The 141,410-nt window shown below is 35.4% G+C and overlaps 16 protein-coding genes and 2 long non-coding RNA genes across 26 annotated transcripts; 11 read left to right on the top strand and 7 right to left on the bottom strand.

Moving 5' to 3' along the window:
- Positions 1–2,766: 2,766 nt before the first annotated feature.
- Positions 2,767–5,880, top strand: LOC122290481 (protein DETOXIFICATION 18-like). Its single transcript, XM_043098211.1, has 7 exons — positions 2,767–3,144; positions 3,852–4,396; positions 4,480–4,566; positions 4,670–4,726; positions 4,841–5,079; positions 5,184–5,302; positions 5,429–5,880. Exons 1-7 carry the CDS (start codon positions 2,857–2,859, stop codon positions 5,564–5,566), a joined length of 1,473 nt encoding a protein of 490 aa, XP_042954145.1. The 5' UTR covers positions 2,767–2,856; the 3' UTR covers positions 5,567–5,880.
- An 8,986-nt stretch (positions 5,881–14,866) lies between these two features.
- On the top strand, positions 14,867–16,413 carry LOC122290263 (early nodulin-like protein 2). Its single transcript, XM_043097885.1, has 2 exons — positions 14,867–15,183; positions 15,323–16,413. The coding sequence occupies exons 1-2, from the start codon at positions 15,012–15,014 to the stop codon at positions 16,279–16,281; spliced, it is 1,131 nt and encodes a 376-aa protein (XP_042953819.1). The 5' UTR covers positions 14,867–15,011; the 3' UTR covers positions 16,282–16,413.
- Positions 16,414–27,226: 10,813 nt separating this feature from the next.
- On the top strand, positions 27,227–32,642 carry LOC122290091 (probable bifunctional methylthioribulose-1-phosphate dehydratase/enolase-phosphatase E1). Its single transcript, XM_043097628.1, has 12 exons — positions 27,227–27,523; positions 27,921–28,057; positions 28,557–28,652; positions 28,836–28,955; positions 29,227–29,316; positions 29,700–29,879; positions 30,027–30,182; positions 30,783–30,932; positions 30,992–31,093; positions 31,706–31,815; positions 31,895–32,013; positions 32,441–32,642. Exons 1-12 carry the CDS (start codon positions 27,298–27,300, stop codon positions 32,530–32,532), a joined length of 1,578 nt encoding a protein of 525 aa, XP_042953562.1. The 5' UTR covers positions 27,227–27,297; the 3' UTR covers positions 32,533–32,642.
- Positions 32,643–34,258: 1,616 nt separating this feature from the next.
- On the bottom strand, positions 34,259–35,599 carry LOC122288911 (VQ motif-containing protein 4-like). Its single transcript, XM_043095732.1, has one exon. The coding sequence runs from the start codon at positions 35,322–35,324 to the stop codon at positions 34,632–34,634; it is 693 nt and encodes a 230-aa protein (XP_042951666.1). The 5' UTR covers positions 35,325–35,599; the 3' UTR covers positions 34,259–34,631.
- A 5,996-nt stretch (positions 35,600–41,595) lies between these two features.
- LOC122288906 (dynamin-related protein 5A-like) lies at positions 41,596–46,076 on the bottom strand. The gene is made up of 8 exons (XM_043095727.1): positions 45,657–46,076; positions 44,981–45,172; positions 44,684–44,890; positions 43,981–44,409; positions 43,362–43,589; positions 43,084–43,279; positions 42,175–42,859; positions 41,596–41,938 (listed from the first exon to the last, which is right to left on the bottom strand). Exons 1-8 carry the CDS (start codon positions 46,002–46,004, stop codon positions 41,752–41,754), a joined length of 2,472 nt encoding a protein of 823 aa, XP_042951661.1. The 5' UTR covers positions 46,005–46,076; the 3' UTR covers positions 41,596–41,751.
- A 3,060-nt stretch (positions 46,077–49,136) lies between these two features.
- LOC122290412 lies at positions 49,137–51,916 on the bottom strand. Its single transcript, XR_006236382.1, has 3 exons — positions 51,438–51,916; positions 51,161–51,338; positions 49,137–50,019 (listed from the first exon to the last, which is right to left on the bottom strand). It is a non-coding gene; the product is annotated as an uncharacterized LOC122290412 (long non-coding RNA).
- Positions 51,917–55,695: 3,779 nt separating this feature from the next.
- Positions 55,696–56,712, top strand: LOC122290138 (protein GRIM REAPER). The gene has a single exon (XM_043097695.1). It carries the CDS (start codon positions 55,818–55,820, stop codon positions 56,295–56,297), a length of 480 nt encoding a protein of 159 aa, XP_042953629.1. The 5' UTR covers positions 55,696–55,817; the 3' UTR covers positions 56,298–56,712.
- Positions 56,713–58,275: 1,563 nt separating this feature from the next.
- LOC122289802 (proton pump-interactor 1-like) lies at positions 58,276–64,329 on the bottom strand. The gene is made up of 8 exons (XM_043097088.1): positions 64,152–64,329; positions 62,903–63,313; positions 61,016–61,204; positions 60,709–60,888; positions 60,392–60,586; positions 59,585–59,683; positions 58,968–59,489; positions 58,276–58,869 (listed from the first exon to the last, which is right to left on the bottom strand). The coding sequence occupies exons 2-8, from the start codon at positions 63,275–63,277 to the stop codon at positions 58,537–58,539; spliced, it is 1,893 nt and encodes a 630-aa protein (XP_042953022.1). The 5' UTR covers positions 63,278–63,313; positions 64,152–64,329; the 3' UTR covers positions 58,276–58,536.
- A 4,747-nt stretch (positions 64,330–69,076) lies between these two features.
- Positions 69,077–72,210, top strand: LOC122290500 (beta-glucuronosyltransferase GlcAT14B-like). Its single transcript, XM_043098247.1, has 4 exons — positions 69,077–70,665; positions 70,787–70,862; positions 70,962–71,077; positions 71,424–72,210. Exons 1-4 carry the CDS (start codon positions 70,092–70,094, stop codon positions 71,921–71,923), a joined length of 1,266 nt encoding a protein of 421 aa, XP_042954181.1. The 5' UTR covers positions 69,077–70,091; the 3' UTR covers positions 71,924–72,210.
- Positions 72,211–72,702: 492 nt separating this feature from the next.
- On the bottom strand, positions 72,703–86,623 carry LOC122290496 (protein SPA1-RELATED 3-like). Of its 7 annotated transcripts, none has more exons than XR_006236396.1 (9): positions 86,109–86,525; positions 84,772–85,837; positions 84,433–84,590; positions 82,101–83,073; positions 81,876–82,022; positions 81,433–81,744; positions 80,061–80,153; positions 79,452–79,511; positions 73,119–73,202 (listed from the first exon to the last, which is right to left on the bottom strand). XR_006236396.1 is itself a non-coding variant. In XM_043098239.1 (8 exons), exons 2-8 carry the CDS (start codon positions 85,675–85,677, stop codon positions 73,014–73,016), a joined length of 2,745 nt encoding a protein of 914 aa, XP_042954173.1. In that variant the 5' UTR covers positions 85,678–85,837; positions 86,581–86,623; the 3' UTR covers positions 72,703–73,013. The 7 variants fall into 7 exon arrangements, 5 of the variants coding, with proteins under 5 accessions (XP_042954173.1, XP_042954172.1, XP_042954171.1 ...); XR_006236395.1 differs by lacking the exon at positions 80,061–80,153 and adding an exon at positions 79,628–79,726 and having other exon boundaries at positions 73,120–73,202; positions 86,109–86,526; XM_043098239.1 differs by lacking the exons at positions 80,061–80,153; positions 86,109–86,525 and adding an exon at positions 86,581–86,623 and having other exon boundaries at positions 72,703–73,202.
- Positions 75,179–76,499, top strand: LOC122290502. 2 transcript variants are annotated; one of them, XM_043098253.1, is made up of 2 exons: positions 75,179–75,826; positions 76,141–76,499. In XM_043098253.1, the coding sequence occupies exons 1-2, from the start codon at positions 75,181–75,183 to the stop codon at positions 76,176–76,178; spliced, it is 684 nt and encodes a 227-aa protein (XP_042954187.1). In that variant the 5' UTR covers positions 75,179–75,180; the 3' UTR covers positions 76,179–76,499. The 2 variants fall into 2 exon arrangements, with proteins under 2 accessions (XP_042954187.1, XP_042954186.1); XM_043098252.1 differs by having other exon boundaries at positions 75,179–75,904.
- Positions 86,624–89,080: 2,457 nt separating the features above from the next.
- On the bottom strand, positions 89,081–96,997 carry LOC122290498 (probable serine/threonine-protein kinase At1g54610). The gene is made up of 8 exons (XM_043098245.1): positions 95,812–96,997; positions 94,126–94,410; positions 93,373–93,690; positions 92,458–92,685; positions 92,139–92,236; positions 90,983–91,097; positions 89,973–90,443; positions 89,081–89,625 (listed from the first exon to the last, which is right to left on the bottom strand). Exons 1-8 carry the CDS (start codon positions 96,214–96,216, stop codon positions 89,419–89,421), a joined length of 2,127 nt encoding a protein of 708 aa, XP_042954179.1. The 5' UTR covers positions 96,217–96,997; the 3' UTR covers positions 89,081–89,418.
- Positions 96,998–103,355: 6,358 nt separating this feature from the next.
- LOC122290499 (probable hexosyltransferase MUCI70) lies at positions 103,356–108,235 on the top strand. Its single transcript, XM_043098246.1, has 9 exons — positions 103,356–104,378; positions 104,720–105,025; positions 105,205–105,418; positions 105,564–105,673; positions 105,761–105,960; positions 106,435–106,538; positions 107,112–107,299; positions 107,445–107,644; positions 107,805–108,235. Exons 1-9 carry the CDS (start codon positions 104,132–104,134, stop codon positions 108,000–108,002), a joined length of 1,767 nt encoding a protein of 588 aa, XP_042954180.1. The 5' UTR covers positions 103,356–104,131; the 3' UTR covers positions 108,003–108,235.
- A 2,130-nt stretch (positions 108,236–110,365) lies between these two features.
- Positions 110,366–111,743, top strand: LOC122290504. Its single transcript, XM_043098255.1, has one exon. The coding sequence runs from the start codon at positions 110,885–110,887 to the stop codon at positions 111,317–111,319; it is 435 nt and encodes a 144-aa protein (XP_042954189.1). The 5' UTR covers positions 110,366–110,884; the 3' UTR covers positions 111,320–111,743.
- Positions 111,744–113,140: 1,397 nt separating this feature from the next.
- Positions 113,141–115,089, top strand: LOC122290505 (cytochrome c oxidase copper chaperone 1-like). The gene is made up of 2 exons (XM_043098256.1): positions 113,141–113,314; positions 114,562–115,089. Exon 2 carries the CDS (start codon positions 114,582–114,584, stop codon positions 114,834–114,836), a length of 255 nt encoding a protein of 84 aa, XP_042954190.1. The 5' UTR covers positions 113,141–113,314; positions 114,562–114,581; the 3' UTR covers positions 114,837–115,089.
- Positions 115,090–116,087: 998 nt separating this feature from the next.
- Positions 116,088–117,520, bottom strand: LOC122290506. Its single transcript, XR_006236397.1, has 3 exons — positions 117,361–117,520; positions 117,086–117,133; positions 116,088–116,424 (listed from the first exon to the last, which is right to left on the bottom strand). It is a non-coding gene; the product is annotated as an uncharacterized LOC122290506 (long non-coding RNA).
- Positions 117,521–122,081: 4,561 nt separating this feature from the next.
- Positions 122,082–129,386, top strand: LOC122290497 (probable ubiquitin-conjugating enzyme E2 26). Of its 2 annotated transcripts, XM_043098243.1 has the most exons (8): positions 122,082–122,273; positions 122,466–122,568; positions 125,126–125,266; positions 125,390–126,529; positions 126,712–126,775; positions 126,996–127,135; positions 127,228–127,539; positions 128,506–129,386. In XM_043098243.1, exons 1-8 carry the CDS (start codon positions 122,239–122,241, stop codon positions 128,812–128,814), a joined length of 2,244 nt encoding a protein of 747 aa, XP_042954177.1. In that variant the 5' UTR covers positions 122,082–122,238; the 3' UTR covers positions 128,815–129,386. The 2 variants fall into 2 exon arrangements, with proteins under 2 accessions (XP_042954177.1, XP_042954178.1); XM_043098244.1 differs by lacking the exon at positions 122,466–122,568 and having other exon boundaries at positions 122,117–122,273.
- Positions 129,387–137,312: 7,926 nt separating this feature from the next.
- LOC122289395 lies at positions 137,313–139,115 on the top strand. Its single transcript, XM_043096366.1, has one exon. It carries the CDS (start codon positions 137,313–137,315, stop codon positions 139,113–139,115), a length of 1,803 nt encoding a protein of 600 aa, XP_042952300.1.
- Positions 139,116–141,410: the final 2,295 nt, after the last annotated feature.

Genomic DNA, 141,410 nt, shown 5'->3' with positions numbered 1-141,410 from the left:
TGTATATATATGTGTATTTTGTAGATCCTTGCATCCGAAGATATAGGTAGACAATTTCTAATCCATGGTGAGAGGTATGGGCTGAGTCATGATTATCCAGGAACTTGTAGACTACATTGTGTATGCATCACTCCACAATAAATTCTTCTTGACTTTATGCCATGCATTGTATATCCCTTCCAGATGCTTATTTTCTGGATGCACATTAGGTGTTTTCATTGTATTAATGTGTGAATAGACAGAAAATGAGTTGAGTTGTGTGAACAAGTTTTGTATTGGTTTTACCATGAAATGAAAAAGAAAATCAGAAATTGCAGTGGTTTTGGCTCCAACTAAAAATGCTTGTTATGTCATGCTTCTCTTGTAGAAATGAGATGTAAAATACATTGTAGGTCTTGTGTAGTTGGACTGCTTCTTTCTACTATGTTTTGTTACAAATGAAATGAAAAAAAGAAAAACATTCTAGGTGAAGCATGTAGTTCAAGTTCATAGAAGAGAATACATGCGATCTAAGGAACAATGTCAGGACCAAAGATGTTACCTTTGGGAGCCTGAAATGAATATATGATTGCTTGTCAGGATTATGATGACATCCCTTTTATCAAAAATTAGGATCCAGATTTTAAAACCCTCCCCCTTCGACTGAAACCAAAAACGATGCTTCCTTTGCTTTTAGTAAAAAATCGATTTTTTTTCTTCTTTCAATCTTACATCACAATTTAGTTTTTGATTTTCATATGATCACAATTTAGTTTTTGATTATTTGAGTGCTATTTTCCATATGGTTTAAAGCAACTTAGGGCTAAATAATCTCTCCTCTATAGACTAAAAAATAGTACTCAAATAATTTGTGATCATATGGTTGTTTTCATTCATCATATATGATCTCTCTAATGAATAAAGTATACAGTTTTAGTAATTATGTTAAGGTATTTGGGAATCTTAAGTCATAAAGTAGGCTAAAAAGAGTTTTCATTCATAATAGGATCTATATGATGAAATGCATTAAAGGAGAGTGTTTTGAACAAGGACATCTTAGTCGATATGGAAACATTGAGCTGAGCCCTGCTGCTGGAATTCTAAATTATGGGCAGGCATGTTCCAGTTGATGTTTGCTTTAGAATTTAACTATATGGAAATAAAGGATGTCTTTTTTGATTATTATTTTTTTTAAAAAAAAAAGAGATTTTATTTCGTTGAATTTAAATATTTGAGCGCAACTCTGTTTTATCATTTCCTTGTGTAGCCTAAAGGAAACTTATAATCAAATGAAAAATCTGAACATGGAATATTTAAAGGCACAAAAGCATATATAAGTGAAGATAGACGCTTCTTCTCTTCTATCTAAAATAGAATGCAATTTGCATAAAAATGAGAGCTGAAAGAATGTGAATGCTATCACCCTCTATTGATCAATTTGTAGGTGTTGTGAAGCAAACTGACATGGTCAATAAGTGTTGGGTATCTCTGTCTTGAAGGAAAAGGGAGAGTGAGACCGACACAGCCTCGTGACAACCGGACAGAATATCACAGAGCTAGGGGCTGGAATGTCTTTCGCACACTCTCTCAGATTCTCAATCATTGCTTAGATATTATTATCTTTACCTGATCACAAACTGTCATTCTATTTACTATTTACTTTCATCCCGTTTTCATGATTTTGTCTTTTTTGAATTTTTGGACCGCAGCATTGATATGTACGAACGGAATGTCGTGATTACCAAGATATACTCAATAACCCTTAACTAAGTCAAAGGCATAATAAAACACAAATCGACAAATATAAAAACTTTACGAGTCGTCTCTCATATTAGACACTAAGAGCACTTCCAATGATTTATCTATTTTATCTTTTAAAATATATTATTAAAATTTATTTTTTTATTTTATATAATAATTTTTATAATATATCATATATCAGTTTATCTATTTATTTCTTTATATTATTTAAATATTATACTTTTTATTCTTTTTTATTCATTTCAATTATTTTATCTAATTACCAATGATGAAAACCAATCCACATAGGAAAGAGAAATGAATTTAAAATGTTTACATTTCTGAACAGCTTCCTCTACATGTAGAGTGAACACTGTAGTAAAATGTAAAATATTTTTAAAATATAAGATCCGATGGAGGTGTTTTTTGAGGGCATTCCTTTATATTTTAAAGAAATATGTATTTTACAATGTCCATTGTGAGTGCTCTAATACGTAATTTATCGTATCTATCTTTCTATTTAAAAAATATATATATTAACGTATAAATATGTGTTTATAAAGATAATAAATGATTTATTAATATATGATGTGGAAATGACAAATAATATTTTTTTATTAAATATTATTATTCCACAACTTTTTTTACTAGAACTACTACTAGATGATGCAAATATAATCTATAAAAGTAAATATATAAATTCACACAACGATTTTGTATTATATTTTAGATTTATTTTATAATAAAATTAATTTTACAATCTAACATTATATAATATTAAATTATGTCAATTTTTGTGTTTAGTCTCGTCACACATATATATAAAAAAATACTTTAACTATAAAAAAATTATATAAAAATAAATTTATAAATTGATATGATTTAAAATTATAAAATTATTTTTATTATAAAATAGATCTAATAAATTTTATAAAATTATATTAATTTATGAATTTATTTTAGTTAATATCTTTATGTTGCGGCGGTATATCACCCACGTGAATAAATAGGATACAAGAAACATTTCCAACGTTTATTAGTATAAAAGATAACTTTCTAACCTCATCCGGTGCCTCTGTGGACCACTTATATATCTAGGAAGGAAGGGAAGAAGAAGGCAGTCGATCGGGAACAGCTATGTCGCCAGACACCAGTTCCGATACTCATATCTCCCCTTTGTTAGAGATTCGTACTGGTGACGATCATGGTGAAGAAGGATCCAAAGCAGGGTGGTGGAAGAAACTGTTGGACTTGGAGGAGGCCAAGAACCAATTGTTGTTTTCCCTGCCGATGATTCTCACCAACGTTTTCTATTACTCTATAACCTTGGTATCCGTCATGATCGCCGGCCATCTTGGCGAGCTTCAGCTCGCCGGTGCTACTCTTGCAAACTCGTGGGCTGTTGTCACGGGCCTCGCTTTCATGGTAAGTAACTCTTCTATATTTATAATCTGCTTCTTCTTCTCCTTCTCCTTTTCATTTTACTCGTCATTTTGTCTCTGAAATCTTATGTTAAGCATGCGGCTTTAATTTATACTGTATCCTAACAAATTCGATGTCGCTCATTTTTAACACCTTCGAAATAGCTTCCCGTTTTTAAGAGAGCAAGAACTTAACCGAATTCTATTTAGAGATTAAGCAAAAAATCCAACTAACAGTATGGAAATGAATTTGTATGATCTTCTTGATCATTCTCTGCCCAGTAAAATATATATAGGTTTTATTCCCTTGTGGAGGCTAGGAAGACGAAGAACGGGTAAACGCGAGAGCAGAAGTCGCAGGAGGAACGGTTGTTCAGAATGCTTTTCTATTGTTTAGTTGTTTTTTCTTGGACGGATTCATTTTCCCCATATAATTGCTTCCAAATATGACGAGGATGACAGTGATGGTAAAGGAAGGCCTATATATATTAATATTATCAATCCGTGTAAAGAAACCGCACATTTTGCACAAAAACAGAGATATATATTAAATAATAGAAATGCAAACACTGATGTGATGATTTGAGTAATGCATCTGTTTTGAACAGTATTGCTAGCCGATATTTCTGCAAAGAAGCAATCCTTCGAAACATCTAAAATGCTTCCTGATTCGACTTTTAATGGATTCTCTCGTGTTGAATCTTGTTTTAGATTGGGTTAAGTGGAGCACTTGAGACACTTTGTGGGCAAGGATTTGGAGCAAAATTATACAGAAGATTGGGGATTTATCTACAAACTTCATGTATCATATCTTCCGTCTTTGCCATCATTCTAGCCGTCGTCTGGTTTTACACTGAACCCATACTGATCTTACTTCATCAACAGAGTTCCATTGCAAAGACATCCGCTCTCTATATAAAGTTTCTTATTCCCGGGTTATTTGCATATGGCTTCCTTCAAAACATGCTGAGGTTTCTTCAAACACAATCTGTTGTTTGGCCCCTGGTTTTATTCTCAGGGCTACCTTTGGCCATTAATGCTGGTCTCGCATATGCTTTAGTACACTGGACAGCTCTTGGTTTTAAGGGAGCTCCATTGGCAGCTTCGATTACATTATGGATTTCAGTTCTTATGTTGGCCATTTATGTCAATCGTGCAAAGAAATTTGAGCATACACGGGCAGGATTTTCTTTGGAATCGTTCCGATACATTCTTACAAACTTGAAACTAGCCCTGCCCTCTGCTGCAATGGTGTGGTAAGTTTCCTCAGCATAATCTTCTCTGCCACATTCAAGTTCTTATCAAATTATTAAGTCCTCTATTTTCAAGATTTTTCCAGTTTGGAGTACTGGGCTTTCGAGATTCTGGTTCTCTTAGCAGGACTGTTGAAAAACTCAGAAACAACTACCTCGTTGATTGCAATGTGGTAAGTCCCATTATCATTTCCCACCTAGTTGAATCAGTTATAGACATGATCTTTATTGTTGAAAATTAATATTTTTTTGTATTTTTATGGATTATAACTTCAGCGTGAATACAGAAGCTATTTCTTTCATGTTTGCCTATGGTCTCAGTGCTGCTGCAAGGTCAGTTAGTAAAATAACTTCTTCCAAGTTAATCTCTGTCTCTCTTGGTTCTCCATTTCCCCATTCTGTACCAGACAATGGTAAATTAATCTTTAAACTTAATGTGATCGGCAGCACAAGGGTGTCAAATGAGTTGGGGGCAGGCAATCCCACCGGGGCTAAGAAAGCCATGGAAGTGACTCTCAAGCTCTCTATCCTTCTTGCCATCACAATTGTTTTGGTCCTTGCACTTGGGCACAATTTATGGGCTGGTTTGTTCAGTAGCAGCGCTACAATCATCAAGGAATTTGCTGCAATGACACCCCTGCTTGCCATTTCAATATTCTTAGATGCAGTGCAGGGTGTCATATCAGGTCTGGATCATACAATTTTCTAATTGAACACTCCATCTCTCCCAACTCTTCAAATATATTTACTCCATTAGTTTCAATATATACTCATGACTTTGATATTGCAGGGGTCGCCAGAGGATGTGGCTGGCAGCACTTGGCAGTTTATGTTAACTTGGCAACCTTCTATATAATCGGTATACCGATTGGATGTCTCCTTGGATTCAAGACGAAACTAGGAGTTAAGGTGAGCTTCTAATAGCTTGGTAGTATGGACGAAAGTAAGATACACATCAGAAAAACGCTCGAGAAAAGGAAAGAAAATGTCAAAATGTTAATGCTTTTTTCCCTTTGTGTGCAATACAATGTACAGGGTTTGTGGATAGGCTTAATCTGTGGCCTATTCTGTCAAGGCAGTACACTTTTGTTGATTACTCTCCGCACGAAATGGGGTAAGGTGGATCTACCAAGGGATGATCATAGAGAAACAGAAACCCCTGTTTCGGGCTAACTGAAACTGAATGCATGCAAAGCAGAAAAGTAGTTGAAGATCGAGATCACAACGTAGCTGCTGCTCGGGACACATTTTGTGGCAAAATTATTTTGTAGGGACTTTATCATTAAGTGACCTGACAGGGGAGAGATGCGGCGAGAGAGGGAATAAAAACAGAGAGACGTGGATCTTGAGGAAACCACTGCCCCCGGCATTTATTCTGTTTCGGTTTTTTCTATTTTTTGTCATTTTTAATTTACTTTTTATTATTGATGTAATTTTATTTCGTAATTTCGTTATTTTTAATAAGGGTTATTAAAATTATCAATTAATGCTTCAGCAATGGGTGTGTGGGACATGAAAGGATCTCCTTTTCATTCCACATGCTAAATAATAAAGATGATGCTATCCTGTGGCCCAATCTGCACTGCTGGCTTGCTTCTATTGTAATTATATATATATTTAAAATATATTTTTAGATATCTTTAAATATTTTAAAAAATATATAAATTCATTAATAATCACTTATTTAAACATTAAAAAAATAAAAATACACAAACAGTCAAATCCATGAAGCAAAACCAAGAGGCAACCTAGCATTTTTCAAATAATAATAATAATAATAAAAAGAAAAATTTTATAAATCACATTCTCATCTTACTTTCATCTCATTATATCAACTTTTATATTTCTTTTTACAAAAAATAAATAATAATTTATGTAATTTGTAGCATTCCCCATAATAAAATCAGCACATAACCAATCCGAGTTGACAGGAAGCTACGCACATATCTCACCCAACTGTCAAACCTAACTGAGCTACCTTTCCATTTCCATGCTTTAGATTTGCCTTTAATTAGCTAGCTCTTAAGACTTACAGTTGGAATGTTCAGGATTTTCCTGCCGTCCCACATGGAAAATGTGAAGTAATATCATGACTTCAGTCAAAAATATGTTTTTATGATCTTTTCCCCTCGTTTTATAAATGGAATTAACTCCCCAATTACAAATTACATTATTCAGTTTGCAGAGACTCCTCCGAATTTTAGTTTCTGCTGATCTTGATTGAATGATTCGGCTTTGAGTCATTTCATTCCACTTTCTCTGGCTAGTTAAATGATCATCATGTCTAGCTAGTTGTAGAATAAGTTGCATTCGCTGACCATTTACGAGATGAAAATAATCTCTGCGTTTTGTCTTCCACTGTAGTACCTAATCATAATTTCCCTTGTTCAAACGATCATAACGCACGTAGCGTAAAATAGATCATGGCATAACTCCTTGCTACTCTATTTCGAGTAGTGCACTGTGCACGTACATCAAGCGTACAAGTCATGTCCTATAACTCCGAAAAAATAAGAATTTTATTCCAACGTTGTTTCAAATGCCCTTTCGACCTCGAGGAGAACGAAGCATTTTTGGGACACACGATCGGATAAGCGTCAGGTTCGAATGCAACATCAAACCGATCGATCGAAGACCATTGTGCGAACCCAGCTTCGGACGCATTGCATGTTGTCCGTGTTTGATGTATGTTGCATCTATTTGGTGGGCTTCCACCGAAGAATGATTGGGCTTCTGCAGCGTGCAGGTGTGTTTGTTTGATCTCCTTAACCTCCAAATTTTCCGGCATCATGCATGCAGAACATAACATGCACGGTAAGTGAAAAAAAGAAAAGAAAAGTGGATTGAACAATCAGGCCGTAGCCTCCTTGATCTTGATTTTTGTTTCCCTGGCAAAACTATGTGTAGGCCACTCTTTATGGTCAAGAGTCAAATCCAGCAAGGAATGCAACGTCGACCACACATAGCATCATACACATGATGGACCGGGCCGGGTGGGGTGGGGTTAATTCAATGCCTAGCTAGCTAGGCACGTGTCTAACGCTCAATTTCCTTCCTACAGATAGAAGGGTGCCAAAACAAACTTGTACTATGGTTTCCTGTAATTTTCAGCTGATCTCTCTCTCTTCTCCTCTTTTTTTTTTTTTCTTTAATTTTAAATTTTAAATTTTTTAATTTTTTAATTTTTTCTAAGCAAGTTTGTATATATATTAAAAACAGAATTACAAAATTATCTAGGAGGATCATTTCCATTGTCAATAAGCAAAATACTAGTGTGACGCCCCCAAATTCCGTTTGGGATCGGACGGATATTTGAAGCGTCGAGACATGCAACACAAAGTTACTTGCCCCCGTTCATGACATATAAGATGCAATGTTCCTAACATGCATCTAACATTATGCAATATTCGCAGCGGATAATTTTTTTTTTAGCAATACTATACACCAAATTGAAAATATCCCAAATGCTTAAAACATACTTCATACATAAAGACCCATTGAATAGATCACAACACTAGTCCAAAATGGTTATGATCCAAAAAGTACTAAAGATGCAACTCCATTGTACAAGTAGTAATTTACGTTAACTACTATATTAACATTGACGTCGCACCGTCGCTTAGTCAACTGTGTCTAGTTGATCAGCTCCTGATTCTCCTTCAGGTCTTGTAACAAGATCTACCATTCGGGGGGAATGGTAGTTGGGACTACCAAAGTGAGATTTGATTACAAATCTCAGTAAGTTAACAAAAAACTTCCACACAAGCTAATGATGCATGCATGACAGTAAAAGCATAAATGCATAATCAAATTCATAAGTAATTAAAGCATAACTTGGCGTACAACATAGCATAATTGACATAACTTAAATTGAAACATGAACTGAACTTAACTTGACATGAACTTGATCTGAAACTTGACTTATTATGAACTTGTTCTGAAACTTGGTTTAACATGAAAAATACATACTCCACAGTTGTTGTGGCCCCATGTATTCTACGTGTAAATACATATTCCACAGTTGTTGTGGCCCCATGTATTTTACACAAACTTGACTTAACATGAAAAGTACATACTCCACAATTGTTGTGGCCCCATGTATTCTACACAAATTTGACTTAATATGAAAAATACATACTCCACAGTTGTTGTGGCCCCATGTATTCTACGTGTAAATACATACTCCACAGTTGTTGTGGCCCCATGTATTATACGGAAACTTATTCTTTAACTGCTTAAATACATACTCCACAGTTGTTGTGGCCTCATGTATTCTACGTGTCACAATTGCTGTATCTCACGTAGTGTATGCGTCACAATTGTTGTGACCCTATACATAAGTAATCAAGATGAAACGTGACTGGAATACGAAAGGACTGAAGCCCTGACGTAACATAACGTGACTTGAACATAACTTGAAATACATGACCAACTTGAGATAGAAACATTTCGTAACATGGCATAATATATAATAGACAACATATTTAACATGACATACTTGCAACAGTGAATATTACATGACTTGACATACATGTAATAGATGGCATACTTAGCATGACGTACTTGTAATGTACAGTAATACATAACAGAATATATTATGTAACAGATAAAAATTGATGACAGAATAAATTCTGTATAATAGACAATTACGTGATAACTTGGTATGGCATGACATATATGATAACACACATACATACACTGTAGTTCCTTTACTTAGCACACATACACAGTAGACTGCTAGTAAGTTAAAAGCTAACTTACCTCGATCTCCGCATTTCTTATAAAACTTCAAGTGCGACCACGAGGAACTGTAATTAGTAATTCTAAAAGTTAGAACTAAATCACTAATAATTTGAAATATGGAAAATACTAACTTAAAGAGTAAAATTTTCATTTTACTCTCTACATGTGGGAAAATGACCGTTTTACCCATAACTTAAGGATTTTGCATACTAACTCTAAAAGTTTTCAAAATTTACATTCCTCATGTAAATTTTGTCCTAAACTTAAATATCAACTCAGAAAAATTTAAAACAAAACACAACTATGAAGAACACACTATGGCCGAAACATCCATAGGCCATTTCCCTTGATTTTTGTTGCAATTCCTTCTAACTTCAAAACTCATGTTTAAACCAAAATTTTGCAACAAACATCTTCCAATCCTAAGTTCAAAACCATACTTAAAATATCCATTTAGAAAAAACTTATAATTAACACCAAACTTTTTTTTTTTTGTAAAAAGATCCAAGTACTTGAATCACAAGTTTTGACCTTAAATCAAAACATCTCCAAGAATTTCAAAAATCAGATCTTACTTCTAACATATTCATAATATCATCCTAACATCAACCATGCTTTAAATCATCAAACTAAAGTCACCAAAATCACAAAATAACATTTGGAGTTTTTGGTTTTATACTTAGTCCAAAAACAGAAACTTTTTTCTCAACTAGTTTTGATAAATCACTTAATCTATGACTTATAAATGTATGATCTTCAAACCAAACCATCACATGATTTAAAAAGATGTCCTAAAATATATATAAGCTTCTAATTCAAGATCACATGGTTAGAAATTAACCAAAACATAAATTTAGCTAAGAATATCCACACTTTGACTTTTTTGAATATCTCTTTGCATAAAATTTCATATATTTGAAATTAACACCAAATATCTTCAAAATAATAATATAACATGTATATAAGATGTTTAGGATTCTCCAATAAAATTATCAAAGTCATTGGAATAGGTTTAGACCACCAAAGAGTTAAACTTTCTCAAAACAGAAACTGTTTTTCTTCTTCCAGTTTCTAAGTTTCTAAATCTAAGAAAATATTTCATCAAAACCTTTAATCATGCAAAATCCTCAACCAATAGTCACATATACATGTTAACAATACTCCATAAAAATTTTGGACCAATATCTATCCATTAGCTTGGTCAAAAACTCCAAACTATAACATATTCTCCAGTTTATCTCCCAGAATGGCCTTTCTATAGTTTACACAATATTTTACTGACCAAATGATTTTCAAATGGGGCAAATAAGATATCCATGTAAACTAGACTAAAAAAGGAACAACTTATATGAAGAAGACTTTATGATAAAACACTTACAAAAGCTTCGAAATGGGTGTGCAAAAGACCTCCTAAAAGCTGTCCGAGAGAGAGTGTTTGATATTCTTTCAATGGAAAGTGTAAATGAAGATAATTTCGTGGGGAGAGGTGGCTGGAGATACTTATGGATGAGATATGGAAGAGATGAGGCTGGAGTTGAGAGTTGAGTATAGTTTTCTCCTACCCAAAATATCTATAAAAGATTATCTCATAATATTCTATCCAATAGTATCTACAAAAAATCAACTTAAGATATTTTTATCTAATAATATCTATAAAAATCAACTCAAAATATTTTTACCCAATAATATTCATGAAAATTACCTCAAGATATTTCTTTTTATCCAATAATATCTACAGTTTTGAATAGACGTTTTGTCCGAAAATATGAAAAAATGTTATTGCGCCATAAGACTTTAAATAACCCTCTAAGTCTAATGACACAAACCATAATACATTTTGACACTTCTAACTATCTCCAATAATCAAAAACACACTTCTGATACCATAGTAAATAATAACACTAACTATATAGTTAGACAAAAACCTATACGATTAATGGATTCGTGAAAACTTATGGGGTTTTCACGAGGTTCCTAAAGTTAATAGAAATTTCACAATTGAATTTCTAGCGGGCTGTTACAACTAGAATGAATAATATCTATTAGAATGTTACCAAATAAAGAGTTTGTAGCTGCCCATTGCGCAATTGAGTGTACAAGTCGATTTTGTTATCGATCAATTTTGTTATAGCTCCATCCAAGGTGGAAATGTAAGGAATTTGCAATGTCATCTGAGATGGTAGATATTTGTCAAACCACTTCCGTTTTAGAGATAGAAGAGATAACTAACTGGGAGTCCCCAACTAGAGAGGTTGATGGAGAGTTGATAGATTCTGCCATTTTGAAAGCCAATTTTACCACAAGAGCCTCTGCCAACACTAGGATAGTAGTGGGATTTTCCTCAGTTCATATTTGAATGACTTCCCCTTTCGAGTTTCTGCTTATTGCTGAGGCTAAAGAGAATGAGTTTCTAACCGCTGCATCAAAAGATATACATATTTGGTTTGTAGAAGGATTCTTCCATTTTTCCTCCCTTTTAGTGCTAATCTTTTCTTCCAGACCTGTAGATTTTCTTCATAAGAAGAATTTAGCTGCTATAACATATTTTGGCGGGATAGATCTTTTTTTATTATGAACCAAGTTATTTCGTAGCCTCCAGATAAAATCTAAAATCAGCCTTGCAAAAAGTTTGAAGGGATGTTCTTCCCGTGAAGTTAGACCTAGTTTATGCATGGGGTTTAAGATGAAATGCAGCCAATCTTTCATTGAAGTTATGCCCAAGGAAGTGAGATTCAGTGGCCATTTGCTTTGATTCCAAAGTATTCTAGATATGGGGCATTTTATAAAAAGGTGAAGCTGGGTCTCCTCTATTTCATCACATAGAGGGCAATTTATGGAGATTAAGTTTGGGATAAAGTGTTTGATGCACTCTCTTGTGGGTAGAATATCCCAAATAATTTTTCATAAGAGGAGTTTGTGCGGATCATGGATTCGGAGGTTCCAAATTTTTCTCCATTGGATATCAGGAGTTAATTCCATAAGAGGGAGAGCCAGATTGGAAGCAAGGTGGTGGACAATCTTAATAGTGAAAACTCTATTTTGTGTTTTGGTCCAGATGAAACTATCCGGCCCTTGGTTGGAAAGAGGTAAATGGATTTTTAGGATTTTATTGATACTATACTGTTGAAAAAGAGAGGTTAATATAGGAATATTCCATGATCCGGTAGCTTGAATAATCACCTTTGAGACTATTAGAGTAATCAAGATTTTCGATGAAGGGTCAAGGGGAGTAGGTTTGAAATTTTTTAAAGTCAGGATCCAGAGGTCTAGCCAAACTCCAACAGATAAACTATTTGTAATTTTGAAATAAATACATTTTTTCATTAACGGTCTTGTCTTGAGTAAACCCTTCCAAAAAGGTGAATCTGTGACTTTTGGGGCTGCTTTTTCAAATACACTTTGTTTCAAATATTTTTTTGATAAGAGCTTTTGCCAAATACTGGAATTTGTTTTGCACATTTCCCATCATGCTTTTACTAGCAAAGCTATATTAATATTTTATATCAAGCGTAAATCCAATCCTCCTCCTTTCTTTGGTTGAGATATGGTTTTCCAGGATTTCATGTAATGCTTATGCTTTTGGTCTTTTAGTTTTCCCCATTAGAAATTTCTAAAGCTAGCGTTCACTGTCTTACAGATATATTTTGGAAGCATGTGAATTGACATCTGGTATGTGAGAATGGCGCTTGCTACTGATCTCATGATCATTTACTAATGTCATAATTAAAGTGAAAATATAGGTAATGTATTAGTTTTGAAAGCCAGGTTTGATTGGAACATACCAGTTGAAGTGAAGTCTCTGTTGGATCCAATTCCTTCATTAATTAGATCATCAAAGTGACCAATTTAACCACCTTATTACTAGAATTTGAAGCAACGTTCATCAATATTCACTCTCATTAATATGCTCTTTACCGTGTCAGCTTGAAGCCTATCATTTTGGGTTTGGTCCAAAAGTAATGGAGCTCTTGAGAGACGTTGAGACACACTGTGGGCGCGGATTTAAGTTGTCCTTCAATTGGGTGCTTCAACTGTGTATTTATGATAGTTGGAGCTGGTACATAGAAGGTTTGAAAAATAGTGAACTGAGGTTGAGTGGACCATGATTGTTCTGTAATCATGATTGGGCTGGTTATTGAAAGAAAAAGCAGCCTGCATCTGCTCCCCCTATTATTATTTAATTTGCAAGCGCCTTGCAACATACCCTTCCTATTATTAATCATGTTGATCATATCCATCATCGATCACATTGCAATGACTGCGGCTCTCTGCCACATGATATTTCTTGTTTCTGCAGAATATCCTGGTATTTTTTAGACTCTGTCTATGGTTATGCCCTTGGCCTTGGACGTTGCATTCTGATTGCTATATACCATTGGTTATTAACTGATTCTTACCTGCATTTTATATGCACATATGCGCTTTCGTACATTGGACAGCTCTTGGTTTCAAGCTGCATGGGGGGGCTTTGGCAGCTTCAGTTTCACATGAATGGCGGTCACTTAATTCTTATACATGGTACTCATGACCGTGCATGTCATTTGCACTAAGCATACGTGGGAAGGATCTTCATTGGATTCTTTCCATTGCCTTTTCTAATATCTTGAAACTAGCCTTGCCCTCTGCAGCATTAATTTTGTACTGGTAAATTTTATTTAAGAAATCATATTTGCAATCGTGATTATGCAAGTACTGCATTGTATCTTTAAAAAAAATGAATTAATACGAGATCCACATGAAAAAAACTAACTTTTTAATCATAGACTCTATTCTTTTTCGAACTGATTGCGTGACGTTTGCACATTTCACGACTATATATAATATTATTCATTTTATTTACCTCACAAACTGTTTTATAAATAGTTTACTTGTATCCGGTCTGCATGTGAGCTCCAATTTGAATAACAATTTAGGCCCTTTTTTCTCCCTAACATAGGTTTTCTAGTTTGATTTTTATTTAAAAGTTTTAAGTTGTATTTAGATAATGAGGTGATTTCAAATATTATGTGAATAGTAATGAACAAATATTGATAAAATATTAAATAATAATAAAAAATAAAAAAAAATATGTAAAAAATAATGATAAAATTATAAAATAATTTATAATAGTAAAATATTCTCAAAATATTCTAATATCAAAACTAGCCCTTAGTCATCCAACCCATTAATTAAAAAAAAGAAAAAATAGAAATGGTCCCACTCACCAAACACCATAAAGGCTTAGGGTTAAAAAATAAATAAGTAAAACAAAAAAGCTAGAAGATAAAAAGATTCTTTTATCACTCTTCTTTTATATATATTTACTTTTGTAGTCCTTGTTGTAAGTTTTTGGGTATTAGATTAGATTTGAGAAGTCTATGCCAGTGATAATAACGTGACAGAAGATAGAAAGTAACAATATTGATAATCAAGCACAAGCACTCTGGATCACTAGTGAATCAATGATGATCTCGTCTTCCCGAAGATACAAAAATTAAATAAAAATTAAAACCTATCAATAACTCTCCAACCGACACTGCATTAAAATCCCTAAAGTTACCGTTATGCTTGAGAGTCGTTACGATTATGCCACGTCTGGGGTTCCCAACATTGCTGAAAAATAAACGGCAGTTGATTCGTCGTACCCTTCCAAATTTACACGGTTTCTGCAATATTTCTGTTCCCACGAAGGTTAACGTCAATGACTCAATGGAAATGCCTTTATAGTCCAACCCGTCCCCGGCCTCGGTTTCCACACGTACACTCTCTGTCTCTCTCTCTCTCTCTCGCTCGTGCATCGATCGCTCATCTCTGGTTTATATATATATATATAAATATACTTCTCTTAGATTTTCGAAGGATCATCTAATTCTTTGTTTCCATATATAATTCGCTCATGGAGTTTCAGAGACATATCTCCCTCTTTATTGTTCTATTTTCTTGTTTTCTATATTTATCCGAAGCTTACAAATTCTACGTTGGCGGAAAAGATGGGTGGGTCTTGTACCCCTCCGAGAGCTACAGCCAGTGGGCTGGGAAAAACAGATTCAAAGTCAATGATAATCTTGGTAATTACATTCTCGATCGTCAAGAATCGCATTGATACTTCTTTTCTTTTATAGTTTTTGTTTTTGATCGATTTATTTTGTGACTTTTGGACCTTGATTTATTTTTGTACGTGGGTGTTTTCGTTTGTTTGTTTTATAGTCTTTAAGTATAAGAAGGGAACGGACTCTGTGCTTGTTGTGAACAAAGACGATTACGACAAATGTAACACAAAAAACCCCATCAAGAAATTGGAGGACGGTGATTCTGAGTTCAACTTGGATAGGTCCGGACCATTCTTTTTCATCAGTGGGAAAGGGCAAAACTGTGAGAAGGGGCAGAAACTGACTGTTACTGTTTTGTCGGTAAAACACACCAAGAAAAACCCTCCTCCTTCGTCTCCTCCTGCAAACTCACATGGACCAGCCATGTCCCCGGGGTCACCGTCACCTGGTTCCAGTGCTCCGAAGAAATCACCAGTATCGGCTCCATATCCTACTCCTAAAGCCCCAGCCCCTGGTACTCCGACCCCGGAATCTCCTAAAGCACCCACTTTGGCACCGGCTCTGGCGCCTAAATACCCAGCTGGACCAGCCTTGGCACCAAAGTCGTCATCAACCCCTATGCCAAACGCTCCGGAAACACCACCAGTATCAGCTCCATGGTCTTATCATGGGCCTGTGCCAGCGGTATCGCCACCATCGATCTCAATTCCTCCAGAAGCATACGCTCCAACTACGCCAGTATTAGCTCCAGGGTCTTATGGGCCTGTGCCAGCAGTATCGCCACCATCGATGTCAATTTCTCCAGAAGCATACGCTCCAACTACGCCAGCAGTGTCGCCATCCTTGGCACCTTCTCCAGAAGCCAACACTCCAGGTATGGCACCATCTTCAACATCTCCAGCTTCAACACCTGAGTCAACCCCGCCGCCATCGATGGAACCGACAACTTCTACACCGGAGGGGGCTGTTACCCCCCCATCTGGGAGCCAAGTCGCACCGACGTCGCCACGGTCATTTGCATGCGCTGTAACAGCTCCTACGATTACTAATGTGTTAGCAGGTACCGTTACACTCGCGCTGAGTATGGCTCTGATGGGCGCTTTGGGTGCTGTTTAGAAAAGCCCCTAAAAAATAAAATTATGTCTAATGGTGTAATAATTTTTCTTTATTCTAGTTTGATTTGTTCATTTTCAGTTTATTCGAATTTTGAATTTTCGTAGAGAAACTTTATCAGTTCTTAATTTTTTATATGGATTTTTTTGGTTCTCGTGAGTTTTATTCATATCAGTTATATGAATAAATAATGGGTTTACCTTTTTTTTTTTATTTTCTTCTTTCTAATTTTTCCCATTTTCCCTGCATTGGATCTTTCAGCTTCCAACAATATTCTACAGAACTTTGCTATGCATAAGTCCCTACCCAACACATCACACAATTTTTTATTCTATATACAGTTTCCCCAATTTCCACGAGTAAATCACATTAAAGGTCCATAATATTATTTTAATACATGGATTGATTTTTTTTCTCAATACTATCAAACTGAGGTACTTCATGTGATTTTGATATATGTTTTGATAAACAGAAATAAAATTGATGTGATTTCATATATTTGTTAGATTATAAAATTATTTTTACTATAAAATAGATTTAACAGATCACTTAAGTCTTGTTTATTTAACTAAAATTAAAAATCTCATCTCATCTTAATTTATCATTATAATTTTTTCAAATCTTCATATAAAATATAATAAATAATTTAATTTTTTTAAATTTTAATATAAAAGTAATATTTAAATATTATATTATAATAATATTATATTTATTATTATTTAAAATATCTCGTCTCACCTGTGTAATCGGAACGTTAAAATTAATCAATTTATAATATTATTTTTATGTAAATTTGTTTGGATGAAACTAGAGTCGGCTAAATTTTTTTTTTTTTGATTTTTTAAAATCATTTTTAATACTTTTTAATAGTTTTAAAAAATATAAAAAATTTATAATAATATTAAGTACTTTTTTCTTAATCATTAAAAAAAAAAAGGCAAGCGGTGGCCATTTTTCAATTTTTTTTTATCGCTGTAACAGAGTCCTCTCTCATAAAAGTTGGTACCCCGTGCCCCAACTTTCTTTGCTTGCAATTATTGAACCAAAGGCCAGTTTGTCACGAAAAGCTTTTTCAGTGTATGGGGTCGCACAACTTTATTTTATTTGTAATCAAGAAAACGACACGAGCTTTCTAGCTAGCCAAAACTCTGTGCTTCAGACACCACCGACTTTAGCCAGAAACAAAAGATTATTCTTAATGGGGGAATACGATCTTTTATACGATAATGTTCCTTTTTTTGCATCGATCCCACCATTGATAAAAACTTGAAATGTAAGCTAGCTTCTTCAACCTTAATGTCAAAGATGAGATCTAGTTTTCTTCGGATCCTTAATTATAACAATGCTTACACTTTTTTTTTTTTTTTTAAAAAAAAAACACTTCCTATGAATAAAAATTTACAAAGTATACGGATCATCGGATCTTACATTATTTAATGTCATGCATGTCGTTTACGCATAAAATACTATGATATCAACATGTGTTAATCATCTGTTTTCTAGAAGTAAAAATTATTAATTAGGACAGAAAATAATGTGAAAAGATCACACATCGATCTGTTTTATTCGGCCAAATCTCCCTCTCTTTATTTTCCCCCACTCTTTTCTTGAAGAAGCTTCAGAGGCAGCATATATCCAAGCACCTAGCTGCCTTGCAACCACGGCCATGACCAACGGTCTTATGCGCAACAGCCGCCATGCACCACCAATTTTCTGGGTGTTTTTTTTTTTTTTTTAACAGCTACTAATGATTTCATCAAGATTTTATCACATCTAATTATATTAATAGGTGGTTATGAGATATTTTAGGTGACTTTTTATTTAAGTGATTCATTTATAAAATTAATTACATTAATCTTTTATTAAAATATATATCGTTGATAGATATATATATCCCTCTCTACATCACGGTTAATTCAAACAATAACCATTTGACGCTCCAAATTAAGTTTATATATATATGTATAAGATGTCGATCGAATTGTCCAAAAGAATTAAAGTGGGCAGGACCATTGAAATGGTTCTTGTTTGAATTATCTGTGATGTTGAGAGTGTGAACCAGATCAGGAAGTTTGGTTCGGCGACGAAGCTATCAGCCTATCACACAGTGCAGCAAAACTCCAAGACTAGTGATCTACGACGCCTTGACCTCGGATATAAATTAATGCTGGAAATGAGCAACCCCAACATGCCGGAAGATGATCATTAATGCTATTATTATATATATATATATATATATATATATATATATATATGTATGTGTGTATGTGTGGGGGTAACGCTTAAAAGTAATATAACATGCTGTTAGGGGAGAAAGATTCATTCTCGACCTGCAGAGATTATTCGAATGTTGATCAGTATAGTGTGGAGCCTTTAGTGGTAGTTCCGTGCTATTGTAAGATGTCCATTCATTCATCCATAGTGGTGAGCAATAAATAAATATAGAGAAAATAAAGAGACAAAAATACATATATTTACGTGATTCGGCGTAATGCATGTCTACATCTACGAGGGTTTTGAGAGGGGAGAATCCACTATAATATGATGGTTTTACAGTCTCTTCCTGATCTCTCATCCTTGTAGTATAATAGAGATCTGAGCTCTATCCTCTAGTTTAGATCTCGTCTCTTATAAAGTCATCTGGAAGCCACCTTTATCCTCTGCTCCTCATTTGCTTTATGTTCCATCTTTTTTCCTTTATGTCACATCTCCACTTTTCCTCATAATAACCATTTCCTTCCTCTGCTCTTTATCCCTTTATTCCTTCTCTCTTTCTTCCTTCCTAATGAATCCCCTCATATTGGGCTAGGCTTGGAAACTCAGTTTGGGACTAAGATATTTTATCCCCTCAAGTTGCCTACGATTCTTAAGGCCAGTTCACTCCAAAAGAAGGTCTTGGAAATCTTCAAGATAAAATATGTGACTAAGGTAGTTCGTAGAAATCTGTAATAAAATAAATTTCAAGAATGGATCCCTTGCTTTCTACTTGAGTTAGGAGATAAAGATCTCCCACCGCAAGGCTAGGCAAGAGATAGGCTCGACAGCATAATATGCGAGTGTGGAGCTTAGCTATAGTGGGAGATGGGCTCGGCCACATAAGGTGCGAGCACAAAACTCGACTATGGCAGGAGATGTGTTCGACTGTGTAAGGTGCGAGCGTGAAACTCAGCTTTGACAGGAGATGTGTTTGACCACAGGAAAGGGAAGAAAGATTCATTCTTGGCCAGCTGAGACTATTCGGGTGTCGATTGGTGTAGTGTGGAGTCCCCAGCCATGGTCTAGTGTGGTTGTACGGTGTCTGTTCATTCATTCATGTTGGTGAGCAGTAAATAAATGCATAGAAAATAAAGAGACGGAGGCAAATAGATTTAGGTGGTTCGACATAATGCCTAAATCCACAGGGGTTCGTGGAGCAGAGAATCTACTATAAGATGATAGTTTTACAGCCTCTTATGGTCTCTTATCCTTGTTGTACAATGAAGATTTGAGTTTTATCTTCTCATTTAAATCTCGTTGCTGGAGTCTCTATTGTTAGGTTGAAAAAGTTTGAGAAGTTGAAGTTTTTCCCCTATAAAATCATCTGGAAGCCTCTGTTATTCTCTGGTTATCCCTTGCTTTATGTCTCATCTTCTCACTTTTATGTCGCATTTCCATTTTTTCTCTTGACATAATTTTCCTTCTTCGGCTCTTTGTCCCTACCTTTCTTCCTTCCTGATGAGTTCCCTTTCATTGGGCTTGGATTGGAAACCTAGTATGGCTCTGAGATATTTTATCTCCTTCAAAATGGTTTATATTTCTTTATTTTCCAGTTGAAAGGAAAAGATTAATTTTTGGATTTCAGTAGAAAAATTAACATTACAGATGATAATAAATTCTGCAATGCTAGTTTACTTTATATCAGCTTCTTATTTGAATTCATTAAATTTGACTAAAAAGTACATGATGATGCACTCATTCTCCATATATATCTGATTCAAGGCCTAAGGGAGGAAACCCATGTACATAGACTTTGAATGCAAAATTAAAAATGCAGCAAGTGTGGAAGGTCCCTGAACTGCATCCATTTCCTTGGACTCAGACCAGTCAATAAACAGGCTAAGAGATCTGCTACAGCGTTACACTCCCTATACACATGCCTTACCACCACCTGCATAATGGATAGGTGCCTTTGTATTTCTTCCCAAAACTCCTCTAGGTACCAGATTCCACATTGCTTTTTCTCTCGCCACTTCACCACCAAAAGAGCATCTAGCTCCACTTTGAATTTCACTATACTGAGTTCTCTACAGTACCTTAGCCCATGGAGAAGAGCCGTTAATTCTGCCACATTATTAGTACCGTGACCCAGTCCTATTGAAAAAGCCATCTTCAACCTCCCCGCATCATCCCTTATCAGCCCCCCGACCCCCATTCGGCCTGGGTTACCAAGGCTGCTACCGTCCACATTCAATTTGGACCATCCCTTTACTAGCAAATTTCATTTTACAATTCTCACTCTTTTTCCTTAGGGTGCCTTAAAAAGGAATGGACAATGCCTTTAGTAACTCATCATTCCCAATTTGCATTTTATTTCCAAATTTTAGCCGAACCCCAACCCAAATGATTGCATCTTTTTTTGACTATCATAGGGACTCCACTGAGTTCGCCTTGCCTTCCATTCTTGCTTTGCAATGCCACAACCAAAGAGACCAAGTTATGATGGCTGACATAAGACCAATACACCCATTTTGGGATGCTCGAGCTGCTTGTCGGAACCAAGCTTCTATTTTCTCCTTCCAAGATGTCTTCAAATCAAAAGGCATGCCCTCTTGGATAGCCGCTCTGCGCCATATTTCCTCCGCAACTTTACCTCTAGCCAGCACACGGTTTTGGTCCTCCACACACCCCTCTCCTCAACATTCACATTTTGAGACCATTGGTATGCCCAGCTTTTGTATTCTATCGTCCACATTGAGGCAACCATTCATTGCCTTCCACACCATTACTAAATATTTTTTTTGGAGGGCTGCATTCCAAACCCAATCCGCCCATTCCATTTTTGGTGTTTTTAACTCTTAACACAATCCCACTGCCCACATGCTCCTGGAGGAGAAACTGCCATTTACGTTTAGAATCCATATCAATAAATCTTCACCTTCTTTATTTTGGCCTCATTCCTCTAGTGTCTCTTCCAATTTATTCTCCTCCACTAGGCTCCTAAGCAACTCCACGTCCCATCCATTTTTATGCATGTAAAATTACTGGATATATATATATATATATATATATATATATATATATATATGTGAGATATTTTGCAATTGGAAAATTAACTTAAATTAACATATAGTAACATAAGACGAGCATATTGAGCTAGAATATTAAGCCATAAGTGTAGGGCTAAAATGGCTCGACTCATTTCCACCAATTATTATACATAGAAACAAAACCACATTAATTATAGGGGGCTCTACAGCCACCATTGGAAGCTCCCGCTAGTTGATTTTATGTTTTTCTTTTTACATGTATTTTTAAAATTTTTAAATATTAAAAAAATTCACAATATTATTAAAAAGATATTTACTTAATTATTAAGTTAAAAATAATAATAATAATAAAACAAAAAATCTCAACGATAGCCCCGCAAACTACTAGTGAGAAGAGAAGCATTTTCCTTAATTATATCGATTGGCAATAAGGATTCGAGACTCCAATACAGCACCAAACATATTAATGCTTTCCCAACCAGTGTCATAAAAACACCAAACTAGAGCACATTAGCGGCTAGACCCCTCATAATTTCAACTGGAATTAAGGGTACGTATCTGGACTAAAGTACCTAGCTTGATTTACTTTTCAAAAAAAAAAAGTACCTTGATTTACAGCTTAGGTCTATGCATGGTTTCATGAAACTGGTGGACGCCATGTATGCACGTCACGTACGCCACGCAATTCCCATAATAATTAAGATGCATGATTGCACCGACTAATATCGGCCAGAGGTATATGTGCATTAATACAGAAGCTAGGGCCATGTCACTGATCTACATCATGAGGAACTTAACTAAAACCGTACGATTATGCATATACAACATGATGATCATGATCACTTGGGATTCACACCTTTAGTTAGGACGACAAACTTGATTGAACTTCATACTTGTTAAGCTGCCATGCTAAGCAACACGGAATCAGTTAAAGAGCTAGGTGCTTAATAATTCATGTGCAGCTTGTATGTAGTACCTTTGATCAATAATTTGTATATAATGAGGACACGGACACCTCTAATCATGACCAACTGCAAGAGTATATATTAATGTACACGGCTCTTATGTTTCTTCATTTTTAAGCCGATTTTCAATCATGCAATTAATATTATTTAATGACAATAAATTAAGTCACGATGTAAGTTTTAAGGAAATTCCAAATGTCATCATATCAATATTTGAAACGCGTAAATATTATTATTATTATTATTATTTGTATTTTACGTTTAATAATCAAAGAAAATCAAATTTAAAAAATTTCACAAGTAATTTATAACTAAAATTAAGTAGTTAATAATTATTTTTTTGTGCTTCATCTTCACGTGATGTTAAGTTAATTTTCAGTATTTACGTGTTGAATCGTAGATGTGAGGCTCCTCCCAATGGCCGATTAAAAAGCTTTCGTGTCGACATGATCCCATTAGTGTCAAATCGATAATGAAAATGACTTTACTTAGCAGAATGTGATTCCTTGCCACGTCTCTCAAGACGACAAACAGTATTGGAACTTTTGCAACACCACCAATTTATTTCCACGTACACTCGTGTCCAAATTATAATTATCGCCCGAAATCTGTGTGCTTTTAGTAATTACATATCTTCCTAGCTAATACAACGTCAACCGATCGAGCAGCACATAATATAATCCGTACAAAAAAGTCCCACACTTGAGTGCCATATAAATGAGGGAGATCGACATGAGCTGGTTTGAAAGCTAAACCCTACCGCTTATAATCGTTTGCAGTAAATGTGGTATCATATGCTGCGGATAAGGTAGGAGTATTTTCGTTTTCTTTCATTTTCGTGGAACAGAGACCAGACACGTGATGCATGCAGCTTTGATGAGACAAAAGACTAGCTAATCTAACTTTGGTCCATACCCTGGCATCCATGCATGCACCATTCAGCTTTATGCGATGATCATGTCGGCAGATTATACATAAATCAGGGAGAGAGAGAGAGAGAGATATAGGACAGGTTTGATAAATAGAATGTTTTATTTTATTATTTTAATTATTTTAAAATTTTTATATAAAATATAATAAATAATTTAAATTTTTTATATTTTAAAAATAATAATAATATTTTAAACTTTTATTTAAAATTAAAAAATTTCATCTCATTGTCTAAATCAAATTGTCGGCAAGAGATCATAGGAGAGAGGGATCGAGTTCTCTAGTCATCGCATCCCATGCATGGCCCTTCAAGTAGTTGTAAGGTCAAGAAAGATCAGTTCGAAACTTTTATGCTGCTAGGCTGTGTTTTGTTCCGAATAAAACAAGGAAACTAAACGCGCAAGACCATATTTCAAAAGAAAACTACTTATTTTTCATTCTTTTTAATGAAGATAAAAATAAATAAATAAATAATGTTGCGTTTCAATGTGTTTGGCTACCCTCTTCTTCAATTTATCGTAATTAGATGTCCAAATTATTTCTGTTAAATTCTTTTCATAGTTTCTTTTACATTTGGTTCTGCATTTATTTATATTTTTTTTCTCATAACAATAAATATTTAAATATTAGATCGAAAATCATTGATATTGAATTCATCAAAGTCTAGCCAAAGATAAAATATAATTTTTATCCTCCAAATACATCTTTATTAGATTAGTCAAATGGATAAATAGAAAACTTTGAACTATAGTAAAATTATGGATTCCTTTAAATTTGAACTGTTACAATTCACTAACCAAATATATTTTTTTTATTCCCGTTTAATCCCATAATGGTCTTTTTTCCTCTCTCTCTCTCTCTCTCTCTCTCTCTCTCTCTCTATTTTCCTCCTCGCGTGTTTTCTCTCTCCCTTTCTCTCATTTTTGCAGTGCACTGAGTCGAGCTTCGTCTTTTCGATTCTTCACACAAAATCAGAGATCGCTCCACACTAGTTTGAGATTTCGTGCTCTAGCTTCCTTGCGCGACCTTCTTCTTAGCTAGGTTCGTCTCCTTCTCAATAGCTAAAGCAAAGTGAAAGCAAAGAACCAAAACGCAGAGCCCAAAACCAAAATGACATCGTTTCTTACCAATGGCAAAGTCACTATCTCCCGTAGTCATGGACATCGATGACAACGACCACATTAACCACTCTTTCAAGCCCAATAACAAAAATGATAAGGGCAAAAACATCGTCGTTGTCCCGCAGGAGTCCGAAGTCATCCCCTGGGTCGATAAGATTGCTTTTTTCATTATGTATGAGATAAGAAAGTAATGTATTGGCCCCAGCTTAGTACAAGTGTAAGGTGTGCCAGAATTGTGATATCACAATCTTGAGATGGAGAAGGAGAATTTCACATTTGAGCATTGTTAGGTAGAAGAAATGTTGGTAAAATATATTTGTTAGATAATTAGGTTGAGGAAAAAAATTAGTTGAAAAATAATAATTAATTTAAGAATTAAATTAAATTATTAATATACATATAGTTAGTGTAATTATAAAATATAAAAAAAATTAAAAATATTATTATTAAAAAATAATATTATATTATTATTTAGATGAATTTAATAATCACTATGAATAAAGACATTTTAAATTTATAAAAAATATATACTTTTCAATAAATTTTGAACATCATGACTTTAATGAAATCAATAAGGATGCTCGGCCAGCTCCAAGAGGTGTAAATAATTTTTTCTGGCCTCCTAATTTTTTTGGTCATCATGAATCTATTTTCTGCTGATCAGAATTTTCCACTTCCACCGTACACCGGAGATGATACAAAACAAAACACAGGTCAACTACCGATGATGAAGACAATATAATATCATGTATTGTGAGGGTTCACCAGTCTCAAACTTAGCCCACATGTACGTTCGAGGTTAATGCTAGTGCATGCTCTTTTCCTCCATAATGAATCAATGATTTTGTGGGGGAATCTTTGGGACCTGTGAGATCAGTTGAGACAAGACAATTATACGAGAGGTTGACAAAATATATTGAAATCCCATTTGAATCATAATAAGAAAAATAGACTTTTGTGATTAAATTTTTGTGATTAAAAAGATTATTTTTTATGAAAATTATGAAAAATAATCATTTTAATTATTAAATTTTGATCACAAAAGTCTACTTCTCTTGTAGTACCAATTATTTGAATATTCTAATAAATCAAATTACCACACACATGACAAGATCAACAAAATTCCTTCAAATTCTTTTAAAATCGTACTCAAATTTAAATAAGAGATAAATATATAAAGTGAAATTTATAATATTTATTAAACATTTAATATCTTAAAACGAACAATTTCGTGAACATAAAATATATAAATATATATTTTTAAAGATAATTTTCATAATTATCAAATTATTTTGATTTGATTTTTACAATATCTAAGATATTTACCTTATCTTATCTTCATGTAATTTTTTTATAAATAAATATGTATGTCTTATAGTCAATAATAATTGAGAAAATAAAGATGTAACCCAAAATCTCTTTCATTATTTTTCTGATATGCTTCATATTATTTTATATTATATTTTATTTTCGTCTCACTTCATATGTTTATCTATATATATATATATATATATGTCCTACTTGAAGCCCTTATGTATGTGTCATTCAGCCATGGGTGTATTTATTTTTGTCTTTATATATAATTATGTCATTGAAAAGATTATTAATTGTAACTGATCATGAAGCCGTATGGATGATTGATAATATCGGCTTAGTGGTAGATTAAATATATATCCATTGTACAGTCAACACAAATTAATCATCTCGATGTAAATCTTCTCAATCTCTTTCGTATTAAATCTCTCGATTATTCAACACATCATGATGTGTTCAACATAAACGATAAAACTCCATGCACATGCAACGACAAGATTATTAAGAGAAGTCAAAAACGAGAAAAGAAGGAAAAGATTAGAGAATTGATAGAATATTGTATTTATTAATGGGCTGGGCTTTGATTGTGCCGGTAATAATGGGCTCTACTTGTCAGGCTCCAAAACATTTGAAGAACACTTCTCTTTTTTAGCAGGATTTAATTCATTAAAAGAGGTATGCATGCGGATGAGTTAGAAAAATGAAAGAAAAAAAATTAATTAATAATAATCCAGCAATCACATTGATATGTACATTATCTGGCTACAGGGTTCAAATATTAATAGAGTAATATTACACAGTATATTCTCATCCTATTTTTATCATATTAAGTAAGATATGACATATTTATCACTGTTAGATGATAAATAAATATGTAATAAATGATCATTCAATAATGATAAATATGTCACATCTTACTTAATAGGATGAAAATATAATGATAATATAATATATAGAATTTTTCATAAAAAAAAAAGGTCGTTCCTCACTATTACAGAAGGGCATGCAAAAAGAGAGATCATATAAAATTTCAAACTATTTTTTGTTTACTTGAATTTGAAGCAAACATCTAAGTAGACAAATTCTTTTAGCAATTAGTTCATGTTTAAATATAATTCTAATTTTTGGAAGTAATTAATGTGGTTGAACATATTTTCCATAACATTAATCTCAACCGACGGATTCAAAATAAACACTCCTAAAATATTCGAGGGGTATTTAAAAATGATAAATAATATTTATTTATTAAACAAATCACTAAAATTCGAAGAAACACAGTTTAGCACGTGCTAAGAGTACGAGGGTTGAAAACCAGATTCCCTTTCAACCAATCAAAACTGAACGCAGCCTATGACTATGATATAAGCTAAATCCACACGCATGGTGACTCTGTGTCACTCTCTCCAGCGCAAATAAGTACTCTGTTTCTCTCTACAGAATCCAATGGCCGCAGTACCAGCGGTGGCTGTAAACGGAGTGAAGTTGGGGATGCCATCACAGGCGTACCTGGAGGGGAAGGCAGTGAAGGACACGAGGGTTTTAATCTCGGACCTCTGCCGCCAGTTCTACAATCTTGGATGGGTCTCGGGAACTGGTGGCAGCATCACCATCAAGGTCCACGATGACTCCATCCCAAAGCCCCACCAGCTAATCGTCATGTCTCCCTCAGGTGTTTGCTCCTTAATTTTTCAAACTTTTTTTTTTCCTTTTGGTTTCTGGCTACTTTGTATCCTTGCTCGACTGCGTTTGTGCTTCAATTTTGTGTCTTTTGATTTTCGGGGAATACGTTTTTCAAGCTCAGTACACACGTGTTGTTCCGGATTACACAGTTTGGATTATGTATTCAAGTTTCAGCTTGGTGTTTTCGCGTTCTTCTGGTATTTTCATTTCGGATATTCGTAATTATTCTCAGTTCGTGTTTGCGTGTTTGTGTTTGTACACTTTTACGTGCGGGTTGATTCCTGGGCATATTGTATTTTGCTCAATTGTCTTTCTTGTGGATTTTGCTGTATTATTTGAGCTTTAGATATGTTATTCTCATATTGTGCATTCTTTAACGTGAGTAGGTGTTCAGAAGGAGAGAATGGTACCGGAGGATATGTATGTCTTATCTCCAGACGGGTCTATCTTGTCACAGCCATCTCCTAAACCATATCCACATAAGCCTCCTAAATGTTCTGATTGTGGTCCTCTTTTCTTGAAGGTATTAATTGTCTGTGCGTCGTAAATTACTAACTATTAGCTAATTGCGGGATAGTTTTTGTTGGGTATGGGAATCAATTTGGAGATCAAGTAACTCTGAATGCAGCATGACCAGACTGGTTAATATGTTGTAGTTTTGAATGAGCTCAAACTTTAGAAAATTTAAAGTTGATCTACGTAGCGTTGTAGCTGAATCTGAGAAACGGGTTCGATGTGATGAAGTTGTAAAGTGTTTCTTGAAAGCAGGCTCTTGACGAGCCTGTGATGTGAAGTTTCATCACCTTAGTCATGCACGTGAAAGAATTTTGCTCAATGATTTAGGCCTGCCCTAACTTTTAGTTAATGCATTAGCCTGTCTTTTCATCTTCATATTGCTTTTGGGGAATGGATTCTTTTGGTTATGACTTTATATGTAATGATCAATGGTAATTAGATCTTTGTTTAGCTGGCTTCTTATCCCTACTTTTTCCTATCTTGATTTTATGATTTTTTTTTTCTAGGCATATGAGATGTGTAATTCTGGAGCTGTTATCCACAGTCATGGAGTTGAATCTTGTCTCGTAACAATGCTACACCCACTTTCCAAAGAATTTCGAGTAAGCCTTTTATTATTGGCATATGTAAGGGAGGATAAAAAACATATTTTTTCTAAGAAAAGAATTCTGGTTACTGTTCTCTAAATTGGTCATCATGTTTATTACATACAACCACTCTTGCCCAGCTTATAGTTTGCCTTTTCTTTCCTTTGATTTGTTGGTGCTTGTTGGAACAATGTGCAGATCACTCACATGGAAATGATAAAAGGAATCAAAGGGCATGGTTACTATGATGAACTTGTGGTCCCTATTATAGAGAACACTGCTTATGAATATGAGCTCACAGAATCTCTTGCTAAAGCTGTATGTTTTGTTGTACATTTTACTCTGCTTATTGATTTTATTGGCCGTTAATCTCAAGTTGTAGATGGCACCCTGTGCTTTTTGAGAGATAAAAAAAGGAAAAAGGAAAATAGATATGAAGATAGTATTTGTGCAAAATTTAATCCTATAATACAATGCTTGCTCTGGTAACACCCCTAATTGTTATTATGTCGTGATATACAACTACACATTCAGACATTGTTTTTTTTATATTGCTTCAGACTGATTAACTTGCCTTCATATTTCTTAGATTGAAGCCTACCCAAAAACAACAGCTGTTCTTGTTCGTAATCATGGCATATATATATGGGGAGACTCATGGATAAATGCAAAAACTCAGGTTTGTTTCTGTCTATGGAAAATGTAAAATGTTAGAGAATGTTGTGCTATATTTTACCCTTCTAGAAGATTGTCTTGATAGCATTAGAGCTGTACATAGGAAGGCAGCTCCTCTGTTCACAATTTCTTCTCTGTTCACTTAGTCACTAGTGCAATTTACAGATTTGGGAACAGAAGATTAGCTTTCTGATACTTTGTTCTTATACGCAGCCATATCACGAGATCATAGCTGTGACTGATGGATAATGAATATTTAGTATTTATATTTAGTGTTTAAATCCATACAAACCCGGCTGCCTGTATATCAACGTCTAGGACAACTTTTTTCACATGATCTTTAACATCTTTCTACGCAATCTCTTCCAATGTTGTCTTTCCTTTCAGGCGGAATGTTATCATTATCTTTTTGATGCTGCTATCAAGCTTCACCAACTGGGGCTGGACTGGTCTACTCCTAACCATGGTCCCATTTGGAATGTTAAAGGAGGTTTAGGCAGTGGTGCATCTGCAAACATGTCTGTGAAGGCAGGGGCGAGTGCAGATCATGGAATTGAGCCATTGCGAGTGAGTTTGTGAGCTGTTCTTCCTTTTATTGGAAATCTTGGGATTCTAGACCCATGGCCGATATTTTTCCCATGATTTCTCCTTCTAAATGTTGTCTTTTTTATACTTAATATCGTAAAACTCTTTCTCTAATTATTTGGGTTGCAGCGTTGCATTGTTCTTGACATTGAAGGGACTACAACCCCTATATCATTCGTTACTGAGGTTCTCTTTCCATATGCTCGTGACAATGTTGGGAGGCATTTATCTGCAACATATGAGACTGCAGAAACTCAAGATGATATTAACTTGTTGCGGTCCCAAGTAAGATTTTTTTTCGATGTTTGGTGCCAATCTGGTCAAAATTTCACTGGTCTCAGAGATCTGAAAATCAGTGGAGATTCGTGCTTTTGTCATCACCCACGATCCTGTCAAAAGATGGTTATGAGTTCTTTAATTTTGAAATCACACTTGTATATCTTCAATGGTAGGGGTGGCAATTCAGCCCCATAAGGTGGGGGTGGTTTAGGCAATAAATATTGTAGCAGTTAAAATGGTTCCTCTTTTAGAGGGTAATGAAGGAGTTGCCTCTGACATTTTTGTGTTACCTAGATTGTTGCTGACTCTACAGAGCCTGTATTGCATGATATAGACGTGAGTGTGCTATCCAATGATTTAATAAGAAGGAAAACATTTCCACCAGTGAACACAAATCTAAACCCAAGTCCACAGTGTTGGGAATTATGACGGTAGACTCACTTCTATGTCCCATTGCAATTTAAAACTTGATGAATCATTATGGAAGAGTCTGGACGACTCGGACTAGTCGATGGAGTTGTTGCATCTTTGTTAAAATTTGGCAGAATTGAGTTCCCTAAGATTTTATTTTTTAAAACTGTAAATTAGTTGTCATTCTGAATGCAGGTTCAGGATGACCTGGATCAAGGTATTGTGGGTGCTGTTCCCATTCCCTCTGATAGTGCAGGGAAAGAGGAGGTGATTGCTGCTTTGGTTGCCAATGTGGAAGCAATGATAAAAGCTGATAGGAAGATCACTGCCTTAAAACAATTGCAGGTAAGCATATGATTCCTATGCAACCCATCTTGTGGATATAGCTGACTTTAGTTGTGCAGGGTCATATATGGCGTACTGGATTTGAGACAAATGAATTGGAGGCAGTAGTGTTTGAGGATGTACCGGAAGCTTTGGAGAAGTGGCATGCTTTAGGCATAAAGGTCTTTTACATTTCTCTCTCCCTCCCTATCCTTAAATTTTTTTATTTTTATTATTATTATTATTATTATTATTATTATTATTATTTTTTAACATCTTCCAATTTTTTGTCTTGATGCTGTGTTTCTTCATATCAATTGTATAGAATGTTGTTACCCGTAGCCTAATGGTATTCCAAACAATGCACATAACAGACACAGAAATACACACAAAAAGGCCCAGGCGCACACATGCAATACAATTTCAAAGCTCATCTCCAATAAAAAAAATATCACTCCCTACTGAATGAACTAGTCTTTTACTGAATCAAATGTCATTAGGATTTTTTTTTAATGGTCATCATCTTAGCTGCTCCCCAGTCCCTTCCACCCAAGGGTTGAATGGATGAGACCTTCCCATGAATAAGTGCTTTTGTAGGATCAAACTCTATTCTTCTTTTAGGAAAATGTTCTTCATTGAGCAAAATATTGTTGGTGCTGAAACAATTGTCACGTTCTTTGCAAGGCATCCTACCTTTAGCGAGAATACGAAGTGATTCCTTGAATGCATACGATATGCAATGTTAATATGACAGATATTTTCTTTGAAAGTTCCTGTGTTAACTTGTGCAACAGGTGTATATATATTCTAGTGGTAGCAGGTTGGCACAAAGGCTTATATTTGGAAATACCAGTTATGGGGATCTAAGAAAATATTTGTCTGGATTTTTTGACACCACAGTGGGGTAAGTTCTAAAGGTTCCGCAACGGCCGTGTTTTGTACTCAAGTACCTAGTATGATCTCTCTCTCTCTTTCTATCTCAGGAATAAAAGAGAAATACGCAGTTATGTTGAAATCTCTGAATCTGTTGGAGTTGATAAGCCATCAGAGGTTTTATTTGTAACGGATGTTTATCAAGAAGCTGAAGCTGCAAAGGCGGCAGGTAAGAAACTATATCCTCTGTGAAGGGAGAAAAAAAGATCTAATATGAATACCCAAATTGTTATTAGGAAATGTCACCTGCCACAATAATCATCTAGCTTCTTAATAAATTAGTTTTATAATCTAATGTATTATATCAAGTCACATCAGTTTGTAGATTTATTCTTATAAAATTCCTTCATGACTCTAGCATTCTCTTTGTAAAATCTCCGTCCTTGAAAGACAAACTTCTTTGTTGTTGAAAAACACATTCTCAAAGGCAAACTTCTTTGTGTTTGACAGTTTTGAGAGACATTCTCAACATATACATACAGAAGTGGTTTTGCTAGGGTAGTTTCGATCTTGCATCTCATGGGGAGGAACCCATGATAGAATTGGGCAGGCAAACTGTTTTTTTCCTATTATAATTACATCTAATTCTGTTGCAGGGTTGGAGGTGATGGTTTCCATCCGGCCAGGAAATGGACCCCTTCCCGAGAATCATGGATTCAAAACAATCAAATCATTCTCGGAAATCTGAATGCAGACGTGCCTCTGTAATCATATTAAATATGACAATTTTTTATGAAAGAGTACATACATGAATAACAAAAAGTCCTAAGATGACCTCTTTGTATGTGTTGCAGTCAATGCTTTGCCTGAATTTTTACTTTTAGATTAAAACAAAAATTAATTGGACTAATGAAAAGTCCTAAGATGACCTTCATTGTGCAAAATTCTGTACGTTACCAAGAACACCTTTGACTCCTAATGGTCGAGCTCGGAATATACATTTGATGGAGCTGAATATCCTCAATTGAAATGACGACCATCTGTGTACTATTCCTTGAGCGTGTGGAGAAATGACAAAAACTCGAGCAATTAATTTATATGAAAGACAAGCATAAAAAGGGAAAAGCCAACAAAAAAGGAGTCCTCAAATTGGTTAATTGGGCAAGCAAGGGGCCAAGTTTTATTGTCAAAGCAACTACAAATGAGGCTCGACATAAATGGGTTTCAGACTTTCTTCTCATATAATCACGGGAAATAAGTTCTACTTTAATGAACAATTTCCATAAAGTCCAAGATTGAATCTTAGCGAGAAACCCAAGTAAACAAACTGCCAAGCATTTTGCCTTATAACATACTCAAGTAGGGCTGGCTTAGCAGAGTTCCTCCAACATATACATCAACATGAGATGACTAATTACAATGAGATTATTAAAGTAAAAAGAAAAGGTAATCACTCCCATTAACTATATTCTCTTTTTCTTCTTTTTCACTCATTATAATAACAAGTAAAATTTTACTCATCATCTTTATACCATACATAATTTTTTAATTTTTTTCTCTTATCAAATATCTAGTGTATGGACGATAAGTGAAAAAATTCAGTTAGTTTAGGGAAAAAAATAAAAAAAAATTAAAAATAAGTGTTACGTGTGGTGTGTAGAATATGATAAGTAACAAAACTCTAAGATAAAAATAGACAGAATGTTTTGGAAAAAGAAAATGGTTAATTTTATTTTACTTTTTAGAAAAAAGAATTTGCCATTGTGCAGCATTAGACACAAAAAGAAAATTGCTTAAAATGTCAACGAGAATTAAATTTAATGTATATATGAGTTTATATATATAAGAACCTAACATTTACACCTATTTCCAAAACAATATACACAATCTATACGAGATTGTACATGCTACGACATGAGAGCTCAAACTTCTACGATGTTAAGCGTTCATCTTAATTTGTAGATGTTTATTCGTAGTTAATTTCAAACTTCTAGTATTAGACGAGCACTTCTCCTAAAACTTTTAAAATTTGATTGGTTTAGTAGTTCCGGTGTTTTGCATAATCCCAGAATCGAAAGGATCAGATGGTAGGAATCTGTCATCAAATAGAACATAATTTTCTATTGATGATACAGTCCCCGAGTGAAGGGAGCCCAGAAGGCTCTGAAACCCTTCCCCAAGTTGACTCCCATTCTTAAAGCCCTAGAATTTCAGCAAATACTAGATACGATTGGATATCCTTCCTATACAGTAAGCTTTACCAACAAAACAACACAAAATATCCTAATTTTCAGCCTTCACCCCCCATGTCCTATGTATGACAAGTATTCTTAAAACCCGTTCATCTCTCTCTCTCTCTCTCTCCACGAATATACACACAAGCATTCTTGAAACAACTGTTACACTTTGTGTAAAAATAATGCTTACGGGTAAACTGAAATTTGAATTAGAAGCTCATGTGTACACACAGGTCCTGCTTTAGGAGATAAATGATTTCCTGTTGATCAAATAAACCCCAGGTATGTAATTTTCTCACGAAATTGTTTGGAAATTCATCCATCGAACATTAACAGAGCAGAAGGAAAGAAACTCAAAAAGGCAATTGACCTGAACAAAATCTATCGAATCTTGATGGCTTCTAATAGTGATAATATTCCCATGAAAATATCAAAAAGATCAAAAGAAAAAACAAAGACCTTTACCATTCTAACTATGAGGAAGATGGATAAAATTGTACAATTAAAAGCAAGACGTCTACTTGTCGTTGAGAACCATCCAAAACCCACCGTGAATCCTCCTTTCAAACCGTAACAGAATAACAGTACCCTTTTACGAGACGTATCTTGATCAGGAGGAAGACCCTGAAACTCTTGGCGAACTCACTGGAAACAAAGGCAAAAGCTGTGGCTCGGAGTCTCTCGGCGTCGTCATCGGCGATGGATGCAAGTAAAACTTTTTCTCTGCGATGGCCTTCTCCTCCTCTGACGAGCTCCCCAGCGAAGGCGAGGAGGATTTATCAAACGGGTCTTCTCCATTCAATGGGGTAACAGGGCTAAGAGCAAGTGAAGGAAAGTCAAGCAGGCTTGGCGAGAGGATCTCCGGCTTGCGCGGCGAGAATCCGGGATTGTGAGAAAAGCTAGGCATCAAGGTGTTGATCATGAGGCTGTTCTTGAGGTTGTTCCTCCTCTCGTAGAGCTTGAACCCTTGTTGCTTCTTTTGTGCAGTCCTGATGGGAGGTATGCTATGGTTCTTGGATGGGGCTTGTGAGGGATCTTGGTTCGTCTTTGACGATGGTTTGGCTGTCTCCGGTGAGCCAGTGAGCATCTGGACAACTTGTTTGAAGGTGGAAGTGTCTGCTTGGACAAAGGTTGTCGGGTAGGGGTTGGAGTCAGATCTAGGGATGGCTTTTGGTGTAAGAGGTGGGGTGGGATTTTGGAGGCCATTGCTGTTGCTGCTGCTCACACCGTCGATGACATTGCTGGTTGGGGAGTTAATGGAAGATGGGTGCTCTCTTTCTTGGAGTTCTGAGGTGTTTTCCATTGATGGGTCCAGCTCCAACACCACCGAGAGAAAGAGAGAGAGAGAGAGAGAGAGAGAAGTGATTTGGGTGGAAGGGATGGAAGAGTGAAAAACAAGGTTTGACGGGGAAGGGTTGCTTATTCGATATGTTTTTGTTTTGGTCTGTCTCTCTCTCTCTCATATGAGCCTCTGGGAGACCTTTGGCTTCTATATACACTCCCAGTCCCAAGATTTCATTGTCTTTTTTGGGTGGGTGCCTGGGACCTCGGTTGATTGGCCAGTGAAAAAAATTCACATACGGTTTTGGGAATTTGATCGAGAAACAAGGGTATTGGATGAATTAGGAATTTGTAGGCATCAGCGTCTGTGCCACCAGTGCCAAAATTTTTATTTTGTTAAAAAATTTCCATCCATGTTTGTATGTACAAGTGGCATTGACTTCAGACCCAGACCTGTCTGCCGAGACTCTGGTACGTGAGTGTTTGTGCCTGTGATGGGATTGAAGATTGTGAAAAAAACCCAAGTATTTTAAGGATTCATGGATTTAAATGCGCTTGTGTTGCACGTGCAAATCAGATGATTCTCACAGTGTGATTGACGTTCTGGTGATGGTCTGCCTCAATTACCGGCAGTTGGTAACTTAGTACTGCTCGTATTCCTTTATAATTCCATCGTATTTACATAGTAAAACAGATAGATACATAAATTATATAAATTTTATAGAATTAAATATTTAATAAATATGTTTAAGAGGTGTGTCTGCCACCTTTTAATATATTAATTATTTATATGATATAATTTAATTTTAAATTTTAATATTAAAATTTAAATCTTATCATTTAAGTGATCACGTAAATAATATACTTTACATACCGACTTAAGAATATAATAACTCTTTTTTATTATTATTAAATGGGAATAATTCGTTTGTGAATAAAGTTGGGTTCTAGACATATACGCAGCAATAGCAATGGTCAGATTCTAATTCTCAATCCTCATTATTGTCAAATTAGTTTATTTCTTAATATCTTGTTCCGTATCCACATTAACATATTGGGTGGCTCATAATTTTCTTGATCACATAAATGCATAAAAAGCAATAAAGGAAAGAGAATCAAATTCTTATTAGATTGATCAGCAAATAGTAAGAAAAAAAAAAAAACAAAACAAATTAATTAAGAAAGAGAGACTATCGTGGGGGACCCAATGCCCATAACCCTTATATATATAAATATATATATATATATATATTTATATGTGTACTTATATATGCAGCTGCTGCAAAAGGAATTGCAATGTGTCACGGACAATGGTCATGATCATAATCATTCTGGTTTAGATTGTGGAGTCCCCAACAGACTCCATCATCAAGGTATCAACCATTTAAATTTAATTTCAGAATCGATTCCTTAGCTCAAGTAGTACTGTTTGACTTATAGAAAATTAGTAAAGAAATATTTTAAAATTTTATAAATAAAAATAAATTTATAAATTGACGTAATTTTATATGATATTTTAGATTATTAAATAAATTTAATATATTATATGAAATTATTTTAATTTATAAATTTATTTTTTATAAAATATTTTTATAGTAAGATTACTAAAAAAAAAAAAAAAATGTGTTATTTATATTTTATAACACTTTGTATATGATTTCAGAAGATTTGCAGTCAAGTACTCATTGAATCAGCATGATGATTTTTGTCAAGAAATTGGTTCGAACTTAAAAGATGATGATGATCATCGATGGAGAACAAAATTGCAAAATCCAAGTGGCAAATGAGTAGATTTTCTGAAAGAATGGATGGCAATGAGCATATAACACGGAATTCCAACTGTTTTTTTTTTTTTTTTTGGGGGGTAATAAAATGATTGATGGGGTTTGTAATCTCTGGCTCCAGAGTTGAGTGCTAGTTGCAATGTCAAACACTCATCAATATAATGATATTTTGCCAGACAGACAGGAACCTTGTTATCATTTCGCTGTAACATGGCAAGCTTTGTTTCTTTAATCTCTCTCTGTCTCTCTCCCTGTCTCATATGCATACATGCACGCACATAAAATCTCTCACTTCTCCTCGGATACTTTATTCAGCTAGCTAGCCAGCCCTAGTAACCATGCATGCAATCAAGCCAAGAGCAATGTTAAATATTTTTGTATCATATGTAACTTTTGCACATTTTCTTTAAAAAAAAAATGAGATTTATTAATAAAAAATAATTTCTTTTATATAAATTTAATATTTATTCATTTTATAAAAAAAATTAACAAAGAACGAAACAAAAAAAAAAACAAGTCCCATATGTGCATTTATTAATCGTGTTCCATTGCTCTTACAAAATTGCTTAAATATCCAAACTAGTCTATGGTAGCTCATCCGACCATAAAGCATAGTAACTTAGATAATTATTAATAATAGTATCCACAATTAATATTATTAATTAATTAATAATAATAATAATACTTATATGGTATCGGGTTGGCCGACTTGACTAAATCGAATCTTAAACAATGCAACTATGAGGTGGCATTTTGGTAGGTTTTATGCTGTGGGGATGGTGACAACTTTGTTTAGAATCTTATTCTATTTTTTATTTTCTTTTTTCTTTTTATGATTTTTAAGGGTCCGCCGACCTTAGTCGTATTATCTCATCACCGTCACAACCGGTCTAAGAGCATTGGCAATGGACTAGCCATTGCCCAATGCAAATCCAAAATTTTGAAGTTAAAGCTTATTTTTCTTTATATTGGACTAGCCATACATAAGAAGTTTAAGATTTTATCGACAGTAAATTTAAGCTCCTCACCATACTCGGAGAGCTCTTGTGCAAAGTTCAAACTCATATTTTATTATTTTAAATCTCACACTCACGCTCACACTCACACTCACACTCACGCTTCCCTCCCCTCTTGTAGAAAGACCAAAATTACATAAAAAGTTTCACTCTCTCATTGACAATCACATGTAGGATATTTCTATTATTTTTTTTTCTAATATAGTAGGAGATATCTATTGTAAAAATGTCTACTATTTTTTACAATTTTCTAATATAGTAGGGATATATTTATTGTAAAAACTTGGATATTCTATGAAAAAATATTTCCAAAATAATAATTTTACTTTTTAATGAAGTTATTAATAATTAATATATGAAGTGTATTTGTAAAATATTAGAAAAAATTATCTAACATTATTAAAATATACAATATTATATTATTATTTAAAATTTAAAATAACTAGTCCAATGTAGACTAGTCTAGTTAAAAGTTCATATTATAACTAAAAGACCACATTAGAGTTCCATTTTAGACTTGGCAATAGCTAGTCAATTGCCAATACTCTAAGCTCTTGTTTGGCACATAATGTTTTATCCACATAACCAGGCCAATATATATTTACTTCAAAACCCTTTTTTTAATAAATAAATAAATAAATCTAAGGATTTCAGCTTAATTTAGGGCTAATATTTATAGAAAAATTCTATACACCATAAGTTCATAACAACATTCTATTTTCATCTTACTATATAAAATGTGATATATTTATCACTATTGGATAATCCTTTATTGGATGATACTTTATCATTCAATAGTGATAAATGTGTCACATCTTATATAGTAAAATGAAAATAAGATGGTGGTGTGATATATAACATTACTCATAAGAAGCGACAACATTTAATTGAAACAGTTGAAATGATTGATCATGCATTATATGGAGGGGTTTCGGATTTTCTTTTTCTGTTTTGGTGGGGATGAAACCCTAATCTTCCTCTCTGAAAGTGATATATATATATATAGTTTTGGGGATAAAATTTGATTTTCTCTTGATAAAGTATAACGCTTAAAAGGGAATTATATCTTTTATTCAAATATTTGGAATATTGGATTTAAAACCCATGAAAAAACAGGTATATATACACGATATTGCAGAAAGCTTGTTGGTGGGTGAGCATGTTGTCTGGGTTCCAACATTATTCTGATAGAGAAAGGTGGAAGACCTTGACTTGGTGCATGTGTGAGTCTCTCTCTTGGTTAGAAGACCTGAAATCTGTGATTGTTTAGACAATTGAATTTCTGTTTCTAAAAGCCAACAACGCAATTATACATGGATGATCATCCACAGACGTTAGCAAGAAGAAAATGCAAAACAATTCGAATGATCAGGAGTTATTAGCCAAGAGAAATTAATTATGGATCATCTACAGTATGGCTTTTTCACTATTTCACCTGCATTTCATCTTCAAAAAAATAATAATAACTCGGTTATCAATATTTATTGTTCGTTAGTGCTATTTAAAATACTCGCTTGTATTTATTCTTACTTAAAAGAATGGCTTTACAATCACACATGGCGGGATCCCAACAGTGCAATGGTTTTTTTTTTTTTTTGGCTTTTTTTCATATATAATTTTAAATATTTTTCAATATTTAAAAAAAAAATCATAACATGATTAAAAAATACTTCATTAGTCATTAAGTTAAAAAAAAAAAAAAAAAAAAAAAAAAAAAAAAAAAAAAACAGCAGTGGCTTTATACTTAAAATACTTAAATTTTTTTTCTCCTAAAAAATCATATGAGATATGATTAGCTATAGAAACAACAGTAAGTTGGGTATGGATGTTTTGGGATGGGAAAAACGTTCCTGACCCAGAACCGGTTAAAACATCATGCAAACCAAAAAATTATCCAAATCTAATTCAAATTCATGTCATTTTCCTATACCTGCCGTACTTTATTCATTGTGTTCAACTGGAATAAATCTAGAAGATGAAATACTTGATGCAAAGTTCTATAATATTATTTAACGACAATATTCATCTTAACACACTATATTTAAGCCACGTCGTGCTGGTCCATTTTTCTACCAAACTTATTGAACAATGGCTATAGAATTATTGTCACCATATGTTAATAGTAATATTCCGACCACATTATATTGCGAAAATACCCAAAAAGATTAATGATATATATTCTTATCACAACTATTTTTAATGATTTGATTGAGGATGAGAAAAAGATAAAGAAAGAAACGGTTGGGCACATTTACAAAAAATTGAAAATTATGGTAACATTGTGAAACAAAAATATTAGAAATTAAGACACTATTTAGTAATGGAAAATACTGGGGAGATCGATGAAGTGCACGTTGCACCACCATCCCTTAAGTTATACCCTATGCTCCCATAAAAAATATCATATTTGGACTTATATTTCAAAAAATTAGTCGAAGTTGTAATTGTATATCTTTTTTAATTGGTACTGGGTGTTCGAGAATAAATTTCTGACTAATTCTGAGAGTGCTCAGACCTTCAATAAAAAATTTCTAATGAGTGCATATTAGATAATTCAAGTTGAATATATATATATATATATATATATGTGTGTGTATATATTTAAAAGATTATAAAGTCAAGTTCCTTCTAATAAAGAATCGATATAATATTCATGACTCTAACTCTTATCAATACATCTCTCATATATACGATATGAGACTCAGTGTATTGAAAAATGGTAAAGATGATAAGGCTAATCCAGTTTTATGCTGTTGGAGTAGGTCTCTTGTTCTAGGGACATTGGGGATGGTGGGTTCGGGGACCACTTATTGACCATGTTACAAAAGGTTCATAATGCTGGCAGAGATTGTTGACAATGTCTGTCTCTCTTTTATATATGCTTCCTTTCGTGCTTTTTAAACTTTAATGTCGAAAAAAGTCCATCCCGAGAATTATCAGGACTTTTGAGTCTTAAGTATTAGAATTTGAGAAATATGGCTTCGGTAGCTGAGTGATTAGAATTTGAGAAATGATATTTATATTCTTAGAATTTGTAACTCTTACCATTTTTTTTTTTTAAAGTTATATTTATTATTAAAAAATAATAATTTTTTTATATAAATCTCATATTTATATTTTTTTTAAAATGAGTACACAAGACCTATATGCCTAAAGAGTCATTACCCTTAAAATTTTGAATAGCCAAACAGGTCAAACTCCCTCTCCCGAACTAAAAACAAGAACGTTTGCTTAAAAAGAAATTATTCAAGGAATTAGAATAATCCAAAGAAGAGAATTAGATTTGAAGTCATATAAAGACAGCATATGATTGATTTTCCTTTTTCCTAGCGACATTTAATACAAGCTAACTTGGCCCGCCGAATATAATTAATAATGTTTTAGGGAACCAACTTGGTCCAAAATCGCAGAGCACCAAACTACTCGTCATTTTAATTCTCATCATCTTTATAAATAGGAAGATCGACAAAGAAAAAGTTTTTCACTTGCGGCATTTAGAAGAATCAGGCTTCTATTCAAAACTCTTACGTAATATCGTTGTTACAGAATACAGATGCAACAAAAGCATGCAGGGCCCTATAAGAATGAGAATTTTGCATGTTCACTAGATGTGAAACCTATGAGCTCCCGTTTTCAACGCAGTTGCCAATTAAAGTGCACGAGCAACACTTTTGAACTCATTCAAGCAAGATCGGAGTACCTTTTGACGCTTCTGAAGAGACTGACGTTCGTTCTGCAGTACACCAATGGCGTCAGGAGCAACAAACATGTCCATGAATTTTTCATCGTTCACGGCAAATAAATCCAACCCAAGTGCCACCACAAGCCTTTCACGGCTGCACAGAGCAGAACACATAACAGCTTCGTAAAATCAGTTCTTTAGCAAAAAAGTGAACAAAAAAATAAAAATTGCATCAGAAACTTTCGAGAAATCCCTGAATCCCTCAAAACACAAAATCGCACCAGAAAATGCTGCTCGAACTGTCGCAAGGACAACATGTGCTAGTGTTCCTGTATATATAAATGCTCTTTGTGAACGTACGTTAAGAGTTTGAAATAAAAACAAGCTTACCAAGGGGTTAAGAATCCAGAATTCAAAGTTGAGGCCACGCTTCGCTCAACAAGAACTTCACGAATCCGTGCATAATGATGTGCAGCTGATGAACAGATTTCTGAATAGGCTGAGCCTGAATTTGAACCGGTATCACCAAATAAGAGACTACCACCATTTTGAACTCTTACGTGATCAGTATTTCTGTTATTGCCTGTCAATCTTGAAATCCACTTTCTTGCTCCAATATCATTTCCAAGTTCTTTCTTGACCCCAGCATATGCTGCTTCACATGGCTGATCAGGTGATGGGGTCTCAGGCACAGTCATTTGGCTTTCTCGAAGGGCTCCTCGAGCTTCTGCTGCTTTCCCTGGTGTGGTTTGTTGTCCAGTCATTTCCGGAGCTATGTTCTCTTGATCTCTCATTATTTCGTCACGGGCTGCTGGGCCCCCATCAGTTAGCTCAAGACAAAATGAACCAGCTGAAGCCTGGTTGAACTTGTAAAAAGAGGTTGCACTCGAGCCAAAGCTTCCTCGAAAGCCATTCTCATAACACACCTGCGAGTATGGGCTTGTAACTGAATCGAGGTGATGCCGAGCCAGTTGCTTGCATTGTTTGGCAAGGTCCTTAATAAAGCGGTTGTAAGCATGCCTTAAAGCAGCATGAAAACCAACGTAGCCATCCATTTTTTCTGATTTCATCCCATCTGCACATTAGACAATGTCCAATGACTTCGTGATTAGTTACATGAAAATTTACAGGCCAATACAAACAATTAGAAAGCAAAAGAAGATTACAGGAGAGCAAAAGAGGAAAATAATATGAACTGAACGTATCAAAGCTCCAATCCTGACTTTTTGGGTTTTCAACAAAACAACATAAACGAACAATGTGAGAAAAACGTTAACAAAGTGTTAATAAGCTTCTCACATTCCGAGTCCCCACTCTGATTTCGTTCTAGAGCAAGATCGTAGAGATTCCCCAAAACAAAAGCAAGCCGATCACAAGCAGTGTCAAGAAGAGGAGCAAGCCATGATCTGGCAGCTGTACGGGCAATTTCTGCAGCTGCTTCTGTTACTCCTCTGCCCCCACCTCTGCCAGCATGGGCAAGTAATATATTTGCCACCTGTAAAGAGACTAAATAATTCACCAGTTCACAGAAGATCTCAATCCATTATTCAAGGTAAATTTCTCTATAATATATATACCTTCTCCCTCGACACTGGGGGGCATTCAATAGAATAAACAGCACAGCGAAATTCATGCATCACCCTTTCAAAAGCAGCTCCTCCATAGAGCCGAAGGGTAGCATTGGGAGGCTTTATATCTGCAGTAACACTGGGCCAACTGCCAAGCCCACTTTCTGACTGCTCCTCCATTGTTGTTTTTCCCCATTGCTCTGGGGCAGGATCTGCTGCTCCATCAATCAAAGCTCCCTTTACAGTAGGCATAAGCAGATACCATTTTTAGAGAAACGTATAAAACTTACTTTCGGAGAGATACAAAAAGATAGAATTACTCAGTACAAGAAGTAGTTGGTTGATATTTTCTGTTGGTAGGGGACGGTTGATAAAAATAGTTGGAACTTTCTGTTCTATTTAATGCCAACGACTTGGGTGGAGGAATTCACATTAGAGAGAGAAGAATATGTTGTTAAGTAGAAAAAATATAAGACGGAAATAATATATAATCAGAAATTTCATGGAGATTCATGAATTACAAGAAGCTCACACAAGGGAGGAGAACTGGTTATGTTCACGGAATGAAGAACTTCTAGAATAGTTTATGACAGCATAGATGTTGATAGGTTTCACAGAAATTACCCACCACATGATTGCTGATAGAAGCCGCATACAACATAGCTGATCTCCTAAGATGAGAAATATCAGAAGTGGCCTGAATTTTACAGTCCATTTTGTCCAGTTCAGCTGTAACTTCACTGCAGCGCTGCTCAAGCAAAGCTAGAGTTGCTGGAGCAGCTTCTTTATATCTCTTCTGAAGCTCGGACTCCAAATAATCTCTCAGATGGCCAAAACCAATGTAAGGCCTGAATTTCTCCTCATCAAATCCACCCTTGACTCCCTCATTGAGATGACGTAGGACTTCCGAGTCCACCTGAGATATCTGCTTGCGGAATTCATCATTTGAAATGGTGCCCCTGTCCTTTGGAAGGGCCACAAAAAATGGACGTGTGTTATCTCCTAGGTAGCCGCTTGCACTCAAATATCGGTCCACTTCCCACCTGTCACTGAACTCCTGCATTTATAAGCATCTTAAAATAAGAATTCAAATATACAATGATGATATCAGTAAAACCACTCACTTCTGCTATACAATGAAAACAAGTTTCTTTAGTTAGTGGTATCTTCACTACAGAAAATATCAACAGCATAGGGAAGCTTCAAATGATTCATTTGAAGTCCATCGAGAATATGAATGATAGAGACATCCACCGACATGTATATCTATTATCTAGTATGCTTAGATTTGCTTCCTGGAGATAAATTCAACAAACACTAAAAGTTCGTACCTTGAGACGATTATCAAATTTGGAGACGACAATTACTGTCCGTCTGAACGTTGGATCAATTTCACGAATGGAATCCAACCACAAAGATGAACACCACTCCACACTACTCTGTTGAAGGAACAACAGAATGCGATGGGGAGGACTAGCCAATGACTTCACCATTGTAAGAATTTCCTCGGGGGTGCTTTCTGGTTCTCCCTTCTTTGCCTGCCGACAAAGTTTCAAAACCAAAAAATCATTTTATAGCATAATAATATCAAACGTTTATTCCCCATCATCAAATACAAGAGTGCCCACCTTAAGAACGAAGCCCGGGGTATCTATAATGGTGAGATTAGGACAATGTGCATATTCAGCTCTCATCACGATTGCCTTAGAAGAAACTGAAGCTTTAGTCTTCTTCAAAAGTGCCTCAGTCCGGGACTTTATGATATCTGCAATTGCAGATGCCAAAATAACAGGACTTCCATATTCTTCAGAATCCTCTTCCTGTTTTTAATGCTCAAGTTTCAGTATTTTTGCATATTAAACATTGAGGCATCAAGAAAGATATAGATAGAGTCATAGAGAACAAAACAGAAGGAAAAAAAGTGAATTAACCACCTCTTGAAGAAGATTACAACCGTGTTCATTACCCACCGACCATCATAAAACCCTATTTACATCTAGAAGCAGCCTGACCTACACGTTTTCAGTTTTCGACATCCAAAACCGCAATACTTTAATAAATATAGTATCTACTGTTAATTCTAAAGAGACAAACAAGAGACTGAATTTGATCCACCTAATTATTTCAACATGAACAGTATAAATAACTCCAATTTCCATTTTCTTTTCATTTTCCTGCATTTCCAGCAAATCAAGCGAAGTCTATGTGAGATATGAATCAGAAATTAACTCAGTACTCATTAATAAGTTCCCAATGTCCAAGAAAACAATCGTAATGAGAAATTCTTCAAAATCCGAAGGAGACCTGGAAGCGGCAGCGGGGTTCGAGGGCGGAGGGATCGTGGACCATCTGGAGAATGAGGGGGCGGCGGGTGCCCATCTCGACCTCGCGGACGTTGAAGCGGAAGCCTAGAAGGGCTTCGAGGAGTGAGCTCTTTCCGTCGGATTGGCCGCCCAGGGCGACGATCTCTGGGATCGGGAGTTTCTCGCCGAAGGCCACCGCCGCGGCCTGAAGACGGTTGTAGGCCTCAAAGCGAGAGGAGCGAGCGGATGAGTCGGCGGAGTTGGTGTTGGGATGAGGGTGTTTGCGGGACATGGCAGAGGCGGACTTGTCCGAGGGGGTCCTGGTGGGAGTGGTGACAAAGGTAGCCATTGGAGCAATGGAGAGAGAGAGAGAGAGAGAGAGAGAGAGAGAGAGAGAGATTTTGAATTTGAAATAGGCTCGTGAAGCCGTTGGGAAAAGGGAGTTTATGGATGAAATCTTTTTGATGGGCCGGACGGTATTTTTTCTTTGTTTACTCCTCAATGATCAGCCCACAAAAAGGCCCATTGAAAAAATCCCAACTTACAAGAAACGTTGCCGTTAGAAATTTGAACTGCAAAACGAAGCTTTGCACTATTAGTAGAACAACTTCACATGAAAGTCCTTTTTTTCTTTTATCTTAACACTTAGGCCCAGATTCGTTACACAAAATCAAAATACTCATCTCATCTTATCTCAACTCATCATTATAATTTTTTTAATTCTCCATACAAAATATAATAAACAATTTTATTTTTTCAAATCTTAATACAAAATTAATATTACAAAATTATATTATAACAATATTTTATTCATTACTATTTAAAACATCTCATCTCATCTGTGTAACCAAACGGGAACTTAATACACTTATATATTAAGATAGATGTGTGTAATATAAGACTTTCTTATAACATTTCTCTTATTAGTAATCAAAGTCATCATGCCGTGTGTGAATGAAGCCATACGATACAAGTTTTTTTGTTATTTTAGTAACTCTTCTAATTCTAAAAAAAACTTGTTTTTGCATCTTCCTAATTCTAACCAGCTTCTCCCCCAATCCCATCGCTTACAGCTTTTCCTAGCTTCTCAAGCTTTAACTTAATTCAAATTCAAGCCACCAAAATACATTTAATCCACAAAAATTTTGAAAATTTACAAAAAGATCCATGAATTACATTCAATCCACAAAAATCTATTAAATCCATAAAAATATCCTAAATTCATAAAATAATCATCTGATTTACATCCAAGTCACGAAATACATTAAATCTACAAAATCTTCTAAATTCACAAAAAATAAAAAATAAAAAAAAAAATCCTAGATTACATTCAATCCAAAAAAAAAAAAAATCCTAGATTACATTCAACCCACAAAAATCTATTAGATCTACAAAAAATACATTAAAGTCCACAAAAATACATTAAAATCTATAAAAAAACACATTAAAGTTCACAAAACTCATTGTAGCGGTTGTAATCCATCCGTCTCATATCCATTCATCTCATACTACAACGGTTGTAATCCATCCAACTCAAACTACATCTATAAAGAATAAAACTCAAATATTGACGTTGTGTCGATAAATACATTCAAAATCTCGGAAAAAATAAATTGACTCGCTTATACTTTCTTAACTCTGAATCATTGTTTCTCGGAGTTAGGATCCAATAATTTCAACATTGAGCATATCCATGTCAGTATTGCCAAATAAATTCCTGTAAGTGTCCACGACTAGTGTATCTCCTCCATCTCTCTAATAATCAAGTAACAAATAAGAACACATTAAACCATGTTTGCAGGGAGTAAAAATATCAATGCCTCTTTACATTTCTCATTTGATGGTGCTTTCTTCATCTTCACCTTAGCTTTTCGCATGTTTATCTCCATCCTTGATACTTTCTGCAAAGATGGGGGTCTATCTTTCTCTCACACAATATGTAGACTGTGTACTTGCCCATAACCACTGACCGTAGTTATGTCATTTGCCATACAACCAACATTGAAACCCGTTTGGGTCATCGATAGGGGTTCTTGGTTGGCATCATACAACTCAATCATTGCATATAACTTACTTTTTGCATCCTCACTATGCTCGCTCGAACCCGCTGCATGAGTAATTATCTAATAACATATATTCAATAAACTTGAATATTTATTAGAATCTGCCTGTTGTTTGCTTGCATCATAACTACTATAGATTAACGTGTATCATCTTTTAATATCCTTCCTCCATCGATTTAAAATGTAGTTATATGACAAAAATTGAATCTCGTTACATTTGAAAACGGTGAAAATGTGTCGACACAATATCTGTCTCATCTTAAATAATCCACAAGAATATTTTGCAGCTACATCTACCTCACTAAAGTCCACAGAATGTGTAACCGGTTTAGTAAAATCTTTCAAACAAATTTCATCCCGAACCACATTGGTCTTTATTGCACCATCACTCTTATGTAATTTTGGATTCAAATCAATCTGTCGGTAACTTGCTTCTGAACTTTCTTGAATTTAGCATTTGTGTACAACTCTTGGAACCTCTTCTCAATCAGGAATTTAGATATGCAATGAATTGTGACACAAAATGAGTGGAAGTCCGTGACATTTTTATTCTCAATTATTTTTTTCAACATAGGGTTGACAGACTCTTTGAGATTTGTCTTAGCATGAACATAACCGTCAAAAAATGCATTTATGCTCTCACTTTGCTGCGTTGTACTTATTCCAGCCTAAAAATACTTTTTCAAAAATATCGTTAACCAATGCTTACGATTAACGTATAGGCTTTTTAATCACGCATTCTTTTGCAAGTTGTAAGTGGTAATTAATTGCTCCCAACATTTCTCAAACTCTTCAATACATAGGCGTCATACACACATTTCATCAAATTATTTGTCATCCCAGTTTCGTATGAACCATATGGGGCAAGCTTTTCGAAAACTTTCTTTAGTACATGCCACAGGCAAAATCTATGTTAGGTTTCTAGGAAAATAATAGCAATTGCATTTTTTATCACTCTATCATAATCAGTGATAATAGCTTTTGGAGCTATACCATCCATACACTGCAACTAAGTCTGGAATAACCACACAAAAGTTTTTGTATCCTCACTGAAAATCAAGCCTACTCCTAACAAGATTGGCTGCCCATGGTGGTTTACTCCCACAAATGCTGCAAAGAGCACCCTATATCTATTCGCCAGGTAAGTGATGTCGAACATGACCTCATCACCGAAATATTAGTAGGTTGTTCTATTATAGGGGTCTACCCAGAAGACATTCTTTAACCTCTAGTCATCATCTAAATCCATCAATGCAAAAAATCCAGGATTTCTATATTGCATCCATAAAAAAAACACTCTAAGTGATCCAGCATTACCTGCGCCAAGTCATAGATGTCTTACCTTATCGATGTAATTACGACAATCATTTTTTAAAAATGGGAGGTTCTCCCGTGTCAACAACAAAAGATCTGAAGCTCTTATTCATCCGGATGCCAGCCAAGTCATTTGTATATAGGATCCTTTTTATCGAGTCACTCACTTCTCTATTACATCGAAAGAAGATGAATTTTTTTAAACTGAGGCCGTAATTATGGATATTATGTACTGTAGTCAACTGAAACTTTCCATCAATTCTTAATGCATTAGTCTTTGACTTACATTCCGTCTTTCTTGTCGAACGTGGGTTGGCAATATTCAAGTCCTATTCTGGGCCTTCCCACCCCGAGCACAAGCAATGGTGACATATCTAATAGTCTCATCTTCTCCCCTCTCAGTTCTTTTCATCATCACCCCAAAGCTGCATTTCTTACCGTATTGCTTATAATAACTCAATAAATTTTCAAGGGAATTAAACTCCATCTCCAACTTTGGCTCCTCAACCATATCATCATCATCCATTACCACATTCTGAGATGTCCCGGCACTGCCATCCTCAATTTCTTGTATATTTCATTTATCCTTAATACTTTCTTCAACTCTATGAGATGTACATGGCGCTTCAATTTCCCCACCATCGGATCTATTATCCTCTGTACCTTTGTAGTTACTTGTAGTGGAGCTTGTATTGATGTGAGGAGTCGGAGGTTCCATGCCATGTTGAAATGGGTATTGCTTGCCAACTAAATATGGCAGAAAGGCCGATGACCATGCAGGCACTGCTCCATAGTAATCATGCATGTAATTTGAGATATTTGGACTAGTTGATGGTATGCACTAACATGTTATTAGATAAAGTTATTGATGTATTTTGAAAATAAATATCAACTCAACAAATTCCAATGTTATTGATATATACTGCAGATGGGGTGTTTGAGCTGCCTGGTATTAGCGTAGATAGTTGTTCTTTCCTGTTTCCCATGCTGAAAAGAAGATAAATGCATTGTCAATATATTTCTTACGATAGAATAAGAGCATAATGTTATTTGTAATCTAAAATAAAGTAATTATTTTTTATTTCTACTAATTTACTAAATAATATATATTTATTGGCCATCTATGTGCACAAAAAGGATTAGAAGATTGGAAGGATTAGAAGATTAAGTTTAGTACATCTGTTATGCATGCAAGGAGGTTCAAACCTCCTTTCATCCTACCAAGGAATATAATAAGGCTCTGTTTGATTACACAGTTCAGATGAGATGAGATGAGATATTTTAAATAATAATGAATAAAATATTATTATAATATAATTTTTTAATATTAGTTTTGTATTGGGATTTGAAAAAGTTAAATTATTTATTATATTTTGTATGAGAATTTGAAAAGATTGTAATGATTAGATGAGATGAGATGAAAAAGTTTTAAGTTGTTTTAACTTAAAGAGTGTATTCATGAACCTTTATCAACAACAAGAAATAAGGAATAGATTATTCAATTAACCTAATCAATTCATGGCCCAAATTCTCCAAGGGGGAGCTATTGAGGAGCACATATGGTTGCTCTCAATTAAGTCATGTTGTTTAATACTACTGAGCAGCACATATCACATGCATACTATGCAATGCAGGGGAAAAATGTTCCAATTGCAATTCAGGTAATGTTCCGTACCCCCATTTTTCCCTGCATTGCACAGGTAATGTCAAATGCTAAAATCCATGTCATCATAATCAGCCCAATTGAAATGTGCCGACAACCAGAAAAAAAATTGCTCAACAAACTGCCGACAATAATTCTGGAACCAAAAACACGTAGCAAGGGAGCCGAAATAAAAATCAAACAAATAAAACTTGAGGTCACTTCTTGCTCCAACTCGATTACACTCATGTAAGGGACCGCGAACAAATATTACCAGTAAGACTTCCTAGTTCAAACAGATATACCAAGAATTGTATTACTTCAAACAAAAAAAAAAAATATCATTTCAGTTGTTCAAAGCTTCAAACATCATTCCAGAACCAGAGACAAGATCTTTGGTCCAGCACACAGAAATTGCAACTTGTACATTTTGACAATCATGGAAACTACAAAACAGGATTCATCGAACATAGTTTTTCAACTTACCCATCAAAACTTCACAGAAAGCTAACGAATGGCTATGGAGCAAAGAAGGCCGCACGCGTAAAGGCACAGGACCCACGACCAGAATACACCGAAAATAAGAGGGAAAGCCGTGGCTGAACCCAGATGATACCAAATCACCAAAACAGAATCAAAGGCAAGCATAGATGCCACCGACAACCTAAAAAGAGAAGCCCAAGAGGGGAAAAAAAAAATCAAAAAATGGTATCAATCGTGTGCTAAATAATTTATTTGACTCTTACTTCACCCACGTACTCACCCACAACTCAGAGATCTGGAAGTTGGGATGGCGACCAAAGACGGCTAATGACGGCGATCGAACCCATAAAGTGCTCAGATCTCCCTCTCTGGCTTCTTTCTCACAAAATGCTCAGATCACCAAATGCCCCTCAAAATTCGTGCTTTCCCTCCCTTTTCTGTGCTTTTTTTCTTGTTTTTATTTTATTTTATTTTTTAAAAATAATATTGACTGCCATAAGCCACATCAGCCAAGGCTGCAGTGGGGTTCTAGGGGTGGTTGTCCCTATAAGTATTGCTCTTTAATTTGCTAGCTTGTTGCTAAAACTCATTTGTCGGGTGATTTAGAGAAGATTTTAGAACTCTAGAATTTATGCATGCACTCCTGATCTTTGACCATTTTCTTTCTCTCCATCTTTCTAATTCCTATATATGATAGTAGAGTGATTCTACATTTCCAATTAATTCTAAGCCGTCCAAATTAAGCAGCTTCCATTTTGCATGCATTTAGAAGTTTTGTACGTAGCATGCACTTAACCAAATTATTGACATGAAGCGCGAGCAGCCGAGCAAGGTGGCCGGCTAAATGATTTTGATCTAGTCATGTTTCTATGTTCAACTGTACTCCGATTGGAAAAGAAAAGAAAAAATACTTGGTTCAGTTGGACGAGATCATGTATATCATGGAATTTTCGAAAAGTAAGAACAAAAAATTTAAACAGATCGAATAGAGATCATCTAGAAAAGATTATGATCCAGGATGCTGTATGGTATTTTTGAAGTCATGTACGTGTAATTAACTAAAATAGAAAATGTAAGGTTTTTCTACTTAAAAAAAAAAACATATATATATACATATTATGTTAACCAATAGTACAATTATGATCTCCACCAAAACACGGCATTGAAGCTGGCCTGCTAAATAATGTTCAAAGTTGACGGAGCTTGATTTTGCCTTACACGAGAACCGCAATTTGGGGCATAAAGGAGTAATGCCCAACTTCAGGGGCGGGTTACGTGATCTCATGTTGACCACAACCCTAGTTATTAGAATATTGTAGTCTGGCTTGGATATTGATTCGGTAATACCAAAGAGTGAAAAATAAATAAAACCTTATTTGACTAAGTCATTAAATTGGACGGAATTAATTAATTAGTTTTTATTTATTTATTTTTAAAAAGAAAATTACGTACCCAAAATTCTGGCAGAAAAAAAAAATTAAAATTAGCAGAAAATTAGACTCACATTGATACTTATCTTTTGCCCCAAAACAGGTCTAATATATGGCCCATTATTAAGTAAAACATATGGCCCAGTAAAGGAAATCAAGGAAAGAATTAAGCAGAAGCAAATGCAATTTGCAGACAAACTAAACCCCAAAAAAGAAAGGAAGAAAAAAAAAAAAAAAGGATTTTGGGGTCTGATTAAGTTAAGTTTGCATGCATGCATGCCTTGGGGAGTAATCCTATCCTGCATGTTGGCTCCCTCTTTTAATATTAATGTCTCCAAGCTCCCCTTTTGATAAGTAATAAGTAGTATATATGTCTCCAAGTTATATATATAGATTGTTGCATGCACGCAACAACTTGGTCTGATCACGAAAGTCGTTCTTTAATTTCAAAGGAATTATAAGTAGACTTCTCTGCTCCATCGAGGAGCTTGCTTTAGCTCCAGTCGAGGTGGCGTATACGCAAAGGGAGCATTGATGGTTGGCTAGGTTTTATCATGCTCGAGTACCATTAATTAAAAGGAAAGAACAGCGATCGAGCGTTCCTTATTATGGAAAATTTTAGTTTCAAATATAACTGCATATTAATATATGCATTAATTTAATATAATTTATTCAAGAGTATATTTTATTAAAAATAATATTAATTTAAATTTTAAATATAAAAAAATCAGTATTAATACGCAGATTAGTAAATAATTTTAGTTATACATAGTAAAACTCCCTTACAATATTACACTTTGCAGTTCAAGCAATTGAGATTTTTTTTTTAAAATACGAAAATGATATGTATAGTCATAGAGTGTATAAGTATCACGCACTTATTTTGAAATCCACATAAGTGAGTAAATATAAAATCTACATAAAATTAATTTTTTAATAATAAATCTCACTATTTTTCTAAAAAAATACATAATACTTGCACAAATCATAATTATATTTAATATTACTCTTTCATAATTAATATCATCCTATATGCACGTAGGATTCATTTCTTCACCACATACGTTAGGCTGCACGTCTTGAATATTATTATTATATATATATATTTAAAATTTTGTTATTTATAAATTGGTGCATAAATACATAATTCATTGTGGAGTTTAACATGATTCTATAAAGAAAAAATAGAATTTCACTAAATATTTTTTTATAAAAAATTGTGTTAGTTTATAATCTATCTCTGTCCTAAGATATTAGAGTATTTTCATTCCATTCTCTATAAAATTTCCTATAATTTAGTTAAAAAAATTTATTTTTTAAAATTTTTCACTAAATTTTACTCATCTTTCAAAAACTTCCTACATCCTATTCCTTATCATTTCTCTATTATATTAAAATAATATTTCTTTATTATTTTTTTTCTCACTTCCATTTACAAACTTAACTACTCAATATTTTTTCTTGTGTTTTGACTTATTATTTTAGTGAATATTTTAAACAAAAATTTAAATTATTTTTATAGATATGATAATATTTTTAAATTTTTTTATATTTTTGTAATTAATTGAATTATTTTTAAAATTATTATTTAAAACTATAACAAATATAAGTATGTGAGAACGTGTAGATGATTGGAAGAATAATTTATTTTATATATTAAAATAAAATATTGATAAAAAATAATCTAGAGAACAAATAGTAATTCTTTATATTCGAAGAATTACTGTTTATTTTCTAAATTTTTTTTAAAAATAGAGATTTGAAAGTAAAATAAATCAAAACTGTAAAATAAATTTTAAATTATAGGAAAAGCGGTACCTTGTGGCACTGAATTTCAATGCTCTTATAAACCCAAATAAATAAAAGGTATTTAATTAATTAAATGGTAGCGAAGTCTTACCCGCCGCGTAATTTCGGTTTGACTTCGGAGAATATTGCACAATCGGTGCTGGTACCATGTGAATATGTCATGCTCGCTATGCGACCGACCATAGATATTGAGCCACGTGTGTCGGCATGTATGCACCATCCAGGATCTAGTGTAGGGTAACGTGACCAACCAGTGAGTTGATCGCATTTATCGCCGAGAGAGAAGATCCTCTACACGTGAACTTTCCAGCTTCGCCTTCAAATTTCCCGCTTTATGATTAATTAGAAAGTCAGAATATTTCTTTGAATGCTAACGTGCTTCCCAAAATAGACAAAGTTTTGGTCTAAGACTCTAAATTCTAACTTATATAGTTTGTGAAATTATGTCTATAATGAATGATTAATTATTTACTAACTTTATTAATAAATTAATACAAGAAAAAATCTAGTTATAAATAATTATGTACACCAATACGCACATACATCCAACGTGATTAATTAGAAAGTTAGATTTTAATAAAAATGATGTTAATTAAATTTTAAGTATAAATACAACAATATTAATACACAGATCGATACAAAAATTCGTTTATACATAATAAAACTTTACAAATATGTGAGCTTTAAAATTTATAACAAATGCTAAAACCTCATTGAAATAATAATTATATTTGTTTCAATATTTATTCAACCCTCCCCCCCCCCCCCCCCCCCAAAAAAAAGAGAGATATAGAGAGAGATAAAAAACAGTCTTTGATAGATCATAATTATTATTTAAATTCAGAGTTTTGATCATAAAATTACATTAAAGCAAAGCAAAATTTGAAAGATAATGATATACTTACGTATGATTATATTTATCAATTTTACACCACATATTTATTTTTATTCTTTTCTTTTCTTTTCTCTCCAGTGTAAGTCTTAAAACTTAGGCCTGAAAGTTAAGAACAGCTGCGTGCTAGTAGGTAGCTGGGTAATGGCTAGAGCTAGCTCTGATTAGTCAAGAATGTATATATTTAATTAATATAACTTGCTCTACCGAGAATTTAGAGCTAGCTTGCACTAATTAACAAATTACTTAAACTGAACTTAATAATTATTAAATACATGATATTCAGTCAATTCAATGCAGAGCTATTTTTTTAAAGGAAAATTATTAATTTATTACAAGTTGCAGTAAAACAAGGTGCATATATCCCTTGGATGATCAAGACTCGGCACTCGCAGCCTATATATATGTGTGTGTGCACAATGGCATTGATACCGTAGTACGTACCCACCATCCTCCTCGATCACCGGCTAATCCTAAAAGCGGGAAGTGCCAGAATTAGTTCGCCATTTCACGAGAGAGATTAATTAATATGGCTTGCACTCTCCTCAAGCTCACGACCATTCTCTCCCTAATCATGCCTCTGATTATAACATTCCTAGCTCTGAACTCTCAGTTAGCTTTCTCAAATGATATCGAAGAAGACGATGATGATCAGTACGTACTCGACTCTCCATTAATGTCCAGTATTAATCTCAGATCATCGAGAAGCAGGTTCTTGGCCAGCGTGATAAAGAAAGGTGCTCGGTGTCATCCCATCACAAATAATGTGTGCAATGGAATACCAGCAAACAACGGGACCAGCCTGCTCTACTGCTGCAAGAAGCATTGCCGGAACATTCTTGGCGATCGGAACAACTGCGGACAATGTGGGAGAAAGTGCAAACAAGGACAACGTTGCTGCAATAGGATCTGTACCGATATTACTCACAATGAGAATCATTGTGGTAAATGCAATAAGAAGTGTGCGAAAGGCATAAATTGCGACCAGGGATTTTGTGGGTATGCTTGAATTTATTCAAAAGGTATTTGATCATGTACGTCTACTGCAAGTTTCGAGACTGAAACTGATGATCAGGTTCAGGATGGAATAGATATACAATATTGTACGTTCTAATTACCATTTCAAGTTTTTTTTTTTTTCTTCTTAAGAAAAGTGTGAAGCGGAGACGATGGCCGGCGTAGTAACACTCACTGGACGTGACTATAGAAGCCCCTTCCCACCATTTTCAAGTTGTTACCAAGATGTTATATTTATTCCAATGTTTAATCAAGTAATAACCCAACTCTCTCATGTTGGCGTCTTTTAAAACTTGATTTGCTTTAAATTTCCAAGCTGTTTCAATTCAGGGATAAAGATGTCGTGAGTCTCAAATCTAAGAGAAATAAATATATAAATGATCTTACAGTATTTATTAAATATTTAATACTGTGTAGAAAATTCACACGCACAGTAATAATGAATATTACTCATTTCTTATTTTTACCTTTTCTCATTTGAGGTTTTTAAATCTATAATCGAACTTAAAAGAGATGTTTTCTCCATTCACTACCTGAAAATTACTTGTCTAGGCTAAGTGAATTGTGTCTAATCTCCTAATGCAAAGGGCACGATGCAAAGGGCACGATAGTTGGTAATTAAGAGTAAGTAATTACAATTTTACATACGCACAAGATTCATCTTATGATCAGTTTTTTTTTTTTTAGATTCAAATTTTGAATTTCAAATTTCATAATCTCAAGCATATTATATATATGTTACTACACATTGTTATATATATAAAAATTGTAAATACAAATAACATTTTCTTTTTGCTAACGCATGTTATTAGTTTGCAAAGAAATTATTTAAGTGTGGATATCTAGATCTAGTTGTATACAGTTTGTTCAGAGAACATCAGGGAGTATCTGAAGGCATGCACCAAGCTATGAGTTTAAGTTGCCTATTTGTCGGGGACTATCAATTACGTAAAATTATTCTCATGACATAAATTGTGGTCATCGATCGATCACTCACAATATAATACAAGTACACTAATTAATACGTGCTTCTTATACTTGCCTTCATTTCTTGCTAAAGGGTTAAGTTCAATGCATGATATATATGATGTTGACATTAGAACGCAAATGTGTTCTTACTTTTGTTTCGCTTAATATTAAAAAAAGAAACGATTTAGCCACGTAGAGATTTCATAAAAGTAAACTTACAAATTGATTTAGTACGTTAGACTATAAAAGTATTCTTATTATAAAGTAGATCTAGCTTACGTATTACATGAAATCACATCAATTTATAAGCTTAGTTTTATAGAAAAAAAAAAAAAATTATAACTGTAGTACTTCTCTATTCAATATACATATACCCATCTTTGACTTGGAGTATTAATGTTTATGCATGTCCAAATTAAATCACGTGTCCCGTTCACTCGAGTCGTGGAAAGGTGGTGATCAAGAAAATAAACAAAACAATCCATCCTCTTTGTTTCTTGTTTTTCCTTTTTGGTGTTCTCCTAGAAAATGGTTTGCTATTTGGAATAGTATTTGTCCCATAAAAGGTTTCTCTCTTTTGCACATCCGTTTGACGAAAACATCCAACACTGGAAAAGGTCCAAAAAAAATATATATATTCCATTACTCTTCATGATCTCATTTCTACAAAAGAATCGTTTCTTTATTTCCTTTCTAAAAATAATTTTTAAAAAGGCTCGATTGTTTTGCCTTCTCTTTTCTTAAATGAAAGAGTACCGGAGTTCTTGAACCATCTGGGCTTGTGCCTATAAATTATACTTGTTTTTTTCTACAAAGAAGTAGTCCACAGCACAGCAGCTTCTTCAAGTTTTATAATAAAGAAAAATTATTCGAACATCCATTTATTAATTCACTGAATCATTGATACACGTGCTGAGTGTAAGCATCTTAGGGATATCGAATGAGCTCCCTCAGCTTCAAAATCTTCCCTTGCACCTATTGATCATAAATGAAACTTGGGCTTCTGAGAAAGCAACTTTCATGGATTCAGATAGCATTCAGGAAATTTAATCAGAAGTCAAAGATATGAAAATTCATCCAGTCAAACTAAATAAATGTACATGTGTAGCTTCTTCCCAACTGACCGAGCTACCAAAAACATTATGATTTAAAGTTCATCCCCTGAAAGGATGTAACGAACAGGAATAACTTAACTTTAGTACTACAAACCTACTCACGCTTTGGCATAAAAACTGGTCCTTTGCTCTCTCTATTTAGTTCCTTTAGAAAAGATAGTAGTATCCAAGCACTAGAAACAGCACAACCAACACAGCAGCAGCAGGAGCAGCCCATATCCAGTAGTTGGTCGACTTTTTCCGTTTCAGGAAGACTTTTGGTACAGAATCTGGGCCTTTGGATCTGTTCCTGGGTCTGATACTATTGCCCTTTTGAACCTTCTCCATTTGTACCTTCTGCTTTGCTGCAACTGGAGCTTCTAATATTTCATCTATCTTTTCTTGTTCAGCATCCTCTGACACAACTTCCATAGGTGGTTCTTCTGGGTCAATAGCAAGTGCAGACGCTGACGCCTTCTTCTTTGCTTTCTTCTCACGCTCCTGAATAAGATAATCAGACAAGAAGCATCAGTTTTAAGCTTCACTCTGAACAGAAATAGCAAACCAGAAATAATTGAAATATATAAATTAATAATTTCCTTGAGCTTCTTTTCGACTTCCTTTTGAGCTCTTATAGCTGCTTTGACTGCGGCTTTCTCCACCTTCTTCTTTTTCCTTTCTATCGCCTGTTTGGCTTTCGCAATTTCCTGTTCTCTTTTCATCTCTTTCAACTTTGCTGCATCAACTTCATTGTCTTTGGCAGGAATGTCCTTTGGCAGCTCTTCTAACCCAGGGATCTCTCTGTCTTCTACTTTATTATACTCCAAGGTGGATTTTGGATGTGTTGCTTTATTTTTTGTTTCCTTCTGGGCTTTTTGGGTGGGCAAAGTAACCTGTGAAGTTGATTTGAAATCTTCCTTTAATTCTTTGGCACTAGCTTTTGCCACTGTCTGTGTCACGGAATATGTTGGTTCTTCCAACACCACCAAAGGCTTCTCATCTGGGTTCCTCATCCGTCCATCCCCACTCAATTGTCTACTATCTAAAGATGGCAAAATTCTTTTCTCATAATCCTCCCTAAAAGCCTTGTCACTGTTCCATAGGGACAAAAAATTTTCAACCTAATCAAGAATAGATTGAAGAGATTAGAATACAATCCCAACAACTTCAGACTAGGGGATGCACTTAACAACGGACAAACGGTAATTGAACAAACCTCTGAATGTGAAAGTTCCTCAAGAGCCTTAATATCTTTCTTTGCAGCAAGCTCCCGTGCTTTGTTCAAGGCTGTACGGCTTTGGTAAAAGCAGGCATTCTGAAAAAAAAGGATGACATTAGTACCAATTAAATTTCAATCCTAACTAAAACTTCAATTATTGTCATAGCCTTCTAACACTCTGGCATTTCCCTTCTTCAACAATTTTACCTTACCAGCATATGACATTGCAAGTTCTGCCACAAATAGTTATCTAAGAGGGGAAGGAGGGTGGGAAGGTAAGTTGTAATAAGTGATAAAATGAGAATTTCCAAAGAAGGCAACGATGAGATGATGCCAACGCAATCTATGCAACAAAACACAGTTTCTCTTTACTTGTACTGTAGTGGTCTATCTCATAGACGTACTTATTTAAAAAAAAGGGTCTATCCAATGGATGTTCTGACGTTGATTCAGTATCAGAAGTCATCATTGAGGGGAAATATTGATCTTTCTAGAACATACAAGTTGTGGACGTGGTTGAAGAATATTACAATTCACCCCAGAGCTATTCGCATATATAATTTACCATGGCCTGCCATGCATCAAGGGAAATGTATGGAGCCTTGGCTTTGCCAAATTGATAGCATTGGCCAGCAGCATTTTGAAAATTTGAGGACCCTGGAGCAAACTAATTTAACTTTCATAATTGCACCAAGGAAACTTTAGATGATTTAAGGAAATGTCCAATAGCAAGCATGTTCCTCTTTAGGCCCTCAACATCAAGCAGATAGGATCCATAAATGTAGCAACAAAGTACAAACCTACCCCTTCATCACGTTGTTTTCTGAGTTGGTGAATGCTTTCATATGCCTTGTCCCTCTTTTGCATGACAGCTTGTAGCTCCTCCGATAAAGAATTAATACCATCGTCCACTGCCTTTAGTGTGTCTTCAATTTGCTTAATTTTGGTCTGAAGTACTTGTTTCTCCTTTCTTACTCCATCCAAATCACCACCTATGAGCTACAATGACATGAGTTTTACAAATAGTTGGTATATATGATGAAAAATATATATAAACAGCTTGGGATAATCAGTGAAATGAAAAGCTCCAAAACATAAAATTCAAACTAGCACTGCCTTACTTTAACCTGGTCTTGAATGTCTTCTCTCTGACCCAATGAATCTTGTATCTTTGCTCTCATAGCAGCATTTGCAACTACTTTTTCCCTTGTAGCCTCTAGTTGTTTGATTTCTCTAAGGAGTTGTTTTTCCTCAGACAACGGAATGCTCTCATGTTGTATGCGGTACTGCAAACCATGGATCTGTATCCACAAATCAACAATCAGAGTCAGAGAACAAAAGAATAAAAGGTATCAACCACCAATGTAGCTCAAAATGAACTAATATATTCAAAATCCGCAAAGCATGGGGAGATTTAAAAAAACATACAAAATCATTAAGCTCTTCCTCAGATGAACATAAACCATTGCCCCGACCGACACTGTTTGTATTGCGCAGCTTCCCAAGAGCTTGTTGCAAAGGTTCAATCTCCTTTCTTTTCTCATCCAAGATTGCCTTAAACTGCCGGCTCTCATCTTTCAAAGCTCTAATCTGAGAAATCAACTCTGCTCGATCCAACTACAGAAAATGAAGACATAAAACAGCAAGATCACACGTAGGATTTATTTCAGACTGCAGTCAGTATAATTTCATAATCTATGCACATAAGAGATTTGTTCTGATTGAACAGAAAAAAGTACTTTCATTTGCACAATAGTTGTCAGATGGAATTTCAGAATTTGTATACATGAGAGATATTTGGTGTTGGTGAATTTCAGAAATAAAAGGGCAAGAACACATAAGAGATATTGGTATGTGCAGGATTTTGTTTTGATTGAACGGCAAAAAGTACTTTCATTTGCACAAAAGTGGTCAATAGGAGGTCAAGCCCTCTATAACTAAACCTTTTCTTTAATCATAATTGTCACTTTGTTAAAGAGACACATCAGTCCTAACAATTTGAGTGCTTTTTGCTGTCTCCAAAGGGTCACAGCTCAATCAATTCTTTAAACATGTAGTCCATCTATAGCCTCAATGTGTCATAAAAAAGCATACTCCAAATCTTTATTTTTTGGATGTTCTCCTAACATCCCTCACTTATCTCTTGTTTTTTTTTTTTTTTTTGTAATTGGCACCAGGCGTCCAAGAACAAAGTCCCGACTACTCCTGGGGATGCACAAGTCATTGGCAATGGGTTTTCCGCAAGTGCACCTCAAGTAATTCAAGGGGAAGTTCCCCCAGTTCGATGGCCCATAGAAATTGTTTGCACCCAAGAGGATTCAAACCTTAAACCTGAAGGGAGGATACCACCAAGACCAAGGTCTTTACCACTTGAGCCAACCCCTAGGGGTTTGCTGTTTATTCTACGAATATCAATTCCCACCTAGGTCAACCTTCATTCAATATTTAGATATGTGCATCATCCACGACCTCCCTCCCTCCCTCACTCTTTAACCTTAGAAATAACTTTAGAAAGGTCACAACTCAATCAGTTCTTTAAACAAGTTTTCAATTGAATATCCCATAGTGAATATAGGTCGTGAATGGAGATCTCACATTGCTTAGGAGAGAGAAGTTCTTACTCTTTATAATGATTCCAAGGGTCTCTAACCCCTAGGGGTTGGCTCAAATGGTAAAAGCTTCAGTCTTGGTGGTATGCTCCCTCCAAGGTCCAAGGTTCGAATCCCAATGGGTACCAACAATTTCTAGGGACCATTGAACTAGAGGATTTTCTCCTTGAATTGCCCGATGTGCACTTATAAGAACCTCCTTGTTGAGGGCATGTGCATTCCCAAAATTAGTCGCAGCACTGTTTCTGGACACCCGGTGCCAATAAAAAAATGATTCCAAGGGTCTCCAATTATACCATTGACTAGCGTTTTTTGAGTATGGGCTTAGATGTGGCTTGGGCCTCCCATGGGATGTTACACTCCCTCCCTCCCTGAACCTTTAACAGCTTCTAAGTGGCCCTCAAGTGATTATGCCTGTGATCATGTAATTCCTTCGCTTTCACCTAAAGTGACGGCTTTGAATTAAAACAACAATTACAAGAATCAGTTAACAAGTTTGGAGATAAAATGGGATCTTTTCTTCCTGTAGTGAGATAGTCAATTGGGGATGGGTGTCTGTTTTTAGGGCCTCAATTATGGGATTCTACTCTAAACGTTTTGGCTGCACTTGATAGCGTCAAAGACTAAAATTAAGACTTAGAATATATGAATCAATGGCTCAGATATAACTTATAAGATTACAATAGCAGACCAAACTCTAACGTACCCGTTTTGCCTTTAGCGCTTCAGTGATCTGAAAGCGTGCTTGGTTTTTCCTCTGAATCTCTTTGTCCGCCTGATCAATCTTGGCTTTTATTTTTGGGTCATCATATGATCGGCATCTGACAAAATAAAAATAATGGATCTGCTTAGGTGCAGGCCACTCGTCAACTGCATCCTTTGGGAAGTTGGCATCAGAAATACCATTTCCTTCTCCTTTAATTGGTTCATCTCCATGTGAACCAAATTTTATGGGCTCGTTAAGCCCTGGCCCCTGATCCAATTTGCCATTCTCCTTTTCATGCAAAACATTAGTGCCTCCTTCAGTTACAGTCCCCACTGGTCCTTGGACCATCTCAAACCCCACAACCTCGACAGCCATGGTTCACCCCCAAAAGCAGCCTCAAAACCAGAAAACCTGATGTAAAAAGCAAGAATATATCATGAGAATAAAGATAGGAAACCTCATTTTCAGAATAAATCAGACAGTCAAAATTTATATGTTTTCCATGTTTTCTTGTTGAATTGATCAGAACGCTGACCAGAACATGCATTCATAAAAACCCATTTTAGGTGATTATGTTATGGAACAAGAAAAATACAACAACATGAGACCATAAATAATTTTCAAATTTTCATCAGAAAAGTTATAAAATAGTTAAGTCTAGAACACCCCAAATAAAAGATGCACTCAGATTTTCAACAGATAGTATTTATATCTGTGAAACCCAAAACAAACAGATGCACAATATTCGATTCAAAGCCAGCAGTTAATTACATTACATGAGCATCCAAAAGCTTAAAAAATCCCCCAAACAACACAATAAGAATACTCCGGACAAAAAGCAACATTATACCCGATAAGGAAGACTAATTTTATACATCTAGTCAACCATTTACATAAGTGTTTATTTCAAACGACATAATTTTATTAAAAACAAAAAACAAGAATCTAAGCACACGCATCTCTATCTAAATCATGCAAGCAACTCAACTGTAATCAGAACAGAACAGCACAAAATTCAACAAGAGATTTATAGAGACCAAGTCCTTGCCCCACACGAACCAGGCATGCAAACGCAAATCCCACTAAAAAAATCAAAGAAAAACCAACACTAAAAGATCAGAATGTAATCTACACCCTCGATTATGAAGATCAATATGCATCTGCCACAAAATTAAGGAAAAAAAAAAAAAAAAGCAAATACGAATACGAGGACTAAAAGGATTAAAAACGAAAAAAGTCACGTTATTACCTGGAATAAAAAGAAATCGAAGCAGAGAAGGGGAGGAGGGTGGCGAGATTGTGCAGGAGAAGACTCTTTTTAGCTGATAAAAACGAAGGCCCCCCAATTCCGAGTTTTGCCCCCAAAAGAATAGAAAATGTAAAGGGTTTAGATCTCGCTGCCAATGCCAGTCTCCGACCCGTTTCCCAAACGCTCCGTCCCTCTCAGATTTACTAATTTTCACAACATTTTTTATTCCATTTAATTTAATTATTATAATTTTTTCGAATTATTATATAATATATAATAAATAATTTAATTTATTTAAATTTTAATATTAAAATAATATATTCTAATAATATTTTATTCAATTTCTATCTTTAATCTAAATTTATTTCATTTAGTCTCATATTTAAAATAAACTAAAATTTAAAATTTAAAATAATTAATTAATTAATTAAATTATACCGTACAAATATTTAATTATAACTTATAAATAGAATTTTTTATTTACTATTTCCATTTCGTTTCTAAAATTACTCTATCATAAAATATCTTATAATTACGATAGATAGACAACATGGACGTCACCGTCTATTAACGGTTACGAGAGAGAGGCCCCAAGATTCGATGGTAACAAGCTAAAATACAAAACTACCCCTTATGCATTTAAAATCCGTGATGAAATAAATAAAAACGATTAACCAAGATCGTTAAAAATATGCTACATTTAATTAAAAGTAATTTTACGTATAATTATAAAATACGTAAATATTGTATAATCATTTAAAAAAATATATGATTTATTAAAAAAATTAATTTTTTCATATGAATCTTATATTTTATTTACTTTTTTCAAAAAGATTACGCAGCAATTACACAATTTACAATTATAAATATTTTTTCTCTTTAATTATCTTCACAGAATTTTCGTTAAAGTTTAATGAATTAATTAATATTACTACTATTAATTATCCAAAAAATACCACCACAACAACGATATCTCAACTACTCATCGGATAAATATTTGGCCACTATTGCCAATCCGTATATTTTCATATAAGTCTTAGATTTATTTATTTAAAAAAAATACATTTAGGATTGTAAATATTATTTTTTTAAAATAATATGAAATATACATTGAAAGCAAAATAGCAATTACCATCCTATTTCTCGCTTTAACACAACAAAATATCCATACATCTAATTTTATCAATCTGATTTCACTTAAAAATTTGAACCGTGTCAAGTTTTCAATTGAATAAGAAATGCGTGTTACTTGTGTCATATTATGAGGTAGTAACACTCGAGCAAATAGATCTAATTCCAACATGAATTGGACTCGAACTACTTCCTAAACTTTGAACTTTTTGCAACTATAGGTTGGTAGCTATTTATATTATCGTATTTGCCTAAGGCATGGTCAACCCAACAAGCATTATTCAGTTCTGATAATTAGCTCTAAATGTTTTATAAAAAAGAAAAAAAAACTCTAAATGTTTTGTATTTAATGTTCTAACAAGATTCACAATACATGTTCATGATATAAAAGCTGGACTTCGCTGCTGAAGGTTTCTTTGATGCTTGAATTGATCATATTATTCAAGATAAATAATTGAAATTATATAAAGGGATGGAAGGTATAAAAGGGTATATTAAGAATAAAAATTTTATGTACAATCATTTTTGTACATTCTATTAATGTGATTGACTGCATCACTTTTTTTAATATAAATTATTCCTTTCTTCAGTCACATTAGTAGAATGCATAAAGAATATATAAAAATAATTATATATAGCAGAACTCATTTAAATATTAAAACTTGCATTGAATAGAATATTTGGATTTCAAATTTATAGGCTTGAAATTCAAGATTTTAAAGATAATTAAATATTACTTAATTTTGGTGCAGATTCGAGTCTAGATTTTATTATATGATCTAGGCAAATGATTTGAATGTTAAACACTCATATCCAAATCTCCCAAATCCAAACATCCAAACATATATACCAGAAAGTCATAATTTGTTCGCAACTATTTCATGAAGAGAGATACTTTGGCCATTAAATAATTTTATAAATATAAATTTGTAAATTGATATGATTTAATATGATACGTTAGATTATCAAATTATTTTTAGTATAAAGTATATATAATATATTATATGAAAAACAAATTAATTTTTAGATTTAATTTTATGAAATTTATTTATAAGTGTAATACTTGTTTTTCGTGAAATTGCCCCATATCTTTTAAAATTTTAAATTTGTAACCACCCATTATTGTACTACTGTACTTACCTTTTTCTTCATCCGGCCCAGGTGATCTGGTAGGTCCACTAGGAGTACAGACTCCCACCGCAGTTACGCCGGTTATTGACGATCTTTGCATCTTTCTATATACGTTAGATACTCTCGGCCCATGTGAGCCCAATTCTAACATAGTGCTGGACGGACGGATTGAGTTTTGGGTATTGATGAAGAGAAATGATAATTACAGTAATGAATGTACAAGTATCATATAATTATTTTAAAAAAATTAAATAAGCACAAGATTCATATAAAAATAATAATTTTTTAATAATAGATTTTACTTTTTTTTTTAAGTGACTGCATAATATTTACGCACTCCATGACTATATGTAAGATTATTTATCGATGAAAGGTATAACCAGTTGTCCATGCTCCAAACTTTTTGGTATAATAATATTAAAAAAAATTTATACACCATACTACTATTTCACTCTCATTCTTCTATATAAGATATGGTATATTTATAGTATTATTCATAATATTGGTCCCACAAGTAGATTGATCTCACTGTGGGCGAGATTAACTATACCAATAAATCAATAATGTAGGACTCGGGTTCAAAACTTCATTTATACAAGAGAAGTATTATATCTACAAAGAAATTTTACATAATAAATCAATAAACTAATATAATTTTATATGATATATTAAATTTATTTTATAATCTAACATACTATATTATGACAATTTATGAGTTTATTTAATATAATTTTTTTATGGATAACACATTTCTAATAATTCCCTCATAGTCAAATGCTGTATCTAACGAAATTTAAGTAACTACTCGACATGAATAGGGTGGAAGATTACACGTGTCTCGTGAAATATCAATACAAGAACTTTTTGATATATTTGTTTATGAGTTTTGCTAGGTACAAGTAATGTTGTATATTAATTTGTGTATTAATATTAATTTTTTTATATTTAAAATTTAAATTAGTATTATTTTTAATAAAATCAACTTTTTTATCAATCATATTATATTGATATACATATTAATATACAATTGTACTTATAACTAGATTTTTCTTTTATTTATAAAAATATATATATTAAAAAAAAAAAGAAAAAAAAGAAAGAAGAAAGCTTCCCATTTACTCCTTTCACCATACCCCATTATCACCTAGTTCAATCACTCAATGTATGTGTCATGTCGATCAAATCATTTAATTTTCAAACACCCACAAAAGATCGTAGTGCAAAGAAATCACTTGGGCGGGGACGATGAAACGATTAAGTAATAATATGTCACTAGCAATGTACTAATCTTAAAAGCTTGGGATATAAGATTTTAAATACTAAATTTTCGAGGGGTGAAAAATATATTTAAGAAGAAACTAAAATTTCAAGCTTGAGAAGTGGTTGGTAAGAAGAAACTATCAAAGTATTAATGATATCGTCATGGCGAGTGATTTGTCAATTGGGTTGTTGATTGCCAAACGTGTTTGACAGTTCCATCTTAATTACTTATATTCCAAGTTCCAACAACATAATGTCCATCTCAGACTCAACCTTCTGATGCCATATATTCTTCCCATAATAGACAGGGTTAATGCCCAATATTGCCCAATCAGCTGGAAGCACGTCAGATAACTAGTCATTTTGAGGAGATTTAAATTAATAAGGTTTTTAATAAAGTGGTGCAATCACATCTATCAATTATAATTATTAAAAAAATAAAAATAAAAACTGCTGATTGGTCCCTTTCTAACCTATCAAATCAAAATGGATGGTTACCGACAACCTCACTAACTTCTTATCCAAAAAATTAGAATCTATTAATAGAATACTAATGAAGTTTATCAACTTTATATTTATTTTTGGAGAATAGTTTTTTTTTAATGTATTATATTAAATATATTTTATATTATAATAATTTTATAATATAACGCATCATTTAAAACACGTTAATTTGCAATATTTTTTTTTTATAAAATTTATATATATTGGATTCTTGTTTACATAAAATGGATGGAAATTATATAACAACCAAGTCTATTCATAGGTGGCACAAGTACATTCCTTGATTTGTATGATATTGATGTTGCTTCTAATTAATGTAAAATGCATGTATCCATCTTTATCAATTGATAACTAGATTTTATCAAACAATGAAAGAAATGATGGATATGAAAAGAAAGAGACTAATCCAAATATCCTACAGAATGTTTGCAGAAATGGCAAGTTAATGTGCACTTCAATGACGCTTGGTTTATGAACGTGCATGGAAGGATCTCGGTTATGTGGGCTTTAAAGATTTTAATGTACGGTTCTGCGTTTCTCTGTTTTGTATTGGCTCCAGAAATATGAGTCCGACAACATCTCCAACATTGTATCTTTTGTAATTTCTGTGAAAACTCTGATTTTCTTTTTTGTTTGAACGTGAAAAACTTGTAAAACTGTAACGAGAAAGGACCCCTTAACTCCCTACAACAATGAGCTACAACCAAACAAAAACAAAACTATTTTTTTTTTTAATAGAAAGAAAGGAAATTAAAGAAAGAACAGATTAGAAAAACAAAACGGAAACAGGAAATGAATGAAGAAGCAATGTGTTGTGTTTACAGTTCCCTTTATTTTTTATTTTTAAAAAGGATTAATTATTTTTTATATTTCATTTAATTTTTTGTTGTTGCAAACAGGACGTGTGCGCGTGAAAGAGATCAGAGAAGTTGTTCGCTTTATTAAGGACTCAATCTTTCTAGTATTATAATCAAGATTCGATACCTGTCTCTCATTCTCTGTCTCTCTCTCTCTCCAACGTGCGCAAACGCCCTGTTTTTGGTGATTTGTGTCATCCAAAACAGGTTACGCTTCTCACATCACGAGTAATTTCTCTCGCTTTGGATTTTTGTCTGTCCCTCGTTCCTTGATTTGCGTTGTGTTCGTTCTTTGTTCTGATGTCAGTTATATTGGGTTACTTTCATTTTTTCCGAGCTTAATGCTCTCGGCTATATTGGTCTGTATTACGTAAAGTTTAGCTTCTCTCTATCTTCTTTTGTTATTCTTTTCGTCGAATGATTTGAAGACGTGAAATTCTGATCTGGGTTTCGTTTCATCGGCATTATATTTGCGTCATTTGGTTGTTCCGTAGAAGTATTTTTCTGATTTTATGCAATTAATCAACTTTCTGCTGTTGGATATGGAAATCTATGATCGGGGCCAATGTCCCTAATAAGAAAAGAAGCTTTCCTTTGCAAAGATTTTGAATTTTCGCTACTATTTGTGCCACTATGAATGGACTTGTCTGGGAATTGTATAGTTGGTAGCTCATTGACAGCAAAGAATTTGGCAAGTTTTTTTTTTCGTTTCCTATTGACGATTTTCTTGATGTGCCCTAGCTGTCTCTTCTGATATATATTCTTTTTCATCTCCCTTTCTCTATCTTCATTGGATAACCCTTTAGTTTTTTTTAATAATTCTTTCTGTTGGTTGGTTTTTGTTTCAATTCTTGATTTACCTCCAATCTCCAGTTTTACTTGGCTTCAATATTCGGTTCTGATTCAACAGCTATTTCCTTCAAGTCCAAAATCCGGAATATTTTTGAAGAGGTTAGTGAATCGAGTTCAACAGCTCGGTTTAATAGTCGTTTGTCATTCTGCTCTGTTATATGAATTGAGCAAGGAAATTACTTGGAACCCATGATAAGGCTTGTTAATGGGGTCCCTAAACATGGAGAAGAGATGGCTATTTCCTCTTGTCATAAGTTCTCTCATATGCATATTTCTTCTGGCCACTACCTTCAACATGGGTCTTGTTTTTTCACTACACACAATAAATTCGATCTTTTCAAATTTTCCTTCTCGCTTAGCTACAAATCAAACAAGCCCAGTTTTTGCCGAATCAAAGGTTTCCCAATCTCCACCCCCTCCAACTGGCCCAACAATTCCTCAATTCGCATATCTGATTTCTGGATCAAAAGGTGATTTGGAAAAGCTTTGGAGAACTCTTCATGCACTTTATCATCCAAGAAACCAATATGTTGTTCATTTGGATCTTGAGGCGCCGGCAGAGGAGAGGTTGGAGCTCGCCTCTCGAGTGGAAAAAGAACCAATTTTTGCTAAGGTTGAAAATGTTTACATGATTGCCAAAGCTAATATGGTCACTTATAGAGGACCCACTATGGTTGCTAACACTCTTCATGCTTGCGCCATTCTTCTCAAAAGGAGTAAGGATTGGGATTGGTTTATCAACCTCAGCGCTTCCGATTATCCTCTTGTGACTCAAGATGGTCAGTAAATATCATTGAAGTCAAATTTATGGTGTTATAATTAATATTGCTACTGTTGTTATTCAGTGTGAGGAATATGTGTTGTTGAACTTTTTTTTCTTTTTTTTTAAATTTTATGCAGATCTTCTTTACGCATTCTCGACTTTAAATCGAAACCTTAATTTCATTGAGCACACAAGCCAGCTAGGTTGGAAGGAGTGAGCTCCCTCTTCCTCTCTCTCTAACACACATGCCACACAATAACACCTTCACACAATATACTCACAAATTGTTCTATATTTGTTTGTGTTTTACAGGGACAAGCGTGCTATGCCTTTGATGATAGATCCTGGGCTATACTCGTCAACCAAATCAGATGTCTTCTGGGTCAATCCCAAAAGAACTTTGCCAACAGCTTTTAAATTATTTACAGGTTAGAGTTCTTTGCACCCATGTTTTATTAAACCTTTTTGTATTCTCCATGATAGTCCATTGATGTCTGATTCTTTACAAACACATTTGAAATTTCATTTCATGACAGTATCAATAAAACCCTGTATATCTGAGTTGAGTCAACTGTGACCAATTTATGGGATTTGAATCTATCTATAAGAATTTTTTTAAGTAGATCGACTTCTACAGGAAACAATATTATTTTTTTGGTGCTTTTGGGAGGAATTCATGTACAATATTATTTTCTGTCCCCTGGTGTGTCATTAGGTAACATTATCCCCTGGTGTGTCATTAGGTAACATTCATAATATGCATTTTTGTTGCAGGTTCGGCATGGATGGTTCTATCACGGTCATTTGTAGAGTATTGCATCTGGGGTTGGGATAATTTACCAAGAACCCTTCTCATGTACTACACAAATTTTGTCTCCTCCCCTGAGGGCTATTTTCAGACTGTCATATGCAATGTGCCTGAGTTTGCACAGACTGCAGCCAACCATGACTTGCACTACATTTCTTGGGACAACCCCCCCAAACAGCACCCTCACACCCTTTCTCTTAATGACACAAATAAGATGATTGGTAGTGGTGCTGCATTTGCTCGAAAATTCAAACAAGATGACCCAGTGTTGGATAAGATTGATAAGGATTTACTAAGGCGAAAGAATGGGAGCTTCACCCCTGGTGGTTGGTGCTCCGGTAATCCCAAATGTTCCAAGGTTGGGAATCTGAGCAAGCTCAAACCAGGCCCGGGAGCTCAAAGGCTTCGCCGACTTGTTGCTAGGCTTGCATTGAAGGCTAAGTTCGGTCAAAATCAGTGCAAATAGGATTTTGTAGAACTTTCTTACTTGCAGACGTGGAAAGATTACAGGGAAAAGATAATGGTAAGAAAGACCTATCTACAAGCCAAACTAAAGCAAGTAAATATGTCCACCAAGATGAAGAACTTTAATGCTGTAGATGCCAGCCATGACCTCATTCTTGTTAGATTTGAAGGCATGTAAGTGTAGTTATGAGCATAGCCATAACTTGTTGCCACGATTATCTTTCCACTAGTAGGTTCTGATTCTGTCGAACTATTACACATTTTTAGTATGATTTTTTCCCCCTTCAATATTTTGAGTCTTTTCTTTACTCTTCAACCAACATACTCCATACTTTTTGGAATTGTAAGTTTCATAGGACAGTGATTAGGTTTTAATTCCATTACTTATTAAAGATAACAATTTTGAAAACCAAAACTCAATATGTTGAATGCGTCGATTACAATTTGCACTTACATGTGTAGCGCTAATACCTTGAACTATCAAGATTGAATATTTGCAATTTTCAATTATAACAAGCTATCAAATAGCATATGGGTTATAAGGTCTGACGATTAAAATTGCGTATCTGTATCTATCTAGCACCATCTAACGTTTAGACTTGAAAGTAATGGTTGGAATCTACCAAAGTCCACGACTCAAGAGAATCTCAATACAATGCAAATGTACAACAAAGGGTGGTTTTACCAAAGAGTCAAAGACCTTCCATCTATAGCTGGTGGACATGTCCTCCATATTGGAAGAATTGTAGTGCTTTCTTCGGATGTTAAAGAAGAAAAAAATGCTGTATTTGAATATCTGTTATAAATTTATATTATACCTATTTTATACATTTTCCTATTCTTTGAAATTTATCTGCATTACAATTGAAAAAGACCATCCTCATTCCTCACTCTTCAGGTAAACCATATCCGCTATTATGATCTAATGCCAAAATTTTCCCAAGTTGCTCGGAATCATCGAGCTCCTAGGACATTTAAATGCCAGTCTTTGCTACACAAATTTCTTTGGCGTAAGATTTCTTTAAGCTCGTGTCTCTGCCCAACACGTCTATCCTTTTCCTAAGAATCGTGAATGATTTGGAGTAGCCAAATTAAACCATCTCTAAAATTTTGATATTCCCAGCAGAATTTGCAGCAACTAAGGTTGAGGACTGGCTGCGCCAACAAACAGAAGAAATAAACTGTTCAGCATCACCCACTTCGTGGCCGGACAGTGGGTCTGTGTTGTCAAACTTGAATGACAATGCAGGCATGGGGAAAGCTTTGTGGTAGATGAACACCTGAACCAAAGAACATAACTAGCTGTAAACTAGCTCAATTCAAGAACATATGCATGGACAAGATTGTGTCAAATGTAATCTGATGACTGAACTAAACAACTACTGCTAGGAAATAAGCAGCCACTTTGGCTCTTATCTGCTTCACCCTGCAGATCTCTGATGCAAATTTTAATAAAACTGAAAAAATAAAAATTACCCGTGAGAATCCTTTTCTTGGATGGTATGTTCTATTATAGATTGCAGTGGCCAAAGCAACATGATATTTCGGTATGGAAGAAGAAACATCGTTGATGATTACAAGAAAATCTTGCTTGTCACGATGAATGTAGGGAGAAAGGAGATGCTGATGAGTTCTGCAGCTAGCAAACCTAATTTTCAACCCGAATTGGGTTTAATCATCATATAAGCTTCAGATAGAGACAACCTCCACCAAAATGACATCTTATGAGCATTGTAAACAGCATGAGTTTCTAACTTGGATTGGTGACTTATTGCATGGAAATACAAGCAGCCGATGTGTACAGCAGACAATTTGAATTTGTGATTCCAGGAATTGGAGAACAAAGTAACGGTCACAGGCTTGGACCCTCGTTTCTGAGGGACTATCGTTGCAAGGCACATAAAAAAATAGGCTTATTATTTATTTATTTTTTAAATAGGCTTGTTATAATTAGTATTGTTAGAATATATTGTCTATAATGTGTTTGTATAGGGGTATATGGGTCTCTTTGCTTTTAGGGTATATATATGTGCTTGTGTGTACACTGTGGATATAATAAAGTGAATATTGTTTTCTCCCCATTTCATCTACATGGTATCAGAGCCGATTCTCATGAATCCGAGTTCTGAATGGGTTGAGAGTGTTTTCGAGTGTAGTTTGTGAGCTCATTGTGTTCTCCGGCGTGTTTCCGTGTGGTATTTGTGCTCGCCGGCGCCGTGTGGTGGTTGAAGTGTTTTTCGGCCAATTTCCGGCATCATCTCGGGCACTGGACACCAGGGGTGAGCTCGCCGGCCGAGTCTGTTGTCCCCGAGCTTGGTTGCCGTCGTCTCCAGCCGCCGGAAGGGGTTACCGTCCGCCGATCCAGTTCCGTTTGGTTGCAGGTAAACTCGTATTCCAGTTCTGGAGTAGGAATACTCCTGAACCTGTATAGAGTTTTATTCCGGGTTGGAATAAAACGTGTTTGGTAACACGGATAGATTAAACCTATCCTCGGTTAGGATAGGCTTATCCGACGCAGCCCAAACAAGCCAGACCCGGACCCGATCCGAGACCGACCCGGACCCGATCCGAGACAGTGCATATTGGCCTTATACCGGGTCCGATCCGAGACAGGCACATATCGGCCATATACCGGCCGAAACAGAGCCGATTTCGGCCGATACAGTCCGGTTCCGGCCACTTTCAGGCCGATACATACCGGTTCCGAACAAGTACAACGCTTTTTTGACCGGTTCAGACTTATTTCACCCGATACAGGCTCGGGATTTGGGTTTTTAATCTGGATTTCTATGTTTCCAGATTGTTTTTTTCCAGTTTTGGTCCACGTTTCATGATTTTTATGTGAAATCTTTGTTTCTAAGTGGATTGTTGTGATATATTGGTATATTTCCCATGGCAAACAAATTTGAGTCAATGTCACTTGCACCAAATATTAGTATGCCTATGACTTCGGTGAAGTTAAATGGAAAGAATTACATGTTGTGGTCAAGATCCGTTGAGATGTTTTTAAAAGGCAAGGGTCTTCGTCGTACTCATCTTATTGATCCTATTCCTGCTTCGACTAGTCCTACATTTGCTCAATGGGAGCAGGAAGATGCTCAAATATTATCTCTGATGTTGAATAGTATTGAACCTAGTATCTGCTCAAGTTTAATACATTTTGACACTACTCAAGAGGTGTGGGGGCATCTTAAACAGATGTATTCAGGTGCTGGAAACATAACTCGTATTTATGAGTTGTGTAAACAATTCTTCGCGATGGAACAGAATGCTTTGGGCCTGGAAGAATATTATTCTCAAGTGATGGGCATATGTGAAGAACTCAAAGTGTATCAACCCGTCACTTCTGATGTTCCAAGTATGCTAAAACAACGAGAAGATTTTAATATTGTTCGCTTTCGTGTTGGCTTAAAACCGGAATATGAGTCAGTGCGTTCTCAGATTTTTGCAAGTCCACAGCTTCCGTCATTTCCTGATGTATTCTCTCGACTTCAACGAGCTACATTATCTTCTGATCAGAGTAACGAGAGATCTGCTTTAACTGCTTCCTATGTTGCTCCTGCTGGACGTGGAGGTCAGAGTGGAAGAGGTGCACGTGGGGGTGCACGTGGGGGAAGAGATAATCGCACTCGAGGTCGTGAATTTCGTAAGTGCACCCATTGTGGTCGCACTAACCACTCAGTAGATTATTGTTGGGATCTATATGGTAGACCATCTGGGTCTGCTAATCGGAATCTACATGGTAGACCATCTGGGTCTGCTAATCAGGCCACTGTTCAAGATGATCCACAGTCAACGAGCTCCAACAGATCTTCAGATATGATCAGTATATCAAAGGATGAGTATGAGCGGTTTTTGGGTTACACAGGGGCTTCATCTTCCACAGCTACTCTTACCCACTCAGGTATAGCATCTGCATGTCTTGTCTCACCTACTCAAGGTCCATGGATCATTGATTCAGGAGCTAACGAACATTTGACTGGTTTGTCTTCTGTCCTGTCTAAGTTAAATACTGTACCATCTGTAAAAAGTGTCACTCTTGCTAATGGTTCTCTTGCTAAAGTTACAGGCATTGGATCCACTAAACTCACTGATTCCATATCCTTGTCATCTGTCCTACATGCTCCGAGTTTTCCTTTTAGTTTGTTGTCTATTAGTAGGATTACTCAAAGTCTACAATGTTCAGTGACTTTTTATCCCTCTTCATGTGTTTTTCAGGATCTCAAGACGGGGAACAAGATTGGTACGGGGCATGAAGCTGGTGGTCTGTATTATCTTGATGTTCAACAGTCACCCACTCGAGTTCTTACAACCCCCTCATCATCTGCTTTTGAATGGCACTGTCGCCTGGGTCATCCCTCACTTTCTCTTTTGAAGTGTCAAATTAAGAACTTGGGGAGTGTGTCTCCCTTTTCTTGTGAAGCGTGTCAACTTAGTAAACACCATCGTGTGTCTTTTGTTCCTCGTATTGATAAACGTGCATCGAGTCCTTTTGAATTGGTTCACTCTGATATATGGGGACCAATCAACATTGAATCAAACAAGTTTCAATATTTTGTTACATTTGTTGATGACTACTCTCGTGTGACATGGTTGTTTTTGATAAAGGCTAGATCTGAACTTCTTTCCATATTTCAAATGTTCTGGAAACAAATTAAAACTCAGTTTAATAAAAAGGTTCAGATTTTGCGTTCTGATAATGGTAGAGAATATCTATCTGGTGCCTTTGCTACTTACCTAAGTGACAAAGGAATTGTTCATCAAACATCATGTTCATATACACCCCAACAGAATGGGGTGGCAGAACGCAAAAATCGGCATTTGTTAGATGTAACCTGAGCACTATTGCTACATATGCATGTTCCTAAACGTTTTTGGAGTGATGGTGTTCTTACTGCTTGTCATCTTATTAATCGTATGCCTTCATCTGTTCTTAATGGTTCATCTCCCTTCTCCGTCTTGTTTCCGTCATCTTCACCTTTTTCTCTTCCACCAAAAATCTTTGGATGTGTTTGCTTTGTTCATAACCTTGGTCCAGGCTTTGATAAACTTGACCCCCGTTCTACCAAGTGTCTCTTTGTTGGTTATTCTCGGACTCAAAAAGGATATCGCTGCTATAGTCCTACTCTTAGACGCTATTTCACAAGTGCTGATGTTACCTTCTTTGAGTCCATACCTTTTTTTGCAAATACATCTTCGAGTGTTGAGTGTGACCCTCTACCATTACCTACTCTTACATTATCTCCCTCACAATCTCTCTCACAACCGCAGGTTTACTCACGTCGCTTGCGGCCGCCGGCTCCCATGCCCCAACCAGTCGTGCCTCCATCTTCAGATCTTGAGTTGCCCCAACCCGTTGTGCCTCCATCTTCAGATCTTGAGTTGCCCCAACCAGTCGTGCCTCCATCTTCCGATCTTGAGTTACCCAGTACTTCAGACTCTCTACCTATTGCTCTTCGCAAAGGTAGTCGTTCTTGTGTTACTCAACATCCTATTAGTCAATTTGTTTCATATCATGCCTTATCCCCTTCATTCTCATGTTTTACATCTCAAGTTTCAAAACTCTCTATTCCTAAGACACTTCAGGATGCATTATCTGATCCGGGATGGAGGACAGCTATGGAAAGTGAAATGGATGCTCTTCATCATAATGGCACATGGGATCTTGTTCCACTACCACCTAGTAAACAACCTGTTGGCTGTAAATGGGTATACACTATCAAATTTCATCCTAATGGTTCTGTGGAACGTTTGAAAGCCCGCCTGGTTGCAAAGGGCTATACTCAAACCTATGGTATTGACTACGAAGAGAAATTCTCTCCAGTTGCCAAAATCTCTTTTGTCCGAGTGCTAATCTCTCTGGCTGCTAATTTAGACTGGCCCTTATTTCAGCTGGATGTAAAAAATGCATTCCTCCATGGCGACTTGCATGAGGAAGTTTATATGGAGCAACCACCTGGGTTTGTTGCTCAGGGGGAGTATCGAGGTACTGTATGCAGGTTGAAAAAGGCATTATACGGCTTGAAACAATCTCCTCGAGCATGGTTTGGAAGGTTCTCTGATGCTGTATTGAACTTTAGTCTTCACAGATGCCAAACAGACCACTCGGTATTTCACTTGCATAGTGATGCAGGTCACATTTTGTTGGTTGTATACGTGGATGATATTGTAATTACTGGAAGTGACTCTGCTGGAATTATTAGACTAAAGCAATTTTTACATGATCAGTTTCAAACGAAAGACTTGGGCAAGCTTAGATATTTCCTTGGAATTGAAGTCAGTAGATCTAAAGAGGGCATCAACCTATCTCAGAGGAAATATGTACTTGATTTGTTAGAAGAAACCGGCATGTTGGGTGCACGACCTATTGACACCCCTATGGATCCCAATCGTAAATTCTTGAAAGAAGAAGGGGAGCTGTTTAAAGATCCAGGTATGTATCAAAGACTTGTTGGGAAATTGAACTATCTTACCATCACTAGACCAGACATCTCTTATGCAGTGAGTGTACTGAGTCAGTTTTTACAAACGCCTAGGATCTCACATTAGGATGCTGTCGTTCATATTCTTCGTTATCTCAAGCGAGCACCTGGTCTTGGAATACTATATCGACCAAATGGACATCTTAGAGTTGAAGCATTTTCAGATGCTGATTGGGCAGGATCTCCTTCAGATAGAAGATCTACTACTGGATATTGTACCTTTGTAGGAGGTAACTTGGTTACATGGAAGAGTAAGAAACAAACAGTAGTAGCTCGTTCTAGTGCGGAAGCGGAATACAGGGCAATGGCACATACTACTAGTGAGCTGACATGGTTACAAAACTTTCTTCAAGAGATTGGGTTTCCAGCTCCTATCCCTCTCCAGCTATTTTGTGATAATCAAGCTGCACTGCATATTGCCTCTAACCCGGTATTTCATGAGAGGACTAAACATATAGAGATTGATTGTCACTTCATTCGAGATAAGATACTAAGTGGTGACATTGCTACGCCTTTTGTGAAGTCCGCAGATCAACTCGCAGATGTGTTTACTAAATCCTTGTGTTGGAGTCGATTAAAACCTATTTGTTTCAAACTGGGTTTATATGATGTATATGCCCCAGCTTGAGGGGGAGTGTTAGAATATATTGTCTATAATGTGTTTGTATAGGGGTATATGTGTCTTTTTGCTTTTAGGGTATATATATGTGCTTGTGTGTACACTGTGGATATAATAAAGTGAATATTGTTTTCTCCCCATTTCATCTACAAGTATTATTATTATTATTTTATAAGTTAGGATTGTTATTTATAAACAGTGCTTCTTCTTCTTTCTTTTTTTTTTTTTTTTTTTTTTAAGAAATCACACCAGCAACGAACCCAATACTTAAAAACAATACACAGTGAACAAAATGAGAGAGTTTAGTTTCCCAGATCATAAGGAGAAGGAAAAGCTCCCCTTCACCACATTAATGCGAAGAACATAGCAAAAGCATGGGAATCAAAACATGTTTGTCGAATTAATAACCAAGATAATACATTAAGTACCTCATTTGTCTCTGAACCAGTAGCAATGTAACCATCAGAAACTGACAAACCAACGAAATTCTGCAACAAGGAATCAAGTTACAGGTCAGAAGTATTCGAGGCAATGCTTTGGGCAGCACACACATGTTAGTGGCCCGAGATGAGGGCTAACTTCATACTCCAAATATGTGCCGTACCTAGTATTTTCATGCTTAATATAGCTTTGCATTAATTAGCCAACACCTTGATGAATGACCATTGATTAGGGTGACACCACAAGCTATACGTCTATACACCTACATTTTTAACAACTCTGAGGAACGCACATTTGCAACTTCTAGCCTCAAAAATACAAAATCACAAAAACTGAAGAAATCATCATAGTTGATGTATCACAATCATAAGAACAGTTAGGGAGAGGAAATAATACTTGCAAGCAGGACATATGAAAGTAATGCAACTACGGTATTGTTTGCTCTTTAAATTATCACACCAATAAAAAGACCCTCGTGAACTAGTACTTTAAATAAAAATAAATTTGAAAAAAAAAAATTCTGAAGGGCCTAGGTGAGCGAATACTAAAGAAAATGATGATTCCTTATCTCTACATCCTGCTTAAAAGTGACATACCAGTTGAAATGGAAGAACTTTCTCTTGACAAGGTTGTCAAGGGTCATAATACACTCTAAAGCAGCTCTTTTAGAAGCTAAATCACTATTTTTCCTGAAAGTTTAAATTGATGGGAAGGGGTCAATTTGATTGTTTAATTTATGTTCTAATACATGAGTGCAACAAGTGGAATATTTAATTAAAACATGGGAAAAGTTTGAAGTCAATATTCGAACTTAGGGCCTCCGCTTTGATACATGCTAACTCATTATTTATTCTGAAAGTTTAAATTGACAGACGAGTAAATTTGATTGTTTAAGTAATCTGATGTTAGGATATTGAAAACAGACCAAATATGCTTCCATGAGTAAGAGATATTATTAAGCTCTGTCAAAGCTCATAGAAGACAATATCGGACTATTGACTTCTTGACAAAAAACATTCAGGAAGATACCGTCCCTCTGTGATTCAAGCCCCATGCAAAATCCCAAAAAAAATTACAATTAGAATAATTAACGTAGATCCAGGATAAGGAAGATTTGGCTAGATCCAAACTTAGGGTCACATGAAGTGGCCACCATTAAGGACTAGACTAGTGGACTATTTTTCTTCGATGGTCCATGGATGGTCAATAACAAAACTAGACTTGCTTTTTGAAAATCCTAGTCTTTTAGTATTGTACCAAAAGTGCCAAAAGAAGTGGTACGACATTAGAACTTCTCAGAAAATTACTCATCCTATAATTATCCCCAACCAAGCATGCTTAATTGTAGAGTTTTTTGCGTTCCGAAGTGCATTGGTTTCTTGGATAACAGTCATCAATGTATACAGAGGCACACTCAATTTTTACGGTAGGAAAAACGTGGTACAGAAATTTATGCTTCCAGCATGGCCTACTCCTTTCGAAAATACAATATCCATTCACTAAATAAACTATACGTAAATTGAGGCCTGCATTGAAAATATTTAGGATAAAAAATATGGAAGGAGAATCACAAGTTTTGGGGATCACTTTGAGGATTTCAGGAATTTCAGGGATAAGGTTGGTCAATAAACACCAATATTAATGTTTCTTGCACCAAAATTTGTGTTTATTGACCCACTGTTTTTAAGCTAAGGTACCGCATTTTATTTAAAGCGCTAGGGGCACAATCCAAGTGCACTATAGGTGCACGTATTGACCAAAAGTTTTTATGGTTTAACTAAAGTGATTAGATCTTTTTTTCCGTCTTTTATGATTTTATAAATTGCTTGGTCCTCCTAATCATTTAATAACGACAGAACAAGATAATTAAAAATTAAGAGAGTACTAGAAATGGAATCGACCTTGATGAGGTAATATTTCATTATATATGAAAAGAAATGCCTAGCAGAGTATGACAAGTGAATGTACCTTTACATTCATGTGCCCTGTTAATGTTTGAAGCGGAGTGTCAATAATCCGAGAAGCACACATTGATAAGTCCCAGAGCTTCAGAGTGTTATCCGTGGATGCAGAAACAATATTCATTGCATCAACAAATTTGACGTAACTCACGGTTTTGTTGTGTCCAATTAACGTGCAGAGAGGAATTCTGAGGTTACGGAGATCATAGTAATAAATTCTGTGATCTGCTGAACCAAATGCAAGGGAACGACCAGAATCCAAGGGAAACTGAACACAGCAGACATTCGCCTTTGCTTTGATGGTACCAATACTGGCTCCCTGCAGTAGATACCCAGGTAAGAGAAAAACTTATCACACATCCAGAAGTAAATATACACAGCATGCAATGATATGACTGCAGTACGTTTAGTTTCAAAGCTGACATCCACCAAGTGCAAAAATAGAATTGCCTGATTGATACTCCATAGCTTAACAGAACCATCATCGCTCCCACTGGCCAACATTGTTGGATCTGCTGATGAGAAGTGTACGGACCATACACGCTTCTCATGCTCTCTCATTTCCATCAGTGCTTGACTTCTTGCAACATCCCATACCTGAACATGACATTTAACTGACTTACTATAAAGAAATATAAAGCAGAAGAATGGAATAGAATTGCAGGCTTAAATTACCTGCACAACACCTTCAAAGTTACTTGAAGCAATCTGGCTTTTGATATAACTGTTCCAACATATACTGCTTAGCTTTGATCCACTAGCCATTTCAACTACGGGATAGTGGATGTCACGATCTTCATCTATGATCGTGTCACATTCAAATACTTTAATTTTCTTATTTACACCAGCAGTAGCAAAAAACTGTCCATCTCGATCGAAACTGAGAGAACATACTAGATTTGAAGAATTTAACAGATCCCCTTGCTTCAAGTCTGCCTTAACTTTTAACTTACTGAAGGACAGATACTTGCACAACCCTTCAAGGAATGGATTAATCCAACCACTTTGTCTACCCTCGCTTGACTGATCTTTTGGTACCAAATTATTAGCGGAACTCCTCTCAGTTACAACAATAGACCCCTTGCCATCACTACTTATTGGAGAGTGCCTACTCACTGGTTTCCTTGAGGGCTTGATTGGCCTGCATCTTGTCAAAAAGTATGCAGACTCCAGTTTCTTAAAGTCCTTTATTAACCGAGAACTTCTTGAAAGAAAGATTTCACTATTGTCACTGAGTGTATCTGCCTTCTGACCATCATCTAGATTATCATCACATTCCTCTGTGTTATGAATCTTCAGTCCTGGTCTAAATCGTTTTCTAGACCCCAAGCTAGTAGAATCATCACTAGCAACAATATTCATTGATGGGAGACTTGAAATCAAATAATCATTTTTCCCCAGTTCTGGGCATGAACCACTTTTTTTCCTAAGAATTTTTTTCTGCTTCATTGCTTCTTCCACATCAGAACACAAAATGGAAACAGCATCCTGCAACTTATTAACAGCTTCCTGTTTTCTTTGTTGAATAAGCAAAAGGAATTCCAGCAACAACTCCTGCTCCTCTGTTCTTTCTCTAAGCTTACCTGCTGCTTCACGTTCTTCGAAATCAAGCCTTGGTTCATTCAGGAACTCGCTCTGTAACAACTCGCTGTTACATGTGACAAAGTAAGACTGAACATTACACATAAAAATTCTTTAAATGCCAGTATGATTCTTCTTATCCACCAATGACGTGAAAGCAATAAGTCAACAGAATCAGATTATGAGTAGTATACATGGGAAGATAGGAAGGGATTTCTGAAACGCAATGGAAAAATAAATGAAGACTACAAAAGTTATTCCTCTCATTGATTACTTTATCAGTAAAGAAATCAATAAGGTAGTCATATTAAAAAGACAGTAGTTAAATAGGAATGCAAAATAATAATACTAATAAAAAAACAGATGCAACTAAATATGTGTGACAATCACTTACATTCAGATTTTTTTATTTTTTTATTTATAGGTAATCAAGAAATTATATTCATAGAAATAGGCAAAGCCCAGATACACATGAAGTATAAATGAGAAATACCTAGCTAGAGGTAAGAATAGAAAGTAGAAAGTCATTGACACTTAGTCCATTACAAACTATGGCTCCCCCCCATAAGAACAATGACTTACGAAAGAAAACTTTTGGCTCATATGTTGTTCATCACTTACATTCAGATTACTTACACAAGGATTTCAATTAGCCAAAATTCTCTCTTCACCAAGGCAGTTGATAGAAACTTGATATTCCATATAAGTAGGTAACTATTTAATTTAAAATCAATCAAGCTATTCCTCAAAATAGAGAATTATTCCCCAAAAGCGATCAAACAGCGTCCATCTAGGTAATTTACGAGCAAACGTCTTATAACTTCTTGTAATATTTATTCTGGGATTATCTTCCCCAATCAATTACCCCTTCCCACACCATCACAAGTATAAACTCTTTTATAACAACTTTTTATATTTTTCTTTTCGATCGGTAACTCTTGTACGACTCTTTAAGACTGAGTTAGTTCATATTTTTTTTAAAAGTCCACTCCAGCCACATTTATTAAACATTAATGCATCAAATATTTTGTTATATAATTATTATTTTTTTATTGGCACTGATTGTCCAGAAACAGCGTCCTAACTAATCCCGGGGGTGTACATGCCATTGACAAGGAGTTTCCCATAAGTACACCTCGGGTAATTTAAGGAAAAAATACTATAGTTCAATAACCCCTAAAAATTGTTTGCACCCAAGAGGATATGAACCTTAGATCTGGGGCGAACATACCCCCAAATTCAAGGTCTTTACCACTTGAACCAACCCCTAGGGGTTAATAATCATATATCATATAGCTTATAAAACCGATTTTCCTTGTATCTCCAATTTGAAAAGTCTTCACCTTGTATCTAATTTCATATAGTCAAGGTGCTGTGTTATTAAAAAAACGCATGGATAAAAAGGTATTTTGTAGGAAGAGATTACCCTATTTTTGGTCGAATACTTGGCTCAGGGTGCAGTAACCATAAGCAAAATGAAGCTTCTTTTGGCCACTTCAGCAACAATTGAGGTGGAAGAACTCGATGTCTCAGACTAGACATAGTTCTACCCTTTTCTTCTCTCGAGCTAAATGGACAGAATAACTGGTCACAATTAGAACTATCATATTAGGCTACATAAGAAATAGAAACATAAATTAGCAGTATAACTTCAACTGAACTCTCACTTCTAACTACAAGAATGAAAAAAATGCAATAGAAATTGAAAATCCTTTTTCAATTTGAATATTTAATAGGAAGTTCGAGAATCTTTTTTCTTATGAACCTCAAAGAGAAGAACCCCCAGCCGATAAATGTCTGAAGCACAGGAACTTGGAGAACCCTCAACCTCCTCGGGGCTTGTGTACCAATTAATCTCCATGAGCAATATCTGCTTCATTGGAAATGGTTGCTTCTTTTCTTCTGCAGCTTCAACTTTCCCCCTATCTCTGTCTTTATTTTCTTCGCTCTCTTCTGTTAATGATACGCTTGCTGCGTAGACTGAACTTGAATGCATGCAAGTAGTGTCTGATAGGGCATTAGCTGGTGCTGTAATGGATCGAAAATCTTCACTTCCTAGGTTGCTTCTTTGTTGATTCCCATCATGGGGTAATGAAAAGGATGAATTCTTAGCCTCCACATTTCGACTGTTGGTCCCATCTTCCAAAGAATCAGAACCAGAATCCGAGTAAGATGCAGACTCGATGAAGGAGACATGATTGAAAGAGGACATCACAAAGCAGGAAGGCCTCACATTATGAACAACAATTCCTTGGGAATGTGCTACGTTAACAATCTCCATAATTTGCCTAAATATATGCAAGCACTCCAAAACATCAACAGAGCGTTCTGGTTTGTCCAACCACTCCCTCAAACTAACATCACCCCATTCTATAGTATGGACAAAACGGCTAAGTGCTACCTCATGCTCACAAACTCCAGAAGAACCAACTTGGTTTTTTAGATGATCTGTGTGAGCCAACGCAACCCTACCTCTATCCGTTCCAAACACAGAATCATGCGATGCATCACCTGAGAAGCCAATTCGGTTGGCAGGAAGAAGCCTCAGAATTCTGTCTGAGACTCCAGAAATATTCAATCCCCTAGAACTTTCAGATTTCTGCCAGGCAGACTCGGATGAACCCTCCATTACTATCCACCTAGAGCTGCATGAATACCAGAATAAACACATCCAAGAAACGGAGGTATTCTCCGATTTCTATTACACTCTCTCACTTCCACCATTACCATTTTGAATCAATAACTCATTACAATGGTGCAAGCATGTAAGGAAAACCTTAACCTTCCATCAAGATCAACAGCTCCGCTTGACAAACAGAACGACAAGTATCCTGCTGGCACAACAGTAAAGTAAATCAGCGTACAAATTTCAGCACGGCCAACAACACATGCATCGTCGCCACCAACACAATTACTCGACAATATTCAATAAACTCTTGTAACATACTTCACAATACTTATTATAAAGTTATATTCACATTTAACTATATTAAGCTTTTAAGGCATACAACACAAGCAACAGTACTACAATATAGTCATCAAAGAAAAACTCAAAAGAAATCTTCAGAAATACATAGAGAGAGGAGAGACAGGTGCCCGTACCACCATGGGAGGGTCTCCTGTTTCGGCTAGGCCACCTGACGAACAGAACCACACACTAAAAACTTTAGTTGCGGTACTTTCATACCACTCAGAAGCTCCACAGCCTCACAAAAATCCTCCCTCTACGCAAAAGTAAAATACAAAATCTCCCCAGAAAATACACAGACCATTTGTGAATAATAATAAAAAAACAATTTCCCAATAACTTCAGGGCTCTATTCTTCGTATCTTATTGGTGTATATCAAAATATTTCTACTTTATTGCCTTTTTTGAACCTCGTGAGTTGTGAGGCCAATCTTCAGGCACCCTACTTCGTTATCTTCCCGCTTTATTCCAAAACACCTACGTGGCACAACCATGGCCTGAATCCTTAAACGTAATCAAACCTGTGGTGGCCTTTCTTAAACGAAAAATGCTACATGCGTAACTTTTGGGAAATAATTGAATAAAAAAATATCCCCGAATTGTTACCTCAGTCAACGAAACAGGATGTTGCTTTCCCGACGTGAAAAACCTGGTTCCGTCAGAAACCCTAATTATCAGTAAACAACCTTGTTTGAGCTAAAGTATAGCATTAATCTATTGCTATCAAGATGTGGGACCAACATCAAAGACAATCATAAAAGATTCAGAATTGAGCGGTTCAACAGCAACTATTTCATTAATGAAATATCTCGCTGATGTCTATTACTACCATAAAAAACAATGGGATCTCAATCCAAAACAGTGTGATTATACAGATTAATTAGATATTACTTTCTATTATTATTATTATTATATTCGTATGAGATTCTCAAAGACAACCGGCGATTACCGGAGAGAGTTGGTATTTAAATAACCCTTTTTCTTTCTTTTTCTCCTAGCACAATTTGATCAATTAAAGCCAATGTTTCAAAACTTACCTTAGATAACGGTACTAAGATCTTTCTTGGATCCAATTCCGTTCTGGGGAAAATAAAAGGCCAGAAAAAGTTAAAAGCTTATTTCCATTGGGTAGATTCAGGAAAAAGGCCAAAGGTCTTTTGACGAGAAAAATAATGCTTTTGAATCTACAGTAGTCTGATGCTTTGCTTTGTTTTGTTTTTTGAAGGAATTTCAATCCAATATGTCATAGCACGCAAGTACATGCAACAAGTTTATCAAACTCAATTACTAGTTATTTGCAAAGCTGTTCGACTGTATCCAACACAATTATTTCATTTTTCATTCCAATGTTTGTGGTTGTGGATGCTCATTGCCCCACATCATATTCCGAGTCACCAAACTAGGTGTGCTGAAAATAGTAGAAAAGTGGATTCCATTACTTCCCGTGTGTGTATATATATAAGAAATAATATTTGCAATTTTGCAATCTATAAATCTCGTCCACTCTTTTAAAAAAAAAAAAAAGATAAATCTAAGATCTAAATAAAAAAAAATATATATTTTTTTTAATGATGAAACTTACTTTTTCTAGAAAGAATGCACACTATTGAGTAATGTTACTCATCATCCCAAGTCTCATCATCATCTTATCATCTTATGATGTGACGTTAGATGATTGAAAATTATTTATTATATTTTACTTGTAAACCTATCACATAATGCCACGTCATAAGATGATGAATAAATAGATGAGAAATATAATATACAATATCACCATTAAAAGTACACGTGAAAATTGTCATTCAAATTATAATTATAATTTAAAAATGGCTATTAAATTATTAAAGTTATCACTTGTCACCTTATTACTTTAAATATTATTTTTTGATGATTTATCAATCTATGAAGATTTAATAATTAGAATCATGTCATGTTGTCTATTTTTTTTTTTTATCCATTTTAACGAATGAGTAATAAAAAAAAGTGAGAGTATGTACTTTGGTGATCATATTAAAATAAAAAGAAATGATAAATTAGAAAAAAAAAGGTACGCTTTTTCTCAGTAAAATATTTTTATAAGAGAGGGGAAAACACATATCGTCATCCTGTAATCTGCTCCAGTTCCTATTATTGAGTGACAATGGAATTCTGTCCATTAGCAAGCCTCCAAAAACGCCAATGGACCAACGGCTGTCTATTTTATTATTTATTTCAACTATTCCCAAGTGACCAAATATCTTTGGATTAACACCTCAATATCTGTAATACATTTTAATCATGAAGTTAGGGAAGAAGGCATTTCTACTGTTGGATCGGATGTGTTTATTCCTCAAATAAATTATTATTTTCGTTGAACATGTTGGTCCATCTTTTTTGTTGTTTATGTTGGAGGGAACATAATAAATTGAGTTATTTTACCCATTAAGATATCTGTCAGGAAAGCTCGAGTGCACAGAACCAAGCATACATTTCATCAGCAAAAGACACTTTGGGTAGGTCTAGACAAACCTTGAGATCAATGTTCTCCAGGGATTTTTCCTGTTTGCAGGAGCCATTCTCGTTTGCCATCAAAGATGCGAGAGAATTCACGTCCACACCAACTTGATAATTGTCGACATCCTCGAACTCAATGCATCGAAATGACGGTTGTTGGGATCGCTATCATTGGAGCGGCTCAAGAAGCCTAGATCTTGGGCTGAAGAGGCACCTTGGATTCCAGTGGAAGAGGTAGACTAGAAGGGGAGAGTGGTTTAGAGGAGTTTGGGGATCTTTAGAATGAAATGGAGCTCTACCAGTGGAAAAGGTAGTGTTCTTGGTCAGGGAACCAACAAGGGAGTACAGTGTTATAGTGCCATAAGAGTAAGAGGTCTGAAGGATTGAAACCATCCAAGGTTAAACTCCGTTGGCAAGGTAGATTCTGGGTCTACCTTCAAAATTAGGGGGGAAAAAATAAAAATAAAGGAAAATAATGAAAGAATGCAGCAGAAATGCTGAATGCTCTTTGGTTTGGATAATGTGACGGCCACTACAGACAGTAGCATTAAAGAAAAGCGTTTGGGCGCTCTATACAGGAAGCATTTACCTTGGTACCTTGAGTGCAGAGGAATAGGATGGAATATCTGTACTCTTTTCATCACAAATGCTAACGCATTCCACATACTCTACAGCTTATAATAACTAATAAGATCTACAAGAATGGCCCATACCTTTTTTAGCAATTTCAGTTGCAGAGAGAGAGAGAGAGAGAGTTTTCTCGACAAACTATAAGCTTAGCTAAAATGGCGACTTGCCATCCTTCTAGGACCTATACAAAAAGAAAGGAAGAAAGAAAAAGAAAACCCCAGCCAATAATTAACTTGTATTGCAGAGAAAATCATCAGCCAAATTGCTTGCACTGATCTTCCTGAGGATGGTCAGATTCATTTGGGGATTACAAAGACCAGTTTAACGGCCAGAAACAAATAATGAACTGGTTGAAATTTTATTCCCTTCAGCCTGAACTTTTCTGACCTTTGCCTTGTCGATGCGTGCTCGTCTCACAGCTTCCTGGATCTGGCGATCATGGTCCTTCAGCATCTGATCCATGTTGCCGGATGGAACTAGCAATGGACCAGAGTAGTGTATTTTGTGACCCTTCGACCCATAACCGAGCTGAACCGAATAAAGACAAGAATCATGCATCAGGCTCTTAGAAAGCAAAAACAAGAGAACATGCTACTACTGGGATGGAAGTCCATTAAAACGGCTTCAAAAGACATTAAAATAGCAAATTTAAATAAATAAAGACGTGTATGTTATATAACCAGCAAGTAATACTGAAAATTTTGTAAAAATGGGAATTTCACAAGTTTTTTCTTTCTTTCTATATAAACATATATATATATACACATATAACTTTAAAATATATATATACACATATATGAAGAAAATTTATTATAATTCATAAAACTTCAAAAGAAATTGAAAAATATTTAAACATGGAAAATTAAACTACTCACGAGAATTGGATCTTTGCTGCCGATTTTTGCATCTTCTTTTTTATGAGAACCTGCAGTTCCCAGCGAAGGATGCTTTTGATCATGTTGTGTCATGGATTCTGAGCCCTCCTTAAAGGATCCAGGGAATCTGCCTATAAATTTTGCAACTTCTGGCTGTGAAGAACTAGATCTTTGTCTACGATCCTCAGACATCCTCCTTGCTTCCACAAAACCTGATATTGTTGACAAGTCAGCCCCAGTTGATATCTTTGCGGCATCATCCAGGTTCTTGCCGGCCTTTGCCCACGCAGCCCGGTGAGTCAGTGGCCCTGAATGGGAGGCTCTCTTATGATGATGTTCCTGGGGTTCTATGCTTCCTTCAACAGCTTGTGATGGTCTAGGTGGATCAATTGGAAAGCCAGAGGCAACATCTTCCTGATGAGGATTAAACTTTTCACTCCGGCTCTTAGAGTTTGACTGAGCTTGTCTTTTCTGCAACAAAAGGCATTATTAATAACATGATTAATATGATACAGATGCAAGATTGATTAAAAAGAAAAGGACAAAAACAAGAAGTGATAATCTTATGGAGAATGCATAACACAGGGCTTAGATAACTCGCAGGTAACAAGAGAAAAAATAATAGTCTATCGTTATGAAATAGGAGACACCACATAGATATATTTCCAAAAGTTGAAATTGGCACGGTAACTTCAGAATGCTATCACGGTGCTCATTTTGCATTTCATGCTCAAAACACAAGGCTAAGGATGAACCATCATCTAAATTGTAAGATGTCATCCATCCAATGAATCAATAGAACTGAGTCAAATATGGTTGAACAACAGTGAAGTATATAAAGTTATGATTGACTAATTATCACTCTACTCCTTTGGATGGCTTTTATAGACTTCAATTGGCTTAATTTAAATGATAATATTAAACAGACTAAAATCATCACAAACAAATTACAATCTTCAAAGCCCATTGGAAATAGAGAACTAACAATAACTAATATAAACATTAGTTACCTGCATTGACAAGACTAATTCAGCATTGGCATCCGGTGCTGGGACAGCTCGAGACTCCCTTGTTCCTCTCCTTTCAAGTTCCAGTCTCTGGCCTTTGCTTCCTGCTGCTCCTTGTCTATGCATATTAAACAAAAACAAGGTTATTAGTTACATATTAACACCTATTCCAGCTAAACCCTTTGGCATTAACAGAATGCCAATAGTTATTGGAACTTATATAAACATTCTTTCACTATAATCCACCACAATTTAAAGCCAACAGAGTTAGAAATTGGACCAATAGTCATCAGTATAGTTCGTCTAAAAACAACAAACTATATGAACCAATGCTGTTCTCCACAGTCTAAGCAAACAAGCAACATTTCCTCCATACAATCTATTGATTTTAAATTAACTGATATTTTATGATAATGTATTTACCCAGAAAAAACCATCACAATATGTATCTTGGAACTGCCAAAGTACTGCAGTAAACTCAATCACCAATTCAGTTAACATTCTCAGGCAATGTCTAAATTTCACACAGATCTGCAAGCACAGACAATCCAAGCTTCAAAAAACCCTGGGAAGCACCCATACAGATATGGGATATAGACATGATATGTTACAGATACGGCGATGTGTCAATTCTTGAAACTCCCATCCCCTCCACCCAAAAAAAACCTCTAAAATGACAAGAACAAAGAAAATGACAAAGCACCCACCATTGTGTATGAAGATATTGAAGCTTAGGCCATCCCAATCATTAAGCTCAATGAGGCCAGCAATACATTCCACAAGAGTGATAAGATGAACAGAATTGTGCTCTCTCTCTCTCTCTCTCTCTCTCTCTCTCTCTCTCTCTCTCTCTCTCTCTCTCTCTCTCTCTCTCTCTCTCTCCATGAAATTATTTGATCTCTGTCAGTTGCTAGGGTTTCTATGATATGTTATTTATTTGATTAGGAGGAATTGCTTTGTATGTGCTGTATCTCTAGCATCAACAGTATTCCTGATATTTTTTTTTTTAAATCCTAAAAAATATGTACTATTGCGGACATGTATTTAAATTTTTAACATGTTCATGCTTCTTAAATAAAATCATAAACATCAAAAGACATGCTTATTTGAAGCTATAAAATAGTATTTCACAAATTGAAAAGGAAAAAAAAATGTTCACCTTCTGGCTTCATCTCGCACTTTTGCATCAAACTCTTTGCTAGGAGGATACTTTGGCAAGCTGGCAGGATCGCAAGGAAGTGGTTTTGTCGTAAAGAACTGGAAACATAAACCAATAAAAATAAGGAAAAAAAAAGTGAGTAGCACCAACTATGGTAATAACTCCAAAATTAAACTAGTTATGGCAATAACATGATGACTCCTCAAAGAACAGGTAATGGAATATAAAAAATACCTTTAAAAATATCAGGATAACCCACACTCAATAGTAAAACAATAATTGGAAAGTCTATTGATTTCATTTATGTAAAAGTTCATACCTCGCTATTGAGAGCAGATGCTGCAGATCCACGGTCAGCAGGATCTATGGAAAGTAAAGTCTCTATCAATGATAATGCAGGTGCAGGGAAATCCTTAAATGTTTCTGCAACACAGCGTCTATAAGGTTGCTGGGGCTTAAATATGGTTGCATGAGGCAATTTAGATTTTCTCCAATAATCCTCAGATGGAGAACCACAAAGTTTGAAAATTTTATGCAATTGCTCCACCTGCAACCCAAAAAAATAGAGTCCAAACGTAACTTTTTTTCTTACAAGTCAAATCTAAAAATAAATTTAAACTAGGATACTTCTACGTAATATAAGCAAAAAGACCTAATGAAAGTGAAGAAACATAAACAGATATTTTAGTTATATGACCGGTTATGCAATATCATCCAGACAATTAATATCGGGGATGTCTTTTTCATGTAACCTACAATTTGCCTCAAATTCAGTTTGATAATTACGAAAATTTAGGTAATTTTGGAGTGAACACAAAACTACCAGGTGGCTACCATAACTAGTGATGAATGTCATGTTGCATATCCAAAATCTCTACAGGAACCATCTCTTTCCATGCTCTATTTCCACATTCACAATGTTTTCAGTGGAAATATAGTCCTCCATATTTTTTTTTAATCCAAAATATAGTCCTCCATACCGCAACCGAAAAAAGGAAGTCCCATCACTTTAATAAAATAGGCAGTCTAAATCATTAGATCTTTAAAAACTTGATCAGCAACAAGTAGTAAGGTGCTCAATCCTCGTGAGTAAAATTCCAAGACAGGTCCAATAAGGTGCTCAATCCAATAAATTGTTTGTAACTTGAATAATGGTCATCTAGATTGCTATCAATACCATACTCAGCAGATCATGCGCATTAATCCTATAATATAAAAGAGAAATAACAAACACCTCAGTTCTTCCCGGCATAATAGGCTTGCCAGCATATAATTCAGCAAGTATGCAACCAGCACTCCATAAATCCACAGCAGTTCTGTAGTAAGTAGCTCCAAGTAAAAGCTCTGGTGGCCGGTACCAAAGAGTTACAACACGGCTTGTCAGTGGCTGGTTTTGATGGGGATCAAAAAAACTTGCAAGACCAAAGTCTGCAATCTTCAAGATGCCCTTGTTGTCAATCAGAAGGTTGGAACCCTTTATGTCACGATGCAGTACGCCATGGCTGTGGCAATGATCAAGTCCCTGTAAAAGTTGCTGTGTGTAACATTTAACCTGCAGGTAGATTAATAAATATAGGAACTCAAATACCAAACAAACAGGAACAAAATAAAAATAGTATCTCAATTTTTCTGGATAGGTGAAAAAATATATACAACCAAGGAATATCATCTGGCCCTCGTGTCTGGGAAACTTTTTTTTTTATAGTTAATAAGAAAATTTTATTACCATGAATAGGCAAAGCCCAAGTACACAGAACGTATACAAAGGAAATACCTACACCACACAAGGAACAAAAAAGAGCCTAAAGCAAATCCTGAAAATTATCATCATTCAGTACAAGAGCCTTGGCCCACGAACCCAAAGTACAAAAGAAAAAATCCCTAAGGTCTCTCAAAGATCGTTCTTTGAGAGAATTGCTTTAAAGAATTGAATAAAACAGCAAATTGCAGTTTATAGAAGAGGAAAAAAAAAATACGTCTCTAATACCTGTGCTTCTGTAAATTTCAGACCAGGGTGTGAAGCAAGGCCTGCCAAGTCATGTTCCATGTACTCAAAAACAAGGTACAAGCTGCAAGACATCCTTGATGTAACTAGACCTTCCAGTTTTATCACATTTGGATGATCGAGCCTACGCAGAATGTGAATTTCCCTAGCCATAAAGCGAACACTTTCAGGTTCCAGGTTATCAAACCTTACTTTCTTTAAAGCAACGGTTTTATTATGTTCAAGGTCACGAGCCATATAAACATTACTGTAAGTTCCCTGGCCAATCTGCAACAAGAAAAGAAAAGGTATTATCATAAAGCAACCAAAACCAGCCAACAGGTGATACCATGTTATAGTGGACAGCAGCTGGTAACCAAACAAGAGAAACCGAAGGACTGCTTGTAAGAACTAAGTACAATAACCCAAAAAGAAGAGGAAAACAGAAGATTAATAAAAGGAAAGCCTTAATTCCAAACAATCCATGACCGACTAACAGATTAAATCATCATGAATCTATCTTCTACTAAAAATAAGACAATAGCTCCTTTACAGAAACATTTCTTTTTCCCAAATCTGAAATGGAGCTTTCATCCACTCTGCAATCTGTTTTCTAAACTGGACCAAGTTAAATTGTCACATCATGTTTAACGGTCGGTTCAGTAAAAACTATAATAAGCATCCGGTGATACTGTAGCAATGTATAACAATTTTCCTCACTAGGATTCTACTTTTCTGTTCAGAACAATACCTAGATTGCATTTTCCATTGAATATCGTTTCACTGTGTTTTATTACAGTACCTAAGCAGACCTGTAACTAAGACCCTAATTTTTCCTAGGTCAAGTCCTAACTAATCTGGTTCTTTTTCACTATTCCTTCATCACCATCAGACCTTTGTTTCTTTTCTTTGAATCAGCAAACGGCCCTTTTTTATTTAATTTTTTAATCAATATTCTCATACTTGAAACTTGCTACCAGTAATAATAAGATATAAAGGATTAAGTTACAAATAAAAAAAATAGAGCAGGATGCGTGTAGCATCCTTCCAAATGCTTGCAACTGAACTTTTTAGGAGCTATAAAATTCAAGAAAGCATCAGTGGACAATGCAACAGATAGCAAGCCCGATATAGATGTAGAAAGATTGGTGGAAAGATAAAGACGGATTTCGGAGTTTCCACTCAGCTCGGTCATTCAAAGTTGGGTTGTTCCTTTCTTGCCATACTGCCTACATTTTTTTCTGAGCACTGCAAAACTTGTGCATAATATAAGACGAACTGCCCCCCACATCGCACCACTCGCATACCCACCGAAATTTCATCTCCAATGTGCGACCTCCTTTGCAGTCCTAGGCATCACCCAATGGACCCCAAATAGAGATAAGGCTAATGCGCGCAATTTCTAGGACAATGTCTACAATGTGGGAGAATATGGTCTACAAATTTAACTACTGCCCAATCTTTTTGCTCAGAAAGTCCATATGAACACAAGGAAAGGGTTCACTCTAAGTAGTATATACGCCCAAATGCAAAGTCAATATTAGAATCAACAAATGATTGGGTGGTTGGGCTGATCAATAGAGCAAGTAAATATCTTAGAATAAAAAATAATCATCGGCATTGAACCATAACCATTCCCACGACGAACAAAATAATGTAACTTAACAGCCAATAACCAAAGGAGCATACTTTATCCAGCTTTTGAAAAGAATCAGCACGCCGTGGAGTCCATCCTCTAATAGCCTCTCCAGCCACTGCAGCCAGCCACGAAGGCCACCCTGCTGCAACCTGCTCCCCTTCCGTAGCTTTTGGAACACTACCCAATCCCGGATGTTGAGCAGCAAGACACTCCATTTTCTCCCTCTTCCTCTCCAAATGTTCACTGTGTAACCGGACCGAACCATTCGCGTGCTTGTCTATCAGCGTTGTCCTCCCATCATTACTATCATACCGGTCCTTGGCTCGATGCACTTCCTCCCGTCTGGAAGAGGTCGCCCTCGACGCCCGCAAGTCCGACGGGGCCTTCGAGAACCTCTCCCTCGGGCTCTCCTTGCTATCCTCAATAGCAGAGGGCTTGCAACAAGTGCAACCCATTATGCACCAAAACCACTCCCCACAAAAAATCTTTCTCCTGAATCAATGTTCACCCATCAAATCTGCCATTTTTGCTCTGCTTTCCTCGTCTTCCAAGCCCATAGTTGACAACTTAATTTCTAACTAGTACTTTTAAGAAGCATGGAGTTCCAACCAAAAAAGACAATATTACCATGAAAGCCACCAATTCAACACCCAGAAAGTTACAGCTTTGGAAGAAGCAGAACCCTAAATTCTTCAAAATTATCGCAGAACTGAGTGAAAATCAATCCGCAATGCCTTGAAAAAGGGCCCTTTTTTTTTCTTTTTTTGCACTGGAATTTCACTTCTCTCCCTTCTACTTCACAAGCCAGAAATTAAAAAAGATCACCAACAAACGAAACCCATTGCATAAACCCAAACCCTCGAATCACCCAAATATTAAAATAAAATAAAATAAAATAAATCAAGAAATGCTCAGAATCTTCATTTCACTACCAGTACATAGAAAATAATTACTCCTATGCGGCAGAGACACCAATGGAAGAACTAGTCTCCCTGAACACCCCCCCAGATACAGTGATCTAGAATATGGGTAGGGAAGCCATGGATCTAGGGCACAGAGATTTGAGAGGAAGGAAGGAAGGAAGGGACAGTGAGATTGAGTTCCAACTGAAAAAATAAAAATAAAAGATTGAAGCGAAAATTAAATAAAAATAAAAATAAATACGGAATTTGTATTTATAGTGGGAAAGAGTGAGTGTGTCCCTCTCCCAAGTCCCCAACCCCCTTCAAAGTGGAGAAAGATGCAGAGTGAGTGAGAGAAGATAAAAAGACTTTCTTTTTTCTTTTTCTTTTTTTTTTTTCTTCCTAAAGAAAAATATTTTTTACAGTTAGAAGATGCAGTCGGCGTGCAATCGGCTGTAAAAAAAATTAATACAGGATCTATATAAAAAAAAAATTATTTTTATAATTTTTTATAATTCATATAGGTCCTCTTAAATATCAAAAAATTTTTTATAATTTTTTTTTATTAATTCTATTCAGTCGACTGCACGTTAATTGCATGCAGTGACTGTATGTAATAAAGCTGTTGCCCGAAAGGACATTCTTCTCGTGTCCTTCTTCAGTCCCTCGCTCTAAGATGGAAGGACGTTATTTAGCATATTTCAATCAGAGACCAGTTCCAGGTTACAGATGTTAATACATTACATGCTATGTTCGAAGAATTATATAAAATTATTTTATATAATTTTTAGAATATTTTTCCATCATAAATGGTTGGTTTTCAAAGATTGACCGACTGTCGGAAGCTCATGCGTACAAAAAGGGCCAAATTTTTTTTGTTTGTCCTTTTATCTTATACTCTTGCTAGTCTGCATGCAACTTTAAAGTTCAGTGACAGCGTGCCCTTGGTCCTGTTTGTAACGTAAAGTTATTACGATCAATGTTATTTTAAGACGTTTATATCTGTTATATAATTAATTTTAAAAATATAAAGTTTAAATTTTATAAATTCAATTTTATTATTATTTGAGATAATATGTTCTATATATATATTAGTTTGAGAATAAAATACTTCAAATATTATATATTATATTTAAAAACATTCTTGCAACATAAAATGGATATAAATAGTATAAATGTGTTTAAAATTGTCAAATTTAAATGTATTTAAAAATAAATTATACTCATCATTTTTACACTACGCACTATAATTAATTTATTTTCTTATCAAATTTATAATATATAGATAATAAGTAGAATAATTTTTTTAGCTCAGTAATAATTAAAAAACATAAATAAAAAATAAAATATGGTGTTTGGTGTAGAAATTCTATTTTTTTGGATGATTATATTTTTATAAAACAAAATTGTAAATTTATATATAATTATTATTGCGTTAGTACGAAGACCAGTAGTTTATTTATTAAAGAATTTTTATACATCACATTATCATCTCATTTTTATTCTATTATATAATATGTGATATATTTATTATTATTAGATAATCTTTTACTGAATATTTTTTATTATTTAATAATGATAAATGTGCTAAATCTTATATAATAAAATAAAAATAAGATAAAAATGTGATATATATGTCATTATTTTATCAATTAACACTTCATTTATTATTTTAAAAAATAAATATTAATATAATAATGAAAAATATCATGATGAAATAGTTCGATAAACTTTCAATAATAATAATAATAATAATAAAATTTTCAATACATGTATCTGCGGCGCGTATCAATTCACGTGCTGAGCAAAGAGCGTGCATGAACTTACGACGTTAGCATTATGTTGAGGTCATATGGTCGTTGCCTTTTTATAAGTTGTGTTGACTTCATCAATAGTGTAAAGGCTGTTAGGTGAGAGAATTCAGGGTTCACCGTCCAAATCACTCACACGGTCACACACTAAACAATGTGCTACTCCACTCAACAATATTTATTTATTAGTAACACTATATACCACATTTTCATAAACGTGTCACGTTAGCATTATGTTGCAGTCATGTGGTCGTTGGCTTGTTATAAGTTGTGTTGACTTCAAAAATATTTTAAGGAAAATATAGTTGTAATTATAATTATGTATTAATATGATGTAATTAGTTAAAAAATAAATTTTATTAAAAATAATGTTAATTTAAATTTTAAGTATGAATAAATCAATATTAATATACAGATTAGTGCGCGACTGTGCTTGTATATAACAAAAGGCTGTTAGGTGAGAGATTTCACCATCTAAATCACTCACACCCTAAACAATGGATTTCAACCATCTTATACGCACTCAATAATATTTATTTACTAGTAATATTATACATCATATTTTTATTTTATTTTTATGTTATTAATTAAGATATAACATATTTATCGATATTATATAATAAAAAAATATAATAACTAATAAATATATCACATATTATTTAATTAAATAATAATATAATATATAAAAATTTTCTTTATTTATTTATAATTATTTTATTACTGTTTTTAATGGTGTAAGGTTGCATACCAAATCATTAAACCACATTTATTTATAATTTTGGACTCTCATATCAAATGTTCATTTATTTCTAATGTTTATTTCTAATTTTTTTTTTTAGCAGTTTGACCAACTTCAACGGTATATTTATTTCTTTCGGGTCTCTTGCGAATTTATTAAAAAAATTATATCTTTTACATTTTAAATTATAAATAATATCATAGTAATGCTTGACACAATCCTATAACATACAATTCATGCATACTTATTTTGGGATATGCCATTAAAAAGTGAGATCGTCCCATTTTTTAATTTATGGGCGGTTTGAATTTATAAATCATCTCATCTTATTATTATAATTTTTAAAATTTTTACATAAAATATAATAAATAATTCAATTTTTTTAAAATTTAATTTAATTTTTTCAAAACTTAAAATAATAATAATATTTTATTTCACTTTTATCCAAAATTATTTAATCTCATCTCACAATCCAAACAACCCCTTATACGGTTAAATCTTAATGGAATGTGTACATTATAACTTTTTGATAGTTTGATTGCATAATATGTGTGTTTTAACATATAAAATATAAAAATCTCTAAGGAGTTAAACAATGTAAAGTGAACACATCCTATTTGATCGGGACTTGATACCATTGCGTGCATGTTTTTCAACTGAAGACGTTGGACATCAATATCCGTTTGTGCATAACGGCTGGAGATGGAGTATTTTCATTGGCTTGGTTAAATCTATCTTTAAATTTTAGTTAATATTATATATTTTTACATATATTTATTTTATTTAAATTCAATCTCCACATTAAATTAACCATTCATTTTCTATATAATAATAGAATATTATTAAATTAATAATTTTTTATTTAATTTATTTGTATCAAATTTTATATTCAAATTAAAAATATTAACTATTAATTTAATATTAATAATAATTATATTCTAATTAAATTAATATTAAAAATCATTTTTTCAAAGAGCAATTTTATTTTATTTTTGCTAGTTGCTTTTGCAATTTTTGTTTCTTTTCAATCTTGTATATATTTAAATATTTTTAAAAAATAAAAAATACATCAATATATTTTAAATCACTTTCTTAATCATTAAAAAAAAAATTACCTAGCGGTACACTGTAGTCTGTAGTGGTCAACTATGGGCAGCATACAAGCTTTTCTCATTTTCAAAAGCCATTTAATGCTAATAACCAAAAATTAAAATTAAATTCATCTAGATTTCTTAGTTACTAATTAAATATCTAGCAACATACTCAATTCAATGTAGTGAATTTAATGAAAAATTAATATTTTAATATTTGATAAATTAACTGTAATCCTCAATTTTTAACTAACTATTATAATATAAATCTAAATTATTTCAGATATGCTTACTTTAATGTGAATTTTTTAATATCAATCATGTAAATTTTAGCCTACTTTCTCATTTAGTAAAGCTAATAAAGATGCTCGATGTTATTTATTTATCATTATTGTCAATTTTTAGTATTAGATGCAATTTAACAAGGTAAGCAAGTCAATAAATGCAAATATAGCCTGTCAAAGTTGACCTATAGGAGACTTCGAGTAGCTGACAAATATCTTATTTTATTTTATTATTATTTATAAATTATTTATTATTATGTATAAATTATTTTATTACCATGAACAAATGGAGATATACTCTTAATATCGGAATCACCCCGTCAAGAACGTGAACATTTTTCTACACCAAAAGGAAAGAGAGTTTAGAAACATCGATCTCATTAAAAACAGATGGGGATATTTCATCGGATCTCACAAGAACGCATGTTTTGGCTTTGAAATTGGAAGCGATGATATCGAGAAAAATAATGTAAAGGAACAGTGAGCAAAAACATCAGCAGCAGAGAGGGAGTTAGGAAAGGGTAATGAATGAAATCATAAGAATTACAAAAGAGAGCCTCAGAATGTATGCATATATAGAGCACAGCCCCCCACAAGCCACGACCAAACAGCTGTCCAAACTCCATTAAATAATGAACAGTTATCCACATAATCATGTACCTCTAGGCTCTACGAAATTTATGGCACTGTCTTCTACCCCTCGGACAACTCTGCGGGACCCCTCCCCCCCTCTCTCTTTCTTCTCTCTGAGTTCTTGACACGGCTTGTTCTGGGTCCACTCCTGCACCCCGCGTATTTCGTGTCTCCATGCAGCCTAACACTCGGTGAAGCTTCTCATGAGCCATGACCACAGCCTTAATTAACAATGTTTGAAAGTTATAATACACTGTTCACAGATGACAGAGACCCTAGCTAACCCGGTCGCGAAAACAGGTCTCTGATTTTTCCACAGAGCAAAGAAATGTGGGTTACTTGTTTAGGTATAGACAATGATAATGCAGCATTCAAAGATGGTGTTTGGCAAAAAGGAAAAATTAGGTGGCACAGAAATATACAGAGAGTGGCTAGCTTTTTTATTTTTTCCTGGTGGTGGGTGTCATTAGATAGCCAATCATGTCAAGGTGAAAAGCAGCCTTGATACAAGGGAAAGTGGGTAAAAATAAGTAAGGATTAATTAAAATCATTATCCAAAAAAAAAAAAAAAAAGGTCATGCGAACACTTATTTCTCACCAAGAAGTAGTTGGTGTTTTTGTAATTTGCCTGGGGAAAGCTCCATGTGTTGGTCATGCACTACCCAATATAGATAGGTTAATCATTTATTTGAGACTGCTTTCTCCCATTTTTCCTTTTTATTTTAAACAAAGGGGCGTTTGAGACCACCTGGCATTTTTGGGAGTCCAACTTCAGGTGAAATGGGAAAGGGCTTTCCCAATTCTAGCAAGCCACGGTATCCTAAACTCGGGCTCGGCCCATTTTCTATACAAGCTGCGGCCTTTGGACTTAGTCCGTCGGCCCGTTATACACAACAAGTTATGATGAACCTTGAACACCGAATTCTTATTTATTATTACATTCTCTCTTTATGAAAAATACATAACTATCAATTAATAATATTCTCTTTTTATGAAAAATACATTTTTTAACCATCAATTAATAATAAATAAATACGTTCTTATTTACTTGTTGTCTTTACACTACAAATATGTTAAGAAAAATAAAAAAATAAAAAATAAAAGAATATGTGTGGTATAAAAATGATGATTATAATTTTTTCAACAAAAAATAATAATTGAAGGGTGGAATATATAAGTTTATAAAAGAGAAATGGTAACCATACAAAGACAAATACAATAAATCATTTTTACAAACTTACATAAATTGATAGATGCGTATAATTTACGAAATAAATGTGACACATCACATCATACAGCAAATCTTCACATTTTTTTGTAAATATAATAATAATAATATTAATATTAAAATATTATATAATCACAATACCTAAAGTGCGAAAAACCTTAGATTTCAAATCTATCTCTTGTCTTAGAGTGTAAAAAAGAGGGAGAAAAGTGTTAAAGTAATATACATTTTTATAAAAATAAATATAAAAATTAATAAACAATTTTTATAAAAATAAATATACAAATTGGGATTATTTTATGGTTAGATTTATTTTATAAGAAAAATAGATATCCAATTACAGCATCAAATTACTTTAATTTAAGAATTTATTTATATAAAATTTCTTTACAATTAAAGTATTTCTAAAAGAGATATATCGTGAATATAAGAGTTTGCAATAAAATCTAAGATTATGTATAAATAAAGAGAAATGATATTTGTAATAATAAATGTGCAATCATTTAAAAAATAAAAAATACATATAGAATTCTGATGAAAAAAAAAATAATTTTTTAATAATAGATCTCATATTTTTTTAAAACGACTATATAACTTTTACACATTTTATAATTATAGATAACATTACTTATAGATAAATTTGCATTTATGCGGAGTTGAATCAACAATAAAAGATTATTAGATGTGCCATACAAATGTTTTGCAAGTGCTTCGTCTTGACCTGTCATTTAGCCATATATTAATGAAACACCACAAGTTGCTGTTGAAATGTAATTTTGATCCAAATTCAATTACAGCCAATGTTCTATAATATTAACGTTCCGTATTGGGTTTTATAAATATTAGAATATGGAATTTTATGCTCACGGTAAATAATGGATAGTTAATACTAAAAATAATAAAAAACGTGGATTTTTTCACACAGAGAGAGACGCGGAAGCTAATCCTACAGAAGAAAGAATTTTCATAAGAAGATTTTCACACCGAAACCCTAGAATTTGGATACAAGATAAAAAATCAGTTCAGGATAAAATGGGTGTAGGACTTTGATTTGGGTTTGGGATTTGGAGCCCATTGGAAATTTGGCGTAGAGGTAAGTGTTTTTTTTTTTTTGTCTGAATCTCCGCCCATCGTTATTGAATTTCCGTTTGAACATTGAACCAGGAGCCTTCGATTTTTTGGATAGACTCGAAACTTCGAAGCAGTTCGATTTGATGTAAATTGGAACTGTTTCTGTTTATGGTTTTTTTAATAAAAAATTATAAATCACCTTTTTGAGATCGTATTTTTCGATGTTGAGTGCAAACTGAGAAGTGGGTCTAATTTTCGGGATTCATTTCGTGGTGGATTCTGTCATTGGAAATTTGGAATTAAAAAGCTTGGAAGTGATCATTGAAATTTTGAGATTTAGCGTTTAGAAGGAATTGTGGGTTAGGTGGCCGGTGTTTTTGAACATAAATCTGCAAAAATAATGGTGGGCTTGAGAATGTGTTGCCGTAAATTTGAGATTTCAGTGAATCAGTGGACCATCTGGGGATAGGATTTGTGAGTTGGTATTGAATTTGGATTTGGTCGTGGCATTTTGGAAATCAGCGTTAGAATACAATTTCGGATTTTGTGAATGAGAGGGTTGTGTAAAGTAGAAAGGAGATGAAACCCAAACTTGTGGGTCTCAAGATACAATGACTGGGGGGTCATTGGGTTTACGTACGGGGAGTTATGGATCACTTCAACAACAGATACAGAACGGTACCTTGCAGACTTCTCAAGCGCGAAAACCTTCTAAGATGCTTCTTTCTAGTTCAAGGGAGAAGGAAAAGCTTCTCCCACTTATTTGCCGATACGTTGGTCGAAGGAGGGTTGCGATGCTCCTCTTGATTGTCCTCGCTCTTTTGGTTTTTGTATTCGGTTCCTTTACGGTTAATAAAGGTTTGTTTTTCTATCCCCATTCTTTTATTTTTCTTCGATAGTCATTTATCACTGGAATTATTGCCACCTGTAATTATGCTGATGCGTGGGAGGCTTTGCAATATAGTTAGGAGGTGCTATCATTTTTTTTCCCTCTTTATGAGACAAAATATGATCTGATGGAGTTGACGTCTCCTCATCTTGTCATTGTGTAGCCGAAGCAATATTTTTTTAGGCACACTTGTGATTGCTAGGTCTCAATTAGCATTTGTGATTTTTCATCGTGCTACTTATTGATTTCTTTTGATCGTCATATATTCTCCCTATTTACTTGTTTGGTTTTTTGAATGGCGATGCACCAGAATCGAACATCACTTCTCACATTGGAAGCATGACACCTTATCGGTCAGATTATCCTCTATCTTCAAATCCACCAGGAGTAGAAGATAATCATGGGAATAAGAATTATTTTGAAGAGATCTCTTTAAAAGGAAATGATCAAAGTCAAGCTTCATCTTTTCCTCCTCCTCCTCCTCCTCCTACTACTACTTCTTCTAGTGCAACAGCTACAAGTGTTACATGGTCTAACCCGTCATTGGGCCATCTTTGTGGAAATTTTGTGTTTCCTCCTCCCCCACCAGCTGGTAGCAAAAGGATTGGACCACGCCGTAAGTTTGAGGTTTTCTTGCATATTGTATTGTTAATGAATTTCTTGCACCCACACACTTTTAATTTTCGGTGCAAAACTGATTGTCAAGAACATATAAAGTACTGGCTACAGCCCACATCTAAAATTTGTTCTGGTAAAGTATTCGTTGATAACTTCTTATTTTCATTTTATTTTCAGCATGCCCAGTATGTTATCTCCCTGTAGAGCAGGCTATAGCTAGTATGCCAAGCTCCCCATCAGCTTCACCAGTGCTACGTAATTTGACATATATCCGTGATGAATATCCTATCAAAACCGAGACTCATGGAGGCTCCGACTTTGGTGGATATCCTTCTTTAAAGCAGAGGAATGAGTCCTTCGAAATAAAAGAGTCAATGGCAGTGCACTGTGGGTAGGTTTAGGTTTCGTTCCTATTGTCTCATTTTAGCTAGATTATCTTCCATTGTCTGCAGTGTTTTTGTTTTAATATTTTTTCAGCTAAATGTATCCTCCTTTCTGTCCTCCTCTGTTGGTGCATTAATTTTAATTTTTATCAGATTTGTTAAGGGAAGCAAACCCGGTCACCAGAGTGGATTTGATATTGATGAAGCTGACCTTCTAGAGTTGGAGCAGTTTCATGAGGTTATCGTTGCATCAGCCATATTTGGTATTGCTTAGTATAAGACACTTCGTAAAGATCTACTTGATTCTATGCATATACTTTTCTATTCCTTATGATTGCTCCTTTTTTTAGGAAACTATGACATTATACAGCAGCCCAAGAACATTAGTGAAGTGGCAAGGAAAAATGTTCGTTTTTATATGTTTATCGATGAAGAGACTGAAGCTTATATGAAGAATTCTAGTGTCTTGGACAGCAGTAAGAGGGTTGGGTTATGGAGAATTATTGTCGTTCATAATATTCCATACACTGATCCAAGACGTAATGGAAAGGTCTCTCTACTTTCTTTTGGAAAATTTGTTTCTTTTGTTTCGGTCTATACTAAAATGTAGCTCATATAAATTGTCTTTTCTTTGTTTCTTTGTTTTCTTCTTCCGCGTCTTGAAAATTTGTAGTTTTCAGCATGCATCTTGGTAATTATACCCCCCCCCCCCTTCTTGTATGGATGATGTTATATCATAAGCAGATCTGCAGACAGGAGATTGTGATATGACATCATTTAACTAATTATGTTCTTTTCAAGTTATCAGGTAGAGAAAAGCATGGAGGGAAATGACGTTGATGAGATTATGTGCTGACAGTTCTTTTTTTCCCTTAATTTTTTTTTTTTTTTTGGGCGGGGGGGATTACTTTTAGTTTTTGTTACAATGGTGATGCTAGGTGTCCTGGAAATCAATTCTGGGGAAATTTTGCAAAGAAACTCAAGTGTGTTTGATGTTGTTGACTCTCTTAAGTATTTATGATAGGTTCCAAAGCTTCTATTGCATAGGATCTTCCCCAATGTTCGGTATTCCATATGGATCGATGGAAAGCTCCAGCTTGTTGTGGATCCATATCAAATTCTTGAGAGGTACATCCATCTTTTGTTTTTGTTAGCCTCTCATTTCTTGGTATGTGGGAGCCTGAATTAGTGTTCTTATACAGATTTCGGATTTCCTGTATGGCTAAGATACTATACAGATTCAGAAAGCAGAGAGTTGGTAAACATATTTTATTAGGTTTCTTAGAATGTTCATTGACCCAGGTGGTGTGATTGCATATTTACTGCTCACTAGCTTTTTTCTGCTTCAATTTTTTTAATGTATAATGTCAATGAAATATACTATATCTTGATGTCTTTTCTTCTAGAGTACGTATATATCATTGTGCGAGTGATATAATTTCATATATCCTCTTCATCGGGTACACACTTCGCTTTTGTAATATTTATGCATTGTCCGTAGTAATAATGGGCGGGTCTCATGAGATCTACTCTGGCCGTCAGAATCCAATGAAGGAAGGCACCTGCTTTATTTTGTCTCAGGTTTATATTGAAGCACTGTGGCATTGATGTTCATGCATGGGAACATGGATGTGATTCTCTGAGCTTCGTAGGAAATATAAAGTCTAACCTTGATATTTCAATCCCCAAAATCTCATTCAGGTTTTTGTGGCGTGAAAATGCTAATTTTGCCATCTCAAGACACTATAAGCGCTTTGATGTTTTTGAAGAGGCTGAAGCTAATAAAGCTGCTGGGAAATATGACAATGCCTCTATTGACTACCAGATTGAGTTTTATAGAAGGGAGGGCCTAACGCCATATTCTCTGGCTAAGCTTCCAATAACAAGTGGTAGGTGCATGATTTATGCATTCACATTTTCATTAATAACTTTATAGATGTTTATAATACTAGGTATTTTACATCTTTGTTTGCAGACGCTGGTCTGTTGTGTTTTCCCTGTCAAATATTTTGTCTTATGAATGAGTTTCTGCAGATGTTCCTGAAGGTTGTGTCATCATAAAGGAGCACATTCCCATCACAAATCTATTTACCTGTCTATGGTTCAATGAAGTTGATCGTTTTACTCCCAGGGATCAGTTAAGCTTTTCCACAGTGAGAGACAAAATGATGTCAACAGTGAGTTGGGGCATCAATATGTTTATGGATTGTGAAAGGCGTAACTTTGTGATACAGGTTAGTGTCTTCATATTGTTTTAGGAATGGAAAAAAGAAAAAGCAAAAAGGTACTTCAGAGGATCATATGAAAAAAACACTTTAAGATTTTCCTTTGTATATTTTTTTGATAAGTATATTTTCTTTTGTATATTCTGAGTGCAAAAATTTTAATATACAGGCATACCACAGAGATTTATTGGAGAACATGCCTCCTCCAGTTGGTCGGATAATCCATTCTCCGCCTGCTTTGCCTGTCTATAATCCAATGGTAAGGCCTCCCATGAAGAAGATTATTAGGCGAAGAGGAGATAGGAAATCTGGTCAAAAGCGTCATCGTAAAGTTGTTGCTGGTCATAGAGACAACAACCCATTCTAGGTTTTCATTTTCTTGGAAGGGCGGTGGGAGGTAAAGAAATTTTTCTTTTTTTGTTCAAATTATACGGCAGGGGTTGCGAGGATGTGGCTAGATTTAAGCATGATGGCCACAAGACAAACATTGCTCTAATTTTTTGTTTCAGAAAATGTTATTTTTGGTAAGTAAAAAAGTTAACCATCCATTTTTGTTGTAAATACCTCCACTCCTAATAAGTTTCGTTGATGCTGCTGTCATTTTCATACCTTCTACACTAACAAGTTTTCCTTGTGTTGTTTAGTTACATGTTTATATCATAATTTTTGGTGGAGGGATTTTATATTTTCGTTTTCATTTACTAGTTGTGCTTTGCTGCCATGCTAGATGGAAAAAGGCCAGACTTTTATTTTAAAAGATTCCACTCCATTACCATTAGTGTTCATTTTCTTTCTGAATATGGACGCTTTTAGTCCCATGCCTCCTTGAACTAGGAGATTTCAGTTATCTATATCACAAGTAGTTTCTATGTTCAGGGCTTTTATAAGTGGGGTAAAGAGAAGATGGTTCTAGCATGTTCGGGGTACTGTAAACTTGCCGAACACCTGATTATTTTCTAATCCTCCCGACTTTGTTTAGAATCCAGAAACATACTTGCTGGATGCATGCAATATATATGAAGTTGGGGAAGGAAGGTAGTGGTTGCAAACATACATTGGTTACTGTTTTATAGTCTAAGACCTTGATTTTAAATTCTAAAATCAGATAGAAATGATAATTGTCGTTTTGATGGTGATGATAGAGATAAAGGCCTTCTGAAACAACACATCAAAATGGCAAGCGCCTGCAGAATGGCTTAAAAATGGGAGACCCTTCTCGACAAGCTAATAACACTTTTCTAAGAAGGATTAATTTTGAGAAATGTTGTCATATTGAATTTTACCTTCTCCAGTTAGACTTGTTAATGCGTTATATTAAGTTACTTTTCAATTCATACGCTTAAAATGTGTCATTCTTCTTGCACATTTTAATACTATTTCAAACTAAATGCAACCTTATTGTGCCCACGTTTGCCACTCACCATTTCTTACATGCACACGACTCAGGGTAGCTCAGTACATAAAAGTTAATTTATGTTCTCTGAAAAGAACCCTCCTTAGTCCATCCCTAACAGCTGTACGGGAGAGTCTGCAATGATGGCCCCCTCTTTACAGATCTCAACTTGTAGGATATAATAAGCGAGCTGTCATTGGTTTGGTGTACGGTACAAGACAACACAGCTAGTTTGTAAGATTTTAAATATCCCATTGTTGCTTTGCGTCTCCCAATTACAGATCAAAGTTAAAGGACTGACTTCAAGACACGATCGCATTGTTTCTTCCGCTTTCTTCGATGCCTTCCAATGTGCACATAAGTTTAACATGGGGAGCATAAGGATAGAATTCTGGACCAAAAGCGATTCTCTCTGTGCAGATTTTCTCTGTCTGACTGTCCGATTTGCAATTCCATGTCAAGATAACTAAAACTGATCTTTTGCAATGGATGAAGTGAGATGTAGATCTGAAATCAGCTCTCCCACATGGCCCCATTTCCTATGCTGGGTTGATGGTCAAGCTGCAAAATGTGTGGCCTTTGAGTCAGTCAGGCAGCAAAAGCAAGAATCAACCCCTTTGCCCTCCATTTAAGACATGAAATATAATGAATGAGTTCGTAACGAAAAATAAATTTTGCACTCTCAAACTGTCAATTTTCTTTCCAATTTATACTTTGAATTATCATTTTTATGACGATTTACATCTTTAATTATGGTACGAATGGTTATGATCGTAGTCTGTATCATATAGTTTCATGAATCTTAACGGTCAAATGTGTAAATTGCTAAAAAAGCAGTAATTAAATTGGGAATTGACAGATGTGAAAATATCTGCTCTTTCTCCTCTCTATAAGAAAACTCCCGAACGTCGGTCATTTTCAAAATTTGGGAATATAGATAAAATGAACTGTATTAAAGAATTAAATAGTGATAATTTTAAATATGAGTTACAATATGTTTAAAGTTTTCTTCATATTTGAAAATATGCTGTTGATTTTCAAAAGTAATATTTTATTTAAAAATATCATACCCAAATACTCCATAACATTTTCCATATTTTTTATTTTCAAAAATAATATATTCAAAACTGATATTTAATCCAAAAATATTATTCCCACGTATGTTTCTAATTTAAGTAAAAATTAAATTATTAATTAATATATAATTAGTATAGTCGTAAAATATAAAAAAAATATTATGTTATTATTTTGATTAATCTAATACGAGGTTATGAATTGAATAGTTTTAAATTTATGAAAAATATATACTTTTAACTCAATTTTAGATATACTTTCAAAAGCTAACGCCAATGCTGTCATTGCCTCAGCCTTTTGGTTCAGGGTTAGAATTTTGGATCCAAGGTTTTCTTCTCTCTCTCTTTTGTATAGTTTATCGCTGGCCCCTGGGCCGTTTTGCTTCTTTGTGTTAAGCATTGAATATCATGGTTGGGGTTTGCGTATGCTTTCTTGTTTCAGTCATGGTTATTGGTTCAGCTCTATCAAATTGATCTGAAACTCCATATATGGTTTCGTTCCATGTGTTCATCTGGGTTTTTAGAGTTGTACAGTGAAACCTAACATTGGTTACTAATCAAATAGCTCACTCTGATCTCCCAGAAATTTCCAACAAGACTTTTGGGGAAAGGATTGATCTCGATGAAGGATCGCATCTTTCTATATCTATATATATCCCAGAAAAGAGTTCGGCGTGTTCATTGAAAGTTATGGTTCGAAAAGATTGTGCTGTTGCTGTTGAACCATTTTTGAATTTATAATAGAGTTTAACTGATTGGAGGAGAAGAAAATTCAATAGAATCATGGGATCATCTGGGTTTTTTCTTATATGTATTCCCCATTCTGTGATAGCACTGACTTGCGGAGCTTTAATGATGTTTTACTCCAATGAAGTCTCTGTTTTTGGCCATGGCACTGAGATCGCACGTAAGCTTCAAGGATCCACGCCCCAGGATCAGTTATTGATTCGGACCTCAGATTCCTTCTCGGGCTTGCTTTTATTTACCATTGGGTTACTTCTGTTCATGGTAGCTTTTGTTAAGGACAGGGAATTCCAGAGCTTCTTTGCAAAGGGGTGTGTGCTTCTTCACATTTCCGTGGCCGTTTGGAGAGTGTACTTTGAGAGGAAGCTCGAGGATCTCGCTCGTGATTGGCCGAGGCAGGTTGTTGGGGATATTGCACTGGCGCTTTCTTGGGTGTTTTTTCTCATGTACTCATGGAGAGAGAAGTATGATTAGTTGTGCAAAAACTCTGTCGAGTTGCAATTACCTTGTTGAATGGAGCTGTGACTTGCTTCCTCTGCTGCTTGATTCTTACTGCATTAAGAGACATAAATGAATGAGGTTTTATTGGTTTTCAGTGCTCTGAAGTTGCAGGGTGTACGTTGCAGTATGAGCATATTGAAAACTGAGCACAGATTGCATTCCGGTAATATGTTCCATTCAAACTTGTTAAATTCTAAGGAAGTGAATGGGATCTGGGGCTTGTATGTTTGCTTAAGTTTCTTTGACGATCTTACAAATGCTTTTCCTTCTGTTTTTGCTTTGTTTATGTATCTGTTCCCCTGTTGGCTTTCTGTATTGAAAATCCTTGTAAAATTCTCCACATATATGCCATGATATGCAGAAGAATCAGGAATGCTTAATTCCTGTACTACTTTTACTTTCTTAGAATTCACTGCTTCTGGGGCATTAACATCATTATCATTCCCACTTTTTCCTTGAGACAAAATGTTCTTTTCATACCCAAATGACAAATTTTTAAAAGCAGATCAGCAACTTCTCATTGCCTTAAAGCTTGCGCTGGACCAGTTGGAAAGGAACTAACATCAGACATGGGAATCATTCTAGTTTTGATCCACGATTGTAGTTTGTTCTAAATCACACTCTCTGTTAATAATGTTCAAAAAATTACGTAAACCTGTTGGATGCGCATTCCAACCTGGGGAGGGATGGTAAAACTGGAATTTATCTTGATGGGACAGAGCCTGCGCCTTTGCACTTCAGAATGCTAGGGAAATTTCTTCAGGGACTGGGATTTGCGCCCCAAATGTCTGAAACTGGCATATGTTGTAGCCATTATTGCCAGTATTGGTTGGTAAACTGACACTTGCCCTTTGTTCTGCTCTGCACCAATGCATGTTAAAGGTACAGAATCCTTAATCCTAGTGATTGCAGCTTTGTGAATGCTCTGAATTGAAAAATTAGGATGGAATTAAGCCTCCAGTGCCCGTGTAATTGGTCAGTCCGATCGCTTCTCTGCCTTATCGCCAATAAGAGTAAAATCATTGATGTGAATAATAATAATTAGTCAAAAAAAATTTTAAAACTTGAAATTAAAATCAATGTGTTCCATACATGTGTATCATATAAAATAAAAAATTAAATATTTTTAATTAATTATGAAAATATGAGGATTGAAAGAGAAATTATATTTGTAATAAGAAATAAGAGAAATAATTTGTACATTGCAAATAAGGTACACTCCTTTTTTTTTAAGAAAAAGACTAATATAACATCCACGTAAAAAAATTATATATTTTTAATAGTATATTTATTTTTATTTAAAAGAAATACACTAGACTTGTTGGTTTTAAGATTACGAGAAATGATAGTCATAGTCGTGAGTGTTCAAGCTCTGTGTAATTACTTTGAAAAAAGTGAATAAATACGAAATTCATATAAAAAGAAATTAATTTTTTAATAATAGACCATTCTTTTTAAAAGTGACCGTACATCACTTGCGCATTTCTCAATTATATTTAACATTGCTCTAAGATTATATTTAAGAGATAAAATTATGAATGATGACAAGCTTACTACCCTCTTACTACTCCTTTATTACTATTGTGTATTTGAAATTTTTATTTTTTTAATTATTTTATTTTAAGTATTTTTTTAACATGCTTAATTATTAAGAAAAAATTAATAACCACTTTTTTAATTATTAAGTAAAAAATAAAAATAAAAATTTAAAAATAAAATAAATAATAAAAGAGTAGTAAGAGAAATAAGCTTATCGTTATTCTAATATTATATCTGCGTGGAAACAGGCAGAGAATATTGACCAACCTGAAATCAGCTCCTCAGCGGCCCATCAAGTTTTCAACAGAAAGTATAAAGACAAGTAAAACCTTGCACGACGCTGCAGCCTGCATCTCTTATTCCTCGCTTAAGCCCCAACACTCAACCGCGCCAACGAATAATTCCTGGGTTTTCTTCGCCCTTCCAGAGGTCAGCTTTCCTCTCCCTCCTTTGCTTCCTTTTCCAACATATATGAATCGATATTTATATAAAATATTTATAAACATAAAGTTATGAAACGATGTCAATGCTTGTGCCTTTGTTCTAGTTTTCATCTATTACAGGAGTATTGTGGGGTTTGGTTGGTTGGCGCATGGATTTTTGTTTTCTGATACTTGTATTAGCTGTTCTCGTATTCCTTTTAGTTTGCGTTGTGGACCTGTTTGACAATTTGTCTGTGGAAAGATTGGGAAGATGAATCAAATCTTGCTCACCACCCGTTTGATAATTAGCCCAATGATTTCACACCTCCCTAGTTTTTGTACTTATCAGTTATTCAAGGTTGTCACCTTTTTAATTAATGATAATTTCTTCAAGGCCGTTACGTAATGGCTGTCACATTTGTATTGCAGTATGCGTGTCCTGCGTGATATGTATTCTGAGTTTGAATATGATAACTGCAACACATAATTTCATTTATCCGTTGGAATGGACCTAAAAAACTCTCGTCCTTTTTGTTTTCTTGTCCTGCTTTTAGGTAGTATCTAACTGAATACTCAAACGGGCTTTATTTATTTCTGATTCTCTTTTCTTCTATTCCGCTTGTTCTTTTAATCCAAGTAGTTTATTTTCGAGTGTTTTCACCCAGCTGCCAATTTCTTATCGAAATCTTATGAGCAAAATGCTGCTCGTAAATAAGATTTCTTGCCCTTGCAGCCTTGCTTCAACAAAGTTTATAATTTGATGCTTCTGCTGTGATTGAACTTGATATTTGACACTTCGATTTTTTATTCAGTACATAAGAATTTTATTGATGATAGTAGGCCCCAAGTACACTGGGCATATACAAGACCAATGCCTAAGCATGATTGATACATCGATTGACAAAGAGAAATAGGAATTATAAAATTATAATACATATAGGGGTCAAAACTTTTGTTAAAGATAACGTGTGCAATGTAAAAGGCGTATTGATGAGGTAGAAATTACTAACATCTCATTGCTTTGCTTTTCTTTTTCTGGTAGTCAACTCGACATATTGAATCAATACATGATATAAAATTGAGCTACCGTCATCTTCTTTTATTATTATCTTAAAGAAAAGATAGATGTGCACGTGACTGGATGCTAAATATTTTTTTCGTGTCTAGTAATTGCATTTTTTTCATCAGCTCTGTCTCTTCTCTGAGTTTTTATTTTTGCTCACCAAAATTTGTTCTCTGGCTTCTTCTTTTCAGTAATCTATATTCTATTCTCTATGGGTCCAGTGAAGATGGGTGAGCTGCCCACAGTTAATTCTTCATCTGCCATAGATTTCACAGCTTCACAGCAGAACCAGGGGTCAACTGTTACAACTACTCCAGAATCCAAGCCAAAGAAAAAGATATGCTGTGCTTGCCCTGATACTAAGAAGCTGAGAGATGAATGCATAGTGGAACACGGTGAAGAAGCTTGTGCAAAATGGATTGAGGCTCACCGTAAGTGTCTTCGTGCAGAGGGATTCAATGTTTGAGATTTGAAGAGGCAGTTGGGTTGACCATATGATAGGAAAAAACAAGTTGAAACTTGAAAGTCTAAACTTTTGAATTTTTTAGGTTCACACACACCAGATGGTATTAACATTTTGGAATAAGGCCAGGAGAGGCAGCCTCTCTGTACTGTTATATGCATCCACAGGCTCATGACTTTTCTTTTCTTGATACAAAGCGAAAGCAGCCAAAATATATTTAAAAGGATTTTCCACACTTGTGTGGTTGTTTTATCTATTTCATAATGGATACTTGATCTGTGTGATGTGGTCATATTACATGGGTCTAGGATTTGACTGGTTCGAAGATGTTTTGCGATTGCATGGCTTCTGAGTTCCATCATAAAATTAAAATTAAAAAAAAAAAAAAAAAATCTTTCGACCTGATGATCATTCAAGCTTCATCCCGATTTTGCCTCCCTTTCGATTTAGCATCTATCGGTATATATGGTTTATCATTGGGCAAGTAACATTAATGAGGATTGTTTTTTTGGTTGGAAGAAACTCAATATAGAATAATTTCCCGGGATTATCATACTTGTGTTTACAGCCAATATGGTATCCACAATCCATGGATCTGATCTTTCCTATTTTAACAGTTAGATTGCTGATCTAATAATTAAATCTCAGAGATCATAATTAACTGCAAGAGCGTCCCAGAAATGGATAAATGGATCTGATATTACCTAGTTTGTGTAATTTTTAGATAAGAAATTTACCACCAGTTAGGAGGATGACATCTGTTTGTTTGCTCAGCATTAGGGAACTGAAGGCAGACAGACAGAAGCAGCTTTTCCAGGAAATATTTCTTTGGTGTACATTAAAAGTAGAACTCATAATTTTATTCCCCAGCAAACTTCATATAGGAATGTAGTGAGTGGTGACCATTAATCCATACCATTCCTTCTTACATTCGGCTTGATATCTATGCTTTCTCCGAGGTATAAAAGCTTTTCTAAGGGTTTCTGTGATTGAGGTTATAAGACATTCACGAGGCAAATGCATGCCCCGAAATTTCCAAGTTCTATCTTTGATTTTCTCAACCCTTTGTTAACTCCTATTCACTGGAGTGTTCTGAAGCGAGTAGTTTCAATTTGGTGTTCTTTAATACCCTGTTTTTGAGGGCCATATCTATATTCCTCGGACTGAATCTCTAAAAGGAACAATTTTCCGTTTTATTTGCGCCTGAAATCCTCTTTACATAGCCTGTGTACGTGTTGATCATGATAATAATGATAATAGATCAAGCGGTACGTGTATATATATATTAGATCAGGTCCATTTGTAAACCACACAAGGCCACAGAGATGGCCATTACATGACTATGAAATTAAGATGACTTGACAGTTGACAGACACATCTCACATGACAAATGAAAAGGGCAGACTACTATAACATGACATTATTGACCACAATCACATTATTCATGACTCCCACAATTCCACATGGATGCCATGCATCGGTGGGGGCTTAATGACCACAGGTGCAGCTTGTGCAGGTGCAGCTTGCACCGCACTGGCACTTGCCATCGTGCTCGGCTGCTGCTGGAGAATCCATGACAACAGTGCTGTAGCTGCAAAACAAGATATATATCCAACATGGGCATTCGGAATTTGAATTAAGATCTTATGAAATATTGCAGTAACTGACCTATTAATGTTTTTACTTGCTTTAATTTAAAAGGAATGGTACGCACACATCTTAAGATGGCTTAAGAATTTATATATGGGGAAAAATAAAAGACAGTATCACTTGATGAGATTTACTGATCATTTATTCATTTTATTTGCACAGCTTGTCTTTGTCATTCAATTTCGATCTTCTAACATGCAACTTGGACAACAGAAAAGTTTTACTTTTCTCTGTGCATCATGATATGCTTTCAACCAGCTTCAAAGTTTTGATATTCGATGGTGGATCGGTTCTAGAGTCTCAGGATCGATCTGATTTTCCCTAATTGTTTCGTTGACAGACTACAGTCACTGTTGTAAGGGAAAAAAGTTGTAATTTTACCGTAGTCATGAAGCGCAAGGGATCAAATATTTTTATTTTATGCATAAAACTTTCAATGATGATCGGTGTTTTTCAGCCTAAGACCGTCTTGCAGTGTAACCTTCTTCAAGATCAGAGGCTTCTGATGGCCATCATGTATATTACTTTTTATGGGACCAAAGGAAGGAAATAAAATTTAAACTAAAAGCAAAAGATTCCTTGAATATCTGAAGTCCTTTTACCTCTTCTCGGTCTCCACGATGACCAGGCCGTAGCCGTTTCCCTTCTTCCTGCGATTCAAATACATGTTATTTCAATGATTTTTGGTTTGAAAGTAAGCCAAGATACAGAAGGCAAGAATATGTATGTGATCTACACAATTACATGTGCAAAGATAATTAAAAACTTAGCTGACAATATTTATAATTCGATCAAGTTTTAAACTCGGCAATTATGTAGAAACTCAAGCATGAAACATGCATGCATAGTCGCTCGCATATGATAAATAAACACTTACACGCACTGGCTCTTGTCAGCGCAGTCACAGTCGCCGCACTTGTCCGACATCGTTGATTGAGCGAAGCTAGATGCACGAAAAAAATGAACTCGAAGAGAAGATGTTTTAGCCGGTATTAGTTGCTGCTATATCTCCCAGCTCTGCATGGCTATCCTCTTTTTATAGATGGAGAAAGACATTGGGTTCGATGGTGCTAAGCTTGGAGGCGGGGTCCGCTAGGCATGAGAGGAGCACACGCCTCCTAGAAACAATCCAAAGGAATCTAAATAATGGAGGGCTCGGCCTCCTATCCTCCTCTCATGTCCACTTCATATCTCTTTTCTACAAAACCCCACACAGATCAATTTTCTGGTCTATGAAATTACGCCATTGAGATGACCTTTATTAGATCCCAAACGCAGCACTAGGGAGCATGTGATGGATAATAATGGTTATATAAATATATATATATATATATTTTTTTTTATGCATCTGTATCCATATACGCGTTCTTGTACATGTAGCTAGCGGGCTACAGGCATGCATATATATATATATATATATATATAAATTTATGATTGTTATCTGCACTAGCATGGATGTCTTCCATGCATCGTATTATATCAATTATATATGCATTGCTCATCTTTCTTTCTAATTTCTTTTTTCTTTTCTTATCTTCATTGCTTTTTTTTTGCTGGTTTTCAAGAAGAGTCAAATTTGGATTATTCCTTGTGATAATGTGTATATCGAATCAATGCTGAAAGATGGTTATATATTTGTTTGGTCGGCCATGTAGATTGATTCATCAATATATTTTCTCGATTTAATTACACTATATATTTAATTATCAGATGGTTCCATAGTAAATACGATCCTACTTTAATCGTATTAATTAATTAACAAGTACTGTAAAACAAATCATGATTTAGATCCAGAAAACATATATAAATGGAGAGAAAATAAAACAAATGAGGAAAATCTAAGCATCTGTTAGCCTTGATCTTTAGGTAGATGAGATGAAATCTGATCAAATATGTCTGGGATGTGTCTCACCTCCAATCTCTCATAACTTAGCCGTTCTTTTTTGTGGAAACTCGAGGCCGGGGGGGGCTCCTACTACAAATACTTCGATGCTAAAATCAGTTTAGAATAATAATCTTTTTGCAAATCTTAAAGATTACATGTACATATAGGTTCATTTGCTATACATATTTTATACAAGATTTATCGACACAGATCAAGACTTAAGATTTTGAATAAACCTTATCACTTCTTATTGTTTTTATCCTTCCGTTAAAGGTGACGTCATGTATGTCTCTTTTTGAATTCTTTTTATCCATCCCTTCGTGACTTTTGGATTCATGCTGGGCCCAAACTCTGGGCTTCTTGGTGTTTAATATATTATGAGCCATTTTTATGTATTCCAAGGCCCCCTGATTGGAATGATCCCTCCAAAATAAATAATCTTTAACATCTACGAGGGTTTTTGGCAACCTGAGCGCATGTAGGGGTAATGACTAGGGTTAACATGGATCAAACACCCAGTGTTGGATCCCACGTTCTCTAAGCCTCATTTGTTTACATAAATGAGATAAAAATTTAATAAAATATTATAAGAATATATATATATATATATATTTTTTAGATTTAAAAAGATTGAATTGTTTATTATATAGAATAAGATGAGATGGTTTGTGAAAATAAAAAAGACTGAGACAATGGGATCGAACGCTGGGGTTTGATTAACACAAAATATGTCAACCTTGATTATGAACCCTAAGCTCAACTTGCCAAAAAACGTACCCTCGTACGTAGATGTTGGTTAAGTAAAAGTTTTAACTCAACAAAAAGACAGAAAAATAAAATAAAATCAAACAACAAAGTCACGTGGATGCATGGGAATTAAAGCCTAAATATTCTGAGTTTAATTTTTAATTTTTTGAGGCAGCAAACAAAAACTTCTTGGTGGTTTCCACAGCAGTTCCTTCTTCAAGTAGCCAACATGGCTTTCAAAGAAATTGAGCCTTACATTCCTTATTTTTTGAACTTCGTTTTCAATGATCTTATCTTCCACAAAGAAGGTTAGCTAGCCCTCGATCGATACGGCCTGATCTCCACAGCTTATATATATATATATATATATATATATATATATATATATATATATGTGCTCCACATAATTAAACACGTCCAAATCAACATTTTGTATGATTACCAAAACATCTGATCGAGTTGCAACTGTTATCCCCGCCTGTCCCGATGTACCTGCATTAATTTCCTTCGATAATATTCTAACTACTTTTTTTAATAATAAGATTTATTTCATCAGCAAGTTATATATTCATGATTGATATATTTAGAGCATTGGTATTTGTTTAGTTAAATTTTAATTAATTTAAGTAAAAATAGTCTGTATTAGAGTAGTCAAAATTTCATAACTTTATTTTTGAGCTGCAATAATTTCATATTTTTCTCTAAATTTAGTCTGCCACTATTCATCTCTAAAATAATATTTTATTTTAAAAATATTATATTGAATAATTAGATTGAGAAAAAAATAGTTAGGAAACAATAATTTTAAATAAAAATTAAATTCTTAATTAATATATAGAGTGTATTTGTAAAATATAAAAAAATATAAAAAATGTATTATACACTTAATTGAGATAAAAATTTGTAAATAATAATGAAATAACTTATGAATAATAATGAAATTATTTTAGATAATATGTTTTATTGGGGTTTGTTTTGAAATTTGAAAATATTAAATTTTTTTTATGTTTTGCTTGAAAATTTAAAAATGTTGTAATGATTAAGTAATGGTCAAATGAAAAAAATTTAAAATTTGAAATTAAAAAATACTTATATTTAAGTAATATTTGAGAATAAAATTAGATAAAAAATATTGAGATGATTCGAATGAAATGAAACTATCTCTATTTCCAAACAATCGTTTTAACTTTTTAATTGGTTTCAAGACTTTTATTCTTTTAACTCATTCTTAATTATTAAGGGTGAAGGGGCGCCCATTCATATTTAAAAAAAGAAAAACTCTTGCTAAATTGTTTGTCCATTAAAGTCGACAAAAGATATGTATAATTTGGTTCAAATTCTCAACTTACCATTAACCTCGCCTCAAATCAAGTTTGTAAAAGAAGAATTCCAATTCAAAAATTTATCTATTAAAATAAAGTGTTTATATGATATAATTTGATTTAAAAAATATATAAAATTAAAATATCACTACTAGAGAAAAAATAGGCTGAAACAATCTTTATGGTTTGTTGCAAGGCTATAAATATTTCATGTGGAAGTGTAAGATAACTTAATGATATGGTTTTCATAATTCTTTATTTAAGTATTGTTATTTTAAGACTTTTATATTATACATTATTTATTTATATAATTTAATTTAAAATATAAATTTATAAATAGTATTTACCATTCTAAAAGTCTTATGACTTGATAATATAGAATGTGATTTTTTAAATAAAAAATCCGAATTTGAAAACCCACGATCCCACCTCTTTATTAAAAAAATATTACTAAATTCGAAAAAAAAAAAATCTTAAATCCTCGTCTAATTTCAAAAGAGCCACGTGGACATTCCACAGAGGTCAAATGAGGCAGTGGGCCCAGTACGCTGCATGAGAGTGACCTTAGCGCTCTTTATAGTTGGGAAATCATCCAACGGCGGAGAGGCCATGGCCCATGTATACGGTCCAACCGTCCATATTTGCTTGCTACCCACGTTTGGGCTTCGAACCGCTGTAGCCTCCTCGCCACTGATCTTCCAGCCTACATACTTTCCACCGACCCACCCACCTTCAATTTTCAATGTTAAAATGTCAAATTAAGGATGAAAATAACGTTAAAATTATGGGTTTCCATTTTATTAAAATATTTTGAAAATATTTTAAATATAAAATAATTATACAAAAATAAATTTATAAAATAATTTATTTTGATGTGATAGGTTGCATTATAAAATTATCTTTATAATAAAATAAATATAACGAATGATATTAAATTATATCAGTTTGTAAATTTATTTTATATAATTATTTTATCTGTGTAGTACTTCTCAAATATTTTTAATCAATAAACTTGCTTACGTCAAATTATATAAAAATTGATATAAATAGTTATTAATAATGATAAGATTTGTGCCATTTAGACATCAATTGTGATACGAATAAAGCTAGGGATCCTACTGAGGGTTTCCGCTCTCAAATTTTTTTTTAAGTGATTAAGAAAATATTTTTTAATATTATTATAAATTTTTTTTTATTTTTTTAAATATTAAAAATGATGTAAAAATTAAAATAAAAAAAATTAATCTAGCAGGAGCCCCATGGTAGCTCTAAAAGCACCCTTGTGATATTATATGAATGCTGACAGTTTCAATCAATTATGTTAAAGACAATTTAGGTGATATGGTTTTTTATTTTGTGAGCAATTTAGCTGAAATGGCTGAGAATTGATACAATTATCTAATAATGGTAACATGGAAACTTTTATGGTGCATTTGGATATATGAATTTAAAGAGTGGAATCTGGATTTGGGTATTCTAAATTTAAAAACCCTTATTTTTAGATCATATTTGAAACAAAGATATGAATTTTAATCAAATCTAAATAAAAATTTAAATTCTACAAAATCTTAAATATTTAATTATTATTATTATTTATTTGAAATCTTAAATGTAAGTGGGCAGTTCTATATGATATCTTATGCTGATGTGCTTCGTCAAAGGCGCGAAGCCAGAAAGCCAAAAGAAACGTTTCTCTCTCTCCAAACAGAAAATCCAGGGAGCTGAGGCGAACCAAAAGCCGTCCTAGTCGCTAAGCCATCATCGATTCTGCAGCGAGCCTTTTGATCTTTCTTTTCTCTATATGAAGCCGACCGATTCAGCCGCCGCCGCCGCCATGTAAATACCTTCCTCCATATTTTCAAGTCTCTTCAGTCTGTGTCCGACTCTCTTCACTTTCTTTCTTTCCACTTTTTTTAATATATATATAAAACAGACGCACACTCTCTCCCCTCTCTCTCTCTCGCACACATATCATACGTCTTAACCAAATTTCTCTCATTTTCCTTCACTTTCTCTCTCTCCATACAGGAAACGAGTGTTTTCCGAAAACGGCTCTTTGTTCATGGACCCCGAAGTCGTCGAAATCCCGCCGACGATTTTCCGACCTTACAAATTGTTCAGAGAAAAAGAGGTCTAAACAATCAAAATTCTTTTCCTTTTCAACTCGATTCTCTGAATTTATTCCTCTTCTATTTTGGCTTCATCACGTGCCTTAATTCCTACGCATAAATGAATCCTAGAAAATTCGCTTCTTTTAAGTGGCTTTTAAATTTCCTAACTATCAGTTTTTCGTTTGGGTTGTTGATCGCACCCTCCGGACTGCTGAATTCTCCTACTTGAATTAGTGTTTATACTACGACGTGGCGTTGTTAGCTAGTCGTGCTGCAAATAGTTTTAAATCGCTTGAAATTGTTGAGGAGTCGTTTTATTTTTTTAAAAGTTGAGTGCGTCTTTATTAGGGCAGTGTAGAATATTGCTTGCTTTTGCAACATTGGGGACTGAAAGTGTCTAATCTAGTTAATTTCCTGTTTTAGGGTTGTTTTTACGCTAAAATTTTCGGTGTCTTTTCTGTTTTCTGTTTGTGTTAGAAATTATCATTAAAAAAGTTTGGTGGCAGTGTAACGAATTGACGAGTAGAGGTATTGTAAATGGTGAGTCTTCTTATAAATCAAAGAAGAGTGATATATTAATATGATTATTCACTGTATGCTTATATTATCCGACATAGATTTTATATTTAGTTGTCACTTACCAACAACAAATTATATCAAGCCATTGAGGTAGTAAACCAGATTTGAGGAACAACGAAATGGGCATTTAACTTTCGTGTTTCTGTACATCATCCTTTTGTTGCGTCTTTTCATTGCCACACATTTTTTTCCTTCCAAGGCTTTGCCGTTGTAGATAAGTGACAGGGTCGGTAGTGTATGAGATCCCACATTGCTTGGAAATGTGAAGTTCTTGTTGTTTATAATGTTCCAATAGAGGGCCCAAGCCACATGGCCTATACCTTAAAAGGACTAGTCATTGATACAATTGGAGTCCCATTGGAACATTATAAAGTGCAATAACTTCAACCTTCCCAAGCAATGTGGGATCACATACACCACATACCCTTATCACTTATTAAAAAGGTGTATCACAGCATTCTCTCAAAAATTGGGAAGTAGGACCATTTGTTTCGCAAGGCACACTTCTAACTATTTATGCCCACTTGTCCATTGTATATCTAGACCTTGAATTGAAAACATTTATTTTTATCTCAAAGGAGAGTTTGTTTCCTGTATATTTCCCCATTTGGTTATGCTCTAAATGGAATTACTTCTAGTAGTTGTATGTATTTACTGCACAATACAGGACCAGGGTACATTGTTTTGATCTTTGGAACGACATTAACTAACTTTAGGATGCATGTAGTGATGCATGTCTGGCTACTCTATTGTCAGTTTTGGTGTCGGAACCATCTGCTTTGGAACTGCACTTGGCACTTTGTTGATAGATTTGTTGCCAATTGACAAATTAAAAAGGTGGAGAATGCAGATTTAAGATGTTTAAAGCCTGAGGGAGCAGTAAGGTTTGACAAAGTGGCACGACAAGGATCATCGGGGGGTGGAGTACATACAAGCAATGTTGATGGAGGGGAGGAACTTGTAATGGTGACAGAAACAATGGACAACATCCATATTGTTGTCGAGCAACCATATGGTGGGAAGGCCGTTGGTGCCTTGTGTGGAGGAAGGTTTAGAGTCAGGAGTGCAGTTGGGTATTGTGTCTGGGGATAATGTTGTTTACCTGGTTTCTCTTTTTCTGTTAAACGGTATAGCGGGGTCAACATCGGATTGGGTTCTGAATAAAGTTAACGGGTTTCAGCAAATTTTGGGGCTTACACACGGAGGATATGAAGACGAAATTAAAGCACTACTCACTGCAGTTGAGGCGAGCCACGCACGTGAAACCAAATCACATTTTAATAAAAGTAGGGAGTTATAGTGTTTTTCATGGGCAATCAACTACGATGCTAAGGGAGGTAACTCAAGTCAAGGGAAGACTAGAGGGAGGGCATTGTGAAGATGTTCTCATAGTGGGTTTTTCGAGTAGAGGATTAGTTCTATGGGGAACAAGGGGCTGGGGTTTGGGAGGTGTGTTCCTTTCTAATTTGGGCTTGGAGTTTTTGGGTAGTGTTTCACGGGCTCTCTAGGATGGGCTAGGTGTTTTCTTGTATAAGTCCAGTGTACTTGGTTACTCCTATTGATATAGATAATATTTTTAGTTATAAAAAAAAAGATGTTAAAGTATGAAATCTTGTATCTAAGATGCTGACTTAGACATCACAGATACTGTGTGAAGACTTCGGAAAGGCTCAAAATATGCCGTCCTGACCTTCATATTTTTTTTACATAATAGATGCGTGTGGCTGTGAAATCTTTCTTTTGGAATTTATTTCGCCTCGGTCAAATGCTTATAGGGAAGTGAGTCTGCTTTTTCCTCCCTTTCTGTTCTTGCTTGACTTCATTTTCTGTCTTGTTGTACGCTCTGAGACAGATGGAATAAGATAGATCTAGAATCTTTGTGCAGAGTTAAAATATGCTTGTTGGCTTATATGATTTGAGTTTTAACTCTGTCATTTTTATAGATTTTATGTCATTATCACTTAATGAAGCTAAGGAAATCTTCTTGTACTTTTCTAGGTTATTCTGCATGATGTGATTGATATAGACAAAGATCTAGATTCTTCTGATGTCATGTTCGGTAATGAAAAATTTGATGCAAGTAACAAAGGGAAAGCAATAGAAGATGTTTCTCATGGTTCTGATGATCATCAAGCCAAGGTTTGTGATTAAATATGTTCTAGCAGTTGCTTCGTGACTCTCATTAATACAACAAACACCCCAGATAGCAATTCATTATCTGATTATTCTTCTGATTTGTTTTGTATTAATTTTATTTATCAGGAAGCTTTGGTCAATTATCTTTTAGGTGCTTCTGGTGTGGAAACCCTTGATCCAGTGAATGGGGCTGAATCTCCAGAGAGTTTTTCCCCTGTGTTGCATAATATAATCAACCTTGACAGTCATGGTTCTGATCTATCTTATGATGAAAATAATGATGTTTATGTTGATGATTTTATGGATGTTGATGAGTATGCCATTGTGCAAGCCCACTTTGATAGCATGAATATTCCTCCTGGAATAGAGGCACCTATTCCTTGGTTGCCATATTTTGCTCAACATAAGAAAAAGCCAATTACTGGAGGTACTTCACACTCTACGGGAGCTCAAATCCACTTGGATTCTGCTGGTACCACTGAGATAGCATCAAGGTCTTCATTGCCAGCAAAGCCTGTTCACATCAACAGGAAGCCAATTTCCGTGCACAGTTCAGGTGTGCAAACCAAGATGGATTCCATGGTTCACCCTCCTGAAATGGATCTGTCTTCACCTCGGAATCAGCCACTAGTTTCCTCTGATAAAAAGAAATCATCTACTTTGACGCATAGAGGAAGTGCTCTGAATCTCCCATCTGGGAAAGAATCTAAACCACGCTGGTTTTTGGAGGCTTTCAAAGGCAAGAAGAAGCCACTTGCTTCAAGCAATTCAAGTAATTATAGTTATGTAAATCAGTTTAACCAATTACTCCCTCCTGGAGTTGACTCATCTATTTGGGGACATTATACGCCCGAGATGGTAAAGACGCAAGTTGGTACAAGTACTTCACATTATCCAATGTTCACAGTCCATGGGGATGCATCGAATCAACCTCCTGGGGTCGAACCATCTACACCCTGGTGGCAGGATGCTTTAAAAACTAAAATCATGAAGCCTTCTTTTACCAACCATGCAGCCTATTCCGGGTTTTATGTTCCATTTCATGGTTTAAATTCTCCTGAAGAAGTGGCAGATAACCCCTGGGTTCCGAATTTTATCCAAAATCAGTCTAATATTGCTGATGGTAATTCAGCATTTACCGTTGAGGCAATCTCTGTCGGGGACAAAGATGAAAATTTCAGAAAGTTCCAGCTTTTTAAACAATTTGATACTGTTGAAGATCACTCAGACCATCACTATTCTGGTCATGGTTCCTCCATGAAGCAGGTGACTAGGTTAAGGTTTAAAAGATGCATTGTGTACTTCTTTTTTCAATATCTAGTTTTTTTTTTTTTTTTAATTTCTACATTTAAAAAAAAAAAAAAACCCTAGTCACCTGCTTTGTCACCTAGTCAATATCTAGTTTTAAACCTATGTAATTTAGGTTTTTGTCACCCTCTTCCTTGCAGTCGTCAAAGAATTGGGCAAAGAGGATTCAGGAGGAGTGGAAGATCCTGGAGAAGGATTTACCTGGTGAGCTTTCACACTTTCTATTTATGTTTATGTCCCAACACATAGCCTTGACTTTTACGAAACACCCTGATGTAAATTTGTTGGTGAGACCCTGAAAGCTTACTTTGCAATTAAAAAATAAAATATATTGTGGGATGTATTTAGTGTCTGCCACCCCTCCCCACCAATCCACATTTGTTTTCCCCCCTTTTGTTAATGCACCTTTTTATCCTTTCAACAGATACAATATTTGTTAGGGTTTACGAAACAAGGATGGATCTTCTGCGGGCTGTCATCATCGGAGCAGAAGGCACTCCCTACCATGATGGTCTATTCTTCTTTGATTTCTTCTTCCCCAGTGGCTATCCTAATGTACCACCGGTATGTGATTGAGGCTTTAAATTTGTGGCATTGTTTTTGTACTTCTAGTTTTAGATTGCAGGTTATACAACTGAGGAACTTGCTTCTGTCAGCATGTCTACTACCACTCTGGTGGCCTTCGACTGAATCCTAATTTGTACAATTGCGGGAAAGTATGCCTCAGTCTTCTTAACACATGGTCTGGAAACAAGAACGAGAAGTGGATACCGGGTGTCTCAACTATACTACAAGTTCTTGTCTCCACACAAGGGTTGATCTTGAATGCAAAGCCCTATTTTAATGAGCCTGGCTATGCACATATGAGTGGCTCAGACTCTGGTGAAATGAGGTCCCAGCATTACAATGAGGAAGTGTTTATCCTCTCATTGAGGACAATGATTTACACAATGAGGAGGCCACCAAAGGTTGGATTCCATTGATCATTCCTTGTTCAGTCTTTTCATATTTTGAGTATGGTACCATTCATTTGATAATTTTAAATTCCAAGAAAATTTTTATGACATCCTTGGCTGGCTGTCTAACTCAATTTCTATCATCACGGTCCAGTACATCAATCATGAAAATTCCTGATATCTTTTTTGTTCAATGAAATGGTAAATTTCCTGAAGTCCTAGCCAACAACCAAGTTCTGTGCATAAGAACTTTGAGAAGAAGAGTTTCAGGGGATTGATGGTTCAAATTTTCCTATTTAATTTGCTTTTATGAATCTTTTTGACAATGCATTCAATGGACTCTTTATACCCAATGACATGCTTGGGCACATTGTTCTTTTCTCTCTCCAGCATTCTCACCTGAAATTCCAGCTATATCTCATATGCCTATTTAAGTATTATGATTTTTCTAAAGGTACCTTGTTAATTGTTATGAAAATAGGAAAAGGAATGTATTTGTCTAGGAATGCCATTGATATTGTAATACCGGTAGGTGGTGGATGGGATCCCTTAATGCTTGAGAGGGAGAAGAATTTCAAGCCTTTTAGAATGATTAAAGGGGCTTCAATTGTAACCTTCATTGTTTTGAATTCGAGTTAAAAACAGAGTAAGCAACTGATATTACATCAAAGGTTGTCTCTTTTTTTTTTTTAAGCACGGAAGGGCTTCACGATTATCTTCTCTTATTGTTTTGCTGCATTGCCACCATTGGCAATAAAAAAGTACTCTGTTAACTGTCGTCCTGACTCTAGTGTGCTTCAGGATATGCATTAATTCTGTCCTCTGTGCACTATTTCAATAGTTCTTGATGGGAAATGATACGGTTCATACTAGGTTTATACGAATTGTGTATGCTTGAGTGGGGAGGGCATTTTAGGCACATCCTCGTTTCTTCCCTCTGAAGGTTCAGCATCTAATCCAATGTCATGTGTTATGCAGCCTTTTTCGGACTTTGTTCTGGGACATTTCTGCAATCGTGCACATGATATTCTGGTGGCATGTAAAGCATATATGGATGGTGCTCAAGTAGGATGCTTGGTCAAGGGTGGGGTGCAGGATGTTGATGTTAGTGACAAGAGCTGCTCAAGAGGGTTTAAGACTGTTTTGGCCGGGTATGTGGATATGCTTGTGAAAGCATTTACCAAAATTGGGGCCGAGGACTGTGAGAAATTCCTTTCAACTGCAAAGAATGGGAACAAGCAGGACTCTGAGATGCCTAAGGCTGCAGCACGAGCCTTTTCTTTGTGAAAGACTAATTGAGGCGTGAAACAAACTGTTTTACATCCATGACATGCGACTTAGGCTTCTGATTTTATTTTGAAGACTATGGAGTTAAATTAAAGAGTATCTACATTCGTACCTTCGGGTTGAGGACATAATTTTGGGTGCTGTATATAGCTGCAGATATGGATGGGCTTACAGAGACGGACTAATTAAATTGGGATGAAGCCGGATTCCCCTGTAAGTTTACTAAGTTACTTATAGATTTCGGTTTTCATCTTGAATAGACTTCAATCCTCAACTTCTTATATTTTATACCCCGAGGGTACACCTAAAAAGATCATGGACATATTTCTAGATATGGATGGGATCGTTGAAGCAGTCCAATTTTTAAGAGAAGGTGTCGTTGGCCTTACTTAATTGACTACATTCCTTTCACATGTGTCACTTTTCTTTGTTGGGTTTTACAACTTAGCTCTTAAAAACTCTTTACTTGTTTAGTTGCTAAGTCTTGTATGTTAAACATCTAACCTCAATGAGGAACTTGGCTCATCTCATGGAGCGTACTTAAATTACACCGTCGTTGGCACCGTGACAAATTTATGATTCAATTGTAAAGAAATTAAAACATCCTTACTATTATTTTTCTGATATCTACCATGATGCTCACTTATAATGTAATGTATGTGGGAGATATGGTGTGGGGTGCATGTGGAAGCCTGGATTAGGTACTGAAAACAGTTCATGAAACGAATGACCACAGTTTCACAGACCTAATTAGTTGAGAAAATTGGGCAAACAACAGAGTGGTGGTTGTCAAATGACTGGACTTTGTAAGTTATTGCTCGACGTATTATTTGGTCTGTAGCTGGGGGAATCAAAATTGCCAGGTCTTCGTCAACGTTGAGCTAGTCTTATTCTTCATTTTTTGTCTTTTTAATTCTGACTGCTTGTGGAGTGTGGACGAGCTTTTCTTCCAAGTTTGGCGAAGACTTCTAGGCTGGCCTGACATTAATGACTTCCTATGGGATGAGAAACACTCAAGCTTATCCATACAAAATAGAAACTTAAAAAAAAGAAAAAAAAAAAAGAAACGAAAGGTCAAGAACGCGTGGTCCTTAGAAATTAATTCAATGAAAGCAAAGTTGTGTAAATACTTGTTTTTTTTTTAATTGTTTTCAGTGCCTCGACACGTTGAAATAAATTATTAGGGAATTGATGATGTAGTGTAATTTTAATATTTTGTAACTGATGGGACACTAGAATTAAAATAATTTATTGTCACCCTAATACAAATCAATTAGTCTGGTGAATTCTTGACAATCAGCAAGGGGTATAAAACACAACAATTCAAAGGAAAGAAAAACTTGATAATTTTTTGAAAATTTTGATTATTGCATTATTCTTGCACTTATCATTGTCCAAAACTTCCCTAATATTCCTAATGGCCACCTAAACCGATATCCTGATTCCCTACGTTCGAAAGCCCTTAATCTATTCATCATTCCTACATTATATATTATATATGATTTTTATTTTTATTTTATTTTCTCTTACTAAACTTTTGATATATTGATGGTGAGGAGAATAATTTCTTTAATTTAATAAGAATAAAACAGGTGTAGAGAAATAATGAGTAGAAGGGCCTGTTTCAATTCCAGAACAGTAGTCCCTGTCCAACCATTATGAGATTTGAAGGTGAACTGCTCCTAGTCTCCAAAATTCAAGCTGTCCCTCATTACTGCATGGAACTACGTACTATTCATGGCCTTGGCCCTATTATTGGGTCAAGTTTCAAAGCTATTAACCTTAAAAACCATAGGTAGTTCAGACTTCACACACTTTTGTTTTTTTTTTGGAAAGAGGACGGTACCCCAATTTTATTAAAAAGTCCTCACTTTTGGCGGAGGAAAACCGTGGTAACAACCCGATGCCTGAGGGTTACAAAAATACAATAAGTCCAAAACCCAGGCATCAAAAACCATAATGGCCACATAAACATTACAGGACAGACCAAAGCACAAACTAACGAGAGAAACACGATCAAGAACCTGCAAGAGAAAAGCACAGAAAAACCAGAGGGTAAAACAAAGAGCTAAAAAGAAAGACAAACCTGGGAGAGCACTACATGGTTCGCAGGTAAGGAAGACCAAGTCTATCCATGCGAAGGAGTCCCCGAAGAGGGCTGGGCAGAAGATCATGAGCATCAAGCCAATCCGCGTTAAGTCCCCCAGCTCCCTGCTTGGCAAGAAAATCAGCCACTGCATTTCCTTCTCGAAAAACATGTTTCATCGTATACTCCATATTAGAAAGATTGTCTTGAAGCTCATCCCAGAACTCTTCTAAATACCAAATGTTGCAGCTCCCTCTAGTAATCCAGTTTACAAGAAGTTGGGAGTCGGACTCAATCTTTATGCGGTAAAAACCAAGATGATGACATCGACGAATCCCTTCCAGAAGACTTCTCATTTCTGCATAATTATTAGATCCCTGACCCAAAAACACAGAAAAAGCCCCAAGTAATTTTCCATCTTCGTCACGAATAACTCCTCCTGCTCCAGCCGGGCCAGAATTTCCCAAGCTACTGCCGTCAATATTAAGCTTGACCCACCCCTGTTTAGGGCGAAACCATCTCACCACTTGGACCTTTTTAGGTCTAGTAGGTAAGGTATGAATATCCAAACGGTTTAAGATTGCCATGTCCTTATTATTAATGCTGGAGGATTTTAAGAACAAAGTCATAATTTTGCGGATCCAGAATTTAATAGCATACCAAATCGATTCAATTGTGTCCTCCTTGGCCTCAAATCTAGCTTTACAGCGCCATTCCCAAAGTTTCCAGGAGATGATAGAAGGGAGAATGCCAAAAACAATTCTCAATTGGGAAGATTTGCCAGCACGCCGGAACCAAAAATTGATTTGCTCTTTTCAAGTTTGAAAGGTGCCCATATGCACACCTAGATTTATGGCAGCTAGGCGCCAAATTTTTTTAGCGATATCACCAGAGCAAAGGACATGGTTGAGGTCTTCTGTATGGCCTTGAGAACAACAATTACATCTAGAAGCCGTTGGTATCCCAATTCTTTTAATCTGATCATCAACACTCAGACAGTTATAATACGCCTTCCACATCATAATAGAAATTCTCTTAGGGATATTAGTATGCCAAATCCAATGGGTCCAAGGTAGAGGAGGAGCCTGAACCCTTATACAATCCCAAGCACTTTTCGTAGTAAACTTCCCAGCATCATCCTTCAACCAGATTAAAACATCCTCACCCTCTTTTCTTCTAGCCAAGTACTGATACAGTTCGATGGCTTTTTGTTGACCCACTAGCTGATCCAAGAGAGAAATATCCCATTCATTGTCAAGACGACAATCTTTAATTTTCAGTAAAGGATTTTCAATCACCGGATAGTGACTACAAAGGGGATAATCATTTGCCCAATTATCATACCAAAAAGAAATATTCCCATCTCTAACACTCCATTTAGAGTTAGATAAGACCTCCTGAATATTACTAGCCACAGATTTCCAAAAGCGAGTCCCCTTTGTAGGGGTCACAAGGGATAAGTGGGTACCCCTAGCATACTTACCTCTAAAAAAATCAGCCCACAAAGACTGGCCCTTGATGAGCCTCCAAGCCAACTTCCAATGTAAGGCCTTTTGAATATCCCCAAAGTCCCTGATGCCCAAGCCCCCTTCTTCTATGGGTTTACAGATATGATTCCAAGAGATCCATTTTCTTTTACCTTTACCATGAGATTCTCCCCAAAAAAATGAACTCAGGAGCTTGTTTAAAGCCTTAAGGACGGTCTTTGGAACTTGTAGAACATCTAAGAGGTTAGTAGCCATACTCGAGAGAACGTGGCGAAGAAGAATGGTCCTACCACCTGCTGAGAGCAGTTTCATTTTCCAACCAGCAATTTTCTTTTGAATTTTCCCCAGAAGCTCACTGAAATCAGAAGCCTTTAGTTTACCGACCACAATAGGAACGCCCAAATACTTAAAGGGAAAGGAACCTTCCGAGAAACCAGTAAAGTGTAAGATAGAGCGTTTCCTTGAGCTCGAGATCCTTTTGGAGAAAAAGACAGCACTCTTTTCCTCATTAAGAGCTTGGCCAGACCAGGTTTCATAAAGGGTCAGAGTCTTCATCAAGCCTCTTATAGATCTCATTCCACCATTAGCAAAAATAATTATGTCATCAGCATACATAAGGTGGGATATAAGGGGGGTGCCTCTAGCTTGAGTAAAGTGACTAATTTTGCCAGATTCAAAGGATTTCTTAAGGAGACGAGAGAGTACCTCTTGCATAATGATAAACAAATAGGGCGAAAGGGGGTCCCCTTGTCTCAAACCTCGACCGCCTTTAAAGAAACCCATGGGGGTGCCATTCATCATGACAGAATACGAAGGAGTAGAGACACATTCCTTGATCAGAGCACAAATCTGAGGGGAAAAACCAAAAGAAGCCAAGACATGTATAAGGAAGTCCCAATCCACTCTATCATAAGCCTTGGCCATATCAAGCTTCACCATAATGTTACCACCATTAGTAGGTTTATGGAGAGAGTGGACCATCTCTTGAGTCAAGCTGATGTTTTCAAAAATGCTCCGACCAGGGATGAAAGCCGCTTGTTCCTGAGATATCATCCTAGGAAGTAACGTAGTCATCCGGCCCACTAAAATTTTGGTGCAGATCTTGTATATTACCGAGCACAGGCTAATAGGCCGGAACTTATCGAAGCTTGAAGGCTTATCCGTTTTAGGGATGAGAACAATATGTGAGGCAGAGTAAAAACAGGGAAGGGACTTATTAAGAAAAAAATCAGAGACAGCCTCTAAGAGATCACCATGAACAAGATCCCAGCAAGCACGAAAGAAACCGGAACCAAAACCATCCGGACCAGGACTACTATCAATAGGGATGCTAAAAAGAGCAATTTTAATATCCTCAAGGGAAGGGGAAATACACAAATTGAAATTATCAGCATCAGAGATCACGGGAGAAATAAGATCATCTAAATTAGGGAGAGAGCGAGCGTCATTGTGACCCAAAAAGTTTTTGAAGTAATCAACTGCAGCCTGATGAATATCAAAAGGGGTAGATAAAGAAGTACCATCAGCCAGATTCATAACATTAATCCGTTTTTGATTTTTAGCATTCAGATAAGTATGAAAAAATTTTGAATTATTATCACCATCTTTTAACCATCTTTTTTTAGCCAAGTGAGAGAGACGAGTATTTTCTCTATTTAGCCAAATATCAAGATCCAGTTTAGACTCCATAAGACCCCGATTGTCCTCCTCATTAAACCTAACTTGAAGCTTATTATCCAGGTGCTCAATACGATTTTCTAGCTCATTAATAGTTATAGTAGTACTACCAAAGACACTCTTGTTCCATACTCTTAACGCCACTTTGAGTCTTTTTAATTTGAGAGATAACTTAGAGAGCCCAAAGCCAAACCCCTCTTGTTTCCACACAGACTCCACAAGACGAAAAAAGTCTGGATGATCAGTCCACATATAATGGAAACGAAAAGGATTTGGACCATACCTGAAAGGGTCCTCGCCCAAATTAATTAATAAAGGGGAGTGATCTGAGGTAATGCGAGCCAAAACCTGGTAAAAAATGTTAGGGAAACAATTAAGAAAAGACGAATCAATAAAACAACGGTCTAACCTTGCCCAGCAGCGAGTCAAGCCGCTTTGATTGTTGCACCATGTCATTTTTGGGCCTTGGGATCGCATGTCAAGAAGCCCACAATTTTGGATGCAGAGATTAAAATCTTCCATAGCAGAAAAGGGACGGGGATGACCTCCTATTCTTTCCGAGTCATCCTTGATAATATTAAAATCGCCACAAAGCAACCACGGGAGATTGTCAATATTACTAGTCTCCAAATTCTCCCAAAGAATTTTCCTTTCTGACTGATTGCATTTTGCATACACAATAGTAAGGAGAAACTTAAACCCATTTTCCTCAGCTTTCACTGTCAGAAATTGGCTAGAGCATGCCACAGATTGAATAGAGATTGCTGAATTCCACAGTAGCCAGATTTTACCATCATGAGCTTCGTTAGAGACAAAGGAATCAAATCTCAATTGGCTCAAAATAATAGAGATTTTTTCCTCTCGCATAAAAGGTTCCGCCAAAGCGACAACATTAGGCTTATATTTTTTTAGAATATTTTTCAAGCGCAACTTGGACGTTCTCAACCCCCTAATATTCCAAAATAATATAGGGTGAATCATAAATTAAGTTTGGAGGGACGGCTTACCACCCTAGAGGAACTCCTTTTTTTCAACTGACCCGTTAAAATCCTCGGATTTTCCGAGTCTGTGAGATATTCTTTGTTGATATCTCCTTTTAAAACATCCCTGTCGAGCTCGTGGTCCGATGAAGCTTCTATGCTTTCCTCCGTGACTTTTCGACCCACATCATTCTCGAGAAGAGTTTGCACAACGTCACAATTTTCCTGCAAGTTCGGCTCTATTTCAGCTGCGTTTGGTGGCTGCCCACGAACCCGCTGTGCACGTCCCAGACTAGTCCCATCGCAAAGCTTCAACTGTGCGTCTTTCCCGGTGACGTCACTTTCACGGACTGGTTCATAGCGTTTCGCAGGTTCTCCTTGCTGTAAACCCAGTTCTCCTTGAGTCTCCAAAGTCTGACCCGATCCATCCCCTTGTTCCGGCATTTCTTTTGGATTCTGAGTCCCCTCTCCGGCTAACAGTGCGTCATTGCCGACCTGGTCACGCTCGAGTCCCCTTTCCAGTTCCCTGGCAGACCCATCATGGGCCAGATCATCTTCACCTTCAACCTCAGAGTTAAACCCAGCTTCACCGTGTCCCAAATCGTTTATCGCAACTTCAAGACCCATCGATTCGCCATTCAAGTTGTTCTGCATGCTTTCATGGACGTTCATTCGCAACCCAGACGTCAACTTACACCCAGGCGTGGACGTACCCACTGGTACTACCTCCCTCAGAACTTCCTTCTCCGAACCACCTTGCAGCTGCTCAGAACCTTGCATCTGATCCCGTGGAGCTTGTTTGCTTGTTTCTCCCTGTTCAGCGATCACAACACCAACGAACGGTACCAGCGACTTATCCATAGTTTCCGAATTAGTCACAGCCGCTTCCAACGATAAAACTCCATCCACGTTACCCTCCTTAGTGCTGGGTTTTTCGGTTACCTTCTTCCAGGTCTTCCCTCCTTTTACAATTTGGTTTTTATCACTACCATACCGACAGGTCCTCTGATTGTGTCCTTGGCATCGGCACTTCGAACAGTAGGCTGGCAAGGTCTCGTATATGATTTCCTGTCTTCGGCTCTTTGGCATTCCAGGGATGCCAATCCAAAAATGTGAGATCGGCTTCTGTGCTGCATTGATTTCTAAGCAAATCCGAGCTCCATCTGTGCGGGTGGCACACTTTGTGGGATTGTCACGGCGTATGTATTTTCCAATCGGTGCCGTGATCTTGTTCCTGATCTTGTTCTTGTTCATTGTTCTTTCACCCCATGAAAGAATCGCTGAGAGTAATGACTATGAACTCTTCTGCAATGACCACGTCTTCACAAAGATGGCACAGGCTTCTCTTGTTTTTCTTCTTTTACACCACCTTCTCTTTGAACTCTGTCTCATCCTCCTTAACTCAACTCCCTAATTACGACGATCATTGTTCTTCAACCGTCCATGGATCGCACCATAATAAAGTTCGGCTCCCAAACTTTCCAATTGCTCGATCCCATGATGGCTACTATACTGGTGGAGATCCAGTTTTAAACCCGAACCCGAACTCGTTTGTGTACCAATCGACTTTCTCAAACTCCTTCCTACTTCGCACCTTGGCTGTCTTTGATACTAATATCCCAGACCTATTCAAGTTTGAAGGGCGCTTAACCTTTCAAAACGCGAATAAGTACAACTGCGAGAAAGATTCAAGGTGTTCCAGACGTTCATACTATCATTATTCTACAGCTATCACTTACAGTAGCTCTTATGACAGAAGTTCGATAAGTTTTGAAATGGAGGGATTCTGGTCAAAATCAAAAGGGAAACTTTGTATGGTTGGGTCGGCTTATGCTTACACTGAAGAAGGTAATTTGCTTACCGTTTCTGCTGTTCTCAAACTCGATAATCTCACAAATTCAACTAGTATTACTAGTTTGATTACTGGGACTTTTGAGAGTCTGAGTTCTACCAACGATCCAGCCTATTTTGGACCAATTTCCATGTTAATACTTCCTCAAGTGAATTACAAATACGCTCCAGTTTCTGCAAATGGCAGAAAAGGATGTTCGGGTGTAAGTGAGAGTCCACGAGGTTTGTCGCTTAGTTCTCTTCCAAAAGGAACGTTCTGTTCGATAACCTCAAGGGCAGTCAATCAATTTAATTTGAGATATGCCTCAGAATGCAACTCTGCAAAGAGTTGCAATCCATTCATTGATGCAGGCATCAGATATGTGCCTCGTATCGTGTCCTTGCATGGAATTTGTGTGCTCTGAGGACACAGAAAGGATGCGAGTTCTGGTGGAGTTTTCCAACGATAGCTACGGTCATTATTACCCGAGTTTCAAACCCGAAACGACTCTGGTTGGAGAGGGATCATGGGATGAGAGCGAGCATCAGCTTTGTATTGTTGCTTGCCGATTTTTGGGCTTCAACGAAACTTTTGCTAATGCCCGTGTGGGTGATTGTTCAACAAGATTGAGCTTCAGGTTTCCTGCAATCTGGTCAATCAAAGATGCTAGTGACATTGCGGGGCAGGTTTGGACAAACAAAACCGTGAAAGAGTTGAGTTACTTCGACAGGATCATGCTTCGAAGCTCTCGAAATAATAGGGTTGGGGTTCCTGACTTGAAGTATGAGTATACCAAAATTAATACTGCCATGAAGTTGTGCCCCAAGTCTGAGAAACCTGCTAAAGCCAATAGGGAAAGATACCCAAGTGGGCACTCTGATGTCATGAGATTATACATGTCGGTGAAAAATTCTACTTCTACAGGTCGTATTGCATGGGGTGATTCAGTTCCGATATCCATTGGCGATCAGTTTTACTCAAGCTCCGAAGGCTCTGTAGTGCCAGCAGGTTCCAGCGGCCGTGGCTCAGTCAATATCAGCTGCAGTATAGGCCTTAGTTCAACAACTGGGATCTCTCCCTTCAACAGTACATCTTCAACATCATACGAGGTGTTGGAGATTTTAGCTGAAGGCACGTACGATGATGAAACCGGAAACATGTGTATGGTAGGCTGCCGAAATCTTGGCTCAGAAAATCAAATACCAAGACCTGGTTCTTGGGATTGTGAGATTCTAGTCAAATTTCATTTTCCTCCCGTTAATTCAAAGAAGGCAGGTTACATCAAGGGAAGCATTAGTAGCACAAGGGAAAAATCTGATCCTCTTTACTTTGAACGTTTAGACTCGAGTTCATATAATTTTTACGAGGATGGATCTTCCATTTGGAGGATGGATGTGGAGATTATGATGGCACTTATATCCAGCACACTGTCATGCGTTTTTGTGGTACTACAAATCTTTCATGTGAATAGGCACCCGGATGTGATTCCCTTCATGCTATCAATTCTTACTTTTGGCCAGTTAATACCTCTCGTGCTTAACTTTGAAGCCCTGTTCGTGAGAAATCCAAGGAGGAACATGTGGCTTGAAACCAGAGGATGGGTCGAAGCAAATGAGGTAATTGTAAGAATCACTGGAATGGTAGCTTTGTTATTAAAATTCCGTCTTCTACAAAAAACATGGTCAACAAAAGGGAGCACTGGGAATCAAAGGGGCACTTGGGTTGTGGAGAAGAAAGCTTTCCTTGTTGCTTTACCAATATACGTGATGGGCGCCTTGATTGCTGTGGCGATGAACTGGTGGGATGAAGATCATGATAATGACCCTGTGATGTTTGCTGCTTCCCCTATAACTCATCGACCCCATTCTCTTTGGGAGGACTTGAAATCTTATGCTGGTTTGGTCTTGGATGGTTTTCTCTTGCCTCAAATACTGCTCAACATGTTCTGGAACTCAACAAAGAGTGCTCTGTGTTGTTCATTCTACATTGGAAACACTTTTCTCCGGTTCCTACCACATGCATATGATGTTTACAGGGCCCACAACTATGCTCCCGATTATGCTGGGACATACATATATGCAGATCCTTCGTCTGGTTTTTACTCCACTGCTTGGGATGTGATTATCCCACTTGTTGGTTTGGTTTTTGCCTTGATCGTTTACCTGCAGCAGCGGTTCGGTGGTTTGCTAGAGGGATGGAATTCAGGATATGAGAAGGTGCCAGTGATCAGTGATGCCTGATTTGCCGAGAAAATATTTACACTACAAAACAGTAGCCTGGCCCTCTACCTTCAAAACAAAAATAATAAACAATTCCCAATCCGTGTGGCTTTTTACATATTTTGTGCACGTTCATAAGTAGTTTTCAGCATTGTATACTGAAAGCACCAATTGTCTTATAAGTTTAGTCGACGAGAAAAGATAGATTTTATAGATTTTATTATTTATATTTAGGACTTAACAGCTAGCAGTATGATCTCTATGAATCAGTACTGCGCCTGTAATTTATCGCTTTCTTAATGGATGTTGACATCCAGGTAATATTGAACCGATGCTATTAATGCTTGTTTAGTAGTTGGGCGCTTTGTTTCAAACAAGGGTCAGATTCAATGATTCTCTGTTTGTGTTCTTTAAGGATCCATTTATTTTTTCAGTGGAAGGCACTGAGAGTATGACTGCATAACTCTAGTGCTGTCTGTGATGAATCAGTTTTACCCTACCTAGTAACCTCTTTCATGCATTCAGACTCAATTAGGAGATTAAATCATGGAGAAGCGTTTCCCTACAACTGTTGCTAGGTCCTGTATATAATACAAGATAAATAATATTTGTAATTTTAGAATGGGTAAGTCTCACGCCCTCTTTTTGAAATATAAATAAATAAATTTGTGTCACACCCTACCTAGGACTGTTTAGTATTACAACTCATAACATAAATCATGAATATAAATTGCCGATGGCAGTATTTTCCATCAGGATATTTATTCAATTTCAAACAAAGGAAACCAACACGAAAATATTGATCAACGAATTGTAATTAGCATGGTTGGTTCGAGTTAGATAGATCCTGAAGCAGACATTAGCTTGCTGATCATATCAATATTATTATTCACGTCTCCCGAGTGGACTTTTAAAAAAGTGAACCCACCAAGAACGAAAAACCAACCTTCAAAGAAAGGAACCCAACCCTGCTTCAAGCTTCAAGCTTCAAGCTCTCCGCCCTCGAGAATTTCCGTAACGACGCTCTTTAATTAACCAACAGGAGCAGATCGAGCGCCCAACCCTGCTCTCAAGGTCGAAGCAACGCCAAAGGCTAGATTTTTTGGTTTTTTTCCATCTTATCGGGTTAGTTTCTGGTCTTGATCTTAGCTGTGTATATATTTCCGTACGTGAATGCCACTCTTTCTTCGTTATGTTCAAATCTGTCTACAACTTCAATTGTATCATAATACACGTACACCCACTGAGAGAAACTTTTCATTTTTGAATATTACTTAAACATGAGTATTTTACAAAACTAACATGATCCTAATTTACACCTTTTACAATTTATCTTCTTGCTTCCTTAATTTGAAAGCGCCTCTGAATCGGCTTAGCACCATTAATGATCTACCAATGGATGACAAGCATCTACGTACGTACAGATTGCAGCAGGTGATCATGAATGATCATGTGCTTCTAGGATACAAGTGCGACATATTGGACACGTCCATTTGAAGTTCAACCATTGTCTGATGCAATGCGAATGGAAGATGTGGTTGCAATAAGGAAAGACTTGGTACGGCTCCCGGGGTTTGAAATCCTCCAAGCAGATCACACAGTAGTACTGATTCCAACTTGCTGCTTTTTGATGATCGAGATCACTTGGTTCAAAGCTTGAGATCGGCGGCAAGTTCTCCAGGGCACGCTTCCTCAGGTCCAATAATGTTCTCGGGGGCTCAATTATTTTGGCCAAATGTAACAAGGACAAGCCCGTGGCACACACGACAATTATGAACACGAAACACAGAGCTGGAATCTGCTCAGAGGGAGTCGAAGAATCATGAGACAGATCACGATAATTAAAAATGGCTGTAGGATACATGCTCGATGAGAACAAATTAAATTACTGTTGCTATGAAAGCTAGCATATATATGTATATTTGGGAATTAATGGGTTGCGCATGCAAGCATGCATGCATGCATTAGATCAAGAAGCGATATCTGGTTTAATTAAGAACCATGCATGCATCGATCCATGATGGAAAGATCTCGACTGCATTAAAACTCAGAATACGAAGGAAAGAAACCAAAAAAAGAACTGATGATCTTATGTTTAGAGCTTTTACAAGAACGTTATTAACGGAGGCTTCAATAACACATACACATTTTGCAAATGTATTATTAGCACACCTAATATTAGCTATGATTTGGTGTCATTTACCAAATAAAACGGGGATTCAAAAACTAATAACCTATTCTTCGAAAATAAATATGTAGATCGATGCAGTATGCTTAATTGATTGGTGGAACAAAAACAACGCTCAGGAGATGATC

Source organism: Carya illinoinensis, chromosome 12, assembly GCF_018687715.1.
Source record: "Carya illinoinensis cultivar Pawnee chromosome 12, C.illinoinensisPawnee_v1, whole genome shotgun sequence".
NCBI classification, from domain to species: Eukaryota; Viridiplantae; Streptophyta; class Magnoliopsida; order Fagales; family Juglandaceae; genus Carya; species Carya illinoinensis.
The sequence above is the reverse complement of the archived record's forward strand: the minus strand, read 5'-3'. Positions and strand labels throughout refer to the sequence as shown.

Excerpts from the sequence above, each read along its gene's own strand:
- LOC122288906 (XM_043095727.1), bottom strand. The coding sequence starts at position 46,004 with ATGGCTACCTTTGTCACCACTCCCACCAGGACCCCCTCGGACAAGTCC. Across the intron at positions 44,410-44,683 it reads AATTTGATAATCGTCTCAAG|GAGTTCAGTGACAGGTGGGA; the intron begins GTACGAACTTTT and ends TTATAAATGCAG. Across the intron at positions 41,939-42,174 it reads TCTGGATTCTTAACCCCTTG|CCGTGAAAGGCTTGTGGTGG; the intron begins GTAAGCTTGTTT and ends TGCTCTGTGCAG.
- LOC122289802 (XM_043097088.1), bottom strand. The coding sequence starts at position 63,277 with ATGGCTGTCGAGGTTGTGGGGTTTGAGATGGTCCAAGGACCAGTGGGG. Across the intron at positions 59,490-59,584 it reads AGGAACTTTCACATTCAGAG|GTTGAAAATTTTTTGTCCCT; the intron begins GTTTGTTCAATT and ends ATTCTTGATTAG. Across the intron at positions 58,870-58,967 it reads AAGTCGAAAAGAAGCTCAAG|GAGCGTGAGAAGAAAGCAAA; the intron begins GAAATTATTAAT and ends TATCTTATTCAG.
- LOC122290496 (XM_043098239.1), bottom strand. The coding sequence starts at position 85,677 with ATGTGTTTATTCTGGTATTCATGCAGCTCTAGGTGGATAGTAATGGAG. Across the intron at positions 82,023-82,100 it reads ACTTTGAAGGTGTTGTGCAG|GTATGGGATGTTGCAAGAAG; the intron begins GTAATTTAAGCC and ends TGTCATGTTCAG. Across the intron at positions 79,512-81,432 it reads CAGGGCACATGAATGTAAAG|AATTTCGTTGGTTTGTCAGT; the intron begins GTACATTCACTT and ends TCCTTGTTGCAG.
- LOC122290500 (XM_043098247.1), top strand. The coding sequence starts at position 70,092 with ATGGGGTCCCTAAACATGGAGAAGAGATGGCTATTTCCTCTTGTCATA. Across the intron at positions 70,666-70,786 it reads TCCTCTTGTGACTCAAGATG|ATCTTCTTTACGCATTCTCG; the intron begins GTCAGTAAATAT and ends AATTTTATGCAG. Across the intron at positions 70,863-70,961 it reads AGCCAGCTAGGTTGGAAGGA|GGACAAGCGTGCTATGCCTT; the intron begins GTGAGCTCCCTC and ends TGTGTTTTACAG.
- LOC122290091 (XM_043097628.1), top strand. The coding sequence starts at position 27,298 with ATGGCCGCAGTACCAGCGGTGGCTGTAAACGGAGTGAAGTTGGGGATG. Across the intron at positions 28,058-28,556 it reads GTGGTCCTCTTTTCTTGAAG|GCATATGAGATGTGTAATTC; the intron begins GTATTAATTGTC and ends TTTTTTTTCTAG. Across the intron at positions 32,014-32,440 it reads TGAAGCTGCAAAGGCGGCAG|GGTTGGAGGTGATGGTTTCC; the intron begins GTAAGAAACTAT and ends ATTCTGTTGCAG.
- LOC122290498 (XM_043098245.1), bottom strand. The coding sequence starts at position 96,216 with ATGGGTTGCACTTGTTGCAAGCCCTCTGCTATTGAGGATAGCAAGGAG. Across the intron at positions 94,411-95,811 it reads CTTTTCAAAAGCTGGATAAA|ATTGGCCAGGGAACTTACAG; the intron begins GTATGCTCCTTT and ends TTCTTGTTGCAG. Across the intron at positions 92,686-93,372 it reads TTATGCCGGGAAGAACTGAG|GTGGAGCAATTGCATAAAAT; the intron begins GTGTTTGTTATT and ends TTTGGGTTGCAG.
- LOC122290502 (XM_043098252.1), top strand. The coding sequence starts at position 75,181 with ATGGAACAGAATGCTTTGGGCCTGGAAGAATATTATTCTCAAGTGATG. Across the intron at positions 75,905-76,140 it reads AGCTAACGAACATTTGACTG|GATCTCAAGACGGGGAACAA; the intron begins GTTTGTCTTCTG and ends TGTGTTTTTCAG.
- LOC122290505 (XM_043098256.1), top strand. The coding sequence starts at position 114,582 with ATGGGTCCAGTGAAGATGGGTGAGCTGCCCACAGTTAATTCTTCATCT.
- LOC122290481 (XM_043098211.1), top strand. The coding sequence starts at position 2,857 with ATGTCGCCAGACACCAGTTCCGATACTCATATCTCCCCTTTGTTAGAG. Across the intron at positions 4,567-4,669 it reads ACCTCGTTGATTGCAATGTG|CGTGAATACAGAAGCTATTT; the intron begins GTAAGTCCCATT and ends TTATAACTTCAG. Across the intron at positions 4,727-4,840 it reads GGTCTCAGTGCTGCTGCAAG|CACAAGGGTGTCAAATGAGT; the intron begins GTCAGTTAGTAA and ends TGTGATCGGCAG.
- LOC122288911 (XM_043095732.1), bottom strand. The coding sequence starts at position 35,324 with ATGGAAAACACCTCAGAACTCCAAGAAAGAGAGCACCCATCTTCCATT.
- LOC122290138 (XM_043097695.1), top strand. The coding sequence starts at position 55,818 with ATGGCTTGCACTCTCCTCAAGCTCACGACCATTCTCTCCCTAATCATG.
- LOC122289395 (XM_043096366.1), top strand. The coding sequence starts at position 137,313 with ATGCGAGTTCTGGTGGAGTTTTCCAACGATAGCTACGGTCATTATTAC.
- LOC122290499 (XM_043098246.1), top strand. The coding sequence starts at position 104,132 with ATGACTGGGGGGTCATTGGGTTTACGTACGGGGAGTTATGGATCACTT. Across the intron at positions 106,539-107,111 it reads CCATATCAAATTCTTGAGAG|GTTTTTGTGGCGTGAAAATG; the intron begins GTACATCCATCT and ends AATCTCATTCAG. Across the intron at positions 107,300-107,444 it reads TAAGCTTCCAATAACAAGTG|ATGTTCCTGAAGGTTGTGTC; the intron begins GTAGGTGCATGA and ends GAGTTTCTGCAG.
- LOC122290504 (XM_043098255.1), top strand. The coding sequence starts at position 110,885 with ATGGGATCATCTGGGTTTTTTCTTATATGTATTCCCCATTCTGTGATA.
- LOC122290497 (XM_043098243.1), top strand. The coding sequence starts at position 122,239 with ATGAAGCCGACCGATTCAGCCGCCGCCGCCGCCAT. Across the intron at positions 122,274-122,465 it reads TCAGCCGCCGCCGCCGCCAT|GAAACGAGTGTTTTCCGAAA; the intron begins GTAAATACCTTC and ends CTCTCCATACAG. Across the intron at positions 122,569-125,125 it reads AATTGTTCAGAGAAAAAGAG|GTTATTCTGCATGATGTGAT; the intron begins GTCTAAACAATC and ends GTACTTTTCTAG.
- LOC122290263 (XM_043097885.1), top strand. The coding sequence starts at position 15,012 with ATGGAGTTTCAGAGACATATCTCCCTCTTTATTGTTCTATTTTCTTGT. Across the intron at positions 15,184-15,322 it reads CAAAGTCAATGATAATCTTG|TCTTTAAGTATAAGAAGGGA; the intron begins GTAATTACATTC and ends TTTGTTTTATAG.